Consider the following 144,179-nt stretch of genomic DNA (forward strand, 5'->3'; position numbering starts at 1 on the left):
TTCCTTTTTCCTTTCTCTCTCCCCCCCCCCCCTCTCTCTCTCTTTTTTTTTTTTACAGTGAAGAAACAGGCTCGGAGCCGTTATTTAACCTGCCCAAAGTCACAGTTAGCATTGGAGATTTTACCTGACTCCCAAGCTCATGTATCAAAATACTATTCAATTTAGACGATTAAAAATTCACGGGTCCAATCTGTCATAGTCTCTTTGAATCAAACAACAAACAAACAAAATGCAGCAAACTTTAACGTACTTGCTAATCATACTAGTTTCCACGGTCGCTTTGCTCTTACACTAATTTCTATCCTTTCCCTCACTCCCACAAATCATTCAGCGTCTAAGGGAACGATTTTGCTACCAGTTGATCAGGAGAACAGGCGGCCTTCTGAGTAAAGGTGAAAGGTGAACATTTGTGGTGTGAGATTAATTGAAGACCTCAAGATAAAAAATGAGCTGTTGGGACGACAGCTCCTCGTTCCCTGCCCCGCCTGGGCGAAGAGAACCTCCGCACGTGGGTCTGCAGGATTCCCAGCCGGCGCGTACCTCCCGGCCGCGGGCGGGGCGGCCCGGACTGCGCAGGCGCGAGGCCCGAAGCCCGGAGCAGCTTCCCTGGAGACCAGGCGGAAGCGGCCGGAAGCTGCGCTGCGGTTGGCCGCCGCCGCGGGATGGAGAAGCGGGGGGGTGGAGCCCGAGCCGGAAGGCGGCCGCGACGAGGAAGAGGACGCGGCTCCAGCTATGGAACGGGCGGAGGAGGGGGTGGCCGGCGGCTTGCCGGGTGCGCGGGGGCTTGAGGAACCCGGCGGCCTCCCTTGGAGTAAATGAGCAGGGCGGGACGGGGGGGCGGGGGGCGGGGCGGACGCGCCCGGGGCGGCAGCGGCGGCGGCGGCCGTTGGGGTGCGACCGTCCCCGCCCCTCGCGGGTCCTTTCGTTTTCCCGGCTCCGCCGAGAGAGCTGCCCTCGAAGCCTGGTGTTTTTAAGCGAAGACCCCGGAAGGGGTGGATTTGCCCAGTAGGAGTGGGTGGGCGCGTCAGTTTGTTTGTGAAGGGTGCATTTATAATCCCTCAAACAGCCCAGTGAAAGCCGAAGAGGTAACCGGGCGCCTAATGGTTGCGGAAGCGCCCACTTGGCGGAGGTTGGGCCCGGCCTCAGCCCGGACGGGAAGCGATGGGTCTTATCGGAACCGAGGACGAGGCACGTCTGCAGTGGCCGCCTCTCCGGTGACCCTCTTCCAGCCTCTGGGCCCTGCATTGTACCGCTTCAACCCCGGGACCTGGGGCCAGGGCTCTCCTTCCCTGCTTCCACACCCCACCTCCTTTTAAAAACTTCTAAATTTTGAAATAATTTTAGACTTACGGAGAGATGAAAAGTATCTTACATCACCATGGAACATGTGTCGAAACTAAGAAGTTAACATTGGCATAATAACGATTAAAGGACAAGCTTTATTCAGATTTTACCAATTTTTTTTCCGCAATTTTTTTTTCCTGCTCCAGGATCCAAACCAGAATAGCACATTGCATTTAGCCTACCTTATTTGTAATTGGTGTTAAGAGCAGGAATCTCCTCTGTCTTACCCGTCTACCCTCTCCCCCAAGACATGAACTGGCTTTTTAAAATCCAAGAGATACTTACTCGATCTTTAAATTTAGCAAGTATTTATTGGTAGTCTAGTATATGCCAAGTTCTGTTTTAGGTATTGGGTATTCAGCATTGAACCAGATAATCCTGATCTCGTATGGGAGCTAAATATAGTACACTGGGAACCATAGGTTCCGTCTTCTGCGTGTTGTATTTCAGATTACTTTTTCAATTTAAGGACACGCCACTTAGAATAATTACGTTGGTTGAAAATCAGTGTTTAAACTTTTCTACTCCTTCCAATTTACTCTAAATTTTACTATAAACTTCCAAATGGTAGGATTACCCCTTGCATCTTCCCTTATTGTTAAAAATTTTTCCCCCTAAACTTTATTACTATTCTGAAAAAACAAACAAACAACAAAAAAACAGTAAACAAAGAAATGCTAAGTAAACCAGACCGAAGACCCTACTGTAGATGGAGTTTCTCATGTCTAATTTTCAGATTCTTTGACACATGTAATAAACCCAGGAAAAACTTTAAAAATTACTCTGTATTCTGTCTCAGTTACCATGTTTCAGGGATCTGGCAATTGCTCAGAGATGATAAGCAGCCTGAAAGTATTTTTGTATTTCTTTGCATAATTTGCTACAGTTCATGATCAAGTGGTACCCGCAGGAAGTTCTTCATCTAGAGTCATAGTACACGTGGATCTGGATTGCTTTTATGCACAAGTAGAAATGATCTCAAATCCAGAACTAAAGGACAAACCTTTAGGTAATTCTGGACTTTGATACTATTTTCATTGTATAATAGGATTCATTATTATGTTTATTATATTCTGATTTATTAATCATATTAGTAAATGTTGGAAGCAGTTTTGTGATGCTTTATAGACAATTATCTTTGCTTCACTACCAGGTGTTAACTTTATAAGCCTCGTTTAACAAATGGTGAATGTGACACGGTGGGTAGAGCCAGCCAAATAAGTGAACAGAAAGAACATAATAAACATTTAGTCGTTTTCTCAGTGTTTGAAATTTTACCACCACCTTACTTCAAGAACATCCTCTTGTATTAATTTTAATGGAAAATTTCATCTGTTCTCCCCATAACTCTTGAATTGTTGCGTAACATCTGACAAAACAGTTGAATTTTGAACAGAACCTAAAATATTAAGGCATATAGTACAAGCTTTCCATAAAAAACGTAAGTACCTTTTAAAATAAAAGGCAAAGAGAAATTTTACATTGAGGATTTACTTACTATTAAGTTGGCTTATTTTAACATTTCTTCTTATATCTTAAACTGGAAAAGTAAATTTATGAAAGTTTCTTTTATGCATGTAGTAAGGATTTATCTTTTAATATAAGCATAAAGAGCAATTTTATTCACCTGCTGCTCTGATGTCTACTTTGGTTCTGATAAATCCTAATTCAACCCAACCAAGCTGATTTATTAAAGAACAAAGGGATGACTGATTACTAGTTTTGCCAAGGTCAGTCTGGGATCTTTAAAATTTCCTAAGGGTGTCAAGGAGTGAGGATAAGGGGACCTAAATTTTCTCCTAAAGGTATTTGTAATTAGTAGCATTGTAACAAGGTGCTCTGTAAATAATGCTTAATAAAAAGGTATTGTGTAATTAAGATGCAGGAATGAATGATTACCAGGATGTGAGGGATGTGATGCTGAAAGTTTCTAGGAGAAAGTGAACATAGTCTTTCATTTGTACTTAGCAAACAAATGAGTACTTGGGCTGGTGACATAGTGCTGAGTCCTTATAATTCTGTGTTAAAAGACTTTTTTTCAGTTGAAGTTACTAATCTGATTTTTTATATAGTTAACTGATGAATCATAAATTATTACTTTTGACCCAGTGATTCTATTTTTGGGCATAAACATATCAAAAATAATGAAATAATGTTTCTTTGCCTGGTTTATAATATCAAAATTTTAGAAACAAAATGTCTTACATTAGGGGAATGGACATAACCTTTTCTTTCCCTCTACATGTTTGTGTTTTACATATTTTAGGTGAATGTTACTTTAATCGTGGTAAACAAGTAGTCAACTTGTGTAAAGAGAAAAGCAAATAATTTTAGCAGTTTTAAGCCACCAGTAAACTAGAAGTTTTAAAGTCTGTGCATGATCATAGTTTAATCCTTTCTGATAGGGGGCTCTTCATTCCACCCCACTGTCTAATCTTTTCTGCAGATTACTGTGAAGAACAGTTCAGTAATTAGAACGTTTACTGGGGGAGATCCCTAATAACTGCTGTAGGTTGGCAGCTGTAACAGAACCTTGCTTGAAATTCTTTAGAAAGTTACTCAGAAGATAAGGGAGGATGTCAAGCAGCCACCAGTTAATTGTACTCAGTTATTTTCATCTGCTTTTTTTTTTTTTTTTGGTAAAAGATGGTCTACAGTTATATATAAAGTTATATAGAGTTAATTTAGTATAACTTAGTTTGGTTTTCTACTGTCTGGAAAAAAACCCTAGAAGAATTTTATTTGTGCCTTTTTGCTGAAGACGCCCTAGAACTGTTGGTTTATGGTCGTTTTTGTTAAACCGTACTTCATAGGACTTTTATGAGTAGAGGCTATTTTTTTTTAACTGAGAGCTTTTTATTCTTATCTAAACAGATTGCATTACAACTTACATTTATAATATGGAATTGGTAAATTATATTTTAAGATGTTTCTTCAATCCTGTTCAGTTTTTCCATAAAACATTTTATTTTTTTTTACAGGGGTTCAGCAGAAATATTTGGTGGTTACCTGCAACTATGAAGCTAGGAAGCTTGGAGTTAAGAAACTTATGAATGTCAGAGATGCTAAAGAAAAGTGTCCACAGCTAGTATTGATTAATGGAGAAGACTTGACTCGTTACAGAGAGATGTCATATAAGGTTACAGGTACAGATTATGGGCAATGTAGTTTCAGCATTAATTTTTATATAGGGTGCTTGTTAACTACATGAATCTTTTAATAAATATAAAATGCCATAAGTTAGTTCCTTTTTACTTTGGTCTTTCCCACTTTAAAAAAACATTTACATGAGGATGACTTAATATGAATAATGGTGACAAAAAATGTATAGTTGGAATTTGAACTCTGTAATGACTGGTGTTTTTATAAATATGAGAAAATATTTTAAAAATTTAAAGGAGAAAATGGGAGAAGATATACCAAAGAAAACCAGATATTTTAAATTTTTAATTTAAATGTCAAGTTTAAATGAATTATGAAGAAATATGCTGTACTCTAATGCACTAATGGTTGTTGAGAGAGGCTTCAGTAATGTTTAACATAATTAAAAACTGGTTAGGAACTATTAGCAAAGATAATGGGTATATTAATATTTTCTAAGATTTTCTATATATTTTAGCATGACAGATAAACTCCCCCTTACTAAGGTTCAGGTTTGAATCTTAGTGTTTTAGTAAATTACAGGAAAAGTGAAACCACATTTGTACTGGCATGTGGCAAGTAGATACAATTTTAAAATGTATAAGAATCAGCTTTTTATTTATATTTTTGCTATTATGTTTATTTGTTCTTTTGTTATTTGTAGCAGTTAAGTATCCAGAAGTTCTTGACAATTACCAAGAAAAAGAAATTCAGGAGAAATGGACAAAGGATATGAGTAGGCAGTTGACAAAAAGAGCAAACCCAATGTCCAACAATATAGAAAAAGAATGCTCAAATTCATTAGCGCTAAGGAAATCTGAATTATTTTTACATCCATCATACTTGTAAAAAAATTAAGAATGTGAGAAAAAGTAGAAACAAAGTATTACAGCCTTTTTTAAGCAATCTGGAAACATTTTTTGAAATTAAAGATACATACTATATTCTTTAACCCAGTAGTATCACTGCTGAGGGTTTATCTAATAGAAATAAAATAATGAGATATGTAGGAAAATGTTAATTGTAGCATGGTTCATAATTTTAGCATGGAATGAAAACAAATGCTCATCAGGATGAGAATGGCTAAATAAACCGACTTCTCTAGGATGGACTATTATATGGCCATTAAAAAGAATAGCTTTGGTGCTGTACTATTTGACTCATAGAAATATGTCTTGTCGTTAAGTGAATAAAAGGCAAGATGCAGAAACGTGTATCGAGTTTTCTGATACTAAGCTGCATTTATCTCAGACCTGTTTATGATGTATAACCTTACTATTTCATATTTTCTACAGTATATATACATTTTTGTCTAGATAGCTTTTTTCTCTAATTACAGACTCCTCTCTTTGGCCTTGTGTAATCATATGTTTAATAAATGCATCTTGATTATGACGTTGACAAAAAGAGGTTAACTTTGGGAGTGGGATAAGTGATTTATTCCTGTGACCTAGTAATAGAACCAATAGGATCAATCACTATTCAGTGATCCACCAGCTTTGTACGTGATTCTCTATTTAACTTGCTTTTCAGCTTAGTACTTAAAACCTTGTCCTTTATTTTTATTATATAGTATTGTTTTGATAAACTTTTATTTTCTATCTGTTACTGCTGGATATCAGGTATATACTTTTGGGGAAAAAAAATAGAAATTGATGAGGGAAATTCAAAAGGATCCTTTTATGTTGTCGGACACACTCAGTATTCCTCAGAGTAGATAAATGGTTTTGTCTAGGAGGGTCGGACGTGATTTTCTGGTGGTTACCAGATCAAGTTGTTATATTTATTGTTTTCCCCTGGTGTTGTCAGTGTTGGCATCAATAAAACAGAACGTATTTCTAGTATTTGTGTAAAAAAGTCACCTCTGTGGAATGACATAGGTCTTTGGTTTCTGAGCTTTCATATCATAAGACTTTAAGAACCTATGCATTTTTATATAATGAGGCTAATAATTTGTTCTCTGCCATCCAGCTAGTATCAATAGGTGATTCAGAGAGAAGTGAGAATTTTTCTCAGTGATTTCAAAGTTACTACTTTTAATCCTAAAAATGAGAATTGATAAGTCTTTTTGAACTTATTTCAAATTTTGGTTCAGTTTAATTTAGTAAACATTTGACTTAAGAACTAGGTACTGTGCTTGATGCTGGACATTCAAATACATGTAAGTCATGGTCTATCTCTGCCCGTAAGGAATGAGCTGAAGGGTGACAAATCAAAATACTGCATTGTAATGTATTTTGAAAATTAAATGACTTTTCTTTTTGACTCAGTATTAATTGGAAATTTAAAATTTTATTTTGTTTTGCCTCTTAAAAATTATCGTGAAGAATATAGCTAGAATATATTACTTGTTTTCACTTTTCTAAGCAGACTATAATTTCTTCTTTGACCTACGGCTTTGATATTTAATGTACTACAGCTAAAAAAATTACAGGTGTAGGAGATGGAGCTAAATATATTGTGATGAGTATCTGCCCAGGAAATGTTATTATTGGACTTATTTTGTTGGAAAATACTGCCTTTACTCAGAATGTGATGCAGAAAAAAAAAATCCCAGTTAACTGAAGACCTTATTAAAGATATTGTGGAACTGTGAATATATGTAAAATCTTTAACATATTTTGTTATTTTTTAAATATAAAAGAGTTAAATCTATTCTAGTTATAATCAGTTACATCTCTGCTCCAATATTATTTTAATTTAGAGTTATTGGAAGAATTTAGTCCAGTTGTTGAGAGACTTGGGTTCGATGAAAATTTTGTGGATCTCACAGAAATGGTGGGGAAGAGACTACAGCAGCTTCAAAGTGACGAGATTGCAGCACTGACTGTGTCTGGTCATGTGTACAATAATCAGGGTAAGTGGGTTCTTATTCATTCTATTTAGTAACTAGAAATATCTACATTTCTTAATGTTCAATCAGTTCAATGCGGTGACAGTGTCTTTCTGAAAGTTTTATGGCTTTTGTTGGTGGTATAGCCATACTTTGGTAATCTAAGAGAACAAAAATTAGATAGTGCTTTTCCATAGTAAATAGGCAGAAAATGAGATTTTGATGACATGTAGCTCTGTGCTTTGTGCACTTCTCATTTCTCTGACACAGTCCTGTGTTACCATTTTTAAAAATGGTATTTTCAAAGGTGTCATACTTCTTTAGGTGATCCTGAAGTTACAGGAATTGGCTTTTTAGAGTAATTTTTTATTCTCCTAAAACCATTTTTAAGCAAACTTTTAGGTAGACTAAATTTGCCTTTGTTGCCTCTTTCACTTGTTCCCTTCTATTCCCCCAAAGCACCAAGGCCCCGCTTTGCCTTCTAACTTCCCAAGTTACCCCTTGTGGAAGCTTGTCCAGGCCTACCTGCCATCTTTTGCAAGCTCAGTCATTTTTATCAGTTCAATTATTTTTGCCAACTCTTAGCAAGAGAGGCAAGCTACTCTGCTTTTGTGTAAGACTTGCCCTGACCTACCTGCACCTTGGTCTCAGCCAGCACATGCTTCCTCTTACCCCCTTTTTTGAGAGCTGGTGTCATCAATCTTCAGTCACTCTCCACTTCCCTGATATTAAGAAGAAAAGGATAGAGCTACAGTTCTCTCTTAGAAGAAGATATGAAGCTTTTCATGTGTCTTTTTACCTGTGGCTCCTTTGTCACTTTCAAGGTCTAGGTAGTAATAAGGTTCCAAATACGTTTCTGTATAATTTTTAAAGCAAACTTGGATTCTGTTGGCTAGAACATATTATAGAGAGCTAGCTTTTACATCCTAAAACATCTAATTCTTTATGAAATCTTTGTCCTTCCCATAAAATTAAAAAAATTTTTTTTCAAACCTGCAGAAAAGTTGACAGAACAGTACAGTGAGAACAGTCTTTATGCCCCTCCTTGTAGATTCACGTGTTGTTGTCATTTTGCCACATTTGCTTTATCTTGCTCTGTTTATAGATTTGGTTGATAGATTGATGAGCTATTTGAAAGTAAATTACAGATATCACGACACTTCAAACCACCAACACCATACATAAAAATAAACTCAGAATGGCTTAAAGACTTAAACATAAGACAAGACACTATAAACCTCTTAGAAGAAAACATAGGCAAAACATTATTTCACATACATCTCAGCAGTGTTCTCCTAGAGCAGCCTACCCAGGCAATAGAAATAAAAGCAAAAATAAACAAATGGGACCTAATTAAACTTACAAGCTTTTGCACAGCAAAGGAAACCATAAGAAAACAAAAAGACAACCTACGGAATGGGAGAAAATATTTGCAAATGATGAGACTGACAGGAGCTTAATTTCCAGAATATATAAACAGCTCATACAACTTAGTAATAAAAAGCAAACAACCCAATCCAAAAATGGGCAGAAGACCTAAATAAGCAATTTTCCAATGCAGACATACAAATGACCAGTAGGCACATGAAAAATTGCTAATTATCAGAGAAATGCAAATCAAAACTACAATGAGTATCACCTCACACCTGTCAGAATGGCCATCATTCAAAAGTCCACTAATGATAAATGGTGGAGAGGGTGTAGAGAAAAGGGGACCCTCCTACACTGCTGGTGGGAATGTAATTTGGTACAGGCAATATGGAAAATAGTATGGAGATTTCTCAAAAAACTTAAAATAGACTTACCATATGATCCAGCAATCCCACTCCTGGGCATATATCCAGAGGGAACTTTAATTCATAAAGATACATGGACCCCAGTGTTCATAGCAGCACTATTTACAATAGCCAAGACATGGAAACAACCTAAATGTCCATTGACAGATGACTGGATAAAGATGTATATTTCTACCATGGAATACTACTAAGCCATAAAAAAGAATAAAATAATGCCATTTGCAGCAACATGGATGGACCTGGAAATTGTCATTCTAGTGAAGTAAGCCAGAAAGAAAGAAAAGTACCATATGATATCACTCATATGTGGAATCTAAAAAAAAAGACAAACGAACTTATTTACAAAACAGAAACAGACTCACAGACACAGAAAACAAACTTAGGGTTATCAAAGGGACAGTGGAGTAGGGAGGGATAAATTAGGTGTTTGGGATTAGCAGATAGTAACTAATATATATAAATTAGATAAACAAGTTTATACTGTATAGCACGGGGAACTATATTCAATATCTTGTAGTAACCTGTAATGGAAAAGAACATGAAAATGAATATATGTATGTATATGTATGACTGAACTATTATGCTGTACACCAGAAATTGACACATTGTATACTGACTATATTTCATTTAAAAAAAAAGAAAGTAAATTACAGATGTCATGACACTTCAAATGTAAATAAATACTCCTGAGTTAACAGCTGTCTTACATAACTCTAATATCATTTTCATATCCTAAGAAAATTTGTTTCTGCATAATTTCCCTACATTTTTAATAAAAGTTCTCTTAAACTATATACAAATCCAAAATTGTTTTCAGTAGCACATAACACTAGTGTGTAAAGTTTAGATTCAGCTCTTTAAAGCTGTAATGTTTTCTCATTAATGTAATACTTTCATTTTTATGATTACTTGCAGGTAAACATAAATAAAAATTCTACTAATGCCAGTAGGAGTTTTTTATGAGAGATCAGCTTTCGTAATCTGTTAATCATTAAGCGCTGCCAGTGTGCACTGACTGTCACAGGTCCTTGGAAACCATTTGCAGTAGTTACTTACTTCACAGAATTCCTGTGAAGACCCAAAGAGATGAGTTAAGTGGGTGGCAGGATCGTGATGCTGAGGGGTGGAGTTGGGTGAAAATTATGCCTTTTATCTTTTTACAACTCATTTGTGAAAAGGAAAATTAAAACTTTTGATGGTGGCTTTTAACCAAATTGGCTGTTTTTATAGCTGTAAACCTGCGTGACCTCTTGCACGTCAGACTGCTGGTTGGATCTCAGATTGCAGCAGAGATGCGGGAAGCCATGTACATTCAGCTGGGTCTCACTGGCTGCGCTGGAGTGGCTTCTAATAAATTATTGGCAAAATTAGTTTCTGGTGTCTTTAAACCAAATCAACAAACAGTCTTATTACCTGAAAGTTCTCAAGATCTCATTCATAGTTTGAACCACATAAAGGAAATCCCTGGTAAGACAAATATATTTGGTTTTATTGTATTTCTTTAAGTTTAAAAACTACAGATACACGTAATTAATTCTTTGAGTCTGTGTACTTGGCTCCTGATAAAAACCCAAAAAGCTGATGTTTTCTGAAAGGAATCTATATGAGGAAATATATGAAAGTGCTTTTATAGTCTCACCTGCTTTTGTGTAGTTTGAACATGATCATGAATGTTATAACCTGGAAACACACGGTCCTTTATTGTTAGTCTCTGGTTCATGCTCTTAGACTGTACATCAGGTCTAGAGAGGGGAGTTGGTCTTACACTAATTCTGTTTTGGGATTATATATAAAACAAAGGACTGTGTATTACTCGGCTTTACTTGAATTCTTGTTTTCGTTTTTTTACAGACTTTCTCTTTTCTTATTGCCAAATTACCAGCCCTTTTTTTTCAGTTGTGAAAATGTCTGTCACTTCACTTAATAATCCCCCTACACACCCATTGCCTTTGATTCTTTTACTGTGCAAGGCAAACAGACAACTGTAGAATTATTTTTTTTAAATGAAAGGAGTAAAGGGGCACTAAATTGCCTGAGCAATTTTCCTGTGATAACGTGTGGCTGAGTTGTAGCGTAAGAACTTTGTGATAGGAGTTTTGCTAATGAGAAGATTTGTTTGTTCTTCTTCTGGCTTGAAGTTGTATTTGGGATGGTTACTGTCTCCAGATATAAATGTGTAGTATTGTATATAGGAATCTGTCATGTTAGCTAATCATTAGCACATGGTAATTAATTTTAATTGCTCTAGTGACAGTCTTTCTTTACATGAATAATAACTTCAGTACTTCTGCAATGTTATATAACAAATGGTAAAAATTTCATTTTATCAAGACAGCATTTATTGGTTGTCTGTTCACTATATTATACTAGAGTTGGTAGGTTTTCAAGATGGTCCATAACTCAGAGGCCTTGAGCAGCAGAATAACCAAATTTTTCATAAAGTTTAATCTTAGCAAAATATCAATTATGCTATCAAAAGATGTGGTTGATGTATCTATATAATATATAATATTTTAATTAGCCAGTTTTAAGGAGAAAAGCTACTGTAACACCACGTGCATCTCTTTTTGCTCAGGTATTGGGTATAAAACTGCCAAACGTCTGGAAGCACTGGGTATCAGTAATGTGCGTGATCTTCAGACTTTTTCATCCAAAATATTAGAAAAGGAATTAGGAATTTCAGTTGCTCAGCGTATCCAGAAGCTCAGTCTTGGAGAGGACCACTCTCCTGTGACGCCCTCAGGGCCACCTCAGGTACATGATGGTGGTATTTATTTTGATTGAGTACTGGTTGTCACATTATTTGAGATAAAGATTTCTAGTTTTACTGCTCTGCTCTGTCTATTTTAGTTTGCTTATTAGGTTAGTACATGTTCCCTTCCCTATGAGAATGCTATTCATTGTGTTAGATTAATAAATAGTCTTACACTGACTCTAAGAGTTAGTATTTAAATCTCAAGTTAGCCACTTTGATTGAATGCCACTTAATTATATAGGAGGCAAAACGTTTTAATTTTTAAAAATCTTATTTTTGGATTAGTGTAATGATTTAGGAAATGAAGAAAGGTGTAATCATCCAGGTAACACTGAGTGACTTTTTCCTGTGTGACAGGCACTTTACTAAGTGCTTTATACAAATTATCCCATTAAATCTTCAAAACAAACCTTCCAGGTAGGTAGTACTGTCATTTGTTAAAATTTTTTCCCTCCCTCATTCCCTCTTCCTCCTGTTATTTTTTTTTTTTTTTAAGATGAAGATACTGTACTTTAGAAAGATTAAATCACTTGCCCAAGGTGAAGCTCAGATTCAAGTCCTAGGGGATTAAGAGCCTCACTGTAATCTCAAAGTAAAGCTTGGAGTTGATACTAGAGCTTTGTAATTTTCTTGACTTCCAGTGTACTTTCTAGTGGAGTGCAATAACTTGCAGGTAAAAAGATTTAATATAAAAGTGAACTAAATGGCTCAAACTAAGCACAAGAGGTGAGTTAGTAAAGGCTGCTGAATATTTATTTGACATAAACACTGATAATTGGATATGCTTATTTGGGTTTATAATAATCCTTGTTTGTGCTTCTTTGGTAGTCCTTTAGTGAAGAAGATTCACTTAAAAAATGTTCATCAGAAATTGAAGCTAAAAATAAGATTGAAGAACTACTTGCTAGTCTTTTAAACAGGTGATTTTTGCATTTTGCATGTCATCTTACAGATTGTTTATAGTACATGGAAGGAATACTTGCTGCTCTGTTTCGGAACTTACTGTTTAACTGGAGACTAAACATCTAAAGATAGATGATTTCTCACTGAACTTCTCTACTTCATAGAGAATAGCAAAGATAGTGACAGATGCTCTTAACTAAATTTAATTCATCTATCTCCACTAGTCTTAATTTTCATAACATTATGGTTGACTGCAGTTCTTAAACTGCTGATTGTTACCAAAGGGAGTTTCATGGGTACCTCCAGAATTTCTACATCTATAAATTCATGATGGTTGAGGGAAGGAAATTATTAAGAGCAACAGTGATGGAAAAAGCAGAAGAACCCTTTTATGTCCTGTGCCTCAGACTATGAAAGAAAATGGAGCCAATGAATGGAATGGCTAAATGGGACTGTGTGAGCAGTGAGTGACTGTGGCTATGTGCAGGCTTAGTGGTCTGTAAGTACTTGAAGGGTGTCAGTTGCGGTTTAAGGGTATACGAACAGCATTGCATAAACTGAACAAGACCTTTAGGTTTCCGATGCTCCTTTGCCACCCTGTATCTATTTCCCAGGTGTCAGAGGTCTAACAGTTTTGGGTAGGTGTGCTTCTGCAGTGATGTTAGGATGGCTACTGTGACTAGAGAAAATGGTTTTTGGATGACTCCAGCTTTCAGAAAACTGATGAAGTGAAATTTCCTACAACTTTGCCGTCACATTTGTGGCGGTTCTCATGTGTTGAGCGGCACCATGCAGCTCACCGTTTGCTGCATGCAGCTGGCTGGCTCTATGACCCAGCTTCAGTGATATGACTCAGCCTGGGCCTGGGAGTATGCTAGTGAAACTGGGTCATTTGCTTTGCTTCAGCTAAATGTAAGACTACTGTGAATGCCTGGCCATTGGAAACAGTTCTGCACATGGAGAAACCATGAGAAGTTTGTTTTATAGGTTCTCTTATTTGAAGAATCAACCCAGAAATGAGGCTAGATGCTCTAAAACCTGTGAAATACCAACTATTAACCATTTCTCCTTATCTCTGCTTGCCATTCCCTCTTCCACACAGTGGCCCCTTATTTAGTGACTGAGATATTTAATACCGTCTAAGTGACTGGCAAAAAGAATAATTGTGTATGTGTGAATGATCTAGAGCATATGATGATTAATACTATAGGTATGTAAGAGGTATAAAATCATATACTTTTTAATCCATTCTCTAGGCACTGGTTTTAAGATTGCTTCGAGTATAACCTTTTTCTAGTATGTTTTAATTAGTTAATAGGAACCAAATCACACTCTTTGAATTGAGTATTAACTTAATAGAACAAGTTTAACTGGAGGATATTTAAACTAGTAACATGTTTACAGGAACCATTTAAGATATTTTATTATCTTAGCAAAGCAGGAGTCAACAGGTTTTGTGATAAAGCAATAAGAAAATAGTTATTTACTATAAAATTATATTTTATAATTCAAAATCAATTTGAGTATGTTTAATAATATTTGTATTTTATGTTTGTGATTTTTTAATCCATAGCCATACATATAGGAAGGAAAATGTTATTCTTTGGTGACATTTATTTTCTCTACTAATTACATTTTCTACTTTTTAAGTGAATTTTCTGTTTTTGTTTTCAACACCCAAACTAAGACCATTTGGCTGGAATGCTTTTTAAGATGCATGGACATTTTCTTAACTTCCTAAATATAGTATATAATTGATCTTTCACATTATTGCTGTGATATGCCATATAATGGTGATACTACTGACTCCTTTGGATCTATTTGAGGGGTGTGCTTTTTGACAAAAATAATCTCATTAAATTTTTTTGGTAATTTTTTTGTGTAAAAATGTCATTTTTTATATATTTGCTTCTGTCAGTGAATGATTCTCAGGTTCTTAAATTTCCTGATTTTAAAATGTTGCTTTTAGTTATGATTTGAATTTGGAATATAAAATGGCTTGTTATAATTATATCTTATTTCTGTTCTTTTTCTGATAGCACTCAATTCTGAGTGAGGCCTGAGAGCTTACATTTAAAAGTTAAGACCTTTAGTGCCTAGACTTTGTGAAATTTACTTGGGCTGTTCAGGGACCTTTACTGCCTAGTTATCAGCTGTCTTTATAATTGTTAGTTACTAAATCTTGCACCTTCAGATAAATGAGGTATATTAGACCATTTAGAAAAATCTTTAGATAATATTTTTTCTAATTCCTTGTTTCCTCTTTCTCTTTATTTTTAGAGTCTGCCAAGATGGAAGGAAGCCACATACAGTAAGGTTAATAATCCGTCGGTATTCATCTGAGAAGCACTGTAGCCGTGAGAGTCGGCAGTGCCCTATTCCATCCCACGTGATTCAGAAGTTAGGGACAGGTAATGGGCTAATTTTCTGATAACTTAGTTAGCAGGTTGAACTCTTAATAAAACAGACTTTGAGTTAGAAATACGATCCAAAGATGGGTAGTCTTCACAGGGTGTTAGTGAGCTATTAAATACGTTTGTTCTGTTAGGAATTTTCACTAGAAAACCTTGTATTGTAGCAACTCTGGATTTGGACTTTTTCCCTATGGGCTTTTTTTCCTCTTTTCTTTGTAACTTGTCTGTACTTAAGATGCAAAATCTACCTCCCCTGTGATATGTTTCTCGTGATTTCTCTGCTCAGCTTTTTTTTTTTTTTTTAATTTAAATTAAAAATTTTTATTTTGGCTTCCTTAGGAGGTTTCCCCTGTGTCTGCACGGTTTGGTGGTTAGACAATAATTGGTCAAAGGTTTGCTCAGATGCTGCAGCCTGGAAGGCTTTCATCTCCGTTAGCAGATACATACATGGGTTGAAGAGCACTTTCAAAATTTAGGCCATTTTCAAGTCTGCTTGGCTTTTGTTTTCTGCTGGGCCCTCTTGCACGCCCCTGGTATGCTTGTTGCCTTTCTAGTTGGAGACGTGTGGGGAGCCTGGGCCCTCTCTGTGCGTGCAGCCTCTCAGTCGGCGTGGGTGCTGAGGAGGGCTTATGTGGGCCCTCCATGAGTCTCTCATTCCCAGGTCTCCTGGTTAAACTCATGGCCGGTCCACTGATCTTTCACTCATCCCAGCCACAGCTGCAACCCTGGGCTCCACAGCTATGCGATTTCACTTGTTTCCTACCAAGTTTGTTCATTTTTCTGGCAACACTGCTGGGTGTGGGCTTTTGTTCTCTGCCTCAAATCAGGTCAGTCCTTTCTGGCAGCAAAGATGCTGGTTTTCACAGCCAGCCTCACCCTGGTAAAATGACTGAGCCAACTGCACTGGGTAAATGGGAGAAACGACTCCAGCCAGTACGGCTGCTGTCCTCACTTTATTACCTAAGTTCTAGCAGCTTTTCATAAATCAGTGCTTCCCACTTTATTTGCCTTTGATTCATTCCAGAATCTCAAAATGGTTATTTATTTTTACCATTTTCTTCAGTTGTATTATAGCTTTATGGGGAGATTTTTCTGACCTCAGCGTTCTTCCATAACTTAAAGTCCTGTATTTCAAATCTGAAAACTCGTTTAGCACTTAGTACTGATGCTGAGATGTCCTGGTTCATTCAGTACATGTCAAGTTGTCCCAGTGATACCATTTAGGATTTTAATTTCTTAATCTAAGCAATATAAAGTACATTAATCTCTTAATATTAATTATGATATAATATGTTTATATATTGTCTTCTGAACACTTTATTTAGGAAATTATGATGTGATGACCCCAATGGTTGATATACTTATGAAACTGTTTCGAAATATGGTGAATGTGAAGATGCCATTTCATCTTACCCTTTTAAGTGTGTGCTTCTGTAACCTTAAAGCATTAAATACTGCAAAGAAAGGGACTATTGATTATTACTTAACACCATCACTATCAACAACTTCACGCTCTGGCAAGCGTAGTTTTGTAAGTACATTATCACTGGATTTGTATGGTTAAATTACAAATATAAGTTTGTGTTTAACTGATATAATTTAGAGATTCTTTTGGGTGATAAGATTTGAATGACTGACTTGTACATAGTACCTTTCATATTATGGTTACTACTGCTAAGTATATTGTACTGTGATCTAAGAAGGAAACATAAGCATCACTGGATAAAAGAGAAAACCTTTATGGAGTTCTCTGTAAACATTTTATAACAGTATATAGGAATATGATGATTAGCTCCTAAGAAAATATTTTCAAATGCTGGAAATCAAATTTTGTTGTGTGTTAATTTATACATAAGCTACCAGCAACCCCTCCCCCCAGTGTTTTTGTTGAAGTATTTAAATTTTCTTGGTTTTGAAATTATACTGAATTCTGGTAGCTGTATTGATAGATGATGGCTGTTCATTTTACAATTGTAGAAATTAAGAGTATGGTAATAGAGAGACAGAGGCCAGTCATATTTTCAAATACTAAAACAAAATGCTGTATTTATGGCCACTTGGCAAACTATTTTTTACTAAGTGTGGAATGCTTTAAAAAATAATCTTTTCCTAAATTTTTATGCCTACAATTAATTCTTAATTTAAAATGTTTTTATTATTTTATTTTTATTGTTATAATCAGTCAATATAATTTTGGTAATATTTTCATTTACATTGAAACTTAAAATGAGAACAGAATAGTGTTATGGGAATAATCAATTAGTGCCCTCCTCAAGTTACTTTTTAAATTATTCTATTTATTAACTGAAATTTTTAAAGATGTTCACTTCTTTCTTTTTAATTAATTTGTAGAATGAGAATTAAAGGTCTTATATTCACAGTAGTATTAGAGAGGTAAACATAAGTGAAAGTACCTTGGATATGTCTGGCATACAGTAGGTGTTCAATAGATACAGTGGCCCCAAACTCTTCTCCTTTTACTTTTTTGAAGTTACTATTGTGTTGATGTTTCCTGAATTGTATTTGACTGTCTATATATTTTTGTGGTGCTTCAAACTGAAGGGAAAATATAAGTGAAAAAATTATGCAAATTAAGATGGAAGGCATTTTAAAATTTGTATTTCATGTAAATATGAAAGAGTGTTAGATCTTACAATGATATTGGATTTTTGTCATAAAAGTATTTTTTTCTTTCAGTTAAATGTTACAATTCAAAGTAGGGAATTTTAGAAAACCAGCCCTTGATGCTATCTGTGCATATACATGTATTTTAGATACCCTTGGTAAATTGTTTACTTTTATAGGCCACCATTCTTTTATTCACAGAATTGGAAATTTGAATACATGACTGTTAAGATCCTTTCGAGGCCTCTGGATACATATTCTGGCTCAGTACTGTCTAGGAAGAAATCCTCTTCCTGGAATAGTGAGTAAAGATCCACACGATAGTGTGACGGATTTTGGTGGATTAATCATTTCTAGTTGTTTGGAACCTGCCAGAAGGATTGCGGTTATGAGCCAGATAGAATCATGTTGGTTGGATAATTGCTATAGTCACACTTCAGCAGCATGTATATTTAAAGGGTATCAGGTATCTAAATTATTCTGTTATCTTTATGTTCTAGAAAATGAAAGACACTCATATGGAGGATTTTTCCAAAGACAAAGAAACAAATTGGGATTTTCTACCAACTGGAAGAATTGAGAGTACAAGAACTGGGGAATCTCCACCAGATACTACAAAGTTTTCTAGAGAAAAAGACAGTAATGAATTCCCACTCTTGTCACTTCCTGAGGGTATTGACCAAGAAGTCTTTAAGCAGCTTCCAGTAGATATTCAAGAAGAAATCCTTTCTGGGAAATCTAAAGAAAAAGTTCAAGGGAAAGGAAGTTCGAGTTGTCCATTACATGCTTCTAGAGGAATATTATCTTTTTTTTCTACAAAACAAATGCAAGATGGCTCTTTAAATCCTAGAGAGCGTTTATCCAATAGCAAACAGATATCCTCTGTATCTCCCTGTGAACCAGGAACATCAGGTGTAAGTAGCAGTAGTTCCTCTTACCTGTCTAGCCCAAAGGATTATTCACATTATTTAGACAGTAGCTTAAAAGATGAACGAATGAGTCAAGGACCGAAAGAATCTCAAGGATTCCACTTTTCAAATACAAACCCTGCTGTATCTGTTTTCCATTCATTTCCAAATTTGCAGAGTGAGCAACTTTTCTCCAAAAACCGCATTACAGATAGCCATAAGCAACCGCTGGCAACAGTCTCTCATCATGAAGGACTTACAGAAAATAGAGAGCAAGATTCTACTGATGAGAAAATTACTTTTCCTTCTGACATTGATCCCGAAGTTTTCTATGAACTACCAGAAGAGGTACAAAAAGAACTGTTGGCTGATTGGAAGAGAACAGGATCAGATTTCCACACTACATAAATAAGCATGTTCAGAAAAAAGGGAAAGACCATTGTTCTCAGATTAGCAGTTTATTAAGCTCTTTTAAATTGAACACTAATAGATACTTTCAATAATGTAGAAATACAATATAAAATGTTCCATATCAAGCACAGTTATGGGAAGTAAATTCTGGCACAAAGCATAAAAATATAACAAGAAATAATGTAAACTATTACCTTCCTCATATTTCTAAAGCTATTTTATATTGCTTTTGAATAAAAAGAGTATCATGGTCAGTGTTAGTACATTTTCCATAGATTGTGGAAACACTGGGAGGAAGATATATATGCCTGTATATAAAAAATAAAATGGCCAAATCATTGCTATGCTATAGCAAAGAACAGGTTTTTTTTCTATGAAATACAGAATTGCTCAAGAAATTCACTCCTTTAGGAAATAGCCATGGGGAATTCTACTGCCAACTAACCTATTAAAAATGTATATGTCTTTGACTAAAGTACTATGTACATTTGATAAGTTGATTTTTTTTTTAATGCTGAAGCAGTGTGTTTTCAATTAATGCTTCTTAATACACCTAGAACCTACCATAATGCCTGGCACACAGAGTTGCTCAGTAAATACTGAATGAATAAATTGTGTGGCAGGGGTCCAGTGGGGACTTAGGCAGGAATGTATATGTTGTAAGGAACTAGAAAGACCTCTCCATACAGGTCAATTAAGGGAAGGATGACACCAGAATTCAAAGTGATAGGTCTTTAAGAATGTAAGGTAATAGAAGAAGTCCATTTCCTCTGGCCAGTCTGCAGGGTCTAAAAGCAGTGGGTTAGATGGTTTTGAATCTCCTCTACGTTTTTGTAGACGAAGATTTAGAGATGAGATTAAGGATGTCATACCCACAACAAATACACACAGTTACTAAATTGATGGGTATCCTCTTTCTCCTTTTGTTGTTGCGTTTGCCTTTTGCCTGCTGCATTAAACATCAGATACAAGATTGTGGGCACAGAGAATGTTTCTAGAACACACCAAAATATCCCTTAGCACTGATTTGGAGGCATTTTCTCAAGTTTATATCCTTCCGGGATGTAATCTAAAGAAAAGATAATAAAAATAAAAGTATACAAACACGAATGAAAGCAGCTTAAAGTTTCATTTAGGTAAGAACTTTTAGTTTTAGATTTCTTGAAATGTGAAAATTCCCTAACAAGGATTTTTAACAGGGAGTTTGGGGTTATCAAAGACAATAACTTGGAGCAAGAATATCAGAAATTACTCACCACGTAAATATTTAGCGCTCTGGATCAACGACTATAAAATTTTTTACATGTAGTATTCTGGTAAAGTTGTTAAACTCGTAGGGAAGCGTATATTACTTTTTCATATAATACATGTTTTAAAATTTTCTAAGAATCCTTGTAATTATTTCAGCCAGAAATCATTGGACAACTGGAAAGTTAAAAAAAAAGTTTAAGAAAATTAAACAGTTTGGGTCAGTTTAAAAAGAGAACATAAAGTAGTAGTTAAAAGTGTATTTTCTGAAGTGAGTAAAAGAGGTATATCACCAACTCTGCTGCTTAGTCTGTGGCCTCAAGTTAGTCTTTCAACATCTTTGTACCTCAGCATCTGACATATTATCTTTTATCTCTACTTTTAATAAAATCTTTTTTTCCCCTCTTAGGTGTTCCACAGATACACTGTAATGTTTGGAGATGTGAGTTTATTTTTATTTATTCTTGGCATAGGCTGGCTTCATGTATCTTTCAGTTCATTTTAGTTCTGTAGAATTTTTAACCACTAGCTCTTCAAATGTTGCTTCTCTATTCTTTTGGGACTCTGCACAAAGGTGGAATTTTTTACTCTTATCTTTCATGTCCCTTGCTCTCTCGTATTTTTCATCATCTTGTTTATCTTTGCTGCATTTTGGTTAATTTCATCAGCCTGTTTCTTATTTACTGATTAATTTTTCAGCAGTGTCTGATCTATTTAAAACATTAATAATGGTTTTAATTTTCAGTAATTACATTTTTCATTTGAGTATTTTTCTGATTCTCCTGTTTATTCATTAGTCTTTTGTAAGTCCATTTCTAATTTTATAATTTTTATAAATATTTCACATTCTCTTTCTTATCATTTCAATATTTTAAGACTTAGAAGTCTGAAGTTTTGGATTTGTTGTGTACCGTTTTGGCTTGTTTTCTTTAGTGCACGGCTGAGCGTAATCTGTGGGAAGACAAAAGACCTAACTTGGGTATGCTTCCCTTCAGATATGATTTGGTTTGCTTCCAGTGAGGCAGTACCAACCCACTGGCTCCACTGTATCCCCTTCAGCGTTTTTGGCTGAATGCAGTTGTCTTTGTCTTATTTTCAGCTCCCTAACCTTGCTACACTATCCGAAGATTTTATCTCCAGAGGTCGGCTGCAGGCTGCTATCTGCATTTGCCTTTAGGGTGAACTCCACCTTTCAGGTTTGCTTCTTGCCCGTACTTCCTGCTCCTTTCCTGCTTTTGTTTCAGCTCATTTTTTTTTCCCCCTCTGTGTGAGTGTAGAGGGGTGGGGACCTGGAAATTTCCCTTATATAGTACAACTCAGTGATGAATTAACAAGTCTGTTTTCTCCAGAATCTAATATTTTGTAGGGAGAACTCTTAAGATTGTCTGTCTCACCACAGTGCAGAAGTACAAGTCTGTTTGGATTTATTTTTCCCATCTTATTTTGTACTTTCTCTTTCTTTTTCTATGCTTTCTATGCTTCTTTCCCATCCTTATTCCTTTCCTGTCTTCTTTTTGAATTGGTTGAATTTTCTATTTTATACTTTCCTTCTACTGATTTGAAATTTAAACATCCTAAGTTTCTCATTACCCTTAAAAATTTAACAAACTTAACATCTAAAGATGGTAAATATCTGTACCCTTTTCCCAAACAACACAAAGATGTTAAAATATATTAATTTTAATCAAGTTCCTCTAGTTCTTTATATCAGCTCCAAGTTCAGTATTATTAATATTTTATATAATTAATGTTTGGGTTTACCCATATGTTTATCTTTTTGGGAGGCTCACCTTTTTTTTTCTTGCATCTCAACATTCCTTCAAAGTATAATTATTTTAACTTTCTGCAACATGTCTTCAGAACTGTGGATTTAGAATTGACTTCTGTTGGACTGTTTTAAGATACTTAAAAAATAAAAGAAGTATTTTTATCTTTGGAGATTTGCAGTTTTTATTATACTTCTAAATATGTATTTATTTTTATGTTTAGGATTTAGGTGCTTTCTGAATTTGCACATTTATGTCTTTCATCAAATCTGAGTTAATATCAATATAAGAAAATTTCTACTGTGAAATCTGTATACAGAAAAGTACAGAAATACATGGACATGTTAATGAGTAATTATAACTTATAAATATGTAACTATCCAGGTCAAGAAATAAAACATATCAAGTTAGAGATGTGCCAGAGTTTAGCTTTAGTCCTGGTATAGTATGTAGCCAAATTCAGTTACTTGGCTTTTGGGTGGCTAAATAATCAAGTACTTCAGCATCATCTGTGGCATCACCGAAATTGTGCATGAAATTTTCATGTGATTACGTAGGTTACCATCATATCTAATCAGTGTTAATAATGCCAGTCATAAAAATAAGGTATCACATTTAGATTATTAACGTGAGTATTCACTTTCAAATATAGTTAAGCATTCCAGGTGTAACCAAATTTCATCAAAGTATAAATTTGTAATTATTATTGCAAAGTAAAATGTTGCAGTAAGCAAACATTATGAAAGCTATAGAAATCAATTCAATTATTGAGTAGGGAAAGAGACTGACAGTTAATATGAATGTTGAGAGTGCAAATACTTGATAACTTTATGATGAACATATATTCTTTTTGAGTCAAAAAATGTGTGGCTATTTGTTTTGTGGCATTATTTTGTTACAGATAACTGCTACAAAAATTAATACCTAGAAGTATTTAATTAATTAATTAATTAATTAAAAAATTAATACCTAGAAGTGGGGAGCTGTACAACAAAACCCTAAAATGTTGGTATTGGCTTCAGTAGGGAGTTGAGAAAACTGTTAGCAGAGGCTGGAATAATGAGGAGGAAACTGATTTATTATAAAGCTTTTATGAAACATTTGATAGAACAGATGCCTGTGGTACCTTGGAAAACAGAACATACATCTATTGAACTTTTGGCTTTGGGCAAGGTTTACCTCCAGGCAGAATGTAGAAAGCGCCCCCTGGTGGCTTTTAGCTGCATGGGTTGAAGTACTATGTACGAGAACATTAGTGCTAGGCTTTTAAAAAAAAAGGTTAGGTTGCAAGCAGAAGTTAAAGGTAATATAGAGTGCCAGAACTACTAAACTGGAAAACATAACTTGTTGTCTTATCTCCAGCCACCCCAGTTAGAAAAGCCTCAAAGTGAGATCAAACATCAAATCTAGATTGTGATTATCAGGTATTTTGATAAGACTTCTGAGTTAAGGTTGTGCTGAGATCTTCTAAAGTGGACAATAGCCTAAGGGTGTGGTTCCACCAAAGTCTGATCCAAAAGTAGAAGCAGGAGAGTCCAGAGCAGCATAAGTTGTTACCAGTTATAGGGGTGTGACTTCTGGGTATGTAAAGGCTCATAACCAGACAGCCAGCTCCAAAGTTTTAAAGAGAGCAGCACTAGCAAAAACACCAACTGCTTGGACTAAAGATGGTCAGACTATAAAAAGGCCTCTGGCCCTTGACTTTCTTTGGGTAAGAAGCAGCCTGAGAAAGTTACTCAGCTGCTAACAAGGATCATTTCTTCAGAAAGAATAAAGGAGGGTAAGGGGGAAAGGAGGACATCTCAGATAGTGTGACCAAAGCCTGGGGAACGACGAGTCAGCGAGCAGCTCCCAGGAGCAAGGGTCTGGGTCTGGTCAGGGAGCACGTCCCCACTGCCAGAATGGCAGGCCCAGTGGGACGTCAGAGTTGTTATGAACTAGTGGCTCTATGCTTCCCATGCTACCCCGTTTCCCATGGGACTCTTTACTGTGGTTATCCTGTTGCTTTTTTATTATTTTATATTAGATGTGTGTGTGTTGAAGCAGAGGTTTAGGAAACTTGTCTTTTTATTTCATTGGTCTCTGGATCAAGAGGAGCTGCTTCTGGACCTGATATATTATCACAAAATCCTGGACTTGAAGCCTGATACTGCAACTGTATGAGACCTCTGGAGGTCTTGGTAATGAGTGTGTTTTGCATGTGGAAGGAATGTGATTATGACCAGAGGGTGGACAGTCATAGGTCAGTTGTATTAATGGTCTCATTTCTTCACCTCTTGTATTTATACTCATTTACCTTGTGACTTTACAGTTTCACTAAACAGGCAGATTCTATTTCTTTGCTTATGGATTATGAGCTTGGCCGAGTGACTTGCTTTGCCAATGGGATATTAGACTTAAAAAAGCACTTAAAAGTATTTCTGCTTCCTTCTTTGCTCCTTCAACTTCATCATGAGAACACCCCCAGGCTAGGCTGCAGGAGGATGAGACTCAGGAAGCCAAGATGTCACTCCAGTTTTTCCAGCCCAGGCTGTCCTTTCTTGGGTGACCCACAGCCAATTGCCAGGCATGTGAGTGAGCACAGCTAACCTACAGACTTGGGACGAATAAAGTTAATTGTATGCCCCTGAGGTTTTGTAATTGTCTATTATACATCATTATTGTGGCACCTGATAGTCATATAATAATTTACAATAATATACATGATAAATCATCTTAATCTTATGAAAAAAATAAAGTATGTGAAGAAAGTGTTAGTGAAAAAAGGTGGTAGTGAAAAACAACTTAATTTGTTCAACCAGTTAAATTCCCAACCTTTAAATGGAGGATAAAATGTAAAACAATTTATTAAAATAATTATTACAGACTGCCATTTTGGTACTTAAAGGATTTTTGAGATTTGCCAAAGCTATGAATACTAAATCGAAGTTCATACTGCAACTCATTTTACTGAAAAAACTTTTCCCAGATATGATGTCCAAGGAAGTAGTATCATCACGTGTGCCACTTGAACCTGTGCTCCGCAGTGTGGAAGGTGCACCTGCAGGTATACTCTGGACGCTGACAATACTGAAATTATTTTTCCTTGTACACTAATGTCAAACTTTAAAATGTAGACTTAAGAAAATTTTAAAAGTATGATATTTTTTGATAACATTTCAGATTTATCCCCATATTCCAGCTCATTCTATGATGGTGATAATAGGAGCTGCCCTTGATTTGGCCAAATACTGATTTTAATACTCACCTATTTGGCCAAAATGTGTATTTAATTCAATGTACTTCTGTTTTTACATACCTTAAAATTGTAAATTTGTTCTAATGTTGTTGGATGATACCTCAAGACGTGAAAGACATTTAGGATGAAGCTCATTTTTGTTGATAGTGGGTGTAATTTTATATTTCAAATAGCCTTGACAATTTTTTTTTCTAGCTTCTTATGAGATCTAACCACATATATTGTTTACTTTGTAACGTTGCAGATCTCACATTAGGAGTAAAATGTCAGCTCTGCTATATTCTTGTTTGTTTTTGCTTTCATTATTTGCATGTTCAACCCTTGGTTTATTTATAGAAATCTTTTAAACTCACTTCTCCATTTTCTGAGGACTTTTTTCCATTAAAACTGTATCAATTTCAGTTGAAGGTTCTGAAGATTTTTTCCCTAAGTTTTATTGTTTTAGGTTTTACATTTAAGCCCGCATTCTGTGTTGTTAGTTTTGTATAAAGTGCAAGGTTAGGCCTTTGCATGTCAGTTACTCCAACAGCATTTGCTGCAAGGCTGTCCTTCCTCCACTGAATTGCTTTTGTACTTTTGCCAACCATCAAATGTGATTAAATATACTTGAGAATGGTATATGACATTCTTCACCCTTTTTTACCCATTCTGATGTTCTTCTTTCCTCTCTGAAGGACTCTGGATCCCACTGAACCCTTCCATCGCAGCAGGTAGCTTCCTGGTTGAGGTGTAGTGAGAGGGCTGGTGGGTGCATAAGTTCAGCTTCCCACTGGGCCCTGCCCTTCACCAACCTGGCAAAAGTAGAACAAGACTGACACTAACTACAGACTGGGGAGTGGTTTAGCTTCCCTTCCTGGCAAAAATGGGCCCTAAATTGCATAGGCTTGTTGCCTCCAAGTGCAAATATAATCCCAACTTCCCACGGGGCCCCCAATGACACCGGGGGAAGGGAAGGGGAAGTGGAGTGCTGACTGGCCCCACGACCCACACCTTGCTTCACCCCACTGATGCCGGCTAGGAGCGGAGGCCCAGGTTCCCAATGAGCCCTCCTGACACGAGAGGGGGTTATTAGTTTCCTACAGCTACTATAACAAATTACCACAAATTTGGTGGCTTAAAAGAACACAAATTCTTTCTCACAGTTCTGGTAGCAAGAGGGCTGAAATCAAAGTGTCGACAGGGCCACACTCCCTCTGAAGGCTCTAGGGGAGAAACCTGCCTCGACTCTTCAGCTTCTGGTGGCTCTAGGTGTTCTTTGGCTTGTGCTTGCAAAACCTGTCTCTGCTTCTGTCTTCACATGGCCTCCTCTTCTCCACATGTCTCTTTTGAGGATTTAGAGCCCACCCAGATAATCTAGGATGATCTCATCCTAAGATCCTTAATTACATCTGCCAAGATCCTTTTTCCAAATAAGGTCACATTCAAGGTTCCAGGGAGTTGACAAGGACATACCCTTTGGGGGCCACCATTCAACACACTACAGAGGGGAAACATTGATGCCGGGTGGGGAGCATCCTGGGGGCCTTTGTGATACCAGGTATCAGGGCAGCTGAATGGTGACTAGCTCTTCTTTGCACTAGCTGGTTACGTCCCGTTGCTGCCGGGGTGGGGATGGGGGTAGGCGGCGGAAGCTCATTTTGTCACTGGACCTCACTAACACTACCCTGACAGGGATATCAAAGCACTGCTACCTGCCTCTGCCAGCTGGAAAATGGAAGATGAGTTCCCTGCTCAACCTTGTCAGTATCAAAGGGTGGAGCTGTCAAAGCACCACTGCCTGCTTCTGCAGGACAGCAATGAGGTGGGTGAAAGATGTCTCTCTGCTTTGCCCAGGGACACCATATGGTGGGGTAGTTACAGTCTTTAGGTTGATGTTTGGCTGGTGTTCTGTTTTAGGTCACACTTTTGTTTGTAGACATTTGTATGGTGAGGAGCAGCAGAGGAGCAGACTTATTCTTAAAGCCTCCCCCCTCTCTTTCTTTTCTGTACCTGCCTGTCAGCAGTGCCAGGAGGGAGATGTCTGCAGTGCCCACTCTGGGGTATATGGATGGCGATAAGGACACCCAGAGAACTCACTGCTATGTCATTCCTCAAGTCCCCAGGCCCTTGGCCAGTCTGCCTTCTTTCCACCTACGCTTGTCTGCTGCGTATGTGCAGGGTCTTCTCGCTTTATGATGGGGACTTGGGAGGAATGGGCTACTGCATTCTGGCCAGACCAGAAACTGATGCATGACTCATTCAATTTTAGATTCTAGTTATCAGTTGTCAAGCATTCTAGTGGAATTCTTTTCAATTTTTATGTTCATTTCCTTGCAGTTAACAATTTAAGCAGGAAGTGAAGGAAAAACAATTTAAAATATATTTTAATCTTTAATTAATGCTGACCTCTGACTATATGTGCTTTCTTTTTGATGCTTTTTGCAGAGCATTTTCCAGGGAAAAAAGCAAAAGATAAAAGTGCATTAAGAACACTTGTTATTTAACATTATTCTTATGTGAGATTAAAAACAATATTTAATGCTGTTCTCTTGTACAACTATGAGCTCTTATTTTCACAAAGTTCCTTCAGTAATTTGTTCAAGAATACTGTCTAGAATAGTGTAACAGTATTTATGTATATTGACTTAGAAGTAAATGGCAGGAACTGCCACACATGATTTTAAATGACCTCACTTCTTGAGGAATGATGAATGCCCATTATGATGACATCCACATCTTGATGGAATTTTGTGTGTCTTTATTCCATCTTTTGCATTGAGGATGAAGCTTACTAAATGGGAAGGCATGGTTGCTTCAATTATTGATGGGGCCAATCTTCCTCTCATTTCTGTCTGGACAAACATCACTAGTTTGGAATGTGCTGGGTTCCTGTAAACAAAGGAAGAGTTAAAAAAATAGAATTTTTAGGTTTATTTATTACATTTACAAATTTACAAGGAGCAGGAGTTTCCTTATCCATCACTGATTGCCCCCATTGTGCTTATGGCCAGTTAGTTACTGAGGGAAGGAAGGGAAACAAAAGACTGCATGCTCATAAATTTTTACATAAAAATATTAAGTAGTCAGACCATATCTTAAAGTCTTCATTTTAGTTATCTTTTCCTTTTTGTCATTTTATTGCCTTTTTAAAGTTACAAAAGTAATGTATGCATATAAAAACTTAAACAGAACATTTTCATAATTATTTCACCTCAATCTATTACCTAGAGATAATCACTTATTTATAGTTTTGACTGTATCTTTTCAGATTATTGTCTATGGATATACAAAGATAGCACATGTATGTACATACATGTATATGTACCCTACTTACACACATGTACATTTTTGTTTTTATAAAAATGAGATATATTTATTTTTTTGGAACTAGTTTTTTTTCCTCTTAGTATGATATCTTGTGCATTTTTCTGTGTAAATCTGTATAAATCAGCTTAATTGCTTTTCATGACTGCATATGATTATTTCATACTCTATTTATCCAGTTCTTTGTTGACTGTTATGAGGTTGTTTCTCATTTTTTGCCACTATAAAGAAATCTGCAATAAAGCATCTTTGTAATGTATCCATTTTCACTTCTATAAATGTTCACACTGAATTGCCAGGACAAAGTTGTCTGTGCATTTAACATTTTGAAATGTTATTTCCAAACTGTCTTCCAAGAAGACTGTAGTGTTTTATATTCTAACCCAGTAACCTTCAAAATAGAGTAGACGAAGACTTGCCAAGGTGTATGAGATGCTGAGTAACATTTAAGAGAATAAATATTCAAACCTCTAACTTCCATGTACCTTTTCCTTAAACTGATCTGAGAATACATCTCTAATGGAGATGCCAGCTTTTCCTTTCCCACCAGCCTGTTCACAACACCCTTCTATTGCTTTACAGAACAAAGGGATACCTGTTACCCCCTTGACTAACACTGAATGGTACCAAGGTGCTTTACTCTGGCATATAAAAATCTTTGAGATGCCAAAGGGAAAAATTAATCTATTGGAAGTGAGTTGAGAAAGAGAAAGACTGATGACTGGGTAATAAAACCTCACAAAATCATGTTGTCAATTCTTTGCTTTCAGTCAAATTTAAGGATCTAATTGAGCTGTCAGCTAATAGGTCATTAAAAACACTTTTTGATTATAGGTCACTATATAATTCAGAAGAATTTCAAGGGATTGAATGACAGTGCTAGAGTTATACTCTCCATTTTAACACACTTATTTATGTGACCAAAGTTTCTTATGCTTATGTTTATAAAAATACAAAATAGAAGTAGATTTAATAATAAACGCTGTTTCATTCTATTAGATGGAGTATCTAGATCAGAACTTTTTCCCATGAGTGTAACTGATAGAAGCATGGAGTCTGGAACCAGTCTGCATGGTTTGAAGCTAAGCTTTGCCATTATCTATGTGTAACCTTGAGAAAGCTACTTAATCTCTCTGGGTTTCCATTTCCTTTTCTGCAAGATGGGAATAGTAATATAACCTACTTCATGAGGTTATTGTGAGGATTAAATAAGTCAATATACGTAAATTTTAACAGTGTCACATAGAAGTAAGATATATTTATTTTTCTGGAACTAGTTTTATTTTCCTCTTCGTATGATATCTTGTGCTATTAATATATGCTTCCAATAACAATTTGTTTTATATTTAACAATTATGGGTGGGGAGGGTATAGCTGAAGTGGTAGAGTGCATGCTTAGCATACACAAAGTCCTGAGTTCAATCCCCAGTACCTCCTCTAAAGAAAAAGGTAAACCTAACAATTATGTACCCTATTTTGTAATATATTTTTTATTTTGATCAATGTGTAATAGTAACAACTTAACCCAGTACACACTATTTATTTTAACATTTAATACTTAGGGTCACAGGAAATAAAACAAATTTCAAAAATTAAGTATTTATTTTTGCAGAGGTATGGTAAAATAACTAATAAAAGAACCCAAAGCATAAAATATATTCTATTAGGATAAAATTATTATATTAAGGGAAAAAGAGTAAAAATACGAGGAGAAAAGGAGATGACATACAATCTGACTGTTAAAAGTGATACATATTGAAGCTGACAATGTAATGGCGGGTTTCAAGTTGTGATGATATTTAGACTCCACTGGATGCTCTTACAAGGGTGATATAACAATTTTTTGGAGTGTCAATGTTTAGAGTATGCTGGAAATTGCACCCTCTTAATATAATCCTATGAAAAATTTTAATATCAACTTAGATATGTGCAAGGTGGCATACAGTTTTACAAAATTCTCTTAGCAGGGGTATGAGGCTGACTGCTTCAGCAAATCACGTGTCTATTTTCTTACATCGCTCTCTAGCGGAGGTTAGAGTATTTTCAGTGTCTCAAATGGCTGGATGCACTAGCAGTTTGTATGGTCTTAAATCTCTATTTGAGTTTACTAGGGCTTTATACACTTAAGAAAGGCTTTCCAAGATTTACTGGAGAATACCTGTACTACAGATAACATGTTTTGACTTGTTTATAAATGTTGGTTGCCTAAAATGTTGCACTGCAAGGAAAGAGAAGGTACAAAAGTCACTTTTTTGTCAGTACCTTTCTCCAGCAGGATGCTAGGCAGAGTTCCCACCCTAGGTGGGATATCTAAATTAGAGCTTTTGTCTTATGTTTTCTTGCAGTGGAAAGAGAATGTTGACAAGGTGCACGAAGGGGACTTGCCGGTGAAACACACTTCAGGGTGTGTGGCTTCCCAACTAGAGTCCTTGCCATCAGCTGATTTACCTAGCTGACTTGGAGCAATAATTCTTTCCTTGTTTTGTTCTTTCCAGCTGTGGAGAATAAAGTCTTGGCCATGGATTCAAAAGTGATAGATGGTCACAAAGGCCATATCGTCATCATCATTATTACCATATTTGCATTGTCCATTAATGCAAATATCTGTGAATTCCTTTTAGTTCTCTAATTTAGAAGAGAAAATATTAAGGAACACAGGTCTAAATGTAATTTTATTTTTACTTCCTTCACATAAATATTTTCCTCATATCAAGAGGTTTTTATCTGACCAATATAAAGTTTACATCTGTTTTTATGTGCCAGTATCTTTTACTTAATAGAAAATCATTTAACAGAAGTTAAAATTTGAGGAAATTTGTGGAATATTAGTTGAATTAATGTACATGCATTTACAGAATATGTGTGTTATATGTTACTGTTTCATCCCTAGGCAGGCCACCTATAGGCAGTGACTCATCTTTAATTTCTCCAGCTCTCCCCTTATCTGAATTTACCTACTGGATGGCTCTTTCTGTAGTTATCTGTTCTCAGCAGGTAGTCCACTGGTAAGAATTTATTCTAAGGAAAGAATTTATTACATTTTTGATAAATGTAAGCATACTGTAATTCTAGAGAAATTTATTTTTAGTTTGCAAAAATTCCTTAATAATTCACAGAAGTGATTCTAATGGGGGAATATAAAAACATTAAGGTTAACGTTTAGGGGTGATGTTTGTGTATATAATGTGACTAGTGCCAGAAACCTCAAATCACACTTTATAAGGAATTAGCCATTCTGATTATACTTAAGACAAATATACTGAAAAGTTATTTTTAAAATTGTATTTAGGGGCAATTTTTTTCCCCAACAGAATATACCGGAACGTATTTCTGATGAGTTAGGAATCCTTTAGTTAACAAATCACAAATTGAACTAAAAAACTGTTTTAAAAAAGGAAATGACACTTACTCTTGCAGAGGTGAACACACACAGCCACAAGCATGGTTGTAACCACGGATGTAATTTGAAGATGGAGGATATGTGGGGAAATCCACGCTAGCAGCTATGTGATTTAAAAAAAATAAACTGAAATCAAATCTGTTTCACAAAGATGAAAAATTCCATTTCTAGTAGCATATTTTTAAAAATGTATGACATAGCATTTAATTTTATCAGCACTGACATCAGTTTTATACATATATGTATGTTTGCACATATGAATGTGTACACAGGCCAAAAATGAAAAAGTACCAGTATGAGCACTATTGTCCCCTCAAACTTTTTCATGCCAGTGTTCCTAAAGGTGCCGTTAACCTTTTACATACAGGAAAAACTGTTAAAGTATCATTTAATTACTTTTTGAGATTTGAAGCAAAAGCAGAAATATGAAGAAAAAAGCCTATTCTATTAGGATAGTGGGCTTATAGTCATTTTGTTCATTATTTTTAAAATAAAATATCTGATGTGGTTATTTGGTCTATCAATAAAGGTAGTTTAAATGCCCTTTTCTGCCAATTCCCTGTAGCTAACTTGAACATATAATTAAAAACCAGTAGATTTTGTTTTAGGAACTGTGCAGCGTAACTGCAAATTGCATGTGAATGTAGAAGGGAGGTGATTTGATTATGATTAAGTTTATGATAATTATATATACTCTTCCTAAAAATATTTTAAAAATCATGTCTATTTTGTGCAGCTGAATCCCGCCCTTGTTAGAGAATTTTCCTATATAATTTTAACATACGCAATCAATTCTGTGGGAAATACAATGTTAAGTGGTACCTTAGGACCAGCTTAGGAGACAAATGTGGTTGAATGAATTTTCCATTTTCATCACCTATTTCATTAGCTTACCAGAGCCTCTTATGTTGGCAAAACGATACTGCCAGAAGTGATATTAACATATTTTTCTCTGTTTAAAATATGGAGATTATATTTGTCTTTCTTCTAATTTTTTATATTCTACAAAGAAGTATGGGTCTTTTGTGAGGCATATAGTGTGGTAGTAGCACAGATTTTGGAAAATCAGAAAGACTTGAGATGCTTATTAACTATGTTAACTTGATTTCTGTGAGCTTGTTTCCTCATGGATGAGATAATGCATGCAAAATATTTAGCTGTAAGCAAGGTACATAGTAAACTAAACAACAACAGAAACATTAAGAAGAAAACTAACAGTATTCATCAAAAAACTCAAAGAAAATTGCTTAAAGCAAATTCAGTAGTGATCACTGAATGATTACAAATATTTACTGTTTTAAATTCCATATTTCTTTTTTACCTTCCCTCTGACCACTAAAAATAAGATAGAAATGGACTGCTTTCATAACATAGAAAATAACAGATCTATGATTCAAATGGACAGTATTTTGTGTTGTAGGCAGTAAACAAATTTTTACATGCCCTCATTTAAAAATGAGACAACTAAATGACAACTGTATGAAACTACATAAGACAACTACGTGAAAGTGATGAACTCCAGCCCCCAGGGGTATGGGGTTTGAGTGCGTGCTTATCAGCAGAGCTATGACTCAGTCCGGACTCTGAAATGTAAAGTCCTACAGACACAGCAGAGTAACGGCAGCTCGCTGAAAAATAATAATTAACAACACTTAACTGTCCCTCTCCCCAGGTAGTCTTCAGATAGGAAGAGTGAGACAGAGAAAACAGGGCTCTAGGCCACTGTCCTACCAAAGTCCCTTCACCATGAATTATCTTGAACTGTCTGAGTGCAAAGATTTGTGTAGTGTGAACTGTTTTAAGTGAATAATGCCAGTTAGGAAGTGGTTACACATTTGCATTTTACAGAATGACACATTTTTTTTGGGGGGAGGGCAGGTGGGTACGGATATATCAAGACCTCTAGTTTTTAAAAGAAATATAAGCACATTTATGTAAAGAATCATCAAGTGAAATTTTCTTCAGGTGTTTTATCAGTTACTAGACAGACCCATTCTATGTAATTCAACTATAAATTGTATATCCAAAGATCCATTTTGTTTCCTAGTAGTTTTAAAATGTATGCTGTGCTGTTTTAGCCTGCAAGTGTCTGTCTATACTCACTGCTGCAGGGAATATGCTGTAAAAAGGCTAGTAGGTGCCACAATCATTGACTATGATGTAAATGGCACTTCCAGAATTGGGTAAACTTCAGGCTTATCTACATTATACATGTGTTTATTGGTCTCCCTAAATAAATACAAAAATAAGGAATTAATTGAAAATATTGTTTCCTCCAAACTGTGAGTTGAGAGAAAAAAAGTTATTAAGGACTCATAGTAGTTCCAAAGAGTAGGCAAAAATGCTTCAACTTACAGCTGATAATATCCATATTCCCTTCGCAGCACTTCAGATGCACTAAGTCGATAAAGTCTCGGGGGGAAATTGAGCCCATGGCAAAACTTTGTGTAATAGTATGACATATGAATGTTTCCTGAAACAAATTAAATCATGAAGATTGCAACAATTATTTAACATCTATTCTTTGTACTGTTCCTCAGAGAATTTCACGGCATAATGTTGGCAAAGGCAAAAATAAACGAGTGGGACTACTAAAACTTTAGCTTCTGCACAGCAAAATGAAAAGGCAGCTAACAGAATGGGAGATAATACTTGGAAATCATATATCTAATAAGGGATTAATAAAGTGCAAAAAATTCAGAAAGGAATCTTGATACTACCTACTCTTCAAATTTTTAGAAGAAGAAATTGAAACCTAAACATTAAATTACATGTAGAACTAGAGATACGTACAAGAAATAGAACGCAGGTTTCGAGATTCCCAGTACAATGTGTATCTACTACTCCATACTGGCTGGATAATATATTCTGAAACATGTTGATTTAGCAGCCTGTGGCATAAAGCCTAAAATTAAAGACCAATACATGTGCTGCTTTGACATCTGGTAAAATTGGGAGGGTCCTGAATGGCCTAACTGCAAGTTCCTCTCCCCACTCCGTTCCCATAGATAAGAACCCTTGGCCAAACCACTGTCCTTTTCCGCAGGATCGGACACAGTTCTTACCTATTCCTGGATAGTGGCTTTCAGTCTCCTACTACCCTGCAGAATTATTCCAACAACCAATCAGATCCCCCTGCAGGAACCAGGGGTCACCTACACCTCTTGATACTACAAAAGTCTGCCGTGCGCAGGCCCTGGTCATTCACTCCGTTCCTGGGTGCAACTCCCACGTCACATGCGTGGCACAGTGTGCCCGTGTGAATTTAGCTAAGCGACTCCATTTTATTTGGCCAAGCAGCAGTGTGGGGTGGAAACTGACACTGGCCCTCTCATGCAGGCACATGCCCTCGATAACAGCTGGCAGGGTCACAAGCAAATGCAAGTTCCTGATACAACTTCCCCAATAGCTCTTGTGATCAACAGTCTCCCCCACTTCCCAGGATCTTCCCCTGTGAGTCCTTTAGATAAGAACCCCCGTGGAGCTTACCAAAACCCTGCTCTTTTTGGTTCAAATTGATCAATCCCGACTTAGCCCAGGACTTAACTCCTAAGCACTCCACCCACAGACCCTAATAAAGGCATGTGCTGCAGGTCCTTTCTCTCAGTCTGCACCCTACCTTGACCTCCCAACGTGGGGCCCTTGAAGCATGCTGTATACTTCCTCCAGGGCCATCATAAACTTCTCTATTTCAGTTTCTCTTGTGGTCTTTTGTTGAACCTGGCTCACCGCTAGCACCCTGTGCTCCACTAACAAATGTTAATTTAACAAAGTCCTAACAGTCCTTTCCTGGGCTGTGATTAATGATTTATAAACTGCTGTTGATCTCATTTGTCTAGTGCTGGTGTTTCATGTTTGACCACTCCCAAAACCCTACAGCAGGAATCCCTCCCTCACCAACGGGGTGAGTGAGTCAATTAAAATGCACCCCTGGAAATGAATGCTACAAACGTTCAAAGGAAGGTAAGATAATTCTTCTAGTGATGTAATGTGATTCAGAGATACTGTGGTATACTGGAAAAGGCATCAAATTTGGAATCAGGAGATCAGGTCTAAGTCCTGATTCTACCATGTACTGGCTGTGGTGACCTTGGGTGAATCACAAAATTTCTCTTAATCTGTTTTCAAGTTTTTTGATGCCAAGCCTAGTATTCTTTCCACTATTACAGCTGACTTGCAGCAACAGAAGAAATACCCGAATTGCTAATGAAACTGTATCATTAGTATCATACAATCATGAATGAAACAGTCCAATGTTTGGATTTTCATTTGTGACGGACCATGTTCAAATCCCAAGAGGGTCATGGACATGGATTCTTTGTGGGTAGGGCACTTCAGGGCCTCTCTACAAGATAACACTGCTTTATCTTCCTGGGCTTTTCTACAACCTCTCCCCATCCCAAATTTTAAAATCAGTTTAATAAAAGGAGGTAAAGTTAACCTATAGAGTTATAAATAAATGATAAGGTGACAGCAGATATATAGGACATTTGTTTGTTTTTATGAGTGAAATGCAGCTTGGAGACTTGAAGAACCAACGACTTGGTGATCTGGAGTTTTACAAATGCAGTTGTTTGTAAAAATCATAAAGGTCTGCATTACTCCAACATTCACATTTACCACTGCTTTCTTATAAAATTATTAGCCAAAGAAGGACTCAATTTTTAAAAGCAGCTTACTGAGGTATAATTTACACACGATGAAGTCTAGCAGTCTTAATAAATGACAGACCTGTGCTGCACCGAAGTTCAGAATTCCTCACCCCGCTTCTTCTGTCTTCTTCCCATTTCTCCCTCTTTTTACCATGTATCAATCTTTCTCATTTCATTCATTTTTCCTGCTCTGGAGCTTTCACTCTACCCTCACCTCATACTGATCTTCTCTTCTCTCCCTTTCTGAGCCCTGTTTACCTCTTGCATTCCATTTTCTTTTCTCTCACCTCTGACTTTAACTTTCTACCCCATTACCTACATTTTTCTTTTCTCTTTGTTTTTATTCTCCCTCATCATCTCTGAGATAATGTGTTTGAAAGTGTTTCTATAACCACAACCGTCTTTATAATGTTATTTCGTATTTACTCTTTAAAAAAGTTTCATGCCATTTGTTCTTAAGCCCTTACGGTATGTGTCTGCAATGTTCCTGCTATCTAATGCATTATGACTAAGATAAATGTACTGACTTTCCATCAACAAGGCATACTTAATCTTTTTTTCCCACCTAATGGAGGAGGTAAATCCATGAGTTCAGTCCTCTCATAACCAAAGGCACACATCTACAAGAGAGCTGACCAGACTGAGAACGTGATATGCATTTAAAACAGAATAAAGCTAATTGGAATTGAACTCTTAACTAATGAGGAAGAGAGTTTTAAGCTTTTCATAAAGATTTTGACTCGATTTGAACCTATAAAATACAATGTCCATATATATGTGTGTATAGGTTTAATAAACTCAAATCACCAAGATATAAAACCAAAAGTGTATTAATACAGTAAAAGTCCAATATTAAACAACAAATTACCGAATCAATCTTTTGTACCATGTTGTACACTTTCAATGATTTGTCCCATGTAACTCTGTTTTCAGGTCTGTAGAGGAAATCAGATAGTCGAGATGTTGATTCTGGAATTACTCCTTCAACACGGTATCTATAGTTAACAAAATAAAGAAAATTCAAAATTTAGTAAGTTAGGTCTAAGTTGAAAATACAATGTATCATAGTATAAAGCAGACTAATGTAACAAATGATGTAGAGAAAACTTGAAGGTAATACCTGCAATTTAAGACACTAATATTCAATTGAAAGTAGCCAGGTTAATGTAAATATGCACTGTAATAATATAAATCTCAAAATTCTTTTTTTTAATAAATTTTGTTATGTTTCTACAGCTGTCTTTTTAAAGGGGCTACTTTTACTCAGAATTTTTCTAAACTGTTTCTCATAAACACTTACCTTCTGTATTTATCACAAACCAACAGTAATTGATGAGAAGTTTATGTGGTTAAGCAGTATCTTGTGGCCTTAATTTTTTTTAAAGTGAAGTACAGTCGGTTTACAATGTTGTGTTAATTTCTTGTGTACAGCATAGTGACTCAGTTATACATACACATATTCCTTTTCATATGCTTTTTCATTATAGACTGTTGCAAGGTATTGAATACAGTTCCCTGTGCTATACAGAAGGACTTTGTTGTTTATTTATGTATAGCAGTTAGTACTGAAAATCTCGTGGCTTTAACTTCCAAGCTTTCTTTGATGCATAGGTTGCTGTCTACACTTGTTTGATCTCTAAGGCACCAAAAAACAATATCCAAAAGTTTATTCCCCTAGTGTGCTGGGGCTTGACCTTACCCACTCCCTGCTCGATCTATTTTTGAAAGTACCATTATTAGAATCATTAATTATTTAGATAACAAAGGTAGGGATTATCTCCCTGATAATTATTAAAATGAATAGGAGAAAGACTACCAGCTTTGTCCTATAGTAAAAAACTGGATTGAAACACAAGACAGATAATTTTAGTCAGATGAAAAAAAAAAGAGCAAAAAAAGCACTGAAAAGGAGTGGATTCCCCTTACCCAAAAAAGGAATAAAATTTGGTTTTCTCAATAACATATGATGATCTGATGGCATTAATGTGATATCATAAACAATAAATGAAACTCTTAAAAATAAGGTTAAAAATGCCAGCACAATTTCCCTTAGTGTACTTGTATTTGAAACAACAGGATAAGCAAAAATATCCTTAAAAGTAGCTTACAGAGAAAAAAAGGACACAAATGAACTTACCTACAAAACAGCAACAGTCTCACAGACATAGAGAACAAATGGTTACCAGGGGACAAAGAGGGCAGGAAGGAATAAATTGGGAATTCGAAATCTGCACCTCTTGGGGAGGGATGGAAATGTTAGCGATCTTGATTGTGGTGGTGGTCTCACTGGTGTATATATCTGTCAAAATTCATCAAATTGTACATCTGAAATATGTGTAGTTTACTATACAGGAATCATACCACAATAAAGGTGTTTTAAAAAAAGCAGCTTACAGAAAAAGCTGCATATGTTAGCAAGAGCAATATATTGAGGAAATAAACTGTAAGTGGTTCATTTAATGGAAAGGTGAAGTGTTTAAAAGACCACAAAATACTGTTACCAAGAAAATACCAATCTATTTTTATAGTAATTATTTCTTGAAGTATAAATTTCCTATCTTAGTGAATTATTCACTAGAAGTAATTTTTTTTTCTGATTGTCTTCAGGTTTGAAAATTAGATGGTACATACTGCTCTATTTTATTAATATCAGATTTCAGTCAAGTGACTTTATAATTAATTTCTATTTTCTGATCACTATCAAATAATGCTTTATAGTTAAAGAAGCAGCATTGAACTCAAAGCAACTGTACTCACAGATTTCCATGGAATTTTTTAGAAGCCTTGCTGGAAACAGTTATCTTTTTCTCAAAGGGGAATAAAAATCCACATATAAATTAGCTGTCAGATACAGAAAAAATGAATAAAAAACAAAAACAAAAAATAAAACAAAAGTAAAAACTTTTTTTTTTTGGTTTGTAAAATAAAAATATTTTTTAAAATGTCTTTACAATGAATTGTTTCTCATTAAAAAACAAACTCTCGAAACATATTTAACTTTTCTTACTGAAGTCTTAATCACTTTCCAGCCCGATGTATCTTGATAGTAACCTAAAATTTCTTGAGTAGTTTGTTGGGCAAATGCTTGATAGTCCATTTACCTGCAAAGTTTTAAAAACAAATGATTGGTAAGAATGCAATCATACCAAAAAAAGGTAAATGCTGTACTACATTTTAATACTATTTCTATAATGCCTGTCATATAGCAACGAATAATAATTAATTTTTGAATGCATACTTAGATGAAACTCCTCCTTTTTATTCATAGTCTTTCAAATGAGAAAATGTGATATAGTACAAAGTAGGCTTTGGAGTCAAAGAGACCTGGGTCAGTTCCTGTCTCTGCCCCTGACTGATTGTGAAGCATGTTATTTAATATTTCTTTTTTCCCATTTTCTCAAGTTGTAAAACTGGGATAATATCTAACTCTGTATAACTGATATGAGGATTAAATGAAATAAGGCACTTAAATGTCTTTGCCTGGCACATAATAGTTATTCAATAAATCACTAGTATTTCTAACAGCCAAATCATGCTTCCTTTCTCTTGTAAAGCATCATAATCTGTTGATCATGTGTTACTAAGAATTCATCTTTTTAAAGTGAGAGGCAGGGGCATGAAACGATCTGACCCCTGGCTTCCTCTCCAAAGACAACTCCTACCTGTCTCCTTCTCTCCCACTTAGCTCCAAACACATTCACCTCCTGGCTCTTCCTTAAATACAACCAAGTAACTTCCAACCTCAGGGTTTTTGCACTTGCTATTCTCTCTGCTTGTAACATTCTTCCCCAGTATGTTCACATAACTGACTCTTCTTCATTGTTGTCTTTGCTTAAATGTTACCTCTTCAGAGAGGATCAATTCAATTCAAACACATTTACTGAATCCTTGTTAGGTATGAGGTATTGTGGTAGGTGTGGCAAAACAGTTGAGTAAGAAACTGTTTCTGCTTTGAATGAGCTCAGGAGGCTGGAGTCCCAGTGGTCCTTTGGCCAACATCCAGCTTTCAGTTAGGGAAGCTGTATGGTACAGAGCTGGATTTAAAACTTGGCTTTGCCACTCACCACCAGCTTTATCATTTTGGGTGAACAGCTTACCCCTCGAATTTCAATTTTCACTTCTATAGGTTGGGGATAGTAATACCTATGTCATCGTGTCATGATAAGGATTAACTGAGTTAATACACGTAAAAGTGATTGAAAGAGTATCAGGCCCCTTCTCGGTAATCAAAAAGTTAAGTTTCTTTTCTTAAAATGGACACATTTAAATCTACCTTTAAAAAAAACTCTCTCAAGAGCTGCCTCAAAAAAACCTTCCTAAAGTTTAATTATCAGCACATGTCTTCCTTAGCTTTTACCTAAAGGCCTTTAGATTGGATCATAAATCTATTTTCTCTTGTTTAGTTCCCCAGCAAGGCACAGCTAGTTAACACCTATATTTGAAAAGCATTAGTAAGTAAACCATTAAAATTCCTCTTTCCTAGTAGACTCTTGGTTTCTTTACCTTTCCTAGTAGATCTAGTCCAGAATTTCAATAACTATCGGGAGTCTTCTCCAAATCCTCGTGGAGATCTTCATATCTCTCAACCTGAGAAGGAACAAAGTGGAAGTAGAATTATTTTGATCCATGAATTAGTTCTATGTATTTGATAATTTCCTCATTAGTTTCTCATTGTCCTCTAATTACATTTTATGTCGTCATTAGGAAACATCTGCTATATGATTCCTCGACAAAAGAAAAAGAGAAAGGTTGAAAATACTGTTTATGAAAAGAACCTTTAAGAAATCATCTTTAAAAAGAACACACTAAAAAGACACTTAGTTGGAACATGGATTTAAAAAAGTCTAAATTTTTAAGCTCATGCCATTAATAATCCTTGGCTCCAGGTTCCTGACCTGGGCTTCTCCCAGCATACATAACACAGCTCTTTATTTCCTATCAGCAAGATACTTGATTCTGACTGATCAAGAAACTGCAGATTTCTGGAACATACCAGTAGAATTTAAACTTCCTGCAGGGACGTTGTCTTACTCATTTGCAAATCACTAGCACCACTTACTGCCACCAAAAAAATGTAACTTAACTAAATCTTGTAACTTCTGGACTTTCTCATTTGCTAAGAAAAAGAAAAGGGAAGGTTAAGCTTAGTGGGCTAGAGAAGGTGAAGAGAAGAAAAGAGCAAACAGCAAGACTACAGTTATATATTACCTGGTGATGGAACATCGGATGAACTGGAACATATTCAGAAGTTGTAATGGTCAAGGATATCTTCACCCACAGGGTCAGTGGAAAAAAAACATAAACCAATATTGAGATGGCATCTTTTTCTGATACACCACTTGGTTGAAACCGGATTCTTCGCACCTCACATCCTGTCTCAGCTTTGTAGACAGGTTCACACATGTTGTTAAGCGGGTCTTTACATCTATTTGTATGATCTCCCTCTTTCTGGGCTACCTGACGGGGTCCCTAGTCCGTGCTGGGTCACTGCCATGCTTCCCTGGGAATCAAGGTCCCCAAGGAGTTTGTTAAATCCCATCCCTGACCACACTCCCTCCTCCAATCCCGCGTCTGCTTTCAGTGTGAGGGGCCGGCTGGAAGCCCCGGAGGACCGGGCTCAGAGGTGGGACCGGGAAGGCACTGACGAGGGAGGAGGAAAAAAGTGGTCGTGGTAGCTGCTCCCTCGTTCCCCCCCCCCCCCCCCACAGCCGGCGGAAATGCTTCTTATCCTGGATGGGGGTGCTCTGAAAGCCGGGAGGGCGCGCGTGCTGGAAGGACGGCTGTGGGGCCGGCTCTCAGCGACCGAAACGGCAGCCGCCCGCGCGCCCAAGACCCCTTCCCCAGCCCGTCCCCTCACAAAGTCCCGGAAACTTGGCCGAAGGAAGCTCAGCCTGTCTTCTGCGCCGACCGGCCGCGAAGAGCCGTGAACAAAGCGGGGACAGTGGGCAGGGCAGCGACGTGGAGTTAGCCCACGAACTCCCCACCCCAGAATAACCAGGAGGAGACACTACACTTCCAAGCTCGGAGAGCGCCCTAACGGCCCGCCGCGCCTGCGTCCCCTCCGACCCCGCCCCTCGCCCAGCAGCCCCCTCGCGCCACGCATGCGCACCGCAAGCCAGCGCCATGTTGGGTCAGTTTGAAAGCGAGCGCGGGCGTAGCCCTCAGCTGTGACGGCGGAGGAAGCTGCGAGCGAGTGGGACCTGAGGCGGAGCGGCGTCCGGGTCGAGGATGCTTTGTCGCGTCTCCCGTCTGGTGACAGGCCAAGGCTTTCGGTGGAGAGCTGTGGACGTGCATTTTTCTCTCTTTTCGGGCCTTCATCGGTGAGTTCGGCCCCAAGAGGGGGTGTATTTTCGAGGGACGCCCCATCCTCTGACAGCCCGAGGGGAGTGCTAAGGGAAGTATGGAGGGAGGGAGGAAGAAGGCATCTCCCTCTGGGTCCCCGTGGAAAGGGGACAACTTTAGGGGGAGGGTCGCGGTACGGAACGAATGGGACCCGATGTGGACCTCAGGGCACTTTCGGCGATAGAAGCGGGCGGGGAGGGAGGGTCTTGGGCTTTAGGAGCCGTCGCCTCGGAAAAACTCTGCTCACCCACGGCTGCACCCACTCCTGCTGCCTTCACACGTGGTGTGTGAGAAGCCTGAGGCTGTGACCTCCCCCGGGTGCTGGAATCCCCGTGGCAGGTGTTTCCTAGTTCCGGGCCGAGGCTTTGAACCCGAAGATGCTCTGCTGCAGGGGCGCCAGCGATCTTCGCTTTCTAGGGCCATTAATTCTTGTCTTTTTACTGCGGAGCAAACACATGTTAAGTTTCATAACATAAGTCACAGAGCTGTTATTTCTAAGAGTTGTTCTTAATTTCCTGTGAGCTATTCCCGTGGTGTATTTAACGCTGAGCATTCTGTTTTTGCATCAAAGGTAATAGAAATATCAGGCCACTCGTTTAACATTCTTTTCGTCGGAATAATGGATTTTCTTTTGGAGATACAAACGGAAGTGTTTACGGAAGAAATGGTAAGATACGTGGAATTTGCTTCCAAATAATTCTGTGGCGGAAGTGGGGAGAAGTAGGTGGCTCAGATGTTTGGGTGTATTGGTAATTGAAGCCGGATGATGAGTGCATAGTTTATTCAACTATTCTTTCTACTTTTGTGTATTTTAGGGAACTTTAAACAATAAAAATTCAATTGTGGATTTTCTTTTTGTCTCCTGTGAATTAAACTAAATGTTATTGCCCATTTACTGAGAACTGTAATCCAGCAGCTTTCCCTTTTAGGGTGTTGTTTTTGTTTTTAAGATTTTGTGAAATAAAAAAATAAAATCGGTAACCCATACTGTGTTTGAATAAGGGAGGAAACTTTTGGTCAATTTTATTATCCAAACAATATTTACTTGAGAAAATTTAAAGTCATTAGCGAGAGGAGTGAGGAGTGGGCAAAGCTGACTTAGTCCAGCCCTGCTTCAGAGGTATACCAGTAGTGTCACAGCAGTCAGGGAAGTCAGGCTAAATAACCATTATCCTATGGTCTGCTGCTGCTTCCACTGACTGCTGTCAGCTCTGACATTTACTTTACTGTCTTTTCTTCTTAAACGGAAAACGTTCTCAATATTTTTAAAGTCAAATTTGACAGTTATAACTTAAACATCATAGCCCAAATTAAACATACTAATTTTACCTCACAACATGTATTAAGTCCTAGACACTAATCTTTCATTTTTACTTCAGAAATCATTGATTTAATTTTAAAAGAACGTCGTATTATTTACTGAAGTAGTGCCTGTTTATTCTATTATTTCTTAGGTTTTCAAATACAGATCCTATTGTTGCTATATTAAAGTAGACAGGAATTCTCTCAATTTTAATGGAAAAACAGATGAATACATTAAGGCAATTTCCAAATTTTTAGATGGGCTGAATCTGTTTTACGTAAGAATTGAAAATAGTGAGGAGAGTACAAAAAATGTATGTCAGAAAATGATTATTAGCAGTGTTATTTTAGTAGCTTATTTTATCTTAAGACTTGTAGTTTATTTCTCTATAGGTAAATATTGTAAATTTGTTTTCTCAAATCTTTTAGGGGAAGAAGTTGGCCAAAGTTACATATCGGCATTTAAAACGTTGAGTGTATATTCTCCATTTTTCCTTTATGTTTCCATCACATCATTTGATGCTTTAAAAAATTTATCCATTACCTGCTATGTACAGTGCATGCTAGTAGGCTTATGAATTGAAAAATATTTTGTATAGGGGAATATTAGGTATTGTGATGTCATAGACCACATCAGCATAAGACTGTACACCAGTGGTTTTTAGGACTTAAAAAAAAGTGAGTACTCTTCCTTTGGTACTTCCTATGCATAGTCTAAGATAATTTTTGTATACACAATTCCTGGTACCTAGTAGATGCTCAATAAATGTTTTCTAAATCAAAGATGAAGGAATTCAGAATAATTAAAATAGAAAATCTATTATGTGCTTTACCTAAAAATAATTTATAATGAATTTTATTCTCTAAAGAAGGTTATAAAAGTTTACATGTTTAATAATTTCTCTGTGTATGACAAGGCAATTACTCCTTTTAATTGGAACCTTTTGCTCTTGTATTACAGTTGTTTTTAAGAGAAATGAATAGAAATAACCCATTTTGAGGAAGCCATGGCAAGATCAAGTACAAAACACAGAGTTTGTTCTCGGGAATCTTCAGTATCTTCTCTGTTAGCAAGCTGCAGCCTGAGTGGTAGTAATTCATCTAACTCTGATGGCTCTTTTCAGTATAAGGATAAACTGTACAGTTCTGCATCTCAGGCTCTACAGGCCTATATTGATGATTTTGACCTAAGCCAAATGTATCCTGGTGCAAGCACTGGAAAGATTAACATTGATAAATATTCTGCCAATATGCCAGAATTCTCCAACTATATTTATAAACCAAACCATGGTATGCTTTTATTCTTTATATTCTTTTTGCCTACTGATTTAAAGCATATTGAGAGTTGTGTGGCAGCCTTGTTCTTTTGTGGTAAAAATGACTTTTATAATATTGAAATCTGGATATATTTCTTAATTGATTGTATAATTTTCTAGTTCTAAAGAATTTTTCAGCTAAGATCCTCTTTTCTAGTTTTATTAGGTAGAATTTTTACAGTTTGCAAATATACATTATATTGCATGTAAATACACATATACAATATATTGCACATTTTTTTTAGTTTATATATGTGTATTGATCATTGTTTCTAAGAACAGATTAGAGCTTTAGCTTTTTAAGCTTACAAAGTTATCAAAGGAATATAGCCAACCACAAAATAAGAATCAACAGAATGCGATAATCCAGTCATAAAGGACAGTCAGATTGTGCTTATACATATTCAAGAAATCAGTCATCTGAGTTAAGTAGTTCATTTGTGTCCTTATTTTTTAAATTTTATTTAAGAGCCTCTTTTGACCTTGGAGGATAGGAAGCTGATGAATGTAACTAATACTAGCAGGTGGCGTATCCTAAACCATTAAGCAATTCTATTATAGTGTAACGGAAAGACCATTGACTAGGTGGTTCTAACTTTCATTAATTAGCTTAAGGACTTTAAACAAATCTCAGTCTTTCAGAATGTATATTTGATCAATTCCAATTGATGGATTAGGGCTGTATCAGTCTTCCTGATCTGTTTTCTGTGGGACAGTGATATTCATAAGATGTTAACAGTTTTTCCGTGATAAGGTTTCCATGAAGACAAGTTTCAAAAATGCATTTGTTAATAACCCATTTAACACTTTACTGAGTGCTTACAGAATGGCCTCTAGTGTGGAACGAGTTTACATACTATTCTTAGAAGGATGTGGGCAATATATTCCACAAGAGGAGAATTTGAACAGCTGTTCTCTGTGTGCTAATGTTATTGCAAGGTTAGTAGGCAAGAAAGCAAATTATTTTTCCACTATAGTTTAATGACATGTTTTTTTCTTATGTTGCAGCCAGTGTTAAGTGACTAATATTAATGTGAATGTTATTAGTGCATCGGGTATATCTAGAAAAAAGTTGAAGAAAAGATGAAAAATGTTAAAGAACATATGAAAATTTAGGAGAAATTTCACTTTTTGAGAGAAAAGTGTAGGAATTAGTTAAATTGAAGAGATTTGAAGGGCACATCCTGTTTCATCAACCTATACCTTTTATACGTTTATTCAAAGCTCTAGTGAAGATAAAGGGAAAGCAGCAAACACCATTCTTAAATTCTTAATTCATTTACTGTTGAATTAATGAAGTATTTTTGTATGTGATATAGGGAGATAAACAGAACTATGCTTTGTTTTTCAGCTTTTGAAAATGTTGATGACAAAAAAAACTCCTTGTCCTTACCCTATAGAGAACAGACTATTAATGACATGGACTCCATTAGCCTAACAACTGATGAACTATTAAAACTCCCAGCAGATGGATCATTTTCTTTCACTTATGTTGGATCACGTCACCGAAGTAGCAAGAAAAACAAGAAACGCATTGGAAGACTGAGTTCATCTGTCACTGAAAAGAATCAAAATTTTCAAGAATCCTCTGCTCTCATGGGCAAGGATAACATAGTTACTCCAGTTGTATACACAAATATAAATGGAAAGCAATGTGGTAGGCTAAAAAACCCAAAACTTGTGAATAAGGCTCATAAATGCATTTCTGTACCATCTTTATCTTTTTCCAAGAAATCATCTTTTAGGGACAGTTCAGAACACAATCTTGAAAAGAATTACCCAAGGTGGCTCACAAGCCAGAAATCTGACCTTGATGTTTCAGGGATAACTAGTATACCTGATTTCAAATACCCAGTCTGGCTCTACAATCAAGACTTGCTACCTGATACAAATGGTCAAAGGATTTATAAAATACTTAAAGAAGATCAGTGTTCCCCTAGACATAGTTACCAGGCACAAAGAACTTCTCGGCTAATGAATAAATTAGATGGTTTTGAATATTCTTTTGAACCCTCAAACATTTCAAATTCCTTGAGTGATGATAAAGGATTAGTTAATGAATATAAATGTGATTCAAAACATAGCCAATACCAGTGTGAGAATCCACTTCTCCCAGGATCCAAAAAGCCATTCAGTGGTAATTGTTTTGTTTTCTGTTTTGTTTTTAAGAACCAAAAGAAACTGCTGTAAATTTGACCTGACATCTAGGAGCTTTTATGTTATATTCTCGATGTAATGATCAAGTGATGTATCTGTTTTGAACTCTTACAGTCTCTTATGTAGCATTTTGTGACTAGAAAATGTTTTTTTTTCTTTGTGTCACAACAGATGTCACATGTAAACAAAGCTTTCTGTGTTAGATATTTGTATATTGCAAATTATCTGAATTCTTGTTGCCTTTGTGAGATTTTGCCGTGCTTTGCATTTCTTTCTTTTCTTAAAGAATCAATGTTATCTTTTAAATTAGGTGACAGAATTGAATTGCTTATCCTGAAGGCCAAGAGAAATCTAGAGGATTGTACTGAAGAATTACCGAAGTCTATGAAAAAGGATGACAGTCCTTGTTCATTAGATAAACTTGAAGCAGAAAGATCATGGGAAAATATTCCTGTTACTTTGTAAGTAAGTTACAGTGGAAAAACTGTTTAGTTTTCCAAATGAAGAATGTCATGTGAACATCTGATTTATCTTTTAAATGACTTAATGATAATTAACAATGATAATAACATGGTAATTCTATAGAACATAGCTTTCAGTGTTGCTTGCTTTCAATTGCATTTTTCACTTGTTACCGCAAGATGATGTAATGTTTAACTTTAGGTTCTTTATATAACTTCTGTCTTTGTTACATGGTTCTTTTGTTGCACTATAAAATATTGATATATATTTACTATGAAGAATTAGAACCAAAAGCAACTATTTTGCAGATTGAGAAGGCTATGGAATTCTTGTGACTTTCTTTTTTTACTCCCTCTATATTCTCTACACATTAGATGTATTCATTTTTTTATTTACGTTTTTATTTTCCGTAAGTCATTATTTTCCATAAATGATGGTACCTTTTCTTGTATAGTAAATATTTGTAGTTCCTAAGATTGTTTTTGTTTGTGTGCCTGTCTTTTCTATGACATAGTTTCTCCGAATAATTTAAAAAGCATTTACCTAGTCATGTGTGTGCATGTAGAGTAAGAATCGGGAGTTTAGGTAGGAAAGCTTTTTTCCTTAGTGATATTATTACCTCTGTATTCATCAGAAATGCATCTTTGGTAACCCTACATCCTGCCTTAGGTTCTGATAATTTATTATCTTCCGTTGTCTAAACTTTCATTCTGTTATAGACAGAGCCTATTAATTCCGGGATCTGTTTTTTAATTACTTCTCAGTTAAACATCTTAATTTTTTTGAATGTAGACATTGACTTTAATTCTAATTTGGAATCTTTGCTCTGTCACTTCCTTGCTGATACTTTGTACAAATTAATTCTACTTTGTATAAGTTCTTGTACTTAGGGGTTGTGAGGATTCAATTGATTAGAAAATACATATAAGGTACTTAGGACAGTTTCTGACTTATGATGCTCTCTTGTAACTTGTAATGGTGTTGATGATCATCCAGAATATTTTTTGTTTGTTTTGGCTTCATTTCTCAATTGTTGGTTCAATAAGATCTTAAAAAAAAAAAAGAAAAACTCAAATTAATAATTAGCTCACTTAATTCTTAAACTTCTCTTATCCTTCATACTTACTAATTTCTTATTTTCTTACCAGTTGATATCTGTATTTGTAAAGTCCCATAGCTACAATACTTTGCTTTTAAATTGAACCAAAATAATATCAGAGATGCTTAAATTAAGAGTAAAATTTTTTAATACACTTAATGTATCTTATAACTGGATACTGTAATTTCTGACCTGTATAATTATTATTATCAATGGTTTGACCTAGTATCTTATATACAGTAGGTGATTTTTGGAAGATTGAATTCATGTTATGATGAGTATGTTTTATATAAATTTAATGATGGTATGAGAAAAAGAAATAGGCCTGACTTCAGTGTGATATTGACAAATTATTATCATTCTGTCATCAAAAACAAAATTAACTAGGAAGTACTTAAGATTGTGTGCTAAAAGATAAAATAACCACAACTGAGTAATTGGGTTTTTTTTGGTTTAACTTCTTTTTTTTTTTGTTTTGTATTTTTCTATGAGGGGAGATAATTAGATTTCTTTATTCATTCATTTTAATGGAGGTTGAACCCAGGACCTCGGGCATGCAAAGCGCACGCTCTACTAGCACTGGGCTATACCTGTCCCTTTTAACCTTTTGTAATGGAATATTTCAAACAAATACAAAAGTAGAAGAATAGTATAATAAATACCTCTGTATCCAGCATCCATCTTCTTTAATCATATAAATGCCTTTTGGATGATGTACAAGTTCCTTTGGTAAAGAATGGGAGAAAAGACTACTTGAGAATCAGAAAAGGTTCATAGTAAATTACAAATCAAATGAGTCAATAATGAAGTGCTGCTAAGTATTGAGAAAAAAATTAGCATTATGCCATTTAAATGTAAGAGGGTTCTTAGATATCTGAGTACTTGAGTTAGAAACACATCTTACATTGTTGTGTAAATAAGAGAGAATGAATTTATTCTCAGTGACTGATAGAATTTGGTTTTGGAAAATTTTTACTTTTCCTGGGGATGTCCTTGCCTTCCCCTTGAACATCAAGAAACTGTTATTTATTGAGCTTCTATTAAACATAGACCAGGCACATAGAGTTAATTTATGCAATACTTCTGTGAGATAAGTGGGACTACAAATGTAGAAACTAAAGTTAAGATGAGCTATGTGAAGTCATATGGCAAGTGGGATTGGGATCTGAACTCAAGAATTTTTATTTCAAATTTCATTTGATTCTTCTCTCACTTTAATCTGTCCTCTATGTGAGCGCCAGTTCTGGAAGAGAAGTCTGTTGCCTTGATGTAGAAGAGCATGTAATTAGCATCAGTAGAAATGCTTATATACGTGTGGGGGTTTTGGGTGTTATCATTAAGTAACTAACAATGTTTAATTGGTAAAATGTACTGCTTATTTCAAACAAGTGAGCTTTTGGAGGATGTTTATTTTTGAAGGCTTTTTTGTTTAGTTCAAGACTAATGTCTTCAGTGTCTTTATCTTTTTTCTTAAAGCTTTAAAGGAGAAGCAAGGAGATAGGGGAGGTTGGATTCTGTTAGCAGTTTAGGGAGAAGATGAAGAAATTACCAAGCAGTATCAATATGAATTGTGTCTGTAATGTTTATTTCATGTTGACCACTTTTATTTAAGTGATAACCATCAGTTATATACTGTCTAATTTTTATAAATTGGGAACTTAGTTGCTGTCCTGTATCCTTAAATCCTATTTAGCAAATCTCCTGTTCCTGTTAACGCTGATGATAATCCTCAACAAACTTCAAGGGCAAAATATCCTAAAGAGTTCCTTGAAGACTTTTTAAACAATGATAATCAGGTGGGTGAAGTTAAATCATTTTAATTAATTAAAAGAAGATTTATTACTAATATATAGACATTTCTAAGTTATTTAGGTACTGTAAAACAAAAAAAATGACCCAGATCCCTTCTTCCCCAACACAAATCCATAAAACCATCACTCCTAGAATTATTGATAATTTTATTTTAGTATTCTAAAGTAGAGGGACTTGGAATTGAACTCTACAGGGAGCCTAAATTGTCATTACAATTTTTTTTTTTCTGGAAGACACATGACAGATCCTTATGGGGTAAATTATATTTTCCCATAGAGAGGTTGCTTATTTTGAGTTGTGTTCCTGAAGATGCAATTATACATGTTTATAATTTAAAATAGAATTATTATCCAGTTTTACAAAATCAGCATATGTGCATCTTGCAAGTAGCCCTAAAATAAAGTGTAAATGTGTATATATGCACATAAGGAAGGATATATAATATGATTTAGAAATATAAGCCATGACTGTTAAATATTGAAATATACTTTTGGGATCTTAACATCTGGAATATTTGAGAGATTGAACACCCAAAACAAAAATTCCATGAAAGTTTTAATAAAATATATCTTTTCCTTAAGTGAAATTTATTGGAGAAAGTAGAGGCTGTTAAAATATGTCCAACCTTAGAGCTCTATATAAAATACTACAGCAATGCTGTGTAAGTGAAGCTTAACTATCAAATATTTTTGTACCAAGTACTTACTTTTCTAGGAACTATATTCCTAATACTGAATAAGAGAGAAGAATCCTTGCCATTTGGATTTTTTTTTCCAAGTTAGAAAGATAAGCTAAGCAAAAATATAATGTGTACTATATAAGGGAGTCCTATGAATGTAATGAAGAAAAATTAATTGGGATAGAGAAATGAGTGTACAGTTTAGCTAGAGTAGTTAAGAATGGCCTCTCTAGTGAGCTGATACTTGAGCCAAAACCTAAAATGAATGAATAATCCGTGTACAATCAGGAAATAACTACATGTAGAAGGAATAGTAAGTGCAGAAACCCCGGGCAGAAATGTGTTTGACATGTTTAAGGAATATCAAAGTCCAGTCATTGTAGCTCAGTCAGAGTGAGCAAGGAAGAGTAATTAAGAGATAAGACAGAGAGGTAACGAGGATCAGGTCATGTAGCTATGTAAGCAATGCAATGAAGATTTTTCATTTTATTTAAGTGAGATGAGAAGTCACTGGAAGACTTTGGAGGAATGAAATGATCAGATTTACATTTGAAATACAAAATGGCAGCTGTTTGGAACATAGGCTTGAAAAGAGCTGGAGAAGGAGCAGCGGACCCAGTTAGGAGGCTTTTGCAATCTTTGAGGATAGGGATTATAAATATGAAGGCTTGGGTTAGGGTGAGTGCATTGGAGGTGGTCAGAAGTAGTTAGTGTTGGGATGTATTTTGAAGATAGACCTGGTAGGATGGAGATAGAATGGATTTGAAGGATAATTCCAAGATGTTTGAGCCAAGCAACAAAAGGACTGAGTGGTGCTGTTTATGTAGGCAAGGAGCACTGGTAGAGGAACAGATTTGCAGAAGTTTTTATAAAGTTTGAGGTGGATGACTGTTTAACACTAACTGATCCCTTTTCTCCTGTCCATACAGAAACTCTCACCACCACGGTGTATTTTACTTTTAAATAATTTTAGATGTACAGAAAATTGCAAAAATAATACAGATAGTTCCTGTCACCTTTCCCCCAGCTTCCCTAATGCTGACATCTCATATATCATAGTATAATGATCACATAGACACAATACTGTTTCCTAAACTACAGACCTCATTCTGATTTCACTAGTTTTTCTACCAATGTCCTGTTCCAGGATCCAATGCGGAATCCAACGCTGCATTTAGTTGTCAGGTCTCCTTAATCTCCTTTAGTCTGTGGCAGTTCCTCAGTCTTTCCTTGTCCTGCATTGACCTTGACAGTTTTGAGGAGTTACTGGTCAGTTGGTTTTTTTTTTTTTTTTTTATGATCCTTAATTGGGTTTATCTGAAGTTTTCTCATGATGATTAGAAAGAGGTTATGAACTTTTGGCAAGAATGCAACAGAAATCATGCTGTGCCTTCCTCAGTGCATCGTATCAGAAGGTTCATGATATATTGTTATTATTAATAATATTGATTTGTGTCTTAGGTGGGGCTGTTATAATAAATATGCCATACGCCATCAAATGGCTTAAACAGCATACATTTATTTCTCACAGTTGTGGAGTCTAAGAAGTCCAGATGGTGAGATCTTGTTTCTAGTTTGCAAATGGCCATCTTCTCGTATCCTCATGTGGCAGAGAGCAAAGAGGAAGCAAGCCTTTGGTGTCTCTCCTTATAAGGGCGCTAATCTCATTCATGAGAACTCCACCTTCATGACCGAATTATCTCACAAAGGCTCTCCTCCAAATACCATCACATTGGGATTAGGCTTCAACATTTGAATTTTAGGAGAGCACAAACATTCAGCCCATTAGCAATATATTAACACAATGCTGTATAAAATATAAAATTATAATAACATTAATACTTGTGATGTTAGTCTTGAATGTTTGGTGCCTGCTGGCTTTCTCTTTAGTAAAATTATGATTTCCACTTATAATTAATAAATATTTTATGGGAAATATTTTGAGACTATGTAAGCAGTCTCAAAACTTTCATCCACTAATTTTTGTATCTGTTGGTGGATTTTGTCTTCTGCATTAATTTAAATTCTTGTGTAATGAATAGTTCCTTCTACCTCATTTATTTTTTATAAATATAAATTATATTTATGTCAAAAGAGACTCGTGGATATTTTTATTCTAGGTTTATAATCAAATATTGTTACTCATTTTGTTGTTTAAATTATTCCAGTTTAGGTCATAAAGAGTTCCTTCAGGTTGACTCCTGTGTCCTTTTGACATGTCCCTGTCCTTTTCTGAGCACCTTTCTGAGGAACCATGCTTCTTTTTATTGGAAAATAGTGTTTAGAAACTAAGATCTAGACACTCGGTGTGCTTATGGCTACTGAGTTTTGTTTATTTACTTATTACTTATTTACTTACATTTTTTGTTTATTTTATAATTTTTATAATATATCTTATAATATATAAATAAACTATAGTTTATAATATTTATTCTAGACTTTCTCAGCAGGCAGATTTAGGAAGCATAAATGTTTACTAACCCACACATGCACACATACATATTTCTATGTCTATATATGTATATTTTATATGTAGGTATAAAATCATGAGTTCATACTGATATTTCTGATTCCAGTCATACCACAGGGTTTGTTGTATCCATCTTTCAAAATTTCCTTCCTTTCCTAGATTGAATAACACAATATTGTATGTATCATGTTTTGTTTATCCAGTTATCTGTTGATGGACACTTAGGTTTCTTCTACCTTTTTGCTATTATGAATAATGCTGCTATGAACATAGGTGTACAGATACCTGCTTAAATCTCTGCTTTTGCTGCTTTTGGGTATATAACCAGGAGGGGAGTTGTAGGATCATATGGTAATTCTGGTTATTTGAGGAGTTGCCATACTGTTTTCCACAGTGGCTGCACCATTTTACATTCACACACCTTATTTTTTCTTTCTTATACCCTACTCTTGAGTGTCTTTAAAATCTTTTTAGCCATTGTGCTTAACTTTGTATATATTATACTGTCTATGCTGAATATGTTAAATTATAGACATCTTAAGAGGCCTATTTGCCACCTTGTGGATAGTTATCAGGACACAGCAATTCATTTGAAATATGTAAAAATAAAGATAAGATTTTTAAAAAGAAGTTTAAAAATACCCTGTACAGATTCTCTTAACTGACCACCTTTTATGGTTAAGTGCTGTTGCCTTCTTTGGATGCAGGTAAGATCAGTGATAATCGAGGTATGAATGTTTTTTAGATAGCAAGGAATGTCCATAAAGAGGTGAAAAACTGGTATTCTTTGTGTGAAAACATTTAAAAGTGTGCAGAAAATACTGTATTTGAAATTCTAGTCCTTGCCCAGCTGATAACTGATTTCATTACACACTTGGAAGGAGCATGTTGGCTTACCTACTCTTTGAGGACCTTTCAGTTCTAAAAATCTATGCTTTGAAATATACTAAATGAATTAATTGCAAATGTAAACATGTACTGTTAATGTTTAAAAATTGTGCTCACTTTAAAAAATTTTTAGTGGGTGGGTGATTAGGTTTATTTATTTAATGGCGGTACTGAGGATTGAACCCAGGACTTAGTGCATGCTAAGCACATACTCTGCCACTAAGCTGTACTCTCCGCACCATGTACTATTAATTTTAAAAGAGCAAGGACTAGAAAGGATATGCCAAATTGTTAATGACTGTCTTTAAGTGACTCCATCTAGGAACTGGGTAAGGGGAGGTTGATGAGTTAAAATTTTGATTTTTTAAAGCACTTTATCGACATGTATTGTTTGGATTTTTGCATTGATTTTCTACTGTGGGAAAATAATACAAGATATAACTTTTCCACTTCTGAATTTGGATGGTTCATCACTCATTTATTTTAACTTTAGAGCTGTACCCTTTCTGGGGGGAAACATCATGGTCCTGTTGAAGCTCTGAAACAAATGTTATTTAATCTTCAAGCAGTGCAAGAAAGTTTTAATCAGAATAAAATCACAGAATCAAAAGGAGAAGTTAAACAAGTAAGCATGAACTTAATTTATGAATTGAAATCTGCGAATGTAAATTGAGATCTGTGAAAGATAAGATTTCTTTCTTGATCTTTTTTAGTGTAACCTTTAGTTTTATGTTAATAAGCATGGTAATATAACACATGTTGTAGAGTTATACTGTTACTCTCTTTTTGGGAAAGTAATTCAAATTTAGTAGTATTAGATTTCTTCAGTTGTGTACCCTTGAATGGATTGTTCTGTTAAGTTTATGGTTATAAATACAACATCTTTATTTATTTATTTTTTATTTATTTTTATTGAAGTACAGTCAGTTGCAATGTGTCAGTTTCTGGTGTACAGCACAATGTCCCACTCATGCATATACATACATATATTCATTTCATATTTTTTTTCATTAAAGTTATTACAAGATATTGGACATAGTTCCCTGTGCTATATGGAAGAAACTTTTTTTAAATCTATTTTTACACATAGTGGCTAACATTTGTAAATCTGAGACTCCCAAATTTATCCCTTCCCACCCTCTTTTCCCAGTAACGATAAGATTGTTTACTATGACTGTGAGTCTGTTTGTTTTTTTCTTTTTCTTTTTTCTTAGATTCCACATATGACTGATACGGTATTTTTCTTTCAATTTCTGGCTTACTTCACTTAGAATGACGATCTCTAGGTCCATCCATGTTGCTGCAAATGGCATTATTTTTCTTTTTTATGTCTGAGTAGTGTTCCATTGTATAAATATACCTCAACTTCTTTTTACAGTCATCTGTCGATGGACATTTAGGTTGCTTCCAAGTCTTGGCTATTGTATATAGTGCTGCTGTGAACATTGGGATACGTGTATCTTTTCAAATTAAAAGTTCCCTCTGGATATGTACCCAGAAGTGGGACTGCTGGATTAACATCTTATTTGTATATGATGACATTCCAGCTATATTATGAAAGGATTGTAAGAGTTACTTTTTAATGTTTTATGAAATTACTCAGTATAGTCTAGCTTCTTGTATTCATATTGGGGTGGCCTGGAAAACCTTTCAGCAATAAACTTCTCCACATTACCTTTGTCATCTAAAATTTAATTTTGTCATCATGTGTTTATTGACTCTTCTTAATACAGTTATATAAAGTTTTATTTTAAAACCATTGTGTTTTTGTATATTTCCTAGGAATTTGGGAATCTGTTTCTGCTTTGGGCTGCTATTCCCTAGGGGTTGAATTTTCCTCACAGTAGTATAGTGTTTATAAACATAATGTATGTTTTCCCAAGTCTGATAGTGAATTCTAATTCTGCCACTTACTAGCAAGTGCAGTATTTGTATAGATTACTTAATCTCTTTAGTTTCAGTTTCTTCTTCTCTGACATGAGATTGTTGAGAAGACAAATTGAGACAAATTGTAGAAGTACTTATTATAGTGCATGACACCTGGTAGAAACCTGATACCTGGCAAACACTTAATGAATGTTTTTATTGTTATTGTTTGTTTTGTTATTCAGTAGATCCTTATGAAATTCAGTTTTCACTACAAATGAGTCGATCAGCTCTTGGGACTGTCACAGCCTACTCACTTAAGTTGTATTTCTTAATTTTTCTCTATACAGTGTAATGATCATAACATTCATGTTGAGTATAATCCATCCTCCTTCTCCATCTTCTTTTAAACATTCTTGAGATATAACCTTATTCAGTAAAGTCATGATTTCAAGCCGAGATTTGATTTTTATTGAGCAAACATTTAGAAGCATACTTTAGGACAGCTGAAAGGTGACTCTAAGTTGTAGCTGTAGTATTTTTAGAAAATAAAAAAAGGTATATTATTTAATGCTTTACTGAAAGTTATTTGCTATAATTATTCCCTTGGAAATGCAGACAATATTTTTTAAGGTTCTTATTAATCACGTATTAAATAGTATTTAAGCTTATAATTATGTAATATTTTTACTATGTTGTTATATTTGGTGTTTTAATAATAGGTATCAGAAGATGATTTCTCTAAATTACAATTGAAGGAAAGTATGGTTCCGATTACTAAGTCACTTCAAAAGTAAGTGTTCTCTCTTAATTTCTGGATGTGTTATGGATACAAATCCATTTTAGCTGTCTCTTTGAAATCAGAAAGTTACAGGATGAATTAAGTAGTTATAAGAATAGATATTCTAGGCATATTTAAGCTTCTTGGAGCATATTGTTTAATCCTGAGGTTTTTCCTAAAACTTGTGTTATTTTCTACGTAAAATGTTCTTAGGACTTAATAAGATAACCTTGGACACCTAAAACACAATAGATGTGAATGGCCTAGAGAAATTCTCTTTTCATTTCTGAGTAATACTAACAATTTGAGATACTGCTGTATTGGTGTGGATATCCTGGAAGAACAACTTGTTTGTGAAATGTGTCTTCATATATTCCCTTTAGAAGAAATATAATAATCATAAATGTATTATTATTTGACATCTCTCCACAGAAATCTAAAATGGATATAATGTCCTGAGTATAAAGATAGGTCTAAATGCCTTAAGGTGTTAATCTACTTTTTTTTTTAGTTACATTATCTTGAATAAAAAAGTTGGGAAGAATACAGATCTTTCTTATAGTCATGATATTGGCAGAAGAGAAGAGTATTTATTTTATGAGTTTGGTTGTATAAATATGAAGTTCCCACAAAAGATGGACTACTGAGCTTGAGAAATGCTAAGATTAAAATTTTTTGCTTTGTAACACCATTTTACTTGGCTGTAAGTGGGACTAAAATACTGTCAACCTTTTGTCCTTTCAGAATTTGCTTAGGATTCTCTTATCTAAAGAAGTGGGGGAAAAGTGAAACACTAGACATGTAAACTCTAATTGTCATGATACATATTTATATATGTCTCCTTTGTTTTCATAGTTTAAAAAGTATATATATAGGTATGATTTTTCTCCCCTCTACTTAATTTGTAGTGTTCTGGTAGAAGTAATAGTTATTTCTTTGTAGCTTGCCGTAGTGCTTGGGTATAGCATTTCATATCTAGTAGGATTCTGTGAATAATGATACTAATAACTAACATTTATTGGACATTTACCAAGTAGCTTATGTTCTGAGTGCTTTTGTATGTAATTCATATGCTCTTCCCAACCCTGTGAGGAAAGTACTGGTATTATCTTCATATTACGGATCAGGTAATAAAAATCAAGTAGTAAGGTAGCTTGCCCAAGGTTACATAGCTAGTAAAACATAGCACTGGGATTCAAACCAGGCAGTGTGATTCTGTAGCCTGTGTACCTAGCACACCTCTCGTTAATGATAGTGGTGCATTAGCCTTTGAGACTAGGTGCAATGCCTCAATTGATTATCTAGGATAGAAACCTCGCTCTGTTTTAAAATTTAAAGTAGATGACCTCAAGCTTTCTGTGGTTTTTAAAAGCACTGATACTGAACTTGTGTCACAGACTTAAACGTGTTTTCTGGAGGATGTTTTTCTTGGTGAAAATGAAGCCTGGGCCGTAAGTCATTAAATGACCAGAAAAATTGATACTGACTGTAGGTGTTTATATCATTTTCTATAACTTTTTAATAGTAACTTTTTTCTAGCTTGGACAATCAGTAATCTTGCTTACATAAAGAATGCCATATTTAGAGAGTAAGATTCATGTTTTGTTAGATGGCTTTTAGCTGTTGATTCTGTTGGATTAGCTGAAGCATTCTTAATTTGGCTTTTACTTTACATTTCAAAAATATTATCCGTAAAGCACTTGTACTGTTATGAAGTAAGTTTAGACTTAGCAAAAGCATGTTAATACATTTTTTTCCCACTCAGTCTTTAGATTGACTGCTTTAAGGACAATTTAAAATTAATTCAGTCTCAGAATTCTTTCTAGACTGCAAAATGTTCTGGTTAGGGTTATGGTCATCTTTTCATATTTTCAAATATTAAGTAGACTCCTTCAGAAGTTACAGCTTGTACCTTGGGTGCTTTAATGACTTTTCCTAGGGTAAGTCCTATTATGTTTCTCCTCGTTCTTTAAATAATTACTTTTGTTTTTAACAGTTTGGGTTGCTAACCAGTTTTAAAATATCTTTCATTAGCCTTAGGAAACTCCGAGATCTTAGTATGGGCTCTATTTACTCTCTTGGACACTCATTTTTCTTATGTTCTCCCATTAGAAATAACTGAGAAAGACTCTGGATCTGAAGTATAAATGAATGATAGCAGCTTGAAATGTTTTTCTAGAGGGATTTTGCTTTTAGTAGGAATCACAGCTGTAATTGTTTTGTATCCCTGTACTACTCAGCTTTGTCTTATGCATTTACATATTAAATTTTTCATTGCAGAGTCTGTAGCCATCCAAAAATAATTTGTTTTTGGCTTTGGGATATGTTGTCTTACATACAATTTGGAGATGAATGTGTAAGCTTTTGTAATTCTCAATGCTAAATGTCATGCTGAAGACCAAACTTAATGATAGCTGAAAAGTTGTCTTATTTCTCATATCTCATCCTGCTCAATTTTCTAGTCTTCATTCTATATGAGGAATAGACAGAATTAGCTCTTGGACTTGTAAAACATGACCCTAAAGCAAAGATTTCTCTTTGTTCTAGTGCACTCATACTTTGCTTCAATCTAAGAAGTGATAGGCAAGTTGTTCTGAAAAGTCTTTCATTCATTCAGTTCTTGCTGGATACTAGGCTGAATATAGGCCGGTAAACATAGTGTTTAAGAGAATAGCCAGTATAGTAGTACTAATAGAAAACAAATGAAAGATACCAATGAGGAAATTGAAATATAGCTAAATTGCCATCACATAATCAGTGTTACTGAGTTTCTGTGGGTTGATCAGTTTTTAAGGTTATCAATAGATACATTGTCACAATAAAAAATGAATTTTTAAATTCTAGTTTTTAAGGTGAATGACTACTCAGTGTTTTAACGTAACCCTTAAGTTGATGTTTTCCCCAATAGTTGCTTTTTCACTTTTTTAGAGAAGAAAATCAAGAATAATTTCCTTCTACAGTTTTATCCTTCCCTGCTCCCTATACTTATCTTTGAAATAGCAATCACTTTTGATAACATTTTCTCTAAGCAGATTGATTGTTTTATTCTCAGTAGGACAGGAAGAGGTTAAATGAAAGAAACTGCCAACTGATTGTGTAGTTGAGGTGGGGGGGGACTGAAGATTTTGCATTTCTGCTTAGCTTTTTAAAATTCCTTCCCATCATACCACCCCCTTCCCCTCCCCTTCTCTCCTTTCTACCTGATATCGTTTTTTAAATGCATAAAATATACTATGTAGGATTATAAAGGAAACCAGTTATGTTGAATTAACTATGAAAACATTAAAATGAATTTCTAATTACTAATATATGCTGCTTTTTATTGTGTTTAAAATAAGACAATACATTTAAAATACAGGTAAGTTGAAATTCATTTTATAAAAACATATATTAGTGTAAAGTCCTTTTTCATAGCTTGAATAAAAACATTAAACCATGGTGTGGTCTTTTACTTAACTTTCACTTGTCTATCAGCAAACAGTTGAAGAAAGGGAATATTAGAAAGCATTGATGTCTGGGTTACCAGTGAGACCTCACTATTTGGTGGATAAACAGCTAGACTTAGAGTTGCCTAATAGTTGGCCAGTTATGTCATATGAATATTCTATAAATTTATTTTTCTTACTAATTTTGAAGTTAATAAACGATGTTATCACCATTTCTTGCTGTCTGCATTGCCTGTTCAGTCCTTAATATTGGTTTATAATGTGTTTTATACCTTTTAATGAAGGGCTTTGCACCATTTATCTCGCCTGAGAGACCTGGTTGATGATACCAGTGGGAGACAGTCACCGAAAATGTGAAGAGGAAAATAAAAGTCTAACCAATAAATAATCACCACAAAACGAAAATGTATTTTTTCCTATGCTTAACCTGACAAAATAATCTTAAGCCGTATGTTATTCTGTGATTAGTTCCAACATTTTTTTAAAAAGCAAACTTGAAAATGTCCATAAATTTTGTGGCCTATCTTCATTTTGTGGCAAAATACCAGAATGTGAACTGGCAGGACCCACACTGTGTGTCCTGATCTAACTTTGGTCTTCAGGCTATCATCAAATGCCTAATGTCTCAAGGGGGTGATTTCCGTTCTTGAAGCTTATGTGAACTTAACCTTCAGCATCCTTATCACTTTATTGTCTGGTTCTGGATCATTAAGAAATTTTTCCTGGTTTCTGTCCAAAATCTCTTAAATAGACTTTGATAAAGTTAGCATCCACTTTTAAGGAGCTTACAGGGATATCAGAATTGTTACCATGTATCATATGGAAATGTGTTCCTTTTAAGTTTCATAAAGCAGACATTTAAGAATATGTTGTATTTGCAAGTCATGTTAATTGATGCAGTGCTAAAAGGAATGTTTCATATTGTGAAATTCAAGAAAACCTCATTTAATTGCTTTGAATCACTCTAAGAAGTGATCTTGATGATACTTGAGTTTACAAAATATTTTGATGAGGGATATTTGAGAATTTAATTATTTTGATATTACATTATTTTCAGATTTAAGTTTTGAGGTTAGCTGAAACTAGTAAAAACTATGAGATAGGAACTGTTTGCTTTATGAAATTTGATAACTTAAAATGAGTATGGAAAGTCAGAAAGCACCTCTCTCTATTTTAAAGCTATTTTGTAATTGCTGAACTTTCTTGAAAGCTATCTGTAGTCTTTGAGGTTTGTCACAAGCTGGAACCAAACAGAGCTCTGTAATTTTGCAGTTTTTAACAAGTTAGCTTCTAATAAGCAGGAAGCATCTTTACTAACAAAAATGAGTAAGTCGTGAGACATGGTGAAGCCTGATGCAGTTAAAGAATATCGGTATATGTATATACTACCAAATGGCAGCATTTTTGCTAAGTAGCTTTACTGTCAGAAAGGATTTCTAAGTACATAATTTTCCCTCCCTAATTTAAAGCATTATATAAGACCCTGGTTATAGAACTTACCTGTCGAAGGCTGTAGAATGAATCCTGTCTGTTTTCTTTTCCCAGCTTGGTGAGTCAGAGTCACTGTACGATTCTTTTTGCCCAGTTTGAGAATCACTTGCTAATACGTTTGTTTTGTTTATTCTGTGGAGGTGTTTTTGCCACCAACATTCTATTTTCTGATTATGGTCTTCTGCTTCACGACAAATAGTTTGCATACGGTCCAACAAGGCATTACTTTGACGATTAAAGTGTGGTTGTCTAAAATGCAGATAGATTTTAATCCTGTTCCAGTGAAATCCAGTATTAGACAAATTCTAAAGGCAGAGAAGACAAAGGCATCAGATAATTACATATTATATGTTGATCAGACGTAATGTATTTAGTATACCTTTAGAAAGCATCTCCAAAGGGATTATGCTGTAATGACTGAATAGCACTGACTTGGTTAAGGCTCTCATTTGCAAGAACATATCTCCAGTACTATATAAGGTCAGCCTGTTATAAAGCTTTGTTACACAGTTTTGTTAATATAAATTTTTTAAGGAACTTGATTATACTGACCCCTAAGTATTTTTCCTTTGTATTAAATATGGAAGTTTAAGTCTTTTAGCAAGAAGGGAAATGAACTTTATCTGAATGATTAACTCCAGCCTCAAAGAAATATATAGGAGATTCAGCTAAGAAAAATGGAAATGATAAATGTTTAATTAATTCTTTAAGGTATTGATTTACTTAGCTACATTTGAAATATTTCAGTATTTTTTATTTTGAGACTTCCAGAGACAAAAAAGGAAGCAACAGTATTGAGACTTGCTGAGTTGGGAATTTATAGAGCAGATAATGAGAACAATTAGATTTAAGAAATAGCATTGCGAATATAAAATTTCATCAACCTTTTTTTTTTTCATTTAGGTATATTGAAAAATGTTAAATAGAAATATTTAATGAGACATTTCAAATTTTTAATTGGGTATGAAAAAAATTTGACAAACATAATTCCAGAAATTATTTGAGATCTAGGGATGAAAGTGATGAATGTGTGAAAATGTTCTTTACTATCAGTAACTCTACTTTTTTTTTTCTGGGACAGTTTATATCCGCTCTGTAGAAATTTCTGACCAAATTGAGAAACTCTGTCTTCAGTTATTTGTCTCTCTAGTTATATTATTTGTTTTTGAAATTTGTAAGTGTGGTTTTTGGTGGGTATTTTGTATTTAATGTTTGGGATAATGTCTTGTTAAATTGTATGTGGTTTACCAAAATGTTGCCTGAAGATAAATCATGACAAGATTTCTTTTTTCCTCCTGTTTTTTGAATATATGGCATCACTTATAGATTTGAATTTGTATCCTTTTTTTCCTGTCCCACCTTTCACTATGTCTTAAAACCTCTTTGGTAGTACCCTCAAGAAGTAAACTTGCCAAAAAACAAGTAGCATGAAGGGGGACAAAATTCATCTGCGGCTAAGGTCATTTTCCTTTTTTGTACAACAACAACAACAACAACAACAACAACAACAACAACAACAACAACAACAACAACAACAACATCATCTTAGCTTTTTACCCTCCCAGTTTATTCTACTTTGTCCATACCCTAGACCAGATCTGTCTGTGTAATAACTTTTCTCACAGTGTAGTAACTTTATTACCTTAACTGAGACTAGTCCATATGCCTCCTGATACCTATTTCAACCATAAACGTTCTTCCCTTCATTTTCAGTCCATACCCCCGAAGACAGCCTGATTAGTTTTTGCAAGACACTTGTACACACCACCACTGTAATCTTACTGATTTATTTCAGCAAGTTTGCTGTAGCTAAATTGCTTTACTCATATTCTCCCAAACTTTCTATGTATATTCTCACCTTTGTGCATATTATTTCCTGTACGTGAAACACTCTGTTTTCTTTCATTCTGGTTATCTAAAACTTACTCTGCTATTTCTTTAAATCTCTGACAGAGTTTATACTTCCTTTTCCAAACATTCTAACCTTCCAGACTCTGGAAGTTTGGCTCTCCTTTTTCCTTCTCCCACCATTTGTTTAGCTGTTACATTTCTTGTTTTATGTTTTGGATATGCCTCTTGTAGCACATTGTTTCTCTCGGGGAGAAAGTGTCTCAAAAAAATTAGATGATTGATTTTGTTTTGTCTCCTTGATAGTGTCTCTTACATTATGATGTATAACTAGAAACATGTAAACTTAAAAGTGTTAATTGATAATTCAAAAGTCTGTATAAGGTCATAAGCTCAAGATGGGAGAAACATCCTTTATTATTGTGATATCCTGCAAGTCTTTTTAAAAATGAGGTAAATTAAACCTATTTTGGGAGAGTTATTTATTTTCTGATGATACTGTATATCAAGTGGGGCAACATTTGTGTACTTTGGATGATTTGGCTGTAAGCTTTCTAACCTCTTGAGCCCCCAAAACTTTAATATTTTTTGAGTTTTTGTATATTTTGCACCAGATACATGAGCTATTTTACAGATCTAAGACTAAGTCTAGGGAAACTTTCATTGGATGGTTTTCATTGTGTTGCTTTTTTGAGCCTGGCTTCATGGGAAACTATATCATGCGGGGTCCAGTCTAGAAACAGAAACCACATCATGATTTTAAACAAGGGAAGCATAATATAAAAAAGTTTTAACTATGACAAAAGGGATAAAAGATACAGGAGAACTCTCTGGTACCCCAGAGCTAAGGGAGAGTATCCACAGAAGTTCAAACTTGTAAGAGGGATCTAAGATTTGGGATCAGAACTTGTTGAAGGTGTGGCTGCAGCCCACTGGATGGCAAAGAAGTTTACTGGCTTGCCTGGACCAGATTTAGTTTTTAGTAACTAGGCCAGCAGGAATCCACGGTCCAAGGTTCAGGGAAGCTGCAGCTGGTGAGTGGGTGTGTGGGCCTGTAGAGGGAGTGAGGGATCTGTCTGCATGCTGGACAGTGCTGGCAGGACACCTAGAGCATAAGGTGTTTGTATTGGAAGGTCAGAGGTGATCACCAGCCTGGGCCAGGTCTGTGAGGTCATCAAGGAGAACCATACATTCTGGGATTGCGACTGCGGCAGACAACCACTGGATATCTTCATACCCACCTTGTTTACTGATGGTGGAGCTGCCAGAAAACAGCAGCTGAACCCCTTCAGGGTGAATTTGGAGCTGAGAGACTAAATTGATGGCTGGCACAGAAACTCATCAGGTTCTACAAAGGTTTTTGTGGGAGAAAACATAAGGGAAATAATAAATGCTTCACCTGTCTACCTCTGACCTCCCTGTTTTGCAGTATACCACGTAGCCTGTCCAAGCCAAGAACCTGGCATAAAGGTGAAATAGCAAAAATGTCAAGTCATTTAGAAAATCTAATAAGAAACTTTGGACCAATATTTTCAAAATTAATTAATTTGATAATTTTGTAAAAGAAAACAGTTCTGAACTAGAAATCTGAGACTATTATAAATATTCTGGAGTCATATGAATGAAAATCAGAATATCAGAAATAGGAGTAGAGTGCATTCCTTCAATTGTTTTTCGTCATGGTGGCCACATAACTTTTATCTGAATAGTTCTGGAAATTGAGCTTTTCCTGCAATTGGAATGCTTTGTTTTGTAGCATATTGCTTCAGTTATGCCATGGTTTGTTTTTCCATATCTTCTGTATATATTAAAATTTTTTTTTAATGTTCAGTATATTTTTACTGAAGTACTGTCAGTTTACAATGTTGTGTCAATTTCTGGTGTACAGCATACTTCTTCAGTCACATAGGAACACACATACATTCGTTCTCATATTCTTCACCATAGGTTACTACAAGATACTGAATATGGTTTCCTGCTTTTGCCTTTCACATGCAAGGCATGTCTTCCTAATGCTTTCAGTCTTCCTAATATTGAAACCAACAAAAGTAACATTCCATCTTTCAGGCTGTTTCCAGTTTCTACATTTTTGGGGCAAAGTTTTATGTTCATAATTGTCTCACTTTTTTTTGAATGCTGTTTAGCTTTCCCTGTTTTGGTGTTTAAGAGCTTGTATTGTAGAAATGACCCAGAGCCCTACTTAACAGCAGAACTCTTAGCACATGCACTTTATTATTTTTTATATTGAGATGTGATTGACATATTAATTTCAAATCAACATAATGATTTGACATTTGTGTATACGTCTAGTTAACATCCATTTACTTTTTTTCTTATTGCCATCCGTAATTTTTCCAGCTTTGCTGAGGTATAATTGGCAAAATTGTAAGATTTTTAAAGTGTGTATCATGATGATTTGATATACACATTTTGTGAAAAGATAGCCTTCATCTTATTAATACATTTATCACCTTATATTATCTTTTTTTTGGTGAGTTTTTTTCATTAAAAAAAATTTTGGCTCCAGATGCCCAAGATGCACAGAGTGGATGCATAAAGAATGTACACGTGATTCTTTGGTAATTTATAATTCCATTCAACCAGCACTTACTTGGCTCCATGTGGAGGTGGATGGAGGAGAAGGTAGTAGGGGTGAGAGAGATGATGACAAATAACATACGACTATCATGAGGAACTCCATGGTGGAAATGTATAGATGGACACAGTGCCACTACCACCAGGTAAGTGTTGTTTCTGAGAAATGATGGAGCCACTGCTATTAAGGTGCAGACGATGGAACAGCCAAGTGGCCGGAAGAATCAGGAATGATTTCACTCAGGAGGGAATGTTTGAGTTGATCTAGAAAAATGAACAAGTTTGCCATCAAAGAAATTGTGGATGGAAGGGTATGTACTCTAGGCAGAGAGTAAGATGTGCAAAGACTTAAATTGTTAAAAAGATCTGATCCAAAATTTATTGACTTGGAAGTGTATGTTGCGTGCTGTAGTGGAAGAAATCCGCGCTTTAATATCAGGCAGATTTGTTTTATGATTCCGCCATTTATTACCTCTTTGCTGTGAACAAGCTATTTGACCTTGCCTGAGACTATTTAAAATTTCCCTTCTATTTGTAATAGCTATTTTGCAGTTTTGTTTCAAGGATTAAGTGATATGCTTGGCACATGTGATCTCAGTCGACACTAGCTGCTAATATGGTAATTCATCTAGTTGAGGGAGGCACTAGGAATAAGACATAAGGCTGATTCTACCCTTGTGTGTCCACATTATAGCAAGAATTATCCTTTTAAAACATGTCTAATGATGTTGCACCTCTTCTCAGAATTCCCAGTGGCTTCCCATCTCAGAGTGATTGTGAAATTCCTACCCTGGCCTAAAAGACGCTATGTGATGTGCCAACACCTCTTCCCTCACCCCCCAAAGCCAGACCTTTCGTACCACTCCATTTGCTCTCTGACTGAGCTGCACAGCCTTGCCGTTATCAAGTAACTACAAACATACCTCTGTCTACAGGCCTTTGCAGTGTTTCCTCCATCTGGTCAGTCTTTCCATGAATACCCCTTAATTCACTCCCTCACTTCAGGTGTCTGCTCAAATGCCACTTTGTCAGACAGGCCTACTGACCTCCCACTGCTCCCCACACCCTTATACTTTGCCCCTTTATTACTGCCTTATTTTTCTGCACTGAACGTTGAGGGCAGGAACTTTGCATTATTCACTCCCCAACAGCTAGAATAGTGCCTAGCAGTAATTTACAGCGCACTCATAAATGGTTCTCTGAATGAATGAGGCTGAGAAGGTGACTTGGGGGCCCATCTGAGGCAGTTGATATGCTCAACTGAGAATTTTGGATTTTATGCTGTTGGCAAAATGAACGGGACCAATATTTTTGATGTGGCTTAAAGTGAATGTTAGTTTTTGTTGTTGTTAGTCCCAATGTTGATTTGTGGCTATTGAACTTTTTTCTAAATGCTAAAATCAGCAGTTTTCCTTCTTTCCAGTAGTTAGTCCTTAAAACCTGATATTGTGGCATAAATGCATTATATTAGTAATTTCTTTAGGAAGTAAAGAAAGAAAGCAGGCCTTATTTAGCTTTTGTTCAAAAGTAGAGTTACTTTTACTGAGGTTCCTGTGATATTGTGTTATAAAATAAGTTCCAGAATATAGGTTTTATTTCCTATAATAATGTTTAGAGGGCTGTTTATTTGTCTCAGGTTGCAGTACTAAATGCTATTTGATTTACTGAGTGATTTATGTGGGATTTTGGACACGAGTATAAGAAGACAACAAAAGAGCACAAAGAAGTCTCTTGGAATGGGATTCAGAAGCTGATGACAGGAGCCCTGGGACGACCTTGATAATGCCCTAACAAAGTAATCAATCCTTCAGCACCCCTTCAGATCATTCAGTTTTTGGTTTTTTTAGGGAAACTTGGGAGAAATAAAAAAAAAATTTATTCAGAAACAGATTTATTTCATTATTGCCAGTTAAAGCAGAATCAATATTCTATTAAAAATGAGCAAAGTGTAACGTTTCTCAACTTTCTGCTGTAGTTCTCATTCTGTGTGTGTTTTTCTGAGTCAGATTTTTAACAAGGGTTTAAAATTTAAATGTCCTGTTTTCCCGCCTTGTTAGTCGGGGTGCCTTGGGCAGGTTGCAGCTATAAGTTTCAATTTGAAAAGCAGAGCTAATGGAGCCTGCCTCTCACTGTTGTAAGGATTGAAAGAATGCCGGTTAAGTGCTTGCGTAGTTAGCACAGCGCCTCACCATGGGAGGTGCCCAGCGCTAGCTATTATTGGTTAAATACGATTATGTCAGTACTTGTTTTCAGAATTTCAGCTAGTTATAATTGTTGCCGTTTAGCTGCCTCTGTATGGGTATTTTGTAGAAACAGATACAGGTCAGTGTGTTAGGAAGGACTGTTTAAAAAAATTTCCCACTAGAGGGCACTGTGTACTTTGGCAGTAACAAGATTAAGAAACTTTCTGATTGGCTCACTACCCCTTAATCTGGCTTTGAGCTCAACCCCTGGCATTCATTCTCCAGTTATAACTCTTGAAGACTGTGCTGGAATGTGCTAAGAAATGCTTTTATCTTTCCCTCCCTTCTCACACAAAGGTATAACTATCTTGTTCCGTGGAGAAAGAAGCATCTCTCCAGTTCTGTAAACCAGATATATTCTTTAAGACTGTAGGCATTATGATTAGGACCCCAGTTCTCTTCCTTCTCTTCAGCATGCTTCAGCCCATGGATCCTATTAGACCATTAATTACTTTTGTACTCATCTCTTCTTTACCCTCCCCACAATCACACAATACAAGGGTGTTTGAGCCTAGGCACATGTGTTTGTCATTGCAAAGGGGTGGCCCTTGAAAGAAAAATACTTGGCTTTGTTGGGTCTTGAGCAGGATACAGACTTGACATCTTGAGCTGGGAGTGGAGGTTCAAGGTAAGTACCCTTGTACTTAAGGCCTCATCCCCATACATGATTAAAGCAGGTTTGGCTAGTGGACTAAACCAGTGGCCTTAGCCTCCACTACACACTCATTTCAAGTCAGGGAGGAAAGATACGTTGTGAGGTGGGAACAGAGAAAAGGCATAAAGGGGCAACAAAAGGTGAAATACATACTTTGATAAAACCACTATTTTGAACTACCAGACCCTGCTTGCGTTAATCTCATGGATTGATAGCTTCGGATTCCTAGCTGGTGACCATGCCTTCAAAGTACCTCTGCAGGAGATGTTGTAACGTTCATACCCTAGTTTGCACGTGACTTAGTGTTTTCTCCCTTGTTTCAGTCTGTATAGCGTGGAATGTCAAATGTGAGGTGCCTGGTCACTATGTCAGGCCTCGACTGGCTGTGGCCACAAAGGAGAACCCCTAGTTGTGAAAGGGCGAGTAAGGGACAGGTAAGGGGTGAGGAGGAGAATGGAGGATCTGCCAGGATGGCTGGAATGCTAGGGATTCTCTGTTCTCTATCCCCAGTGGGCTTAGAAGAAGGGCTCCCCTCTGAGTCATCTTTGTGGAGTTCTGAATTGTAAAACTAAGAGCTGGAGTCCTGTAGCTCAGTTCTAGGTTCCAGAAATGTCTAGATTTTTATAGCACAGAGTTTTTTTTTATAACATTCTGATTCATAGTCTCCGATTCAAGTGAAAAACTCCAGTCTGAGCATTAACTATGTAAGCAGAGGCCTTTCTGGCTGTTGGAAGGCCTCACTTGTCAAGAATGACCCAAATGAGGGCTTTGGTTTAGTAATTTGAACAGTATCTTTTCCAAGAACCACCTCGAATAAAAAGGGGGCAAGGTAGGAATGCTTTTAATGCTGCCAGAGTTGAATTAAGGAGTGAAAATTAGAGAAAGCTAAGAGGTTTCCCCAAAACCACTGACTAAAAGGGAGCAACCACTGGTTGTGCAGGACCTGGGTTACAAACAGTAGATACAGTTATCCTTGAATAAAGCAGGATCCACCCTTCCTGGAAGAGAAGCCAATAAATGATGACTGATTCTTTTCACACACCTTTCTAGATGATCTTAGGTCCTGAATTAGGGAGGAGAAATTAAACTCTTTTCTAGAGCAGGGACGGACAAAATATGAGTCATGATTCAAATATGACTCATGAGTCAAATTTAACTTGCTGGTTTTTTGGACAGTCCACAAGCTAGGAATGTTTTTTATGTTTGTAAATGGTTGAGTAAAATTTAAAAGATGAATATTTTATGACATAAAAATAACTAATCTTTCTCGACATTACTGGACTAGGCACTCACAATATTTTCAACTCAGAAAAGCAACAGTCATATTAGAAAAAAATTGTTTAATCATCACAGCAGAATTTCTTAAAAAATATAAAAAATGAAAATAAGGCTGAAGTGACAGTAATTTTTGAGTGGCACATTTGTTAGCTAAATAAGGAAAACTAGTTACTCTAGTGGGTTAATTAAATTCTGCTTGATTGCAGCAACTGAAGGAATGTGTCCAGGAAGAATACATTTGTTTAAGACTATTAGCCTCTTGGGGAGAATAATTAACCAAAGAGTTGATATTGGGAGCAACAGTAATAGTGAAAAGTAAGGGCACATAATTTCTTTGGTTTTTCTTGGTTCTTGAGTCCAAAAGATGTTACTGATACCACTAAGCTGTTTTTCATTCCAGCAGTCAACACTAAGTTTAAAGTGACAATAGAATTAGCCTCTATGAATAGTCTGCATGCTAAAACTAAAAAGGGACTATTTCAAGGAATTTGAGAAAAATTAATCAGTAAACATGAAGTGGAATCTACCATGATGCATTACAACTTACAGTGATAAAAATATGTGTGAAGCAGAAAAAAACTTAGCTGTACAAATTTACAGAGCTTGTGACAATGTAATGTTTATAGATTATTTGTGGAATTATTCAGTAGCAGGTGCTTTGCAGAAAATACTTGAGTCTCCCATGTGTTGCTGAACCAGTAGTGTCAATGGTGAGCTTCATTTGTTCTTGTGGGCTTAACCTTTACCAGTTCTGTGAATTATTGTCAGAAATAGAAGCTGAACCTTCTCTCTTACCCTACCGCATATCCGTTTGATGACTCAGCAGTGGTAACGTGATTTTATTGTGATTTAAAAAAATTTTAGGGCTAAAATTGAATTTTTTTTTTTTTTTAATGAGCAGAACCAGTGTTCCACTATAATGGAACACTGAATGGTTTTGGAAATTAGATTTTGAGGCAGACTTCATAAGTTTCTTAATGAATTCAACCTAAAGTTGCCAGGCAAAACATCAATTATATGCATATCTTATATTGTGGTAAAGTCAGTTTGATGACAGCCAATGTTGCTTGAATTTTAAGTAATATCAAACTTCCCACGCTCTCAGATGTTAAAATGCAAAGCAAGATCTCCACTCCTTTACAGATTTGCACTGTATTTATTTTAAAGCTAAAACTAGGAGCATTTTTTGGACCTCCATGCAAGTACTAAGGAGATTTTCATATTTAAAAATCTAGTTATGCAGTTGAAGAGCTTTCACCTTCAATTGGAGGTGATTAATGTATTTAAAAAAGGCAAATATCAAGAGAAGAATCTAATAGAATTCTCTACATGCTTTCTGAATGATGAATATGCTCAGCTAAAATAATATGCTTGTGGACTGGCATCAGTATTTGTCAGTAACTGTGTGAAAGGATGTTTTCAGAGATGAAATATGTAAAATCTCATATGGGTCAGTATGAACAGATGAGCATTTGTAAGTGGTTTTGATGATAAGGAGCTCTAACTCTGAATCTCAATTAAGCAAGATGTTGTCTCCCCAAAAAGAATTCAATCTTTCTCATTAGACTTGTATTACAAAAAAAAATTGTACTCATATTTTGAATTTTATAAAATATTTCTGGAAATTAATTTTTTCTCTTGGTATATAAGTACCTATGTAATATCTTTGATTTTGCCTCTTGGACCACAAAGACTAAAATACTCACTATCTGGCTCTTTACAGGAGGATTTTGTTGACCCATGCTCTAGAGGAATGTTCTTGGAATATTAGACTGAGAAGTAATTCTCCAAGTACATGGCAGAATATTATATTGAATACCTAGTCCTATGGAGAATCAGTTACAGCCTAAGGCTGGAGTTTTCCAAATATTTTCAATTCTTATTGATAGATCCTTTGTCTCAGAGACTTCTGAACATGGACAAGAACACCATTAACAATAAATGATTAATTTGTAAACATACACAATTTTAAAACCTAACTTTTTCAATTATTTAAATGACTGCAAGTTGACTACATTCCTTGAAGTAATTTAAACTGCAGTTCCAAATCATATATCTGATTCTTTTGGCTACTTTAAATAAGAGATAAAAAATACATAAATACAATGATTCAAAAAATATTTCTAGCATTATGGTAAACCTAAAACATCAATACTGTGACTTTAAATCATTATTTCTGTATTAGATCCTGTATTTTCCAAGGATTATTGGTATACTACTTTTGATAGCTTCCTGGGCTTTTAGTAATATTTTGATTATTACCCAGGGTTTTATTAATATCATGTGATGTTGCAGGAACTGAGTATTAACAGTTAATTGTTGGTTGAGATGTTGGGTCTGCTTATAGGAGCATTAGAGGGAGTCCCCCCCTTTTTTTCAACAGTTACATCATGAGTTTTACCTGCTACCTCATGAGACCTTAAGTACTTGTCTTTCACAGAGATTTAACTTTTGAAACTTGGCATTGTATCAGAAATAATGCAATCTTTAAATTTCCCTTGGACAACCATACCTGAGCCATTGTCCTGTTACTGTATTTTATTGACCTGGTGTGTTGGCTTATGTTTTAAAAAACATATGCATTTCTTAATTTTATTATCATTAGTAGGACCATCTAGAAATTTTTTCTCTCAGGGGATGAGGAATGACTCTATAACTATCTCTGGAAGTTTAGCTAATCCTTCCTTTTAGAACACACACTTTGAACCCTTCTTTTCCTTAGTGTGTGTAATCACAGGCGATGGTTAATTGTTGCACTCTCTTCCTTCTGGCTACTATATGTGACCATTGGCTTCAGTTGTTCCTGGTTTGGGCACAGTATCTGCTTTCCCCGGTATTACTCATTTCACTCACTGTTCTCTTCCCTACATTTACTGTAATATCTAGGTAGAAATAACATATCTGTAATTTATAACAGGGGTCATATGTATCATTAGTAGAAGAAATAAGGTCCCTATATATTAATATTCTTCTATTCATTAAAATCTAGAATACATTCTATTATGTTTATCCTTTTGTATTACAACTACCATTATCAACACTTTACATTACTTTTTATCCTTTGAGTATCATTATGAACTTAGAACCTTTCACAGGTTTATTACAGTTAACCACAATAAAACTATTATTTGAAGTTCAAATTATCACAGTCTGGCTTGTGGGGTCCTTTGGAAGCCTCCTTTGTTCTGACATTCATGAAAACATCATTGCTTTTGGGAAACAGGATATTCCAGAACCTCCTGATTTTTTTCCTGCAGTAAAACATAGTCACACCCTCCTCCCAAGGAACTAGGAGTTCTTGTTCCTTATAGCAGGAAATTGTATTAGAGGCCAAAGTCTGGACACCAGCCGCAAGAGTGGCTGGTGGGTAAAAGCACAGCTGCTACAGGTGTTGCTGTGCTGTTTTTAGCAGGGACAGACATGGAAATGTCTACACGAATTCACATTGATATTTCTTATTTACCTTGTCATATTGCTATACCATACCTGTTTTTTTTTTTTTTAAAGAAAATTCTGTATGTGATTTCATTGACCATTTGGCTTTTCTCCTATTTAACAGCATTCTAGAAGGTTAAGATAAAGGGAGACTGATGAAGCCTGGATGCATTGGTCACAAGTTGGTGATGGTTTTGGGGAAGAGATGTGATGTAAAGATCATGTAAGAGTCAATGATTTACTCATTTAAGCCTGTTAAGTGCCAGGCCTTATGCTAAGCTTTAATGATGATGTCTCTGCTCTATATAATCTATAATCTGGCAGTGGAGGTACTCATGTTACAAATAATTTTACATTTAACTGAAATGAGAATGTCAAATGAAACACACAGGTGTTCTGAGAATGTATTATAGGCGTGCTTAACCTAGTTTGAGTATTAGGGTATAGAAAGGCGGAAGCAAGGAAATAGCACTGGCAAGTGGGTATAAGGAGCAGTGAACCATGTTCAGAGGAACTTTCTGTGTTTTGAGACATTAAAAGGCCCACACGTGTATGAGAAGCTCACAGCTAACATCATAACTCAACAGTGAAAAGCTGAGAAAGCATTCCCTCTAAGATCAGGAACAAAACAAGGATGCCCACTCTTGCCACTTATATTCAACATAGTTTTGGAAATCCTAGCCACAGCAATCAGAGAAGAAAAATAAATAAAAGGAATCCAAATTGGGAAGGAATAAAACTGTTACTGTTTGCAAGTGACTTGATACCATACATAGACTATCCTAAAGACACTACAGAAAACTATTAGAGTTATCAGGGGATTCAGTAAAGTTGCAGGATACAAAATTAATATATAGAAATCTGTTGCGTTTCTATACACTAACAATGAACTATCAGAAAAAGGAATTTAAAAAACAATCCCATTTACCATCATATCAAAAAGCATAAAATACCTAGGAATGAACCTAAGGAAGCAAAAGATCTGTACTCTGAAAACTGTAAGATGTTGATGAAAGAAATTGAAGATGTCACAAACAGATGCAAAGATATACTGTGTTCTTGGATTGGAAGAATCAATATTGTTAAAAATATCCATACTGTCTAAGGCAATCTACAGATTCAGTGCAATCCCTGTCAAATTACCAATGGCATTTTTCACAGAACTAGAACAAAAAATTTTTAAATTTGTATGGATAAACAAAAGGCTCCAAATAGCCAAAACAATCTTGAGAAAGAAGAGTGGAGCTGAAAGAATCATGCTCCATGACTCCAGATGATACTACAAGCTACAGTAAAACAGTATGGTATTGGCACAAAAACAGACACATAGATCAATGGAGCAGGATAGAAAACTCAGAAATAAACTCATGCACCTATGGCCAATTAATCTATGACAAAGGAGGCAAGAACATACAATGGAGAAAAGACAGTGTCTTCAATAAGTAATACTGGGAAGACTGGACAGCTACATGTAAAAGAATGAAATTAGAACATTCTTTAACGTATACAAAAATAAAATGGATTAAAGACCTAAATATAAGACCAGATACTATAAAACTCCTAGAGGGGAATATAGGCAGAACACTCTTTGACATAAATTACAGTAATATTTTTTTTTTATCCATCCTCTAGAGTAAGGGACACAAGAGCAAAGATAAACAAATGGAACCTAATTAAACTTAAAAACTTTTGCATAGCAAAGGAAACCATAAACAAAATGAAAAGACAACCTACAGAATGGGAGAAAACATTTGCAAAGGATGCAACCAATAAGGGGTTAATTTCCAAAATATACAAATAGCTCATACAGCTCAATATTTAAAAAAAAACAACCCAATGAAAAAATGGGCAGAAAACTTAAATAGACAACTTCACTAATTATTAGAGAAATGCAAATCAAAACTACAGTGAGATATCACCTCACCAGTCAGAATGATCATCATCAAAAAGTCTATAAATAAATGCTGGAGAGGATATGGAGAAAAAGGAACACTATTGATGGGAATGTAAATTGGTGTAGCCACTATGGAAAACAGTATAGAGATTTCTTAAAAAACTAAAAATAGAGTTACCATATGATTCAGCAGTCCCACTCCTAAGCATGTATCTGGAAAAGATGAAAACTGAAAAAGATACATGCACCCCAATGTTCATAGCACTATTTACAATAGCCAAGACATGGGAGCAATCTAAATGTTTATCAACAGATGAATGGATAAAGAAGATGTGGTGTGTGTGTGTGTGGGGGGCACACACACAGACAATGGAATATTACTCAGCCATAAAAAATGAAATAATATCATTTGCAGCAACATAGATGGACCTAGAGATTACCTAGAGATTATCACACTAAGTGAAATAAGTCAGACAAAGACAAACATATGATATCACTTACATGTGGAATCTAAAAACAGGTACAAATGAACATATTTATACAATAGAGATGGACTAACATAGAAAACAAACCTGTGGTTACCATGGGGAAAGTGGTAAATTAGGGATTTGGGTTTAATAGATACACATTACTATATATAAAATATAAACAACAAGGACCTACTGTGTAGCACAGGGAACTATATTCACTATCTTATAGTAACCTATAATGAAAGTGGAAAATAATCTGAAGAAGTATATATGTATACATATGTGTATAATTAAATCACTTTGAAACATTGTGAAAGAACTATACTTAAATAGAAAAAAAAAAGACAGGAGATGAAATTGTAGCTCTTGAAGCCTTGCTGTTTTTAAAGAAATAATTTATTACTTTTTATTTCAAAGCTTTGCAAATCAATAAAAAAAAGAATCAAAGTTTGCCGACTGTGTTAGTTCAGACTAAGAATGCAAAAGAGGTGAGAATGTGCCACCATGGTGACAGCCAGTCACAGTGTCAGTGTTTGTCAGCAAATATACACTGACATTGTTTAAAACAACTTTCCCCAAACATGGATGATTGCCTCAGAGATGCTGCCTTCATTACCTGTGTTCTCACATTATATACTTGAGTCATTAGTGGGCAAGGCTTGGAATGGTCCAGAGGTTTTTTGGATGTGTTTGTTTTCCCCTGGGTCAGCTGCTATGAAAATGAATATCAGCTTTTTTCTTGAGGGTTTGAATCATGGGGTATGTTTTGCGGTATTCCATTCAGCCCCTCAGCACACTGCTTGTATAGTACAAGTGCTTGGTGCATTATCAGTTGATCTGTTAGTTTTGCTGTCATAGTTTTTTCATGTCCATGGACTGATCCTTGTATATAGTGATTTACTTGGTTGCTTCCTTCTTAACCCTGAGTTTTTGCTTTTGTCTGTTAAAAAATTACAGTCTGTGGGATGCAAGTTCAGGAGACGGTGTCAGAGGAAGAGACTGTTCTAGGTGTGTGGAGCAGTCAAATGAAGTATGAAATGTCTGAGAAATAACCTGGCTTTGAGAGAATTGATCATCTTTCAGAAGGGTTACCCAAAACCTCTCTTAAATTTATTTAAAGAATGGATCTTAACATCTTTCTCTGGAGTGGATAGAAAGCAGATAGGAGAGGTGAAAATTTGAAGGACCAGTGATATGGAAGCATCGGCAGGAATGTGAAAAACCTAGATGCATATTAATTTATCTCTGAAGAGGAAAGACAGGCAACTACTAATCCCTTTAATTTTATGGTGAGTTTAAAAGTTTACTGAAGCCCTTTCTTCTATAGCTCATTGAATTTTTACCATAACCTTCTGAGATACATTGTTGGAAAGGGCTTATAACTTCATCCACTTACCTGAAGAGTAAGAAAGACAAAGAATGTATATTACTTGTCTACGGGCACATGGCTTGTCACCAATAAAGTGGAGACTAGCATAAAACTTCATTTTCTAGGAAATTTTAGCAAACTGCAGACAAGACCTATTGGAATCACTTTATTAAACTTGCCCACTCTCATCCAACATCTTCTGCCCACCCCTGCTTATTCTTTTCCCATAGCACTTACCACTTTTAAATGTAGTCTGTATGTCACCACTTTTTATTTATTGGTTTATTTGTCCTGACTTCTCATAGAATGTAAGCTGCACATTGGGCAGGGAATTGTTGTCTACTTAGTTTGTTGATATATCCTGAATGCTTAGAACAGTGCCTGACACATAGTGAGCATTCAGCCACTATTTGCTGAATGAATGCACGTGAGCTGTAACAGACACTTTTCTGTAGTTGGACTCAGCTGATTTTGTTGTTCACATCACCACTCAACAGCATTCCCTTCTAATACGCTGCCGGATTGGCACTGTAAATTACACATGAATTGCTTATTTTGGGGAACAAGCAGCTGGGGTGTTGAATATCTTGATTTATTATGTGAATGGGATCTTGAAAAAAAGCGGGAGTGTTGGGAATCTAGCAGTTTAGTGTTATTTCTCAAAATAATTATATCTCCAATTCAAGTGGGTGGAGCTAGACAGCCTTAAGCGTCGTTTAATCTAGCCTTAATCTTATACACATGAGGAAAGCCAACCTAGCAAGGTCAAGGAGCTAGCCCAAGGTCAGACTGTTATGTAGAGCTGCATGAATAGAATATTTTCATTTTCTTCACAAGTTCAGAGCCCTTTCCCAGCTCCTCTTCCCTTCTCTGACACTTATTTTAGAAGCTCTACTCACATAACACCTGTCATGTTAGAGTTCTTCCTGAGAACATTCTGGAATAGGTGACGGTGGGCTTCGGGAGCCATGGGAACATGTCTTGAGCCTTTTCTCACAAATATCTGAAATTGAAAGGTACGGAATTGATTTTGAGGTGACAAAATACCTAAAATAATTTAAGTTTTACCTGTGGGGCCTGTAAGGTGATTTCCTCATCTTTTTATTAGGGAACCATGTAAAACATAGTGTTTTTTCTTGTTTAATTTTCCGTGTGCATTTGTTAGCTGCTATGAATCATTGTGAGTCTTTGAGACAAGGGTCTATATCTTCTATGATTTTGGCATCTGTCTCCAGTGTCTGGTCGTCTGACAGTTGAGCAACAGATAAGAGACATTTGCATAATAAGACCATTGATCAATCTTGTTACAGGTAGACGTTTTAAAGTAAGTAATCAGAAAGAATTGCCCAACATTGTCTTATCATCTTATCACCTGAATCATTATAGAAGGCAGATAACTTAGAGATGGGGAAGGCTGGGGAAATATTCTTATTGAACATAGAAGCACTGTTATTTCCCCTACCAGCATGGCATAAAGGAAGAATCTAGGTGGCTCAGTTTTTCTAAGAAAATATTTTTGTGTGTGTGTGTGTGTGTGTGTGTGTGTGATTGGATGTGTTCCAGGAAAATAAACTCAAGTCATTTAATGAAGAGTTATATCTTAATATGTATTCAGTTTATCCCTTTGATAGGTACTGTAATCAGCTGCTCTTAGCACTTGTCAAATTTATTAATATGCTCCTAGTCCTTGTGATGCAGATAAGCATTCAAAGAATAAACCTGGCAGTATACTTTTAGTGGAAGTAAGGACTAACGAGGATATACATTTGTTTGGTTTTGTTTGTGGTAAAAAAAAAATAGGCTGCCCAAATGTATAATGGTGCAATATGACAGAATTTCATTACTTGCTTATGCAAGAGCTTGAGATGAGTGTTCTTGGTTGGCAAGTGCGTTTCCTCTTCATAGTAAATCAGGGATTTGGCTCCTTCCCTCTTAGAGTTTCTGTCATTCCCCCCAGGGCATCACTGCAACCAGCTGGTGAAAGGAGGAGCAGGAGTGACAGAGGCTTACCCTCTTTTTAAAATGTCTTAGCTTGGAAATGGCACACAGCATTTCTGCCCATATATCATTGACTAAAACTCAGACACACGGACACTCGTTAACTGTTTCAGATGCTGGGAAATATAAATTAGTCATATGCCTAAGAAAGAGAGGTGAAGGATATTTTAAAAAATTGTCTTTTTCTTTTTCTCCCCTTCATCCATCCATCCTTCCCAGTTTCGTTTCGTTTCTTTTCTTTTCTTTTCCCTTTCCTTTTCTTTTTGCTTTTTCATTTTGCTTTTTATAGTGAGATAATTTTACATTTTAGAACTTAGACTTGCAAAGACATTCCTTGAATACTTTTCTCCCAGGTTCTTTTTTTTTTTTAACATTTTTTTATTGATTTATAATCATTTTACAATGTGTCAAATTCCAGTGTTCAGCACAATTTTTCAGTCATACATGGACATATACACACTCATTGTCACATTTTTTTCTCTGTGAGTTATCATAACATTTTGTGTATATTTCCCTGTGCTATACAGTGTAATCTTGTTTATCTATTCTACAATTTTGAAATCCCAGGCTATCCCTTCCCACCCTCCACCCCCCGGTAACCACAAGTCTGTATTCTCTGTCTGTGAGTCTATTTCTGTCCTGTATTTACGCTTTGTTTTTGTTTGTTTGTTTTTGTTTTTTAGATTCCACATATGAGCGATCTCATATGGTATTTTTCTTTCTCTTTCTGGCTTACTTCACTTAGAATGACATTCTCCAGGAGCATCCATGTTGCTGCAAATGGCATTATGTTGTAGGTTTTTATGGCTGAGTAGTATTCCATTGTATAAATATACCACATCTTCTTTATCCAGTCACCTGGATAAAGCCTAAATGATGGAAATTTAGGCTGTTTCCATGTTTTGGCTATTGTAAATAGTGCTGCTATGAACATTGGGGTGCAGGTGTCATCCTGAAGTAGATTTCCTTCTGGATACAAGCCCAGGAGTGGGATTCCTGGGTCATATGGTAAGTGTATTCCTAGTCTTTTGAGGAATCTCCACACTGTTTTCCATAGTGGCTGCACCAAACTGCATTCCCACCAGCAGTGTAGGAGGGTTCCCCTGTCTCCACAGCCTCTCCAGCATTTGTCATTTGTGGATTTTTGAATGACGGCCATTCTGACTGGTGTGAGGTGATACCTCATTGTAGTTTTGATTTGCATTTCTCTGATAATTAGTGATATTGAGCATTTTTTCATGTGCTTTTTGATCATTTGTATGTCTTCCTTGGAGAATTGCTTGTTTAGGTCTTCTGCCCATTTTTGGATTGGGTTGTTTATTTTTTTCTTATTGAGTCGTATGAGCTGCTTATATATTCTGGAGATCAAGCCTTTGTCGGTTTCACTTGCAAAAATTTTCTCCCATTCCGTAGGTTTTCTTCTTGTTTTACTTCTGGTTTCCTTTGCTGTGCAGAAGCTTGTAAGTTTCATTAGGTCCCATTTGTTTATTCTTGCTTTTATTTCTTCTAGGAGAAAATTTTTGAGATGTATGTCAGATAATGTTTTGCCTATGTTTTCCTCTAGAAGGTTTATTGTATCTTGTCTTATGTTTAAGTCTTTGATCCATTTTGAGTTGATTTTTGTGTACGGTGTGAGGGAGTGTTCTAGCTTCACTGATTTACATGCTGCTGTCCAGTTTTCCCAACACCATTTGCTGAAGAGACTGTCTTTATTCCATTGTATATTCTTGCCTCCTTTGTCGAAGATGAGTTGACCAAAAGTTTGTGGGTTCATTTCTGGGCTCTCTATTCTGTTCCATTGGTCTATGTGTCTGTTTTGGTACCAATACCATGCTGTCTTGATGACTGTAGCTCTATAGTATTGTCTGAAGTCTGGGAGAGTTATTCCTCCAGCCTCTTTCTTTCTCTTCAGTAATGCTTTGGCAATTCTAGGTCTTTGATGGTTCCATATGAATTTTATTGTGATTTGTTCTAGTTCTGTGAAATATGTCCTGGGTAATTGGATAGGGATTGCATTAAATCTGTAGATTGCCTTGGGCAGTGTGACCATTTTAACAATATTGATTCTTCCAATCCAAGAGAATGGAATATCTTTCCATTTTTTAATCTCCCAGGTTCTTACACTAACATCTACATAACCAAAGTACAATTTTCCAAATCTGGCATAATACTGTTAACTAAACCACTGACCTTATTGAGATTTCACTGGTTTCTGTTCCAGGATCCAGTCCAGTTAGTGGTTGAGTTTCCTCATCTCCTCATCTGTGACAGTTCTTGTCTTTGCTTTTCGTGTCCTTGTCAGTTTTGAAGAGTCAGTAATTACTGTCAGTAATTTTGTAAAACGTCACTCAGTTTGGGTTTGTTTGATGTTTTTTTTCTCATGATTAGATTGGGGATATACGTTATTTAGAAGGAATCATAGACAGGAGGCGATCTGCCCGTTTTTGTGCATCAGTTCACGGCAGGGTACGTGCTGCCAGTATGTATTATGGGTGATACTAACCTTTATCACTTGGCCAGAGTGGTGTTTGCCAGGATTCTCCACTATAAAATCACAGTTTCTCCCTTTGTAATTATCAAATATTTGGGAGAGATACTTTAAGAATATGCATATATTCTGTTTCCAGCTTTCAACCAGTAATTTCAGTGCTCACCAAAGCATCTTGCCTGCAGCTGTGGTAATCTAATGATTTTCTGTTTCCTTCATTAAAAACTAGAGTTTTTTGGTGGATATCTAATGAATATCTTACATAGGTAAGATATCCCCCTAGCACTGCCCACTTCGGAGACTAAAGTGACCATGGTTTAAATGATGTTAAATGGAGTGAGGGTGAGTTAGAAGAAGATGAAAGGTTTAAAAGATAAGCGATACACTGCCACAGCTCTGTAGTACTTAGATGTGGTCCAGACCGGAGTTCACGGTCATGGCAATGTCTTAGTTATAATTCTACTATCTTAATATAAGCAGGTCTTTTTATTCTGATTTTCTAATTTCTAAAGTAAGGACAATTCCATACAGCATTCAAGGTAATAGGTGAGGATGTAGTACTGTGAATTCCTAGGAGGGGTAATAGGTGGTTTATGAATTCATAGGTCCTTCTACCGTATTAAAATATGGGTAATATTAAAATAGCACGTCTACTTGTGCTTATTAAGAAAGGAAAAGGCTAACATTAATTGGGCATTTTACTATGTGCAGGCGCTGCTAGGTGCTTTACTTATATTAACTAATTCAATCGTCTCATACCTGTATGAGGGGAACGTTATTAGGCGCATTGTACAGATGAAGAATTTGAGGCACAGGGAGGTTAAATAATTTGTCACGGGTCACACAGTTAATAAGTGGCAGAATTAGGATTCAAATCTTGGTGGTCTGGCTCCAAAATTTTCACTCTTAACCACTATACTATCAAGTTGTGCCCTGGTTATAGCCATTGGCAGGACCAATATTCATCTCGTATATACTGGTGTGGCCACACCAAGTAACTTCTCCTGTTCTGACTGCTTGGTGCCTGTGCCCTAAGGGTGGTTAAATATTTTGGGTATAACATGGCCCCTGACGAATACAAATGTTTCCTAATTATGTTTGAATTGAGCAAGTACATTTGACAGGAAAACTGAACCTCAGGAAATATTTTCAGGTGTTTATATTTATGATTGGAGCTTAAACATTTTGAGGTGAAAATGAAAGTATCGGGCATGAATTTGTTAGTCATTCTTTCCAGTTTTGAGGCATGAACCCTTGTTTGTCTTTGGCCACAAGGTGTAAGTATATGGTTCTTGTTTTCTTTTTTTTTTTAATTGAATCGATTTACAATGTTGTGTTAATTTCTGGTGTACAGCATAGTGATTCAGTTATACATACATATATATACTTTCCTTTCCATATTCTTTTTCATTTATAGGCTATTACGAGGTATTGAATATAGTTCCCTGTGCTCTACAGTAGGATTTTGCTGTTTATCTCTTTTATACGTAGTTAGTACCTACAAATCCCAAGCTCCAAGTTTATCCCTGCCCACCCTCAGTTCTTGTTTAAAAGTGATTATCAGATGTGTGATTAGGTGTGTTGCAAAGAAATCTAAACGGGGTCACCAGTGTCCTTCTCTCTCTGTAAGCCTGGCACCTGCTTCGTGATTTGGCTGCTATTTGTAGAATCTGGTTCAGTTTACAGTTCTGCTTATTTTCTTCCCAGCTTGCCAAATATTTCTGGTCTGATGGAAACTACTCCCTTCAGAGGGCTATGTGAATGGCTGGCATACCACCCATGGGGGCAGGCGGGGGGAGGGTGGGTGACCTCCAGGTTATATCATGGAATTATATTCACATATTTTAAAATGATTTTGATAATATTCTTGCCTTCAGCTGTCCTGCTTCACTTCACCTTGAACTATTACCAAAGGCATGAGGTTTTTGTACAATAAATAGAAGTTGTAGAAAAAGCTCTGGCTGAAAGTGAGAGAACAGGACATTGGTTTTGGCTCTGCCAGTGACTCACTGAGTTACTTTGAGAAAAATACTTAGGCTCTCTGGGCCTCTGTTCTCTTACATGCAAGGGTCAGAAGGACCTCGTCCAGCTGCAGCATTCTTTGGTTGAGTGCTAAAGTGAGCCTTTGTGTAGTGTAGTGGATGATTTGCTTGTCTTTTCATTTAAATAACTGCTGAAAGTAGCTCTCAAGTAAGGCAGGGGACAGAGGGATGTGACTTCATACTTCCAAGAAAGAAGAGCAACAAAACAGAAAATTCTGTAAAACTTGCTTTGAAGATTCATAGAGTATCATTTACTGATAAGGTCAAAGGAAAGTGGCATATTATATTGTCATTGAATCTTAGGGATCCACTTGTTGTAAAACACACTATAGATGTTAAAATGTAGAATTCATTCCAGCTAACAAATGCAGGAGGAAAATTTAACATGAAAAATATGTTTTATGGTTCTCTGATAAGAAGATGAGGAAATGACCTTGTCGGCCCCACAGGTAAACAATTACTTTCAATATTTTATGACCTCAGAAGTCAATGCCATACATTTGCATTCTAGGTCTTTCCGGGAAAAGGCTAAATTGATATGAGTAACTGGTGCGTCTTAGACGTGAGGAGATAATGGTAGGAAAGCCACAAAGTCAGCTCCCCATCACTGGAGCATAGATTAAGGTGCAGTCTTGTCAGAGCCTGAGCTGCCTGACGCAGATAGGGTCTGTGTTTTTACTACACGGTCTGTTACTAAACTACTTGTAGACAAGCCAGAAATGTGAAGTAGAATGCAAGTAAGTGTGCCTACGGAGTGAAGCCATGTTGGGACTCAAAGGCTGAGCTCAGAATTACAGTTTCAGAGTGGTCTTGCCTTTACTTCCCATCTCAGATACAATTACTCTCTTCTCTATCCTCACAAGACCTTGGACATGCTTCTATCATAACACAGCACATTTGGGGGTGGGGGGGAACTATTTGTTTTCTTTTCTGTTTTTCCTACCGGATTATAAGCTAATAAAAGATTTCTTAATGTGCAGAGTGATATACAGCTTGGAAGAGTGTAGGCATTCAACCATGTTTGCTGAAGAAATAAAGAATGGAAGATAGAAAGGAAAGAAGGGTGGATGGCTGCTTTGTGGATGATAGTAGTAGGTTTCAGATGACTCAGGTCGCAACTCATCCCCAGGAAAGATGATACAAAATGAATTTTAAATGAAGATTTAACTTTCAGGTAACAAAATTATCCAATAAACCACACAGAAAAATGAGGACTGATTTGGGTGACAAAAGATTGTGCTAGACTAAGCACCCACTGTCAAACTGCAGAGAACCAACGTTATGGAAGACTCTTTTGATAAAGTGCTTTGCTCCAGCACTAAAACTAGTTGTGTGATTTGGGGCAGGTATCACGCCTCTTCATGGCTCAGTTTCTTAAGCTACAAAATGAGAGTAATTGTCCCAGTACCTGACAGGATTGCTGTAGGATAAATCACACAATGTATGTAAAGCACTTAGTATAGTACCTTGTACTTAGGGAAGGAAATAAATATTAGGTATAGTTGTTATTATCTGTGTATGTGTCATCAGTGAGCAAGGAGCTGGAGACCAAAATGAATGTTTTATTGGCCTCTAATTTGGCAGTTCTTTCTAGGGTTTGTTTTTTTTTTTTTTAAATCAAGATTATTGCTTAAGAAACAGCTTCCTTATTTCCTTTCCTTAACTTGCAGCTCTATATAAGTACTCCCTTGTTTGAGAAGTGTCATTCTTCTCTCAGGGATCTCTCCTGCTAAAGCTACATCCCTCCCTACTTTTTCACTTTCAGTGAATTGCTTGCCCCTCTTTGCCAATGGACAACTTAGCATTTGAAATGCATGAAGATGCAAAGCAGAATGCTGTGTCTGCAGGGAAGATGAACGCCACCTCCCGAATGGTAAGAATGTAAATGGGGATTCTCATCTTGAGATCAGTTCCCCCCAAAACCTGGATGCAGAGCTCAGGAAACAGCTGCTCTCTAGACCAGCTCTCTTCAGGTGATCCTCGTCAGAGTAGAATCTCCTGTTCTGAGTGTTTCCCCACTTGCCTTCTCTCTCATGAACTCTTCACTCCTTTAGCTGTTTAATGGCCCAATTGTCTATGAATTGTGGCTTATGGCATTAATGCGTTATTTATTTTTCAATATAATACCCTCATGCAATGTTAAACTGAACATGTTGATGAGTGATTATGCTATTCAAAATATACCATTTAAGAATTATTTTAATTTTTAATTTTTCATACAATTTTTAAAGGTTATACTCCATTTACAGTTATTACAAAACATTGGCTGTATTCCCCATGGTGTACAATATATCCTTGTGACCTGTCTTACACCCAGTAGTTTGTACCTCCCACTCCCCAACCCCGACATTGCCCCCCACCCACTGGCAACTACTAGTTTGTTCCCTAAATCTGTGAGTCTTTTAAAATTTTATATATTAGTTTGTTGTATTTTTCAGATTCCACATGTAAGTGATATCAGACAGTATTTGTCTTTCTCTGTATAACTTATTTCACTTAGCGTAGTGCCCTCCAAGTCCATTGTGTGTGTGTATGTGTGTGTGTATGCAACCCACCCCCCCCATCTTTTTTTTATCCTTTTGTCTGTTAATGGACATTTAGTTTGCTTCCATATCTTGGCAATTGTAAATAACGCTGCTATGAACATTGAGGGGCATCTATCTTTTCAAATTAGTGGGAATTTTTTTTTTTTGGATGTGTACCCAGGAGTGGAATTGCTGGATCATATGGTAGTTCTATTTTTACTTTTTTGAGAAACCTCCATCCTGTTTTCTACAGTGGCTGCACCAATTTACATTCCCACCAACAGTGTGCAAGGGTTCCCTTTTCTCCACATCCTTGGAACACTTGTTATTTGTGTTCTTTTGAACATTCAAGAATGTTAAAGCGGGAGTGTCTATGTTAGATTTACTAGTGATCAAAGACACACTTACTCAGAGAGAAAGGCCAGGGACTCAGACAGCAGTGGAAAAGGAGTCCTTGACGTCATTGCTTATGAGTATCACTGTAGTGGTCAGAGAAATAGGGCAGGTTAGGGTGTGTATTTTCTTGGCAGCTTTCAGTAATGTGGATTGTAACTCAGAGAAATAATACTGTTGTTTTTAGTGTATATCTGTGGTGTGAAACCAGGAAATAGTAACAGAAATACGTGGAAATGTTGTGACTTGGTAGATGGGTTAGTAGCTTACATAGGTAGTGTAGGGAAGGAAGGGAATTTAATGAAGCTATTTCAATGAAAGGGGAGGGATAGAGAGAGACCTGTCAGGCCCGTTGATTACTGATGTTCTGATTCCCATGCATGTACCTGTACATGAAATGCATTTGTACATTCTGGAACCAAAAGTGTTTGTTTATTTTTATCTTTGTTCCATTGATGTCAGCTGTAGGCATATGGAGTGTGTGTGAGTATTGGGCTGCGCCCTACAGTCCTGCAGTCCTTGCAGTTGCTCAGCCACCAGATGGAAGAAAGAACCCAGAGTCAGGGACAGAGGTGTCAATGATTTAAGGGACAGGGAATCTTAGAAGTCAGAGGCATAGGTTCTGGGGTGCCACCCCACCGCGTATGGCTGAGGGCAGGCGGGACACGACGGCAGTCTTCCCTACCCAGGGAGGAGGAGGCTATCATTTATAGGGGACAGGACATTAGAAAGGCTCCTTGGTTGCCGCAGTTGGGAGCAGGGAGAGGGAACTGTTGAAATGCGCGCCCCCACAGCTCTTTGGGTTAGCAACCGTTGCTGGGGCCACTCTTGCCTGTTGATAACTGAACATATTGGAGCTGTTCTGGTCTGAGGGCTGGAACAATCCTTAGCCAGGAGTTGGGCCAGTCATGCGGATAGTTACTGATTAAACTTTCCGTTTAGGAAGGGGAGGTGATCATATGCATAAGGTAAGGGTGAGGCAGGTGGGGCAGGGGATGTACAGAGAGTGTGAGAGCAGCCATCTTATGCAGCCTGACCATACAGTGAGTGCATGTGTGTGTGTATTTATTTACACATGTCTTATTTTACTCAGTATATTTATCCCACAAATGCATTTTTTTTAAATAAAAAAGAAAATAAATCAAATTGAGAAAGGAGGCAATGTTTCTAATGCATCACGAATAGAGAATAATGGCTTCGTAATTTCTCCTAGGAAAAGAAGAGGCAGTGGTCACTGATGAGAATTTTCCTGGTGTGTCTCTTGGCCTGCACCATTACCACAGCAGTAGGAGTACTGATTCTCTCCTTGGTTTATGTTAACCACTCTCAGCCCCATTCAGAAGTTCATTTAGGATTGGAAGCCCTGCAGACAGCAACGATTCCTGTGGTGCAAAAGGCGGTTGATACAAAATTCCAGTTTCTTAATCATTTACCTAAGTCCAAGGTATGGATTGCTCATACTGGGAAAAAGAATCCTCTATTCTAAATGGTGATTTCAAAACAAAGTTTCTATTGCTTGTTTACTAAGCCTGATTCTCTCCTTACTGGAAGGAAGCAGCTGTGGGCCATCAGGATGAAGGGAGGTGAGGCACTGAGAAAGGGGAACATTGGGTTGATGTTGGCTCCAGGAAGAGTTTTCCTTTAGTAGATAGTTCTATGTTTCGCTGGAGGGGAGACGTGCAGATGGACAAGTGGAAAGCCTTCTATTCTCTTGCCAGGATAGGTGTTCATTTTTATGTCTAACGGGCTGACAGCACTGCACGTCCTACTGTGAGTCTTGCAGACCAAGTTCCTCTTCCTTTTTGAGACTCCAGTATTCACCCCACCACCGTTGCCTTTTCTCTTGTGCCTCCCTCTTACTCTGTAGGCCATGGTGGCCTCATGTTCCTCAGGAGATGGCCTCCAGTGCTGACGGTTTGCTTCTGACTTTGCAGGTGTTTGAGTTCCCTGGTGGTGCAATCCAGTGGGCCCGGTACAGGAACAACGTCAAAGACTATGTCAGCATTGAAGAAGAGGCCTTTGGCAGCAGCTTGAACAGACAGAGGTCACAGATGACTCTGGGGACCCTGAGAATAAAAAGCAATGGCCTCCGGGCCCCTCACTGGCACTTCAATGCTAATGAACACGGCTATCTTGCTCAGGTATAACCAGTCTGCCCACATTCTGCACTTAAGCATTTATGCTGTGGGTCCTTAGGCTGTTATTTTAGTTGTTGCAAAATCTCCTTAACCAAGTGACAGACAGCATCCAGGCTTTAGCTGTGTACTCAATTAGATTAGTTAGCAGTGCCTTGAAGCGTTAACCTGTTTGTTTTAATTATTCTTGGCAACACTTTGAACTTCTTTCTTCAGTATGAAATCATTTTTCATACATTGTTAAACCAAGATCACTGTTCCATCCTTTGAGCCAAAGCTAAAACTGGTAGCTCTGATCTAATGATCAAAGAGACTATAGTTTCCCTCTAAGGGAAATAGCAGTGACTGGAATAACAAACTAGTTCACTAATGTTCAGCCTGGAGTCCCTGAGCTCAGGCCAATTGAATGCCCTTTTGTGATTTAGACCTTTCAGAATTCTCTGGAAGTCAAGTGAAATAGAGCTGGCAGTGAAATGAGTGTACTTACTTGAATTTCAAATAATTCATTAATTCTGAAACGTATTTATGGGTTAGCTTCTGTATTTCAGACACTGGGGAAGTGGCAGTGACTAAGCTCTCATAGAACTTTCAGGGTCTGGTCTTATCCTGGTGATCTTGTGAATAGATCAGCCAGTTGTTTTGGTGACATGTTTCTGTTGTTGGTAATAAAACTCCTTTTTTTGTACTTGGACAATTCATTCAAAGTTAGAATTTATGACAGGAAGAGAGAGAGAATCTTATCTATATGAGATTAAACCTTTCTTAGAAGAAAACCTGGACACACAGTAAAAGCACTATGTTATTAGCATTGTTATCACTGTTAAAACTGTATGCAGACTTTTTCTCACCTGGAAAATACAATTCACCTGTATGCATACACACACAAACACACACATGCGCACACATGCATATCTATGTGAGCCCCTATGAACACACACATGTGCCTGCAGTCTTTTCAAACTAGCGTGAACTTAGAACTCTAAATGCTCAATGAGGGTGGTATCGCCCCAAAGGGGATGAGAAATGGTTCTTAGAGTTTAAAAAACATTACTCTTTTTGTGTGTAAATTATAGATGTACATATAGTACATAAGCAATATGTGTACACAGTATACAGGTCTACAGTACATGTGTACCGTTAATATTTCATAGGGTAGTGATTAGAAAAAAAAAGTCTAATTTGGTACCTTAGAAGGGAGGTAAGGAAAAGAGGTTGAGAAACATTGCTCTAAAGTAATGTTGGTTGTGCCCTTCTGTTTATGTTTCAGGGGACGGCATGGATTGGGGTGGTTGATGATGGTGGTGTAGTTACCACGTACAATGTTACGGCCGGCCAAGTGATCTTCTTCCCTAAAAACACAGTACATTGGATAAAGAATGTGGGGAATGAAGACTGCTTTTTCTTGCTCTTCTTTTCCACACATGATGAACTTCAGACCCTGGATGTTGATGATGTATTTTTTTCCACACCTGAGGACATTGCTTCCAGGTCACTTAAGGTCTGTACCACTGCTAAGAACAGATCCCACCATGAGGGTATGCATTACATAGGTACAAAGAGGGCATGGGTATTCGAGTTCTAGGGTGGCAGTCAACAAGGTAACAATTGGGTAATGAGCTCAAGAACATACCCCGTGTTTCTACTAAAGACATAAAACTCGTTGAAATTGAATTGCTCTTTGTTTTCCTTTATGAAGGACTTCTGTAGGAAACTGTAATGAATTGGTTCAGTGGTTATGATATAATTAATAAAAATTACTATAATTTTCATCTTTGAAAAGCCATAAGCTCACCAAGGAAAATTTTGCTACTCAAAATGTAATTGCGTTTTCTTAATCTAATGCAGAGGATCCCACACTTGTCCTGAGAAATAGGTATTTTTCATCCCTTTATGTAGTTATACTGTCCCTGGAGGGACTGCTCATCATGCTGGGTATAGAGAGGGTATGATGTGGATGCTGACGATGCAAATGGTGATCAGAATTGGTGACGGCCCATACAATGGGAAGGGGTTCTGGTAAATTTAGAAACTGAGATTTACTTTGCAGCAATCCTGCTCTAATGTTATAAGGAGAAGTAACAGAAATGAGTCATAAGTAAGGGTATTGATAAGTGTGGGAAACAGTGCATATTTTTGCAGGAGTTTATATTGACCACAAAATTCCAACACCAATATATTGAAAATTCAGAAATTTTTCATAAATATCACAAGTCTTAGGCTCACTGAGGTCAGCTCTTCTGACTGGACCACTGAAAACCACACTGGTACCAATGCTACCCTGTCCTCAGCTACTTACCCTTGTATTGTTACAATTTGCAGAACGTTTCACAGATATATGGTCTCTTATGCATTTCAGCCTGAAGGTGGAATTAATTTCATTAGAACATTCCATAAGCAAAAAGAGGACCAGGGGGTCAACCTTCCTCCCAACTTGGCAGAACTGGTTGTCAATGCTACTTACGTACAGTCTGCGGATAGCCTCGTGTGGAGATACTTTTATGACCTGAAAGGTATAGTACGTTAATTTGTGAAGCGTTTTTAGTTAAGTATTAATAAATGTGATTATATAGGTGTATTGGATTGAGATGAAACCTGTTTTTTTATGGTGCATCACAGTCAAGGGAAATTTGGAAAAAACCCCCGTATTTCTCAACAGAGAAGGAAATGTCAAAAAAGGCCTGGAAGCAAAAGAGAATGTGAAAGATTTCAGAGTGTGAGGGGTATGATGGGGCTGGAGGTGCTGTAGGAGAAGTGGATAAGAGAGGAGGGTCCAATTATGCAGCCATGCTAATAAGTTTATACTTTATCCAGATGGAAAAGAGGAGCAACTAAGGGGTTTATATAGGAGAGTGATATAATGAAGTTATTTATTTATTTATATCATTTCATTAATTTATTTTATTAAGGTATAATTGACATACAACATTATATTAGTTTCAGGGGTATAACAATGATTTGATATTTGTGTATATTGTGAAATGATCACCAAAATAAGCCTAGTTAACATCCATCACCATACACAGTTACAAATTTCCTTTCAAACTTATACTGTCTACCCTCTTAGCAACTTCCAAGTGTGCAATACTGTATTATTAACTATAGCCACCTTGCTGGACATTACATCCCCTTGGCTTATTTACTTTGTAACTGAAAGTTTATACCTTTTGACTCCCTTCACCCACTTCAACCACCCCCAGCCCCTGCTTCTGGCAGCCACCATTCTGCTCTCTATATCTATGAGCTTGGACACTTCAGTTGTTTCCATATCTTGGCTATTGTAAATGATGCTGCAAGAAACATGGGGTGCAGATATCTTTCTGAGTTAGTGTTCGTTTTGCTTTTTTGAAGTGATGACCAAATCAGCTGAATTGTGGAGAATGATTGGGAGGGGCAAGATGAGAGGCAGGGAGATGAGTCAGGGGGCTCTTGCAGTCCCTCAAGTAGGGGATGATGGTGGCCTGCACCATGATAGTTGTCAGAGGGAGAAAATTGCTGCAAAGCAGAGAATTTAAAGAGGCAGGGCTGACAGGACTTATTTGACTGACTTGAGGGGTGAGGTAGAGATTGGTATTTGGGATGACTCTCAAGTTTTCTAGCCAGGTCCCCTGAGTTGAACAGTCTATCTTAACAGAAAGAGGTCACTATGTGTTAGAAATTTTGAGAGATATTGGAAAGGTGAGATAGTATCTGACTGTATCAGGTCAATATGTTGGGGGCATATAGGATCTGGGTTAGCAGTTCCTATCACATAGACTGTGTCTGACTAGAGAAGACTTGACGTATGTTACTGGGACTGCATTTGACTCTCCTTTTGTAGTAACATTTTGAGTATTCTGTCTTATTTTGTTTCTTAAACTTCATCTGACTCAGGTTCAAAAGAATATCAATTTCCAGGAGGAGTAATCCAACTGGCACAATATTGGAAAAACAGAAGTGAACTGAGCAACAATGAAAAAATTTTTAGTGAATTCCTGAATCAGGTAATTGAGAAAAATGATTTGATGATCATTAAGATGGGTGAAATATGGGATTTAGATTGTATTCAGTGTTCTTTCGGACAAAAGGAAAAGAGCCAAACACTAGCTCAAATCACATTGATCTGATCAGTGTAAACTACTAATGGAGACCTCAGTGTGGATTTGGGATCTTAACTTCTTGGCATGAATGGTTATGTTTATACAGAGACCAGATGCTTGTAAGATGTCTCTTTCCATTTGTGTTAAATGCCCAACAATCTGTATTGCATAATAACTAAGAGCACAGCTATGGCATCAAATTCCCTGATTCAGATCCCAGTTCTACCACTGTGTGACCCTAGGTAAATACTTAGATTTTCCTCTCGTTTTATAAGGGCAATAGAAACTTTAAAAGATTGCTATAAGGAACAAGTGACATAGTAAATGTAAAGGACATAAAAATTGCACATTCTCAGTTAGAGCTTCATAAATATTAGTTACTATTATGATTATATGAGTTGTTAAGTTGCTGAGTAGGATGTTGGCTAAATAACTGGATTTCATTCTTTTTCTTTTTCAAGCATCAAAATGCCCTCTCTTTGAGTACCCTCAGAATTTATAACAATGGATTACGACAGCCACATTTTCATTTTAATGCAAATGAAATGGGATATGTAATAAGCGGATGTGCACAGGTAATTTTTCTGTGAACCTTTTTTTTCCCCCTGAACTTTCCTTTTCAGTGCAGAAAGAAACAAACAGGAGATATTTCTTTGTTTTGGATCAGCTGTTGGTAACATACTAGATAGGACTCGGTGCTAATGACTTTCTGGGTACAGTTTCCACAGAGGACACCAGGCGGGCCCTGCAAGGTAGCTTCCAAATTTGCTCTGAGCATGAGAAGAGGCTAAGAACATTTCAGGACTGATAAAGGGTTTTATCACTTACGGTGGAGGGGCTTAAATACCTGCTTACATTTTCGGAGTTTCACATCCTCAGATAATGCAAGTGTTTAATGTGCTCCCCTTTGACGACAATGACATTGGCTCTTTGCCTCTCAGTGTAATGTGAGTGGGGGTGGCTGGGAAGGTGTGGGATGTCAGTAGGGTGGCCATACATCCCCACTTATCCAGGATCCTCCTGATGTATACTTGTCATCTTGGTGAAATTATTAATAGTATTCCTCTGACTCTTCAGAGGGTCCTGGTTTGGGTGATCAATCATATGGTTACCTTAAGAAAAGCCACACTAAGTAGCATGTTACTGTGGTGACTTGACAGTAGTCTCTCTGGACTTTCATAGGGCTCCCTGGGGAAATGTACAGGTAAAATGGGCATCTCTGGCTTGTACCTGTCTCAGTCTTGACAGAAAGAGCCAGACCAGACTGATATTCACCTAAGTAAGTCATCCTAAGCAAATAGCTTCATTTTATGTTTTTAAGAGGTGAAAGCTTTAAAAAGTTGGAAAAGGGCATTGGAATCTTTCACAAATTTTATTTCAAGGGTCAGATTTTATTTTTGGTGTGCTTGTGTGCTCATGTGTGTGCGTCTGTATGCGCATTTAGTCTCTAACCCTGTTAATGGAAGACCATTAGGACGCTGCTTTCCCAGAAGGCTGGATTTTCCCAAGCAAGCAGAAAGGAGGGCACGGGGGTAGTAAAACACTGAAATTTAAATCTTCTGCCTGACTAGGGAACATAGTTTATAACTCTTAATCAGAACATGGCGATTAATGCTCTTTTTGCTTGATGTTCTGCAGCTCACTAATGCATTTTGAGGTACACTTACTTAAATAGTGGAATTTTTGTCGGACTATGTCTGAGAAACAGGAGATGTTATGTGAAGGATTGCCTCTCTCTTCTACTATTTGTCCTCTCTAAGAAGTCCCTTTATAACCACGTGCTTTTATTTATCTGTTCTTCACTGTGAATACTTATCTTTAATGAGTATTTGATTTTATTTGCTTAACTTCAACATAGTTCTTTTTCCCCCTCCCTAGGTTGGCATCATCAATACTCAGGGTACCACAGAGTTTAACATTCACATTGGAGATGTGGTATTTTTCCCCACTGGAACCCAGCATTATATTAAGAGCACATGCGATGAGGACTTGCTTCTCATTCTTGCCTTCAGCACTGAAGACCAGGTGTGAGAATAAGCCAGCTTGAGAGAGATTGCTGAGTGCCAGTGATGTGCAGAATACCCTGCTAAGCGATGAGTCTGGATCATAGGGGGCTCTCAGTACACGTGTGTTGAATGAATGGTTGAATGAATGAATGAACTGGCTGAACCAAAGTGTGAAGAGGAGAATCAAATAATCTTTCCACTTGGTTATAAAGGGATCCAATACATTACATTCCCTTGTAATTTCCCAAATTGTCAACCAACTGAGAAAAAGGACCAAAGAGTAGTATGTAGAGATCCATGAAATCATTTCTATTACCGACCAAGCAGAGATTAGAGAATATGGTTCGTATCTATGGGAAGGTGGTTTTCCTAATATCCAGCCCTAGAATTGGATTGGCCTCCCTGTGTTGAGATGGGCCCTTGTGTACCTTATGGCATAAGGAAACAGCATGATTTTTGAAGCTTTGCAGCTCTCAAGGAGGGAGTGAGCATAGTTTATTCTTCTGGAATTTACTTGGCAGAGAGATTGAGAGGGAGGGAGAGGAGAGATGAAGGAGAGAGAGAGAGAGAGTGGAGAAAGAAAGGAAAAACAGAGTCTTTTGCATGCGAAAAGAAACTTTAGGAGACTTGAAGTAACACTGAGTATGACTGAGCAATGCTACTGAGTGAGTAGGGGTGGCATTTCTTCCTATCATTCTTTAAGCAAATCTGGTATATGAAGATCTGTATTATGAAACATAAATTATGAACAATTATTTACTAAGTAGTTGCTTGCTTTTAAAAATTCATCCCAGGGTTCCTTGATTAGATGGAATAATGTATTTGAAGAGCAAGAATAAATAGTAGAATTTAGATTTTTAAGCAATCCTTAGGACTGGGTTTCCTTCTGAGACTGGGTGAGAATTTCAACAGTTTGGGTGCGCCTGGGGCAAGTCCAGGAGCAGACAGACATTTCTCTTGGCCACGCTTCTTCCTACAAGAAAGCCTAACAAGATCTCTGGGGCAGAGCACAGCATGAAGGCAGCAGTATCACCAACAGGACCTACGCCCAACGGCCGGTCTGTCCTGCTTGGTGATGCTCATTTCTCATAATGACACTTTCCCTCTTTGAGGGAGCCTGGAAAAGTCTAGAATCTGCTTCTCTGGGTCTCCAAACCTTCCTGGCGGTACCCAGGATGAGGTGTGGGGAGAGCTCTGTGAGGAAGAGATACAGTGGAAAGCTAGCTACAGACTTTGTTGGAGGGAAGAAGGATTCCAGTGTCTCCTACTTTTGGTGTGGGTCTCACTGATACTGCCATTCTCTATAGCTGTTATAGGAATAAATCATAAAGCCAAATCAGATCAAATCCAATACAAAAAGGAAAAGAAGAAAAAACTTGTTATAAACAGCAAGTTAGAGTTTAAAAAGTTAAGATTAAGAAGAGGGAATTTTAAAAATGAGTAGAATAAAAATTTTATATAAGTGTAGAAATATTCCAAATGTAAAAAGTTAAGAATTAAAATAAACATGGGAGGTAAAATAAATAAGAAACAGACTCACAGACATTGAAAACAAACTTATGGTTACCAGATGGGGAAGAGGGCGGGAAGGGATAAATTGGGAGTTTGAGATATGCAGATAATAATATATATAAAGTAGATAAACAACAAGTCTACACTGTATAGCACAGGGAACCATATTCAATATCTTGTAGTAACCTGTGGTGAAGAAGAATATGAGAACGGATTTATATATGTTCCTATGTGACTGAAGTATTGTGCTGTGTACCAGAAATTGACACAAGATTGTAAACTGACTGTACTTCAATAAAAATATGTTAAAATTAAAAAAAAAACTCCCCCAAAACTAAAAGAAGAGATTAATGTGACATGAAAGGCTGATACAAACAAATTAAAATTTAAAAATATGAAAGAAGGATAAAAATAACAATTGAAAATTATTAAATATAAGCCCCAAATTAGAGAGTATAAATCTTTTAGAAAGAGAATATAACGAGGTTTTTTTTTTTTAATTAAAAGAAACAATTTAAGAGAGTGATCCCCAGTAAGGAAGAAAGAAATGATTGGATTGGAGGAATTTTTTTTGCCTCTACGCCCAGCCTCAGGAATATCTGATGTGTACCTTGAGGGTGGGTAGTCCCCCACTAACCCATCAGAGGGGAATGGGGGTGTTTCTAATGGGGATATGTTTTACATAAGGTGTATGAAGGGAAAGAGGAGGGAGAGAGGATGGAGAGAGAGAGGCTGAGAGACAGGAACACACGCCCAGAGAGAAACACAGAATGAGAGACAGGGACACAGATAGAGACAGACATGCCCCGTGACACAGAGATAGATGCAAAGGAACATGCACAGAGACATACACAGAAATAGAGACATACAGAGAGAGACAGAGACAGAGATCTGTGAAGAGAGCAACACAGACAGAGAAAAAGAGAAACAGCACAGAAATACACAAATAGAAGGAGACATACAGACACAGACACAGAGAGGGACAGAGAGAGACAGAGACCTACAGAGCGACAGAAACAGAAGGAAAGACACACAGACCCGTACACAGAAGGGCACGGAAAGGCAGACAGACCCAGAGACACACACACACAAAGAGACAAAAGAGAGATTCAGGGACAGATAATCTCAGAGACACACACAGACACACAGAGAGAGAGGAACAGACAGTGAGAGACCCACACATACATGCAGAAACTGAAAGAGGCTGGCTGAGGAAGAGAGGTGAGGGGAGAGAGAGAAGGACAGAAAGACAGTGATTGAGGGCACAAGGACAGACAGACGAGTCAGACCCAGCCGACTGGATGGCCAGGGCAGACAGGTGGAGATTAACGACCCTCTCTGGCTGAGCGGCAGGAGGACCACTTACCTGGCAGCCAGGTTAGCCTCCATCATGTGCCTTTGGGCGTGGAGCTCTGAGAGGCCCTTTTGTCACTCGTCCCTGCTTACAGGTAGACAGAGGTCTTGCTCCCTCTTTAAAGAGAACTGCCCCCCCAATGGGGATGGAGGTCCCTTCTAAAGAACACTTCAGATGCCTCAGCATCTCCAGCCATCAGTCAGATTTTCCTTATCCTCAGAGTCGAAAAAGTGAGCTCCCCATGGCAAGAGAAGTCAAGCACACAAGGGGACCATTTGCAGGATTTCATAGCTTGTAATGCCACACAGCCATGTGCTTACAGTCTTGAAAATGCCTTGATGGCTGTGAGATCTTTGTAGAAACCTGAGTAATTCGGTGCTAACACATCTTCTTTTGGTCTCCACTGTCAGTTGCAAACCCTTGACATGGACGATTATCTCCAAGCTACAGCAGACCACATCCTGGCCCAGCTTTTCTTCAAGAAGCAAAGTGAATTTAAGAAGATCCCCAAATTCAAGGAGGACCAGGCAATCAACCTGCCGTAGATTTGCTGATGAGTTCATATCTATTCTTCCCTCTTCATTTGTTATTATTGATTTTAAAGAAGGACCACTTGGCTCACGAACTTGGAGCTCTTTATAGAGTGATATTGGGAAAGCAGGTGCAAAGCAGCCCCATGGGCTCATTTAGCTGATAAGATTAAAGGCACTTCATGCTAAGGGAACATTTCAGTGTACTCTGTGCAGATTATCAGATTTCCTCTCCTATGGAGGAGATCTGATCAATTAAATCAATATTTTTTTGTATGGATTTTAGTATACATGTACATATTTGTTTATTTTTCTTTTGTTACTTCAAATTTGTTATTCCAGATGAAAATCCATTCTTTTCATGCACATCAGTGACACTTAGCGCTGTGCATGTGTTTTTGTTACTTATCGCTGTGGAAGGAAGTAGGGAGATCAGCCTATGTATGTACGTATTGAGGCACTGGAACCCAGTTACATCTAACCTTGTTTGGAGAGTTTCATATAAAACTCTATGGCTATTCTCAACCCTTTCATTGACATGAAGATACTTTTTGTAATGCCAAAATTTTCAGGGACTCACTCATATGAGTAGTTATACACTTATTGTATATTAAGAAATACTTAAGACTTAATACTAAGAAAATACTTAATGACAAACTAATTATGAATTCAATACTTTCTTTGAATTTTATTAGTCACGTCCCCAACTATTTACATTAGAGGAATAGTTGGCCCTGTATTAGATAAGTCTGTGGTTTACTTATCGGAAGCTGGTAGGAGCTGGTGGTCTTTAAGTTGGGGGTCATTGTCTTAAATAGAAAAGAATTTGTTCAGGTATAACCTGTGCTTTACTTTGGTTATTTTGACAAGTTTTGGGCACCTCTGCATGTTGCTTGGGTACCACCATCAGTTGTGGGCCACCCTATGTAAAACTCTAGTCAGTGTGGATACTTGTTAATGCTTTCATCCACCATCACCTTTCAATTATAGTTCCCTGACACATAATGGAATTTTAAAATATTTTAGAATGTTTGTCCTTGGCCTAAAGATAAATCTGTATGGTCTCTCTCTCCTTCCCTCCCTCCCTTCTTTCTCTCTTGTTTCTCTCTCTTTCTAGATAGCTAGCTCTAGTGACTACATACATAGAAGGCAGTGAGAATCAGGAATGGCTCACTTTTAGCATGGGGAAGTAGCCATCTACATAATGTATATAATCAGATCATAAAAGGCCCGTCATCCCTTGGAACCATCTTACTGTGTATTTACCTTATTACCATTTTCCAGGAGAGCCAGCTGAGTTCAGAGCTTGTTAGCAAAGGGAATTTTGTGGTGGTGGTATTGTTTTGAAGAGACTTTATAGTGAAAGGGTCACCATCCAGGAAGGGGAACATGGTTGAGAAGATGCAGGGAACAGCACAGGGCAAATAGGTATATGGCAGGTGGATGTCCAGTTACAGGGGAAAGCGTCATAAAAGGAAATGGCAATGTGTGTAGGCAGACTTTATGTGCAAATTTTGTTTTACTTTGGGAATTTTTGAATATACTATAAACCAGTTCAAAATCCATTTTCTTGTATCAGGAAGTGTTATATCAGATTACTATGTGGTCATTTAATAAAGATTTTGTACATTTATTTGGTCTTCTAATTTTAAGCGAAACCTGTTCTTACATTTTTATGAATTTGGAGCATTTTTGGATTCCCTCTATGCATATTTGAAATATGATATATCATCACCTAAAGAAAATATGTTACGGTGCTGGAACTTTCTGGGTTTCCTGATAATAATGTACTTGAAGCCTGACTTAAGTTTCCAGTCTACCGTGTATTTAGAAAAGAAAAATAACAAAAATAGAAATAACCTAATGAAGACATGTCAGTTGGAATATTGCTGGCATTTTATTTTATGGGGGATATGTTCTTAATTTTCACTTGTTTGTTTTGATTTCAGTCCTTTTTCCCTCCTTGGAAAGTTGATTTCTAGTTTTCATACCATTTTATTCTTTAGGGTAACCTCATCCATTAGCCCTCAAGTGCTTTCAGGCTTTTTGGTGTATCTACTTTATTTATTACCAAATCAATAGATTGAAGAGTGAATTGCTCAGATGGATTATTTGGCATCATTCAGACAAAACCCACTCATTTGACTGAAAACCTCCTTTAAAATTGAACTTACCTTACCACTTTATACACAGTCTATAATTCAGCCACATTTCATTCATTTGAAACGGTATGAATTGTACATAGCGTGTTCTTAAATATCAAAAATAAAATCTTTAGAAAGAACTTTTTAGCAGCAGCTTTGAATAAGTGAATGGAGTGAATGAATTTGAAGAGAGGAACTATGAGTTAGGTAAACAGCACTGCATGTTCCATATTGCTTCTAAATAGTGCAAGGTGGTTATAAAACGTTTCTTTGTTCATACTCTCATCCTTTCCTATTGAAGAGTAATCAGGCTGCTTTTTATCTTCCAACCCATTTAGGGAAAGGAAATCAGTTACTTTTATTATATAACTTGATTCCTAATGACTGTAATTTATCAGTGGTTGAAAATCATTTTCAGTTGTATAGGATTATTACTTTAAAAGACGAAAAGAAGAAAAAAGGCCAAAAAAAAAAAAAAGAGCCACAATGATTTTGCTCTATAATTAGAAGTTACACGCAGTGTCTCCTCCATGCTCTGGACTCACCATCGCTTTATAAAACTGGTGTGTTCACCTTGGAGCACTGTTGCTTTGAATAGACCAGGAAGGCACGGGAGAGTCCAGAAAAGAATGGCGATGCTAAAGAGATAAGAAACTGTGTTTTCTTCATTGTACTGAAGTTGGAACTGTTAGGAGAAGAGAAGGGATGACTTAGAACAATGAGGTTGTACAGCTGGGAGGCCAGCTATCACTTGGTCTCAATGCTTTAATTTGCAGAGATACACAGTGAGACCTGAGAAGGGTAAGCTACCCAGATTGCAAGTAAGATATTTCAGAGCAAAGTCCAGATCCTTTGGGATGCTCCCCACTTCCTGTGTAGAATTTTTTTTTATTACTGTCTTCAAATACATGAAAGATTTCTCCACCTGAAGCAGAACTCTACCCTAGGAAGTGTACAACCTTCAGACGAGAGTGGTAGCTCCTGTGGCCTACACACCCGCAGCCTCAGTACCAGCACTGCCTCTCCTTTTCTGGGCCTCCCACGTGCCGGATGCCCAGGCCCAGCTGCTTCTGTAAAGAGGTGATCAGCGCCTCCTGTGATCACAGACCATTGTTCCTATGTAGCCAAGTGTTCACTAAGCAGTTTTATTTTAAAAGTTTTATTAAAATTTTTTATTGTGCTAAAATATACATCATATAAAATTTACAATTTTTAAGTGTACAATTCAGTGGCAGTAAGTATATCCATATTTTTGTGCAGCCATCACCATGTCCAATTCCAGAACTTCCTCAACATCTCAAACAGAAACAGTATACCTGTTAAACAATTACGTCCCATTCCCCTCATCCCCCAGCTCCTGGTAACCTTTATTCGACTTTCTGTCTCTATGAGTTTTTCTACTCTAGATATCTCATATAAGTGGCATCATACAATATTACTCAATGCTTATTTTTATGAAATTTTTGCTCATTTTGAAAAATTACACCTTTACTATGTGCTTAGCATTGTGCTAGGATATGCAACAGACATAAGAAAGATGTGGCCTCAGGAAATTTGTAATTTAAATGTTTCTTATTCGGTTCTATATTTCTCTTCCCTCCCCACCCCTTCCCTGTATGAACCTATCCCTCATCATAAGACTATGTTAAGGAATGCACAGTAGCAGAGATGAAAAAAATTAAAGAGATGAGTCTACATTATGCATTCATATTTCCAGAGAAGGCAACACACAGTCCCTTTGGTTGTTCCCATTCCAGTGTCAATAGTCTTTGGTCTTCAAATTTTCCATAATTTCATAAAATTGCTTTTCGCATACTTTTTTTTTTGAAGGCAGGTCTTCATTCTAGTTTCTAAAGTTTAAATATCCAGATAAGAGTGTTTGAATTCTGTTTTCTTTTTTTAAACATTAACAAGAAACCTCAAGTGGCCTCAGCAGGTATCTTTCACATCTCTTATCTTGGGTCAGGAATGCCTGGCTTCATCCTACTGGCAATAAATCTATCATTTTATTATCTTAGCCTGTTGTGTTCAGATTCTTCCTTGCTTCAGAGTGTGAAGTAGCTCTCACTGAAAGGAAGCAGGCTTTGATGTGTAGGATAAATGAATATTGTATGATGCGGGTCTGGACTCTTGGAGTGTCAGCCAAGACATTAGCACATATCCCAAAAGCCCACTTTGGATGTTGGGTTAATGAAGAGATTTTAAAAATTTAAATCATCACCTAGAAACAAATTTCCAATGCAAATAGTAGCTACTTTTATTCAGTCTTTCTTTTCAGGGAATTGAGCGATTAAGAAGCAGGGTTTTTAACCTGTTTTTGTTTTGGGATGAAGTAGTATGCTATAACTGTTAGTATGTGTCAAGAATAAATTAAATAAAAATAGAACAATTACTAGTAAAGTTGGTCTCAAGTGATTCATGCAAAGCCTTTAACTGTCTTGTGTACCGAGATAACTTCCCCCAGAATCAGCACTGCTTAAGTGATTATTGTCCTGGGAGGCAATTTTGTCTCTCTTTGTATGGGGTTATAGATAGTAAAAGCCAAGAAGAAAACAACTTCTGTCAGCCAGGATGGATTGTCCTTTTAAATGTACTTTCTCCTATGTTGTAAAATAAACCATTGGAGATGGATTTACAGGTTTATAGTTTTGAATTCTCACCTGACCTGGGTGCGGGAAGGAGTTCTTAAATATACAGACGGTTACAGAACAGAGAGCAGGAACACATATAAGAAAAGGGAAAACTATGATTTTAATTGTTGTTTTAAAATGTCATGACTTAACTAAGGGCTGGGGTAGAACTCTTGGATTTCCTTCCCAAGAGAGATCTTCAATTTTCTCTTAAAATATTTGCTTTTGGATGGGACACTTTTTTAACCAGACACAACCTACTTCAGCCCATATTTTTAGCTACCACCCCTTAGGTTTTTAACTTTTAACTTCTCACTTAAATATAGCATACATGGAGAAACGTGTCCAATCACAAGTGTGCAGCTGGGTAATTTCTGCAAATGGAACATGCCCATCCAACCAGCACTTTGATCAAGAAACATTATACCACCTGCAGGCCCTCTTGCGGGGCCAGCTTCAGTCACCACCCACAATGTGATGAACTTCCTTGTGTCTGTTTTGGAACTTTATGTAAGTGGGAGCATACTTTATGTGTTTTTTGGTACCTAATTTACTTTCCCCAATATTATGTTTTTGAAACTCATTCACGTTGTTGCTCCTCCTTTTAATGTTTATGCTTCTTAATTTTCTTCTTTCTCTTGACATAAGCAGACTCTTGGCTTTGATGTGTCACCCGCTTGATTCAGTGTTAACAGCCATGACATGTGTGTAAATAGAGTGACTCTAAGGCAGATCCGCATGGTGGCCTTGATGGCTGGGGCTGTCCCTGCTCTTTCTTCTCTACGTGGTCATCTGGGAAGAACTGAGAGCTAAGGAGAGAGAGAGAGGAGGAAAAGACAAGGTCAGCGCACTCTGCTGGAACCTTCTTTTCCTTTAACAGTCTACTTCTCACTCTAACCCTTTCCATCCCCATTCTCTGGTGGGAGGAACATGGTAGATGCTGGCTACACCAGCCAGGTTCAATTCTATGGTGATGCTTTCCCAAACAGGAGTCATTTTCCTCTAATTAGAAGGGGAGAAGTGAAAGGAGGTGGTCTAGGCATATTTTACCAGCTTTCATAAAAGGATGATTTGCTTGGCTGGTCACTTGCTTATGATTTTTTCCCCTCCTGGTGTGTGTGCCCATGGGAAATGAGCTAATATTTTATAAAATATAAAAATAACTTCAACATCTTTTTTTTTTTTTAAAGAGAAAGAGATTTAAACTTCACAAGCAAATAGCTTAGATGAAATAACCCAAAGACTCTGACTCATTCAAGTTTGAGCAGTTGATTTTATAAACATTTTTCCCCCCAGGTCTCTTTGCAGTAAGAAATTTATAATAGTAGTTCTGTAATTTTGTAGGTCATCTTTTTACTAAGTACTTGTCAATTCAATCATTTTCATGCACTGTGCAGACGTAAAACCAATAGCTGTCTGAATGTGTCAACTTCAAATACTAATGCAGCATCAAGAAATCAATACGATGTTTCAACACTCTTCCAACTTACTCTTCTGACCACAAAGGCAGAGAATATTCACTGGCATGAAGTCAAACTAGATTCTCAGGTTATAGCCAAAGGGGCTATAAAATGAAGTATTTATGACAGAACTATGCATTTCTTTTCTGATACTTCTTTACATATTTATAATCAGTGTTTGCAGCACTGGGAGGAATTTAGGATGAAGTGGGAGGAAGCAGAGTAATGGTTGCTGTGGTTTTAGATGCAAAGGGAGATATAAACCCTCCTAGAACTGCAGAGACTGCAAGAAGGGTGGTGGAATATGGTACAGGCAGTGGTGAATCCTTTTGGCAAGTCCCCTCTTACAGTCTTTGACATTGGCCGACTATTTGGAAAAGCCATTCTAGAGGCAACAGCTCATTTATAGAGGCCCCCTCCATGCTCCTCTCTTTGGGGCATGAGAACCACTTCGATGTGCAACATGAAATGTTGAGAATACCGTATATGTAGACACTAAAAATTTCCCAAACGTAACATATGGAGATCAAATGGGAGAGGAGACTCACCTTTTGAAGACTTATTATAAAATGTGGGTGGAAAATTTGTATTTAAGTATTTTGGGACAGATGCTACTAAGGGCAGCTTGATCTGAATGAACTAGATTAAGGGCCCTGGCTCCAACCATCAGTCATGCATCCACAGTAGGCATGTAAGACATTAATACGAACATGAATTAGTATCTGAAGACTTTCCCCAAAGTATCTTTGTTTACAGGAGAGAAAAACTCCATCCATTAAGGGTCATAGGCCAGATTACTCTGTCCTCTGCAATGGCATCTCCATAACCATCTGGAATGCCACATACTTCGCTGTTGTGTTTTGGAGAATTCCTACTTGTGGTGACCCCACTTCCCCGTGCTGCTGTATTCTGCTGGGAAGGGACCATATAGATCAGCTAGTCCAGGAAGTACAAACTGTGTTTCCACAGTGCCCTAAACAGCCTGCAAAGAGTTGGGACTTTGAGCAGAGGTGAGCCAAACCGTGGTGCTCAATGCCCCCACCAGCTGTCAGCCTGCCCTGCTTCGAACAGAACAGAAAAAGGTTTGAAACTCAGTGACCTAGCCCAATTGCTTTCCTTTCTAGATAAGGAAATTAGGGCCTGAAGAGCTGACTTTCTAGGTATAAAGCTCATGAGTGTAGTAGCGACAAAACTGCTCTAAAAATGGATGATTTCTGGAACAGGAAGTGCAGCCCTCACTTGTGGAGGGGGGAGTTAAAGGGCAACTTAACTTTGTAAAGCTTTGGCTTCCTTGAGAGGTTTTAAGATTCCCAAGGATGTGCTTGCCACCTTTAGATTCTCTACCGTTTTTGGAAAACACCTTTGGAGAGTTGTACACTGTTGTTTCAGGAAAAAATTCAATCGTAGCTTTCAGCTAGTGCTTCTGGTGGGAATGTGAGGCTAAACACGGGGTGCTGTGGCAAAGACTGCTACTTTACTTTGGGCTTATCTTTAGTCCAAAGCTCCCTTCCCACACTTTAGAGAAGACCATGATGAAATGATAACTATGACTAATCCACTTCCCACAGTCCCTGGATGACAGCTTCTAGACCTGTGATGGTGCCGGAGCTCCCTGCTGTCACACCTCCCCCTGCCTAAACCCATCTCTCCTTTAGACCCTCCCTCTTCAACTCTAGACTACTGTCAACTATCTACTTGACATTTCTGCTTGCGTGTCTAAAAACACCTTAAAGTCAGCATGACAAAAAGTGAATTTCTGATCTTTTCTCCTAAATCAACTCCACCTGAGCATTCTTCATCTTGGTCAATGGTGACGCTATCCTTCCGATTATTCAGGCCAAGACCCTCAGAGTCGTTCCTGCCTCCTCTCTGTCTCACGCCCTCCATCCACTCTGGTTCTGACCAGTTCTCACTACCTCACTGCTGCCAACTCTGTCTGAGCCCGATCATTTTCCCTCTCTTGTCTTGCTTCAGGAGCTTCCTAACTCAGCTTGCTTTCTGCTTACGAATCTCATTTTCAGTCTATTCTTAACAAAGACGTCAAAGAGGTCCTTTTTGTAAGTCAGCCCATGTCATTTTTTCCTCAAAACACTCCACTGGCTCCCCATTTCACTCAGAGAGAAGTTAAATGCTCCGTCTCCTTTACCCCCGACCTTCCTGCATATTCCACTGCTCCAAGCCACACCCTGCCAAGCCGCCCCCATGCCCCTCCTCTTCCAAGGTCACCCCCTCCATGCCTCACCCCCATAACTTCTCTGGTCTCATCTTTATTACTCTTGCTCCTCCTGGTCCCTCCACTCCAGCCACACCAGCCTCTGGGCTGAACCTCCAACTCTCTTGGCACGCTTCTAAATTATACCATCTGACTGGGTGGTCCCCTCTGCATGGACCACCCCAGCCAGATTTCTAACTCTCTCACATCATCAGGAAGGACTTTGCTCAAATGTCCCTTCTTAATACTCATCCTGGGTAAAATGGAAAAATAGCTGCGACCTAGACATCTCTCCCCATCCCACTCTCGCCTGTGGATTTGCAGAGGAATATTTCTAGACATAGACCAGCGGGAGGGGCGCTCGGAACTCCCGCGAGACTGGATGCCCACGGGGCGCGGGAAACCCGGTTGCCGCCTGTGCCCCGGCCGTCTGCACGGAGGCTGCGCGAAGCGAGGCTGTGAGAGGCCTGAGGAGGCTGGTGGGAGCCCCGGCGGTCTTCCTCAGACAGTCCGGGAGGCCGAAAGCCCCTGAATGGGTGGGCGCTGCGCCGTCCAGCCGGCCGGGCCTAGGGAGCTTGCTCCCGACGCCGAGAACTGTTCTACGCGGAGCGCGGCACCTGGCCCTCCGGGCGGCCCAGGCTCCGTGCCCGGGACGCAGAGGGGACCGCGGGGCCTGGCGTCCTGCCGCCTCCGCCCAGGCTCGGAGAGCGTGGCCTCGCGGCCTCGCTGCCCCGGGGGCGCTGCAAAGAGTGGGGAGGGCCCGACGAGGGGGCCGCAAGCGGACACCTCAGCGACAGAGGTCTAGACGCGCCCGCGCGACGGTTGGTGGCTGCCAGCCGGAAGCACTGGAGCTAGCGATGCTGGGTTAGTGTAATTGCCTCATGCGTGGGTTTTGTTTGTTTGTTTGAAGCAAAAGCAAAAAAAAAGAATAGATGGGTTCAAGGTATACGCACTTGAATTTCTATTGCCAAACTATCACCCGGAAAGATTCTCCTAATTTACATTTTACCACTAGTGTGTTAATTCCTTGCTCAAAACCGTTGATAACACTGCATTATTAAAAAAACAAAGCAAAACAAAACAAAACGAACTTTACCAATTCCTTGCTCCAAACCATTGGTAACACTGCATTACTAAAAAACAACAAAAACAACAACAACAAAAAACTAAAAACTTTGCCAACCTTATAGGCAGTTATGTATTATTACTGTTTTAGTTTATATACCTTTGATAACTATTGAGGATGAACATCTTTTTACATCTTTATTGGTAATTTGCAATGTTTACTTTTACAAATTGTCCTTTGTCTATTTTTCTTTCTTAAAAATTGCCAAGTTATAAAAGCTCTTTTTGAATTAACCATTTCTTAGCATTTTGCATTGCACTTAGGTTACTTTTTTATCTTTTTTTTTGTGATTTCTTTTGGTCATGTGATAATTAAAGTGTTCATTTAACTGTGTTAAATGTTAGTTTTTTTGTCATGTGAAAAATTTAGGTGTTAAAGGTTTATGTCTACTGTCTTCTTTCATGGGATCGAATGTTGCTGTTTTGCTTAAAAATGTGTCTCTTACTTCTTTTATGAGTATTTATCCATATTTTCAACTAAGTTTTCTGATTTTATTGTTTCATCGAAATATTTATCTAATCTGGAGTTTATTCAGGTTTAACATGTGTGAAAGGTTGCAAAAATGGCTGCAATTCTTCATGCTTCTCAGTATGCCCACCCTCCTTGCAATGTGAAGTTGCAGCTCTGCCCACAGAGGAGGTGGAATCTGTTTCCCCACATCTGAAGTCTGGGCTGGCCTTGTAACTTGCCTTGACCAATAGAATGGTGTGAGAGTCACAGTGTGCCATTGCAAGGCTAGACCTTAGGAGACCCTTCGTGCTTCTGCTTGCTCTCTGGGGACCCTACAGGGCCATTCTGTTAACAGCCTGCTGGGTGAGGAGATGCACGTGGCCTTGTTTGTTGCTCTCCATCACTCCAGCTGACCGCGAGTCAGTTTCCAGAGATGTGGGTGAGGTTATCTTGGACCAGCTAATCCCTAGCCAAGATATCAGATGAGCAGTAGCTGACAGCAGCAGATGGGTGAATGAGAGCCAAGACCAGGAGAAGTGCTCCTCTGCTGAGTCCAGCCCAAATTGCTGTCCATCAGAAAAGTGAACTAAATAAGTGGTGGTGGTTTTTAAGCCCCTGAGATTTGGAGCTTGCCTGGTTATGTAGTAAAAGGTAACTGATGTATGAAGTAGGGAATCCTATTTTATTTATCTAAGGGTTAGCATGCAGTCTAACATCATTACTGAATAATTCATCTTCTTGCCACTGATTTGAAATGTCACTTTTATTTCAAATATATTGTCTTGGTTCTGCCTCTGGATTCTCCGTTACATTCTAGTGATTTGTCTGTTCTTTGTGTAATAGCCTTACTCAATAATATGTTTCAGTATCTGGAATGATAAGTCTCACTTCATTATTCTTTTTCTCCTACAGTTCTTAGCTATTCTTGTATTTTTATTCTTCCAGATGAATTTGGTATTTTTTTCCATATTACAAAAAATATATATGTTGGGCTTTTGAATGGAGTGTTACTAAACATAAAATCTGAAAAGTATTGACAGTTTAAAAATATTGTGCTATCTAGAAATATAATATTTTGAATAATTTATTAAGTCATATTTTATATATTTTAGAAGATTTTATAGTTTTCCTCATGTAGCTTTCTCATATTTCTTATTAAATTGATGCTTGGGTATTTTCATTGAAAGAAGGATTTTTTCATTGTAATTTATAGTTAATTATGTTTGATTTTAAGAAAACTTGACCTATATTAATTTTATAACTGACTACCTTACCGAGCTCTCTGTTTTTAGAGTAATGTTTAAAGTTGGATTTTTAAGCTGTGCAAATCATGTCACTGCAAATAATGATAACGTTTCCTCCTTTCCAATATTTTATTTTGTCATTGCATCTTATCGCTTTGGTTAGCCCTTTGAGGATAACGTCAAAGAATAGTGGTGAAAAGGTCACCCTTTTCTCAATCTTGCCTGTACTGTTTCCTTTAAACAAGATCACAACTCTTTGAGAGCAGACTCCATGTCTTGTTCTTTTATTCTTTCTCCCTTGATTCTTAGCACATTGCCTTGTTTATATTTGTCTGTAAGCAAATATTTAGTAATTCAAGGATCAAACACTTATTGCAGACCTTCTTTGTGTCAGATGTTGTACAGGAAACTAGGTGTGCAAAGATTAAGTCCTCCAGTTTTAGGGGCTTTTAAATCCGTTTATATTGTGCGGACTTTGGAGTTGGCTAGAACCAGGGCCAAACCTTGGCTTTGTGTTTTATATGTTGTGGGGCTTTGGAAATTTTATGTCACCTTTTAAATTTCAACTTTATCCCTTCCCCAAATATGGAAATTAATAGTAACCCTCTCATGAGTTTCTTGGGAAGATAAGAATACATGTATAAGAGCATACTGAAGGATTTCTGAGTAAATGAACAGAAACAGGAAATACAGAAAGAACTATGGTGGAGGGAGGGGACTATGGGCTTAGATTTGGATGTGCTGAGTTCAAAATTTCTGTGGAAATCTAAATGAAGCTATATGTTGGGCAGCTGAATATACAGATCTGGAATTTGGAGAGATTTAAATTTATGAATATGCTATTTAGGTCTTTAATGTTTTAAGGCCCAGAAAATCACTCTGGTCACCATAAAGAGGGTTTTTTTGGGGTAAGTAGGTGGGAAGGGAAAAACATATGAAGCCAAACTGAGGATAGAAAACCCCCAGAATGGAGGCAGCTCAGGGATGGGGGAGTTATCAGGAGAGGTAAGTGCCACAGAGTGGTCTGGGGTCAGCATTTAGAAGGCCACCGGTGCCCTCTCAGGAGCAGCTCCATTGGAGGTGGGAGAGGAGGCGTGACTGCAGTGCATGTGGGAGGCCAGAAAGGAGAGAGCAGCTATGCGGGGAGGATAGAGGTGAGCGCCATGCTGTCCGGTGGCCCGGTGGGTGGTTCATAGCTGAGACCCAAGCAGTATCCATGACTGGGGTTCAGATATGTCTCTGGGAATCTCTTCTGTGGGTGGCCACATCTAAGTCTTTATTTTGGGACCTGAGACACTCCTTTGACAGGCAGCCAGCAGATTATAGCCCCCAGTGAGGATCTCCCCACTGGGTGATGGAATGCAAAGTGGTTTTGGTACACTGAGGATTCCAGAGAATTCAGAGTACCTTTGGCTTCTCAGTGGTTCCAGAACATCAGCACAGTGGACATAGGCTGCAGCGCTTGGCAAATGGGACAGTACCTAGCAGAAAAAGCATTGGGTCCAGGCATGATCATGATGTTCAGTGAGAGCGTCAGTGCCTAGAGGATGCAGTGGTACCTGGAAGAAATGATACAGGTGCTTTCCAGAGCAGGCAGGTCCCAAAGGGTGTGGTGGTATCTTCCAGCATCAGAGGAGGTGGTGGCAGGGGGACTTTGCCTGATAGTTGACTAGGCTTGCCTGTGAGTACATTTAAGACAGTGCTTGGGGATTCTCAGAAATACACAGGGGGCCCTTGAGGGGCTTAGGGTCTTGTGTGTCAGTTAAGTGTAAGAGCAAGCCAAATGTGGGTAATGAGTATTCCTGTGATCCCTTGTGCACCATGAGCCAGGCTGTACCTGAGGCAACATGGGTTACCAGGTGAAAAAAACTGTCCCTAAATTGGCCACAGGAGCCGTAGCAGAACAACCATTTGCTACTATCTCTGGGATTGTCTCTGCATGGAAGGTGTTTTAGCAGGACACACACACACACACACACACACACACACGGAAAGTGTTTTAGCAGGACACACACACACACATGTGTTCTAGGGTGAAATCATCCAGAGACAGTGGGTTAAAGAATACTGAACAGCTTTTCTTACATAGACCCTTTTACGAAGGGTCTCTGGTATCCTGATCCATCTGAGTCAAACTTGTTGAGCACGTTCTTGTTGAGCAGGTATCTGGTGCACTGGGTACAGTGGTGAATGCCAGAGACATGGCAGTCTAGTAGGGGACACAGTGCTAATAAAGATTATGAATCTCTAGGAGGAGGTGTAGAGAATTCAACATTCCCCAAACTTACACCATGAATCCTTTCTGGAGGAACACCTGTAACACCTTCTGTGTTTGGGACACTGTGCAGTATTGAAGGAAAAGAAGTGGGAGGAAAGCTGGGAGGGTGGGGTATGGATATTTGGGCTCTGAGTAAAGGACATTAAACGAGTTAAGGAAAGACAAGGAAAGAAACAGTACACACCATGGAAAGTGTTTGTAAATGAACAATAAAGCCTGAATGGGTGTGAGGTGAGAGGAGACTGAATTGCTCTCCCCATCCAGAGCCCTTCTCTTTTTCTTTCTTTCCTTTCGTCTTTTGCTTGCATCGCCTCCAGGTCAATAAACCTATGACCAGAAAATCCACGGACTCTTGAGTGGGTGGCGCCTTATTTTGGTCACCACATTTTGTGGTTAGGATGTCCAGCCCGGAACCAGAGAGGGACGCCATCCTGCCTCTGGGCGTCAGGTGGCGCTCACACACCGTCAGAGAAGTTTTTGCAAACTGCCTCAGTCTGAAGTTTCTGTTTTACCAAAGGGGAAAGCTGTGGCTTTCTGCAAAATTCTGCAACAAATTGATTGCCTGCAGACTTATGCGCCAGAGCTCAGTTCTCCAAAGGAGGGTCTAATACTCACATGAAAACCTAATTGTAAAACACCCAGCTCAGGCTGGACTGAAGGCCAAATCCTGTTTCTGTGAACGCAGCTACACTGTCTCGTCTTGCTTGGTCTTTGTGCCTTTTAAACAGCTTTCTTACAGGGAATGTAAAGACCAGAGGAACAGCAGAGAAGGAGAGCTGGAGAGAGGGTGTTGTCTGGACTCGGGACTTGGGAATCACTGCTGACCTACAGAGAAATCTGGGACGCAGGTACTTTGGACAGATCACTTGCCCTGAGCAAGCCTGGGTTCCTTCACGTAAGGAAGGAGGACGCTGCCTCAGTGCTTTTGGATCTTTGGGGAGATGGACTTTTCCTGTGTCCTGTCAGCTCTCATCTCCTTCCTCTGCAACAGCTCTTGTGCCTTGATCTCTCTTCTCTGGCTTTCTGTCCTCTGTTATTCCTGGACTCTTCGTGATCAGTCTGTGGGGGTGAAGTGGGTAATACAGAACAGCAAAATAAAACAGCGCACAACGCGACAGGCTGTGCCTCTTACCACCTGAGCCAGTGCCCTCTCTGAGCCTCAGCGTACTTATCTGTAAAGCGAGCTTTACAGTGCGTACTTGGAAAGGTTGTTTTTATAAGAATTGAAGAAAATAATAAATATATGGTGAATCATTTGCTTTCTTATCCCTCTGAATAAACAACAAATACAGACTAACACTCGCCAAGAATTTGAGTCTAAAATCTTCATTGATTCATTTTCAGTCTCAGCACTTCTAAGCCATCTGTTTTGTTTCTTTTCACTTGGGCTGGCTCTTTGTGACATGACTGCTTTTCCATTCATTCGTTTATGAAACAAATATTTATTGAGCATCTTATATGCTCCAGGCACTGTACTAGGTACTACTGAGTATATGGCAACAAGAACAAAATCCCTGATCTCATGGAATGCATATTTAGTGACAGAAATAAATAAAAAGCAAGTAAATAAACAATGCATAATTACAAATATTTACTATGAACGAAAAGTACCTTGATTTAAAAAATATAACGAGGGGAGGGATATCTTAGGATGGTCAGGGGAGGCCTTTTTGGGGCAGTGAACTAAAAATACAGAGGAGGTGGAGGTGAAAGTGAATACTCTCCTGCAGAGCAGGCTGGGAAACACTCTGTGGACACCTGCTGAAAGATTTTATTTTTCGTCTTTAAATAATAAGTAACAGCTATGCTTATAATAATGTAATAAAATCCATTCTATAACATTTTACAGTTTATATTAACATATTTCTTTGGAAATTTTTGTCAAGTGTATCTTTTTACCCTAGTGCTTTATTTTCAGCCTGGTCTGTAGAAGGTATCCAAAAAATGCTTGCTGAATGAATAAATGGTTACACGATCCCCAAAATAGGCAAGGCAGGGGTTACTGCCCCATTTCAGGGGTGTTGAATTCCTTATCCCTGTCCTTATGGTTCAGAAGGGGATAGAACTAGAACTAGAATCCTGATTTTGTTTTTGTTTTTGTTTTTTGACTTTTACTTCAGTGATCTTTTTAGTATTTCAGTCTTTGGACTTAAAGTCTCATCCTTGTTTTTATGAAAGTTCTCATCAACATATTAGAGTGTTTAGGCGAGACACAGGCCATATATCTGACGGAAAACCAGTGCAATCTTGTAGGGAATAAGTTGTTTTTAGGTAACAATGGTGTTAACCCGAGTGCAATATCCACACCACCTACACTCCACCCATAAAATCCTGGGCAGGTTTACACCTGCCAATTGCTGATTCTTGGGTGTGTTTCACAAACCAATGATTAGCTCTGAAATTCTAATGCTTCTATGAGTTGTTATGAAAGAATGATTCCAAAGCATCAGGAAGGATGTAGCAGCAGCATTGTGCGTGTTGTAGAAAATCAATGAATATTTCAGGAGTGGAAGTGGATCTCTTCACATTCCCATCTGTACTCACTCCTCTTCTGTAGGAGGTGAAATTCAGAAAGATCTCATGGGTATCTCATGTGTTGGTGGATTAGTAGATAACTAAAGAAATGCCTGAATAGAATGATTTGAAGATAAGATATCTGGTCAAAAAAAAATCTCGTGGGGATCTGGAATGCCACCCAATGGCTTTGTTTCCTCATTTTAGGTAGAATCTTTGCCTCGCAGCCTTTCTTTGAATACAAACCTACTAATCACTGTGCTAGAGTCTAGCAGGGATGCAAAGAAGAATAGGAGTTCTCCCACCCAATACATTCATTCATTCATTCATTCTACAAGTATTTCCTGAACATACTACATGCCAAACACTGTGCTAGGCTCTGGATGAGTCAAACAGCTAACATTTTGAATGCTCACTACAGGCAGACACTGTTCAAAGTGCTTTTTATGTGTTAACTCATAGGCTCACAACCCCCCTTGATAAATCAGAAGGTGAGGTCCAGAGAGGTTAGGTGATTTTCCTGAGGTCACACTGCTAGAGAATAGCAGTGACAGGACTCAGACTTGGGCCTTCTGGCTCCGGAACCGGAGCCTTAACAGAGTCCCTCCCCTGGGCTCCTAGTCCCTCCTGTCCCTGGGGGAGACAGAAATGTAAAGAGATGAACGAGAGTCCAAAAGGGCTGTGGTCCAAGGGGAAACAGGCAGGACTCCCGGAGCTGGCTGCCTGGAGCAGCTGGGGAGCTGTCACCAGGCAGGAGACAGTGACGCCGGAGCCACGGCTTAGTCACAGAACACAAAACAGCACCTCTTTTCCTCACTGACTCGCTTTGCTATTAAGGTGTATCATGCCACTGAGGTTACTTTGGTAACACAATTTTTAATTATTTTAAAAGTAATATAAATAAATAAGGTACTAATTGAAGCAGTGAGTGCCATTTGGGTTGGGGAGACATGGCAGGTACATCGTGTGTGAGGAGTCTCACTTACTTTTCTCTCTCAACCCTTTTGTTCTCTGGGTCAGTTGTGGGGGCTGAGCCACAGTGGAAATCTCCAGACACTGGTAGCTCTCCCAGGACCACGTGGGCCCGATTACACCACTAGAAATGGAAAGGAAAGTTGAAGGGGGAAGGAGATGGATAAATTCAGCCACACCATCGTGCGACTATCTGTTAATTCTCTACATGCTCCTTATCCCTCACAATCTTGCATCTTCCATCTCCTTCCCTGAAGTACAATGTCATCGCTTACTCCCGACTGTCTGTAGTCCTAAAGGACACAGCTCATAGCCTATCTCTTTAAAGAAGCCCCTCTTACCACCAGCCCCGATCCCCCTCATGTCAAACTCCTATGGTGCTTAGGACCTACACCATCCATCTCACTGGTGAACAGACACTGCTTTGAATAGCTGATATGTTCATATTATGACATTATATTTCATATCTCTTCAAACTCAACTCAGTACCCATTTCCTTGACCAGAAGCTTCTACTTAACTATATACATCTAGGGTAAGACTTTCTTTTAAAGCCAAGGAGATCTTAAATGTGCGTCTGCAAATTTCTCTCCTTTTAAGCTTGTCAGCAAGTCGATTTTCCTAATCCTATTTTGCTTAATAATCAGTTCCTCTTGTGATAGAATGCTAACACTTTTGCATAAACTTCATTTACATTAAAGTTACAAAAGTTTATATGCATCAGCATGGTTGTTGCCCCTTTTGAGAATATTGCATTGTTTTGTGTACACTTAAAAATTCTTTTCCTCATAAAATATATATAAACATACAATTTACCATCTTTACCATTTGCCTATACTTTTAAAATCTCCAAGATTTTGAGCTAAATATTCTGAATACATTTATTTCTTTTTATACTTCTAATATTTCATAAATGTATAAAGCTTCATATTATCATTCATTAAGTGCATCCTATTGGGACATTCTTGCCTCCTTTTTGCTGTTCTGTGATAAAAGTGAAAACACACATAAGGAATATATTTACATAATAAATTCATTACAATTTAACTTTTGTGTTCCAGATTAATTCTAGATTCTGAAAGTTTAATCGATAAGTTCCCAGTTATGAACAACTGCACCAAGCTCGTCGCACTCTGCTTTTTACCTCCACACTTTTCTAGGTCTCAAATATTGTCAGTACTTACAGCTGGGGTTCAGTTACTTTTGATATTACTTTAGATTTTAAATCTAAGTAATACTAATAATATGAACATCACTACTACTAGTAGCTAACACTTGTCAAACACTTACTATGTTGCCAGGGATTATTATAAGTGATCTACACAGAGTGGTTTATGCACTCAAAACATTAGTTCCAGTCAGTGTCCATGCAGAGTGACAGTTTATACCGTCTCGTGGAGTTAGACCAGCAGTAGGTACAGTTGTCTCTTGTCCTCCCCGGGTTTGTTCTTGGGATATAAGGCACAAATATCAAAGTTCACCAAGAAGTAAGTGAGTAGCAGACTATACTAGACTGGAAATTCCTTGAATTATTTGTTTTTGATGCCCCAAGTGCTACTTAGCACCCAAATGTTTGAGAAATGAATTAATAAATATTATTTCATTATGGCCTAATAAAATACAGGATCATGATGGGCTTTGAAATGGCAGGGGAAATAGCTATGCAGGAAGCTGAGTTTGCAGCTAAAACATACCTGCTGTTAGGGAGGTAAGTCAAGGAAAACAGCTATTTCCGTCAAGGGAAAATTTAAAGTACATGATATTGGCTTCGTGCGTGATTGCAAATGTCAAAATTCCATTAATTTGATTTTTAAAGTTTAAGGTATTCTGCCATTTGGTTACTCAGTATATGAATAGAATGACATTTATTCTACTTGGCTCTCTGTAAGCTGCACATGCACATTTGTTTGAAGGGTATCATTTATCCCTTTAATGAGTATTTTAGGAGTGCACCATGTTGGGCTAAATAGGATGTGTGAACTAAAGGAACAGAACTCTGAAATTTAGACACTAATGGAAGACAGACCTGATAAACATGAAAGTCTTAAGGTATAATGAAAAACAGTGTGGGGTTAAGTGGCAACGAGTGATACAGACAGGATGATGCATCCACAGAGTTCAGAGAAGGGAGCGGATGATCAGCTGAGGCCTGATGAGGAAGGTACGATTCTGTTCATACTTGAACTGCAGGGAGGGGAAGAAGAGGTGCCTTTAGGAGTGGAGGTATATTGTGACCCAAAGGAGAAATTAGTAAGGTCGCACTGTCTTTTGAGGAAAGGTAAGGATATTTTCCAGTTTAGAGTGTTTTTTTTTTTAAAGGTAATTTATTGAGCACATACTACATGCCAGGCATTGCACCAAGTATTAAGGTGCATCATTTAACATAATCCATCATATCACCCTGCAAAATAGTTGTTACTAAATCCAGATGAGGACACTCAGGCTGAGGGAGGTCACGTCACTTGCCCAAAGTCATATAGCTAGTCAGTGACAGAGTAGACGCTTGATCTCAAGTCTCTCCCTCACAAAAGTTTGTGTGCTAACCCATCTGCTCCCATCCCAATTTTTCCAAAACAAAATATAATCCAAGTGTCAATCTCTCTCGAAGACTACGCTTCCTTTAGTATATTTAGGGGTAGGTGGTTTTATCTTGTGTTTCCCCTAAACTATTTCTCTGTAGCACATGTTCCTGCTCACTTGTCTCAGTCAGGCCCTGGGGCTCTGCTCACTTCATGGAGGTGGGCTGGGGGGTCACTGGACACTACAACCGTTGTCCTTATGATATGACCCTCTTGCCGTTGTGCTGGCTTCAGCTGAATGGTGGTGTGGAGAAGGACACAGTATCTCTTATTGCTCTGTTCCTTAATTCTTGACTATATCATCAACACGAAACATAATGAAGGAATAAACTGGAGGTTGTCTTAGTTTGGATGTAGGTTTAGTCATAGAAACAGAGACCCAGCATTAATAATGGCTTAACTATAATGGGAATTTTCCTTCACCATATTAAAGTCTGTTAGGGCAGCTCTCCTTTATGACAGAGTCTGGGGCCCAGACTTCTACCTTGTTGTTCCGCTGTCGTAAGGCAGCCGCGTGTAAGGTCCAGCGTGGTGCACCGTCATGTCTATATTCTAGTAGTCTTTTTCAGGAATGGCCTGGAATTTGTGCACATCACTTTCACAACCATCTTATTGGCCAAAACTCTCTCTCTCTCTCTCCCCCACCCCAATCTCTCTCTCTATTTCTCTTCATCTCTCTGAAGGAAGTCATACCTGAAAATAGGAAAGCAAAGATTGTACCTAGATAATTATAGGACTGCATCCCTCCCAAATCCAAAGATTTGAATAGTTTGGTCTTTTCTCTTGGACTCTGGGAACAGCTATATTATGATCTAGGTTTTACAGATGACTTTTAATCGTTCATTTTTTAGTCGTTTCCTCTGTGGCAGAGATTGCTAACTATTCCTCAATATTCTTTTCATAGGCATGTAACTTCTGAGTTTCAGCAGCTGCTTGGCCACCCAGAATACAGATAGCAGTCCTCAGCCCCCCGGCAGCTAGCAGGACCGTGAGAGAGAGCGGTTCTGGTGTACAGCGGACACCTTCGTTCTGTTAAAGGACACTGGGTGCGCCTCCTTCCACAGCAGTAGTTCTCACCCTTGCTTCTCGCCTCCAGCGCTGTCCTTTGACACGACAACCTGCAGCCATACTTTTGCCAAATTCTGGGGTTTTCTATCTAGAGTTACTCATAAGGGACATGAACAGAAAAACTGAGCATTGGCTTTTGTTGAAGTAAAGTTACGCCTTTTCATTCTCCAGCAGACCACTTGGGTAATTAATGGAATATGTATGTGCAATCCTCACACACACAGGCACACACCCATATCCCACTCACAGGGACAAAAGTTATTCTTAGATTCAATGCAATCTAAGTCCAAATTAAGGAAGAGAAATGCTTTTCAAAGCCATGATCTGCGCAGATACTGAAGCCAGCAGCATTGAGAGCGCCTTGTACTTTATGTGGAGCAGCATGAATTCCTCTTTGTTCTTGGTGGAGTCGGTTGCTCTTTTCAAACATCAGGGCCTTCTACCTCTAAGGATACTCTTCACCTGTTCAAATCAGTAACTTTGAATATACCCTTTTCCCTTTGGGTCAGGTGAAAGTTTTACCTGAGGTGTAATTCTGTCTCCCTAATCTATGAAAATCATAATAAAACAAAATATGCCATGTATTTGCTTCTTTTCAGAGTAAACCCTAAGGTCTGTGTAGATGTGGTGGTTACAGCCATATTTCTAATTATATTTGGTTAAATGTTGTTTTATAATCTGAGAATTCTCTGAGCTTGTGCATCCTCCAGTGATGGTCATTTTTCTGGTCTGATGCAGTTTTCTTTGACAAGTCCTTTGCACGTGCTTCTATCTGGCATTGCCACATTTGAGTCCCAACTCAGCTCTGAGGATGCATTTCACTTTTCCTGTCAGCTATTAAATAGTTACTTTTAATTAAGACATTGACTTACCTTTCTGCAACAGCTCTGTTCCTCAAAAATTCCCCTCCAAGATCAGAGCATGAGTATCTAAGACAGAGATATTATATAAAAATGTAGAACTCATAAATGACAGTCATTAAGGCAAATAGGTTTAGTTTTCCCTTTCCTCCCTCTTCTCTCCTTGCATCTTTCTTTCCAAGCAAATGACATTTTTAACTACAATAAAGTTTTTGGAACTTATGGATAATCTGGGTTTAAAAGATTACTTTATGTTAGTATGGAAATACAAGTTGAACAGATATTATAGAAGAGTGTTACAAGTGTACCCAAAGTGGCTTTTTGCTTCATGTCATTGGTAGTTTTTTTTGTTTTTTGTTTTTGAAACAAATTAGAAGTGAATGTTCACCTTTGCTCGGCCTCTGCCAGCAGGTTCTGTCTGCAAACAGTAGTTCTCAAATGTAGCCATCCGTTGGGATCACTGCAGGATGTTTAGAGATGTCAGTGCCTGAGTGTCTTTCCAGGGCTTTTAAGTTAATTGGCCCTGATTGTGGCCTGGGCCTCTGGATTTAATAGATGATTTTAGCGTACAGCTGCTGTTGCAAATCTGCTCTCTACTTTTTCATAGGGATATTTCCTGAAGGATGAAATTCTGAATTATTGACTTATTTTAAAATGGTTCTAAAAACACTTATGCTTGGCCGGTAGAGAGAACAATTGGTGAGAAGCATTGAGAATTGGCTAGAATTAGGAACAGAATTGGAATTCCAAATACTCTGGATCCAAAGGGAAGCAAGACACAGATACACTACAGGGTGGGAGACAAAGTGACTGAGCCACGCAGAATCAGAGTGAGGATGCATCTCGTCGAAGCAGATGCAAGAGGGAAGGGGTGAAGGGGTGGGCTCTGCTACTCCAGCCTCTGAGGTGAAATCAGAACAGAAGAATTTAGACTTATTATTGGGAAAAGTGTACAGGAAAGGGGGACTCCCAGGCATGAGAGTAGAGTTAGAATTCTCCTCTGTCAGGCATCTGCCTTTCAGAGTTGCTTGGCTGGACCCGTGTGTTCTGAGGGACTGGGAAAGTGCAGGTTGGACCCACCCTACCTTTCCCACCCTCTCTTCTCCCTGAGCTTTTCCACCAGGGGACCGTGGACAATTCTTCCTCACAACATGGGACCATGCACAGTTCCTGCTCAGACTAAGGGGATTTAGGTTTGACTTGGACTTGCAAGCTTTCCTAGATCACTATTTACAGCTTTACCTTGTTGGTTCAGCTCATCTCTGCAATCGAGGGGTTTTAAAGGGAGCTTTTAAAAATGAGACAGGTAGAAGAAGTTGAAGAATAGGAGAAAAAATTCAAATTGGTCACTTTTGACCTATTAAAAGTTGGAGACATGGAGCCAGCTGGCAATGTATTAATACTGGGTGAACAGTATTAGTCTTACTTCACTTTACTCCCCAAAGTTACTTTTGCTCTTTGTGGACATTTATTTGGTGTTTTTCTGCATCCACTTGCTCTTCAATCATGGGTAAGATCTGATGTATGTCCAGACAGAATAATATCAAATGACTGTGTTTTGGCTCATATTACAATTCTGCTTTACAAAATAGTCTGCTTTACTAAAACATTAGATTTTTCATTTAAATGCAATACAGATATTGAGTTTGGCCTTTCTCCAGTATTTTCTGTTGGACAAGCAGAGGCAAGTGTGTAAAAATTATACTTGCCTCGGACCCCTGTAGTTAAGGGTTCAAATAATTCTCTTTGAAAAATTAATTAAGATCTCTGAGCCTCAGTTTCTCTTTTGTAAAGTGGAGATAGTAATAGTCTCTGTTTTATAGGGTTGCCTTTTTATTGCTGTTTTAAAAATTACTAATAGTATTTGGCTTTACAAAAACCTATTTTACAATGCTGGAACAATTTGGGGAACACCAAATGAAATGATACTAAAACTCAAAGCATAAAATAAATAAAATATCAACACTGACATAAATACACAATTGATTAATAGATAAATAGAGGGAGACTAAGCAAATCTGTGCAGAAGAATTACAAATAATTCCAAAGTCCAATCTGTTTTTCAATCCTGGTTCAAAACCAAAGTGTCTGATGATAAATAAAACAAACATTAATTTGGGAAAAGAAAAACCCAGGATGTCCTCAAGAAATCATAATAATACTTGTGAATGACAGCGAGTTAAACATCGGAGAGGTCAGGGTGTTAGAGGGAGACGTTCTTCCTTCAAAAACTATAAAAACAATATTGATAACTTTCTACTTTGGAAAACTTGAGTTTTTCACAAATTTTTTTAAGTGATTTTCAAGTTTACAATCCTGTAATACAGTGTTTTGGCTGATTCTGTAGAGACTTTTTATTGTTTCCTTTCACTTAGAAAAATGAGGCTGGGGTAGTTATGTTTTGCTGACATCAAAGAGAGTAGACTTTGACCATGTCGTTCCTCCTCTTTCTCTCCATCCCTTGCCCTTCCCTCCAGTATTGTTTTATGGGTATTCACTAACTCTTCCTTTAGCTAAAGAAGTTTTTGGAAAAGTGAAAAATATTTTATTCTCCAAAGGCTATTTCTGTTTCCCTTTTGGCCAACCCTTGAAAAGATGGGTATATTTGAAGGTGTGAAAGGGATCAGGAGAGGATCTGGGAGGACGAGGCAGTGGGTGTGTCAGGGATTTCTGCTTCTGTTAAGCAGGGCCTCAGTCATGGTCACCTCTCATCTGCCTCCCTCCCTCCCAAGAGAGAGATCATGTTTATCTGGCAGCTGTGCACCATGTCCACAGGGCCTGTTAGAAGTTTGTATTTGCATAATGCTTCTTAATGAGTGCTTTCAATAGTACTCACCTTTATATTTTGAGGACCCAGTCTTGTTAAAACTTGTTTCATGTGAAATAGTTTAGCATCAATGGCTTACTTATGTCAAAGACATAGGAGTGAAAATAGTGTGGTGGAATAAATTACTGAAATGTTAGCTGCTTGTCTTCTCCTTTTATTTCCCCTTCTTCTCTATTTGAGGATATAGCCTGGTCTAGTTTTTGTTGTTGTTGTTGTTGTTGTTGTTGTTGTTGTTGTTGTTGTTGGTTTTGTTGTTGTTCAGAGATTCTTGTGGGATAGAAAGGAGAAGCAGCTCTCCTTCCCTCCCTTCCTTCTTTAGCTAATGGCCAGGACAGGGAAATAGAGCCATTATTTTGTAATAAAGCTAAATGGAATATAATCTAAAACGCTGAATCACTGTGTAGTACACCTGAAACGAGTATAATATTGTAAGTCAACTATATTTCAATGAAAAAAAGAGCTAATGATAATTTCCTAGTAGGAGAAGGGACATAGATAAGGCCTATAATGGCCTGGAGAAGTTGAGGCCCAAGATTCTCCCCAAACTCATAAGAAAGGAGTTTGAGGTCTCATGGGGGGAATAAATGCATTGATTTGGAGCAATGGTTGAGGAATTGGGAAGACCCCAGAAAAATGGCACCTAAGGGAGAAGAGACATTGAGCATGAGGGTTGTCCGTCCAGGGAAAGATCCCTAGTGCCCACGTATGGCAAGGAGGCTGGGTCTCCTGCCCTTGTAGGACCACTCCAGGCTTGGAGTATGTTCACCTAAAGCTCTTCCTGCCTTTTCTGCATTCCACGTGACTCCAGAGATTCTGGTGCAACCTGGGAAAGGAAGGGGTGCTCATAATGACTGGGATGAAATGCAGGCTTGGTGCCATATTAAGTTGATTTAAATGCAATAAAACAGCAATATTTCTTGAACACCTGAGCTTGTGGGCTGAGAATCACATCTGCAACACTAGAATTAATTCATGGCTAATTGATTTGAGGGGAAAATACTGATCTTTCACACCAAAGGCAAATGGTCGAGTAAGTCCCAACAAAAGCAGGAACTACATTAACTTCATGTATTAATAAGGGAGAGGAGAAGGAACAAGTAAAAACATAAGGTTGTTTTTCTATAAAAGCTCAGGGTTCAAAAACCCTAGTCAGAGTTTCTTTTACAGAGTATACACATTTTTGAATTCTCGGGATTTGCAATCATTTTGGGCAAAGTTTGAGGTGAGAACGAGGAGGGGAGTCATTGACTTCCTTCCCAATTGGTTTCCTTTCCTTTCCATATTTGACTAATGAACTTTCCCATCTGTGCAAAGAGCGCTGGACTGGGGATCAGAACTGTGAATTTCAAACCTTGACCTTGGGTAAGCCATTTTACTGCTACATACATAAAACCGAGGGGCTTGGCATACGCAAGAGGGAGTTGTGGGAGTTGAGCATGGGGAGTCAGTGGTGGGAAAGTGTGTACCGTGACAAGCACTGGGCTTTCTTTGAGGACCCAGACTCAAAGTTTGGCTTTTAATACTTACTAGCTTTTATGCAAAAGCGAATATTTAATTTTTCTCAATTCCAGTTTCCTAAACTGGAAAATGGTAATTTTTTGTTAGGATGACATGTTGTGGTGCTTTATCAATTATAAAGTACTATACAAATTTAAGGCCTTATTAGCAATCAATCAACACAGATATTTTTTGAGAGCTTGAAATATGGTGCATAGATCTAGAGAAAAATGAGAGGAGCCCAGCATCACTTCAGGTAATGTTCAGTTGAGGACAGACCTAATATACAGGAAATGATCAGAGGACTTAATGAAAGAAAACTTTTAAGAAGAGGGTTAATGGGGCAGGACATAAAGAGATGGGCATATTATTAAAAAATTATGACATCAAAGTAAATAAAAGCCAATTATTCACCAAGCCTTCTAATGCTACCAAAACAAACCCAGATCTATCTTCCACTTTCAAAATTTTTTATTTTTTCCTGGTGCTTTAAGTATCATAACAGCAAATAATTCCCATCCTAATTAGAATGTGCAAGGAAGCTTCTCTGGGTGAGAATCTCCATGCCTGTTAAATTCCAGATCAGTAAAGATTTTTACCTTTTGATTTCTTGAAACTGGCTTGCCTGTCAGCAGTTTGTGTTTCTGGAAGAAATGATAGTAAGTGCCAGGTGTCACAATGCTTTATGTAAATTAGCCTATTCAATCCTTACAACAGTCTTATAAGTTAGGCACCCTTATTATCACCAGTATGTCTGCTTTCTCTAGAGGAAAACTGAGGTACAGAAAAATTACAAGCTGCTGAGCCTGAATGTGAACCTTGGCAGCCTGATTCCAAGGCCAATTCTTTGTGTTAACCAGAATTTTACTGTTGCTGCCGAAACAGAATCACCTCTGATTTCTCAACCTTTGATAACAGTGAAATTTATACCCTCTACAGGTAGAATACCCAGAATTCTCAAAAACAATTTTTGGGAAACATTGTTTTATTTCATTTGAAGTGAGAATATTTATGACAATCTGTTTGTTCATTGTTGGTGCAATCAGTGAAGACAATACCCAGCAAGATTAGTACTTTCTTTTGTGCTGAGGATTCTCTAGAGTGATGGTACTGCGATCGTGAGTCCTAAACTCACATGTAAGTGACAGAAGAGAAAAATTAAAAAAAAAAAAGGAAAAAAGGAAACAAAGAAGGAAACAACAGAATGAGATCTTGAGAAGACTGAGTAGAAAAACAACATATGTCAGATTTGTTTTGACACAGCTCACTTGAATTCAGTGCATATTGTGAACAATTTTGACTGAGATATTTGAGTTTCCAGAGAATTTTTTCTTTCTATTAGTACATCCTTTAATTTTTAAGTCATGTGTTTGCATGTCCAGATACTTATCTTTAGGGCAAAAGTAATTACCCTATGTACTTAGAAATAATCATTTGTATGGCAAATATGTTGAATAAAAAATATTAAGTATTCAGGTGGAGGATTGTATTCATGCTTAATTCCTATTTATTAACAAACTCACATGTAATTTTAAATCATTTTGAAAAAATATGGGGAGCTATTATGTGAGTAACAATAATACAGTTTTACAGTTGTGATAGAAAATTGAGTCGGGAGTTTTCTCTCTCCATTAAGTCCTTTGAACCTACAGACATTTATGGCACTTCTGAGGAATAAGGAAGAAATTGAAGAACACCTAGTGGTAATTATATGTAATCACCAACACCTATTTGATTGTAATACTGGGAAAAACATGACACCTGGTGGCAAGTTTAGATGGAGAAACTAGACCTTGCTTAAGGAGAACGAGACAGATTTTCAGAAAATTTGACAAGTTGGGCAGTAAAAATTCCCAGTGTGTAACTGCTTCCTAAACTCACACACAGGAACCCAGTTTTATATCCTTACCTTTCTCCTTCCTTTCTATGTTCCTTCTTCCCTCCCTTCCATCCGCTCTTCCTTCCTCCCTCCCTCCCATTCTTCCTTTTTTCCTTAAGCATGTATTTTTTGATGTCTGCTATATTCTACTCATTATCCTCATTTAGAGTGCAGTAAGACAGATGCGATCAAGACGGATGAGGTTCCTGCCCTGCTGGGGCTTACATTCTAGGCAGTCTCTCTCCAGTCCTGTTCCCATTTTTTTCATTAATAAATGTGGGACATTGTAGCCAGACTTCTAACTGGTTTCCTGGTTTCAACTTTCTCTCCTTATTCTGTTTAGCATACAGCAACCAAGCAAATCATTCTAGTATGTTGCTTAGCTGAATTCTCGACAGAGTGAGGGCTAGAATACTACTAACCATTTACATGGTTAAATGAAACCTGCAGGTAATGACTTAGCATGGTTAAATCCCCCTTAAATATTGGTCCAGAGAGCCTCCATTAGCTTCTCCCTCCCCAGGAGGGAAAGGTTAACTTCTTATCCATCACTTCCACTCCTCCAGGACTTTTTTTAGGGCTTGACCTATGGCTTATTGGGGAGCACTGTTTGGTTTACAGTTTGTGGGATAGTGAGGCTTAGGTTAGGTTTATGACGTACATAAAATGATTCAGTCCCCAAAGTGACAAGCCCTCACGGGCAAAAACAGTGAGACAGTATTTGTCTGGATCACATTTCAGTATTTGAGATTCTACTCTGCCAGCCTGTGCTCAGCCCACATAACAATGTGGGATATTGTTATTTTTACTAAATTACGCTGATAACTTGCACATGTCTAAAGCAGAGCTCATGGTTTCCCGCTCCCTAGTGCTTTCTCTCCCCCACCTTGCTTCCCACAGTGGTAAATGGCACCACCAGACACCCGCTTGCTGAGTCCAGACTTCCTGGAATCATCCTTGGTTTCCTTCTTTCTCTATTACCCAATACTGAGCTCCTAAATGAAGTCTGGAGGCTCTGACTTCAAAATGTATCCCCACTGCAACCCCATCTCACCTACTCTGGTCTGAAGCATCATCTTCTTCTGCTTGGGTTCCCCCAAGAGGCTTAGATCTTGGTGTTTTGCTTCTCTTGTCCTCTATAGTCTATTCCCACACAGCAGCCAGAGTGGTTCTTCTGAAACATTAAATTACATTAAAAACCCGAGTCCTTTGCTCCCCCAGTGACTTCTCATCACCCTTAGAATCTATGCAGATACCTTCAGAGGCCCTCCCTGACCTGGCTGCTGGCGTTTTCAGTCTCGTTTTCTACCCCTGTCCCCTCTTGCTCACAGCTCTCCAGCCACACTGGCCTTCTTACTGTTCCTCTGACTCACCATCTCCTAAGAGACTTAACCTTCTGAAGCTTCAGTTTCCATCATACAAAGGGCATATGTGTATAGTTGAGAGTTTCTGTCTCACTATGCTTGGGGAGATTATACTAGATTAGGTTTGTAAGGTGCTGGGCAGTGTGCCTACCATTTAGCAATTTATTAATAATTTTTTTACCATTGTTCCTCTTTGAATACTACTCTCAATTTTCCAACTGTCCTACAAGTCTTGCTGGCAAATTAATTATTTCCAACCTGAACTCACAAGCCCTTCTCAACAAACCAACTCTTTTTCTTGGCATTCCTATTTAGGTTAAGGCCATCACCATTTTTTAAGATCTCTGTTCTCAAACCTCTGACCTCACTGACTCCTCCCTCACCCTTGCTGAGATGTCACCTCTAATCAGTCACCAAGTTCTGTTGATTGTATTTCTGAAAATTTCCATCTATCTCCCTCTTTCCTTAATGTCACCACACTAAACTCTCCAAGTAACTTCCTAACTGGTCATCCTGCTCTGGTCTCTCTTTCTTAAAGGATCCTATTCTTCACTTTCGATTCCTACAGCCCAGCTCAGTCCTGGTGAAGCCACTCCTGGCCTGAGCAATTTTCAAAGTCTTCCCACCACCTATAGAAGAAGGGCTCTGTGACTTGGCTTGTTATTCAAGGCCTCTGTATTTGTCAGGGTTCTCCATAGAAACAAAATTAATAGGCTGTATGAGTGTGTGTGTGTGTGCGTGCGTGTGTGTGTGTGTGTGTGTGTGAAATATGATTTGTTATACAGAACTGGCTTATGTGCTAATGGAGGCTGGCCAGTCCACAACCTGCAGGGGGGGCCGGCAGGCTGCCAGTGCTGCAGTTCCAGTAGGAAGGCTGGCAGGCCAGACACCTGGGGGAGCTGATGTTCCAGTTTGAGTCTGAAGGCATTCTGCTGTACAACTAGGAAGGGCTGATGTTGCAGATGCAGTCTGAAGGCAGTGTGCTGGAGAGTTCTGTCTTGCTCAGGGGATGCTGGGTTTTTTTGTTCTATTCATTTGATCGGAGGAAACCACCCACATTATGGAGAGCAACCTACTTTACTCAAAGTGCACTGATTTAAATGTTAATCTCATCCCAAAACACCCTTGCATAATGGTGTTTGACCAAATATCAAACATTGTGGCCCAGCCAAGTTGACACATCAAATTAAAAGCCAGTATTTGAACTAGCCCTCTTTGTACAGGTCAGTACATGCTGTTTACTTAGCTCATTTTGAAGTTTAAATCAGCAACCCTCTGAGCTTCTTGGTTTTTAAAAAAATAATAAGTAAATTATAATTAAAAGGATTCTCTGTGCATAGAGAAATTTAGAACAACTGTTCGCCTTTATTCTTCTCATTTCTGCTCCCAGGCAGAAGAGGCTACTGGGTATGAACTGCCCCAGATTCACCAGAAAGCCCCCTGAAACCTCAAACCCAGTGGCAATCTAGCGAAAAAAAAAAATCAGTCGTTCATCTAGCTGAACAATGTGCTAGGGTTATACCAAATAGTGCTGAATGATAGTTTTTAGTCTTCCATTTTGAAGATACACTAAATGGCTAAACTGGGATTCATCCTGGGAAATTAAGCAAACAAAACAAACGCACACCTAGATTTATCCCCACTCCCGAGAGACTTTTAAGAAGTGGAGTCTGGAGGTCTGCATTTTTAATGAACTCCCCAGGAGATTCTGATATGTGGTCCACTTTTTGAGAAACACTGATCAATGGGAATGAGCTTGTGAGCATGAAGAAGTGAGCTCACAGACACAGCACTGCTGTGAGTTAGTGTTCAGTTCTCTCAAATTAGCCATTTGATATTTCAGGTGAGTTGAAAGGAGGACAATAAGAATTCACTTATGAAGCTCACAGTAGAGGGGTTAAGTGCAACGTGAGGCACACACTTCTCCAGTGGGCAGATATGGAATAGTTTACAATAGAGAGGGCTTGAAATGATTATAAACGAGTGCCCCAAGCTGAAGACCAGTGAGAAGTGGATTTAACTGGGTTACCTAGACCTGTCAGGATTCCATGTTCCTGCAAAGAGGGAAGCCCGTGTCAGCTCAGACCCAACCTGGAAGAGATCTGGGAGAGTCTGTTTCCTTGGTCCACAAGATGTAGCACATACAGGAAGGGCTTTTTTGTTTTCAGTTTGAAGAGAAAAATGGTCCACTTTGGTCCCGAATAAGCAGTTGGAGGTATTTGAGTATAATTTCTGGAGGATGTAAATTGCCCCCCAGATAAGTTACAAATAGTAACCCAAAATGAGCTTTGAGCAAATTCATAATGAAAAGCTAAGTGTTTTCTGCCTGTTGTAATAAGGGTCCTAATACAAGATCAAAACACCCAAGTTCTGGAGGGGAGGTTATAGCTCAGGGGTAGAATGCATGCTTAGCATGCACAGGGTCCTGGGTTTAATCCCCAGTACCTCCACTAAAAAAACAAACAAACAAAAAAGCAAAAACAAAACAAAAAACACCCAAGTTCAGAACTGAACACACAATAGGAAAACATTTATAGAACCCAGAAGAGGAGGAGTCCAGAGGCCCAAGAGCAAAGATGTTGTATTGGTTGTTTCTCACTAGAAACTCAACACACTGAATCACATTCATTTTATATATAAATATAGTATAAATTAACTGCTTTGTAAATGCTTATATTTAATATTCTAGGGTAGTATATTTTCCACTTATTTCCATACAGTCCATTTGTGGTCTTCGAAAACTCTGACTTTGAGTTCCTTCAAGTTTTGTAGTGGACTGGATTGAGTGGGTCCAAGCATAAAAATGTTATAGTGCAAAAAATACAAAAAGTAAAAATGCCTTAGGTCCAAGCGTAAAAATGTTATAGTGCCAAAAATACAAAAAGTAAAAATGCCTTATTAGTAATTGCTCTGTTTCATTTAAAAAAGCATAAAGGAAAAAAGAATTACAGAAAGTAGGCTTTGTTTCTCTCAAATACTGAAAACAGGAAACCAGAGGGGAATATAAAATACAAAAGCAAATTTCAAGGTTTACCTATAGCAATAATGCAAATTGCATCCTAAGTAATCATATTTCCCATTTTAAAGACAATATAAAGTGAATGTTACCTATTTGAAGTTACAAAATATACATCAGCCTATTTAAAACAAAAGTAGGATGACAGATTCTACACATAAGAATTTTTAGCAATACCACAGAATTCTAACACTGCTTTTTGCATATCAGGGATTTTTTTTTTTTTTTGGCAACAAAGAGCACCATAAAACAGGAACATATTAAGGAATTCATCTGTAAACTGACTGTAGATCTTGCAAATGTCAAATGCTTACTTAAGGTGTTTGATATTTCACAGAGCTGATGAAAGGATTAGCTTTCTTCCTTTCTCTAGATTCTTTCGTTCTATTTCTGCTCTAGGCCAGCTCCTCAAAAATCACAACTTGCCAGGCTGCATCATTTATTTGTCTCAATTTCCAGGAATGCTGTTCCTGCATTAATAGTTAATGCTAGACTGTTTTTTTTTAATAGAAGGAAGATAAAAAATATTCATTGAAGAATGAATCAGAATAATTGCAAAACTGTAGTCAGAGAGATTTTATTTTATTCCATAAGCCTATTAGAAGGATTGAAATAATCTTTGTTCTTCTTAAAAGGAAATACATGTGTTCTGCCAAGTCCAGGGCCTAGCACAGAGTGGACACTCAGCAAATGGTAGTAATTTTTAAAAGTCCCTTTTGAGATTTATTGTCAGAAAAATATTTGACTCTTCTAAGAAACTTATTTCTTTTTAGTAGAATGAATCATGAGAATTATGTATTCTCACTATATTTTATATACCTGATGGTAAATCAAAACTAAATTTAGTGCTTGACTTTAATAACCATATTAGTCTAGATATTTAACACATCTATTTATAGTCATTTTACAATTGTAAAAAATTAGCTGTCTTATTTTATTTTGGTTTTGACATTCTCATTACCTTCTTTTTAGAAGGGGATGAGGTTAATGAAAATTAAACAGTAACAAGAAAGAATGCTGGAAGGCCTCAAATTCCTAAGACTTTCCATAGACATTAGGATACATTCAAACAAAATATAGAATATTTATATCATAAAATCAGTCTAGATGCCAACAGTATGTATAATTTATGTTTTATTGTAGTAGTGAGTGTTTGAAATATTTAAAACATCACAGGAAAAACAGTCTGGATAACTGATTTATGCCCCACTTAAAAAATAAAGCGAAAAGCTAGTGTTTTACAAAATTGAGAACTTTTCTATTTTCTAAGAGAATTTAGAGAGAAGCAAAATATTAATTTATCTTGTTTTTTAGCACTTTAAAGTATCGTGCTATGTACATGAATTTGTGGATAGAATCCCACACACCCATGTTCTGATCCAGTTGCTGCTGCTTCCTGCTGGGTAGTCTTTGTAGAGTTAGTCTACCCTCTGTTCCTCTTTCCCTATCTGTAAAATTAAAAAAAAAATAGTACCTACCATTCATAGTTACTAAGTTTTTTGATAATTTATACACCTGGCTAGCTAGCCTGAGACAAGGCCTGGTACCCACTAAATATTTTGTAATTGGTGGCTGTTGAATTAATAACAAAACCAATAATGTATGTCTCTGCTATCCTAAAGGTGTGCAGAACATGAATCGTCAAAGCCCCTTCGGTAAATTGCATTGAGCAAGCAGAGTAATACCGGCAGCCAAACAAGCTGGGTCTTCCTTCTGACGTGATTCTGGCTTGATTGTCTCTCTGCTTGATGAAACTGGATGTAAAGATGGGCACCTGACTCAGGTTTTAGTAGCAAGAGTTATTAAATATTGGGTTTTGCTTATATCAAATATCCAAAGTAACAACACTAAGAACATAACACTGTATTATTGACATAGCTACACTTTTTTTTTTCATAAGAAAGAGAGAAAAATACCTTAATCACTTATAATAATCATGACGATCATGTTTTTCAGGCCATGGGGTTGTTTAACACCTTGGAATAATTATTTACTTTTGCCCCAAATCAATTTTTGGTTAATTGTGTACGATTTCTGTTGATTACGTTAGGGTGTGCTAAGATTCCAAAAGGCTGAGTTTTGCCCATAACGTAATACACCAACTGAGTCTGGAAACTGTGTCAGTTGGAGAATAGATACTGATTCAGATGGTGGACTATAGCATGACTACATGTAGAACTGCTTTTTCATTTGTTAGAGTTCCTGCTGTCATAATTGTCATTTTTTTGCTCTGAAAGAAACTGATAATATGATTCTCAATTTGTCAAAGCTGTATAGATCCACTAGAATAACAGTTTGACTTTGGTATTTCACATATTTGCAGCTTTCTGTATTGGTAAAATTGAACTAAGCAGAGAATCATGAATTAAATGTGTATCACATTTGACCCTTTAACTTTGTTTTCTGTAGGAAAATATAAAAACAAACAAAAAACTTTACCTGTCAATTGGTAAACTTTCTAGTGTAGCTATAAAGTTTAGAAACACACCATGTTTGACTCTGTCAAGACACCCAGTAATGACTGTGTTAACCTGCAGGGGGAGAGTTCCCTGGAGTGGTTTAGGGACTGGTGGGGAGATGTCTGCCAAAACTGTATTGGACCATGTGGCTGTGTGGAGTGGGATGCATGCTTTTCAGATATGAAGCCCATAGTTATTTCTTCCAGGGAAGTCTAAAGGCACAGTTTTATGTAATGAATACCAAAGGTACAAATCACCTGAGGCAATGCATTGCAGATGTGTATATGTATGTGTATACAGGATTGATGGAAATGCTGCATTAATGCACTACATTCATTGCTATTTTGCATATTGCAGTGAAATATGCATTACTAATGAGGGGCAATGCCTTGAACTTTCATGCATGCATTGAGCACCCCATGTATTTTAATGCAGTTATCACCAAGCATATGTGTATTTGCCTGTGTTTCCAAAATGTATGGTCAACCTAAATAGCTCTCTAGTCCCTGAGTTGCACAGTGACTAGGGGAACCAACCATCCTTGTTTGCCTGGGCTTGAGGAGTTTTTCAGGATCAAGACTTCTAGCTTTAAAATCAGGAAAGTTCTAGAAAAATCTAGATCAGTCTGTCACCTTAATGATGACATACCAAGGTGTACAAAAGTTGGTCAGTATGTTCCACCTTCAATACCAGCATAGGAAGTGTGAAATCAACTGAATGTTAATTCTAACGTTAAATGACACGAGGGAGTGGGAGCTATGATCTCGACCATAAGATAGGGCTCAGGGCTACTTTCATCATTATCCTCTGCATGGTATTTATAATACACAACAGTGAACGATAACTACCAACCAAGAATTTGTGGACCAACTCAGTTAGGCACATCCAGTCCCAGCACGGAGCAGCAGAGGCCCAACGTCTAAACAAAAGCAGAATTAATTAATACTGCAAGAGTTTGTAAACCTTTTCCTCAATCTTAGAGGGACATTTGTAGGAAATATTAAACTAGATGGGCTAAAAAAGAGGGAAGTATAATCTACCGCACATAATCTTCCCAGCTTTGTGACTGCCTCCTGTTTTTCATGCAGTTGCTGTCTTAATGAGCCTGAGAGAAACATAAGGAAAAGAGCAAGGGTTCTGAAGTCAGGCAGGATTGGGAGGGAATCCTGCTTCCTTGACACCTTGGCTGTGTAACCTTGGTCAAGTTATTTAACCTTTGTGAGCTTTCTTGGTCTCATCTCTGAAATGCGAGATGCTTAGTCTAAATCAGTTTCCTTTGTCGTATACTCTCAAAGAATTATGTTTCTTGTAATTATGGCACAGAGCTTAATGATGATTATTTGCTCAGTGTCTATCTCCCTATGAGATCTATGAGAGAAGGGGCCATTTCTCTTTTTATTTTAACTGCATGGACATAGTGGGCATTCAGTCATTTTTTGTTGACTGGAAGAATGAAGGATTTTTGTGAGGATTACATGAAGTAATTTACATGTAGGGTTCCTGTCTCCCCAGTCGAACCCACTGAAATGCTAACATTTGTCTTGCTTCTGTATTTGTAGAAAAAAGTTTAGTTAATAGATACTTTGTAAATATGTAGAGAAACTGAAAATCAGGAGATCAGATGGCATATCTGCATGTTCATCATATCTGCACATTTGGTCAAAATGTCAATGCCTGTCCAGTTTTTTGGGGGTAATGTACAAGCAAATTTAGGTTATAGCCAAGGATTGTAACCATGGAGAACTGGTAGTTCATTTTGTTCTGACTAATGCTCCCTATTTCTATAGTGAGGATGAACCAACAATTTAGATGGATTTTGCATAGATTTTCAAAATATCTATTTATGCCAATTTTGAACCCAGTTATTGCATTCCAGATAAGAATTGTGTCTGAGCAGGCAGTGAAAAGTGAGGGCTGGCAGGAAATTTATTTTACCCAATCAGCTCAATATTTCAGCTGTATGTGATTTTCTGTCCAAATTATATAGTTGATTGCTTCAATTTTTTACTTCCCTCTGGATGTCTAGACACATCATTAGAACTGACAAAGAAGATGAGAAAATTTAAGTGGCATGCCTGTCTCTACAGCGCAAGGCCTTATGAGAAGGATAATCCTAGGAACTTAACTTCTTTCTGAAACAATTCACATAAAACAGGCTATACCATTTATTTGTACAAGGAATACTGTTTGGATCACCAATAAGTTAATACAGGACAGATGAGATAAATAAAGTTATATCCTATTTTTCTACTGGGCTTATTCTACAATAAAATTCCAGTATCCTTTCAATGAGTCCTTTAATTTTGTGTGTGTTTTTAAAGAGTTATCTAGATATAACAATTCAAAAATTTTAATGGTTATTCTATGATATGATCCCTAAAAATCAACAGTGAATAGTGTACCCTCACAATCTTTGTCCAGAATAGTCTTGTTATTGCCATTTTCTTGCCTTACCACATGCTCTGCTCTTCTTGAATGTATTACTCTTAGCCATTCTTTCTTAAAGATTGGAAGTAAGGATGAAACTAAAAACATACAAACCAATCAAATAAAAAATCTTGTGAATTTTGAACTCCCAGTCTATCCCTTCCCCCCAACCCCGGGAACCAAAGTTTGTATTCTATGTCTATAAGTCTGTTTCTGTTTTGTATTTATGGTTTTTTTTTTTAGATTCCACATATGATAATTATTTTATGCATAAACCTAGTAAGAAAGCAAAATATAGGTTGTTGCTGACACAGAAATACTTGTGGTTTGCCATAAATGACATTTTAGTTTCTATATAGTTGATACTGAAGGGAAGGGAAACTCTCTTCCAACCATCTTGGATTCTCCCCCTGGGGCCCTATAGATTAGACTGGCCAAAGGCAGATTAACAGGGAAAAACAAACAGATGTTTATTAACATGTGCATCATGTGTGTATCACATGGGAGTACCAGAGATGAGTAACTCAGGGGTTTTGTTAGCATTTTAGCATAAGAAAAATACATTTTTAGAGAAGTGACAAGACAGAGGAATAGGACCTTGAGTCTCTAGGGACAGCAAATTATGGAAAGGCAAATATAGGAGAAATTAATGGAAGACGAGGGCTAGTTAGTGAAGTTTGTTATGTAGATTCCTCTGGTACCATCTCTAGGCTGATAAGGGTCTAATGTTTCTGGTGATGAACTTTTGTTCTTCCTGGTAAAGACAGGGAGGAGGGACACCTTTGTAAATTTATGTTCTGTTTTAGGCAAATAGGGGGAGGGCAGAGAGCTTTTCTTTTATATGCTTTTTCTCAATTGTCTTTAGCTTAAAAACGATTCCTATACCAAAGTGACACATAGTTGGCCTATCCAAGGGTACCAGATCTGGGGATTCAAGCAACCATGGAACCTGCAGATAGAAAGGGCAAAGTGTACTATGCCATTTTATATAAAGGACTTGATCATCTGTGGATTTTGGTATCTGAGGGGCATCCTGGAACCAATCCTCTGTGGATACCGAGGGACAACTAAATTTTGGGATGGTGTTGTATGCTACTCTGCAGTGCCGTTGGCCTTTTCTTATGCTGCTTTGGGGTGTGTGTGTGTGTGTGTGTGTGTGTGTGTGTGTGTGTGTTTTGTTTTCTTTTCTTTTTAAACTGTAAGATGAAATGGACAGAATTAAGGGCATATAGATAGTAATGTCTATTAAGCATTCATTGGCATAGTCAGAGTTTAGGTTAGATACATTTACATTGTATAGATTATATGAGCTGATGTGAAAAAAACTCTCAGTGACTTCTTAAAATAGAAAAGCATACCAGGGTAACCTTTTTTAACTCACTGTATCAATTCATTCTCATAGTTTGGACGAAATTAAAAAATACTGTTAGATGAAATTTCTAGAATAAAAGTTAGGGAACATTGGACTCTTCCAAGTTCAACATTTTATAAACTACATGGAGGGACACATCCACTGTTTGCCAGTGTTTTACAACAGAATTTATTCTTTCATTCAGAAACACTCACTGAGTACCTCCTATTTCTCAGATGCTAGTGCTATGTTGCCAGTTTGAGGAAATAGGAAGCAAATAAGACATTGTTCCGGCCCCAGGGGAGCTTACCATGAATCAGACAAATAGATGAGTCATTCTTACCTTGGGGTGTGATAAGTGCTTTGATAAAGACAAATCCAGTGTTGCCCATCAGTTCCCCTTAGAGGCAGGTTCTTTGTCAAAGTGATAGCTAAAGAGGCTGATGAGTTCCTCAGTGATTTTTAAGGTTAATCATGGAGTGGGCCAAGTGGAAACATGAAGGCGTGTGATAGTAAGGAGGTGGGTTGGGAGGCCACAGCCTTCTGACTTCACGTGAAGTCGTTTGAAAGGACACTTCTCTGACTTCTAGGAAGTGCTTAGAGCTATGATGGAGATGAGTTATCATGATGTGGACTTCCTGAAAAATCAAAACCAGACTTCTGGATCCCATTCTGGATCTTACAGTGCCCCTTCTATGCTCTGTCCCACACTTACACATGTTTTCCTGCACACAGAAATTCAATTGTATTTTACCACTTACAGTATTTATTAAAAAAAACAAAATAATGAAAACTACTTTGCATTATTAGTTGCAACTAGTTGCAACCCCAGATACGTTGTAAGTGTTCTTCTGGTGGGGCCCATCTTTCCTTCATTCTTCATCAGGCTTTTAAAGCACATGGGTGGCTTTTTACAAAAGTTTGTACAGTTTTGCCAAAAATGTTGGTTCAGAAAATTCAAATTTGTCAAATTTGGGTCGTCTAATGAAATCAGGTGATTTTTTCCTACTGTATAAACAAACCCCCATTATTAATGTTTTAGTAATGTCTCCAGATACTGATATTTAAACTAATTTGGAGAGAGAGAAAGAAAGATACTAAAAAATTGGATTGACAATGAAACTTGGAAGATTGAAATCTGAAGAAGAAAATAACTTCCTTTCACAAAAAGCTGTAGATACTGTACAAAGAATAATGATTTCTTATTCTCTATCTTCTCTGTGAGAGGAAATGTATTAATTCTATAGGAGATGGAATGTGAGTAAAAATTCTTGGAGAATGTTTACAGACAGAGGAATTTCCACAATTTCCTTTTTGACTTTTCAGAGAAGGCTGTAGTAGGCAGTATGTAATGCAGTGGTGAGTGAGCAGTCAAGTCACTCTGTGTTCCTATTTTGGGCAGGGTTACCTTTGTGTGGGGCCAGTGGAAGTGGCAGCAGATGCCTGCTCTGCGCAGAAGCAGCGTCCTGCAGCGTCCTTCAGCCTTACTAATGTAAAGATGCCCACCTGGGGGGTTCCTGTTCTATGTACATCCTTTCCTTCCTACCCTATCAAATGCTAAGGTGGTATTTTATGCTCTCATGTTTAAAAATATTTTTTTACTTCAAATTAAAAAAAATTCAAGTATAGTTGATTTATCCTGTTGTATTAGTTTCTGGTATATAGCATAGTGATTTGGTTATACATATAAGTGTAAATATATTCTTTTTCATTATAGGTTATTACAAGATACTAAAAGTAGTTCCCTTTACTATACAGTAGGACCTTGTTGTTTATCTATTTTATATATAGTAGTTTGTATCTGCTAATCCTAAACTCCTGATTTTATACTCCCCTCCTGTCCCTTTTGGTAACCATAAGTTTGTTTTCTATGTCTGTGTGTCTTTTTCTATTTTATAAAATAAGTTCATTTGTATTATACTTTTGATTCTCTTTATAAGTGATATATGATATTTGTCTTTCTGTGTCTGACTTACTTCACTTAGTATAATAATCTCTAGGTCCATCCATGTTGCTGCAAATGGCATTATTTGATTCTTTTTTATGGCCGAGTAGTATTCCAGTGTATGTATATGTGTGTGTGTGTGTGTGTGTGTATTTATGTGTGTGTACATATATATATATCTCTCACATCTTCTTTATCCAATCACCTGTTGATGGACATTTAGGTGCTTTACTATAAATTTTTAAGTTGGAATGTTTACAATCTCTTATAAAGGGAAACCAGGATGCTACTCCTGTCAGTGTCACACAGGGATGTGGGCAGCATTTTGGGTACGAGTCATCCACAATAGCCAGAAAGAAGGAGCCAAAAGACAAAGACAAAACCATATCTGAAGAAAACATCCAGAATCAATACTAGATATGCCAAATTAGTTGTCAGTGAGAGGTGGGATGGTGGAGGGGGTAAATGTGGGGAATTTTTTGGAGTTCTGTAGCTAGAAGAAAAAGCATACAGCAGAAATGAGGTGACAGAGGTCGAGACATTGGTCATAAGTATGGATGGGTGTTGACTGCATGATGTATGTGTGTGTCATTTGGGTCAGAAGACACAGGGTTTAAGGGCCCCAATAATGGACTTAAAGCATGTGTCAAATTTTACACCCACTGAGTAATTAAAGTTATTTATCTTAATCTAGAGATGAAGTCAGTACCTTTTCTGTTTCTTGCTTTTTGAAAATTCACCAGACAGGCCATGACTTCTTTTTTAAAAGAAGGAATCCTCTCTTAAATATTCAATCCAATTTATTATAATAGAAGGAACAGACTGGAAATAGGAAAGAAAACAAGAGGAAAAAGGGGCACATGGATTACAAATATTTTAAGTATGTGCATTATGAAATGTATCATAAAAATGTAAAATATGTGTCAGAAGAACATCACCCAGGTAACTGTGAAGTGACTTAGGTATCTTACATTTACAGTGTTTGTGGGACTGACAAGACAGGAATTGTATCCCTGCTTCTTTAATCTAGGGGGAGAACTTGAAAAATCCAGAGCTTTTCAACATCTGTAAAATTTTGAAATTTAAAAGTGATAAAGATAAAAAAAGAGGTTTTCCCCAATTAGTTTTACTTCAGTTTAATAGACCATGAGTGGAATGCGTAGAATTTCACATGACACACCGTCTTGGGCTTTGTTTTCTGCCCTGGTACAAAAGAGTGAAGATGAAGTTGTAGAAAAATCTCAGCTCTTGCATCACGCAGTCATATCGTTTCTCCAGAGACTTGTCAACACGAAAAGGTCTATGCTATAGCTAATGGTTATCCTTAAGCAATGTGATGGTACAATCATTCTCAGAATTGGGTAATACATAGACCCTTTTTAATGGAAAAAAATTCAACCCTTTGAATGTTGAAAATACATTTTTTATTGTAATGTTACTTGAAATGTATAAATATACAAGGATGTGTTATACAACTGTATTTTGTAATAGCTGTAAATGGAGTGTAACCTTTAAAAATTGTATAAAAATGTACAAATATAACACTAATTATATACTTCTTATACTGTTAGCTATCGGACAAATATAAGACCCAAATAAATTTACACATTAAGTAAAAACAATACTTTAAAACCAACAAAATTCAAATTAATTTAATGTGGTGGATGATGTTGTATTACTGAAATTAAATTGCCCCTTGAGTCAGGAACTTTCAGGCCCCAGGTGCACAGATCTAAGCTGAGGAATGCCCTACACTAATGCTATGACCCCCTTGTCATCCCAAGGAAGAGTGTGGCTTTATAGATACCATGTGGGATTTAGGAAGAATCAAACCTCAGTTTGAATACTTTCTCTGATTTTTTTTTTTTCCTATAAGCAATGTTACCTTGGACAAGTTAATTCAATTTCTTAAGCCTCATTTTCCTCACCTGTGAAATGTGTGGATTGGTGAATAACACCCCTCTTCTAGGTGTTGTTTTGAGGATTTAGTGAGATCATTTGGGATGCCTGGAACATAGAAGGTTTCCTATAACTATTAGTTCCTTCTCTTTCCCTAATTAATCTAGTTTTTTCTTTTTTTTAAGTTCCTCACAAGTTTAGATTTCCAAAAAGAATTATAGCCTATCAGACTGTACTAAACACTTAACTTTTGGAATCGCAGGATAATCAAAACCCATCAACCGCCCCCCCACGCTTTTTTTTCTGCATGGTTGCTTATGCTTCCTTCTTCCATTTGTATGTCCTTCTAGACGTTACCACATGTCCAAATCCAACTCAGAATTTAAGGTTCAGATCAGGTGCACTGCAATCCAGATAGCTTTTCTAAATTCTTGGCTAGAGCGATCACTCCCTTCTTGTAACTCCTGAAGCACTTTATCTGTACCTCTCATGTGTCACTCAAATTTGAGTAAAGCGGCTGGATATCTTACACAATGGCAGAGCCTTGACGAAGGGCTTGGAGAACAGCTTTCCCATAACACAGCCCAGCCAAGGACTGCTGGGAGACAACTGCTGACAGGCCCACCCCACGGGAGCAGCCGCAGTGAGGCCCCTCAGCACTCCAGCTGGCTAGGCAGCATCGGGGCATGAAAGGGTCTTTTGTTCTGAGGATTACTGGCCTCCCATCAGCCCTTTCAGCCAGTCACGTACAGAGAGCAGGCCTGTCAGCAGCCTCATTTCTTTTCAGGAAAGGAATTGAAAAATCAGTGTGTGGTGAGGTGGGGCTTGGCATCATGGATCCTGGGTTGTAAGAAGCTGCGTTTCTGGAAGCTTCTCTACTGGCAAGTAGACACTGCTCAGTGGCTGGACTGCTGCTGACTTGGGCAGGAAGCTGAGCCAGCTTGTGGGTCAGCCTCTGAGGAGGAGGTTGTGAGGGAGATTCATACACTAGGTTCTAGGGAGAGATGGAAGAGACCAGAAAATGAGGCCACTGCATGAAGTAGACTCAACCACAGGGGAGGTGAGATTAGCTGAGGAAGGGCACGTGTCAGGCCAAAGGTGTGGTTTCTGCTGCCTGTGGTGAGCCCAGCCAGAGGTAAGCAAATGTGCTTACCAGAAAAGGTCCATGTTTGGAGTGGAACAGGCCAGCCCCAGGCAGAAGCCCTGCCTTTGTCTTTGTTAATCGTAATATTTAAAAACCCAGGAGTGACTGGGAATAGATATTTCTCCCTGTAAGGAATATATGCAGTAGTGTTAACATTTATCAAACTGACCGAATCATGAAAATTATCTGGTAAGGTTTTAAAAAAATACAATTTTCCAGACTCCATCTCAGACCAATCAATCATTAAAGAAAAGGCTGGTCTGGAATTCAGAATTTTTTTCCAAGCTTCTCAGGGGATTCTTACAATCAGGCCAGTTTAGGATGCCCTATTGTGCATGGAAGGCCCACAAGGGGAATCAGAGCTCTGAATTTGGATCTGGGCTTTAATGCTCACCCATTGAGAGGTCTTGTGTGAGCAATAACATAACTTCCATGAACCTCAGTTTCCTCAAATGAAAAAGGGGCCTCCCTTTCCTCCCTATCTCGCTGGCTTTTGTGAGGCTCCCGTGCCTTCATGTATATGACGTGAAGTTCAACCTGTTTCCCTCAAACTGTCAATAAAATAAATCACACATATATTACAAATGTTTCCCATTGATTTGTAGCATATTTTGGAAGAAAATTACAGGATGACAGAGGAAGCTTTGTCTCATTCCTCCTGTTCAGCATACATTGGGCAAGGAACTTACGTTTCTTCAAGGGCAGTTCGGGTTATCATTGCTGCTTTCATTGCTCTCTTGGGGGTTGTGAAACATGCCAGATCAGCCCCAGACTCCAAGGACACTAGTTGTGTGTGTTTCCCTCTGAGTCTGGTTTGTGAGCAGACTAAGGGATGCAGAAAGAAGTGGGACCACATGGTGGTCAGTTATGTTTCTTCTGGAAGGAAGAAGGGAAGACATTGATCAGGAAATTCGAGCATGTAGGTATGTATGTGAATATTTATTAAACATTTTTCTTATTATGTTCACTATTAAAAAATCAGTGTACAAGAGAAAAGAAGATTATCTATAATCCTGTTGCCCAGAGCTAAATACTTTTTATATCTGGTATACATGTTTCCATAGATACCACTCACAGACATACATATTTATATAAACATATGCACATATACATATATAAACATACACATAAATATATACAA

The 144,179-nt window shown here is 37.5% G+C and overlaps 5 protein-coding genes across 11 annotated transcripts in view; 4 read left to right on the top strand and 1 right to left on the bottom strand.

Moving 5' to 3' along the window:
• The first annotated feature begins 646 nt into the window (after nucleotides 1-646).
• POLI (DNA polymerase iota) lies at nucleotides 647-22,316 on the top strand. Of its 2 annotated transcripts, none has more exons than XM_032470420.1 (12): nucleotides 647-772; nucleotides 2,231-2,353; nucleotides 4,326-4,490; nucleotides 7,190-7,342; nucleotides 10,345-10,581; nucleotides 11,690-11,868; nucleotides 12,698-12,789; nucleotides 15,053-15,183; nucleotides 16,512-16,717; nucleotides 18,312-19,067; nucleotides 20,788-20,820; nucleotides 21,478-22,316. In XM_032470420.1, the coding sequence occupies exons 1-12, from the start codon at nucleotides 733-735 to the stop codon at nucleotides 21,553-21,555; spliced, it is 2,193 nt and encodes a 730-aa protein (XP_032326311.1). In that variant the 5' UTR covers nucleotides 647-732; the 3' UTR covers nucleotides 21,556-22,316. The 2 variants fall into 2 exon arrangements, with proteins under 2 accessions (XP_032326311.1, XP_032326310.1); XM_032470419.1 differs by having other exon boundaries at nucleotides 673-811.
• Nucleotides 22,317-27,739: 5,423 nt separating this feature from the next.
• STARD6 (StAR related lipid transfer domain containing 6) lies at nucleotides 27,740-42,804 on the bottom strand. Of its 4 annotated transcripts, XM_014557651.2 has the most exons (9): nucleotides 42,595-42,804; nucleotides 41,946-42,005; nucleotides 41,241-41,324; nucleotides 39,745-39,838; nucleotides 39,495-39,544; nucleotides 37,606-37,732; nucleotides 34,441-34,558; nucleotides 32,095-32,188; nucleotides 27,740-28,250 (listed from the first exon to the last, which is right to left on the bottom strand). In XM_014557651.2, the coding sequence occupies exons 4-9, from the start codon at nucleotides 39,832-39,834 to the stop codon at nucleotides 28,052-28,054; spliced, it is 678 nt and encodes a 225-aa protein (XP_014413137.1). In that variant the 5' UTR covers nucleotides 39,835-39,838; nucleotides 41,241-41,324; nucleotides 41,946-42,005; nucleotides 42,595-42,804; the 3' UTR covers nucleotides 27,740-28,051. The 4 variants fall into 4 exon arrangements, with proteins under 4 accessions (XP_014413137.1, XP_032326344.1, XP_014413138.1 ...); XM_032470453.1 differs by having other exon boundaries at nucleotides 39,495-39,538; nucleotides 41,946-42,804; XM_014557652.2 differs by having other exon boundaries at nucleotides 37,606-37,672; nucleotides 41,946-42,804.
• A 53-nt stretch (nucleotides 42,805-42,857) lies between these two features.
• C30H18orf54 (chromosome 30 C18orf54 homolog) lies at nucleotides 42,858-66,551 on the top strand. Of its 3 annotated transcripts, none has more exons than XM_006182752.3 (9): nucleotides 42,858-43,057; nucleotides 43,651-43,746; nucleotides 45,343-45,671; nucleotides 47,049-47,834; nucleotides 48,165-48,315; nucleotides 51,109-51,211; nucleotides 55,758-55,889; nucleotides 57,853-57,923; nucleotides 61,642-66,551. In XM_006182752.3, exons 3-9 carry the CDS (start codon nucleotides 45,389-45,391, stop codon nucleotides 61,712-61,714), a joined length of 1,599 nt encoding a protein of 532 aa, XP_006182814.1. In that variant the 5' UTR covers nucleotides 42,858-43,057; nucleotides 43,651-43,746; nucleotides 45,343-45,388; the 3' UTR covers nucleotides 61,715-66,551. The 3 variants fall into 3 exon arrangements, with proteins under 3 accessions (XP_006182814.1, XP_032326265.1, XP_032326264.1); XM_032470374.1 differs by having other exon boundaries at nucleotides 47,049-47,354; XM_032470373.1 differs by lacking the exons at nucleotides 42,858-43,057; nucleotides 43,651-43,746; nucleotides 45,343-45,671 and adding an exon at nucleotides 46,074-46,636.
• Nucleotides 66,552-86,876: 20,325 nt separating this feature from the next.
• LOC116660604 lies at nucleotides 86,877-99,727 on the top strand. The gene is made up of 9 exons (XM_032470444.1): nucleotides 86,877-87,036; nucleotides 89,295-89,525; nucleotides 90,016-90,222; nucleotides 91,484-91,714; nucleotides 92,573-92,726; nucleotides 94,087-94,196; nucleotides 94,754-94,867; nucleotides 96,171-96,317; nucleotides 99,575-99,727. The coding sequence occupies exons 1-9, from the start codon at nucleotides 86,953-86,955 to the stop codon at nucleotides 99,707-99,709; spliced, it is 1,413 nt and encodes a 470-aa protein (XP_032326335.1). The 5' UTR covers nucleotides 86,877-86,952; the 3' UTR covers nucleotides 99,710-99,727.
• Nucleotides 99,728-107,666: 7,939 nt separating this feature from the next.
• The window catches only part of LOC116660609, a 48,278-nt gene continuing 11,765 nt past the window's right edge, over nucleotides 107,667-144,179 (top strand). Inside the window, exons 1-2 of the mRNA XM_032470449.1 lie at nucleotides 107,667-107,738; nucleotides 108,485-109,004. Coding sequence (XP_032326340.1) covers nucleotides 107,667-107,738; nucleotides 108,485-109,004 — 592 coding nt within the window. The remainder of the gene's footprint in view (nucleotides 107,739-108,484; nucleotides 109,005-144,179) is intronic.

This window comes from Camelus ferus, chromosome 30, assembly GCF_009834535.1.
Source record: "Camelus ferus isolate YT-003-E chromosome 30, BCGSAC_Cfer_1.0, whole genome shotgun sequence".
NCBI lineage: Eukaryota > Metazoa > Chordata > Mammalia > Artiodactyla > Camelidae > Camelus > Camelus ferus.

Bases quoted from the DNA above. Each gene is read 5' to 3' on its own strand.
- LOC116660604 (XM_032470444.1), top strand. From the start codon at position 86,953: ATGGACAACTTAGCATTTGAAATGCATGAAGATGCAAAGCAGAATGCT. The intron at 89,526-90,015 runs GTATGGATTGCT...CTGACTTTGCAG, and splicing joins ATCATTTACCTAAGTCCAAG to GTGTTTGAGTTCCCTGGTGG. The intron at 92,727-94,086 runs GTATAGTACGTT...CATCTGACTCAG, and splicing joins ATACTTTTATGACCTGAAAG to GTTCAAAAGAATATCAATTT.
- STARD6 (XM_014557651.2), bottom strand. From the start codon at position 39,834: ATGGACTATCAAGCATTTGCCCAACAAACTACTCAAGAAATTTTAGGT. The intron at 37,733-39,494 runs GTGAGTACAGTT...TGTTAACTATAG, and splicing joins AAAAAATTCCATGGAAATCT to ATACCGTGTTGAAGGAGTAA. The intron at 28,251-32,094 runs GTAAGTGTCATT...CTTTGTTTACAG, and splicing joins GTGTGTTCACCTCTGCAAGA to GAACCCAGCACATTCCAAAC.
- C30H18orf54 (XM_006182752.3), top strand. From the start codon at position 45,389: ATGGCAAGATCAAGTACAAAACACAGAGTTTGTTCTCGGGAATCTTCA. The intron at 51,212-55,757 runs GTGGGTGAAGTT...TTTTAACTTTAG, and splicing joins TTTTAAACAATGATAATCAG to AGCTGTACCCTTTCTGGGGG. The intron at 57,924-61,641 runs GTAAGTGTTCTC...CTTTTAATGAAG, and splicing joins ATTACTAAGTCACTTCAAAA to GGCTTTGCACCATTTATCTC.
- POLI (XM_032470419.1), top strand. From the start codon at position 733: ATGGAACGGGCGGAGGAGGGGGTGGCCGGCGGCTTGCCGGGTGCGCGG. The intron at 2,354-4,325 runs GTAATTCTGGAC...TTTTTTTTACAG, and splicing joins ACTAAAGGACAAACCTTTAG to GGGTTCAGCAGAAATATTTG. The intron at 16,718-18,311 runs GTAAGTACATTA...TTTATGTTCTAG, and splicing joins GCTCTGGCAAGCGTAGTTTT to AAAATGAAAGACACTCATAT.